At 38.2% G+C, this 122,467-nt stretch overlaps 1 protein-coding gene across 3 annotated transcripts; it reads right to left on the bottom strand.

The window, feature by feature from the left end:
* Nucleotides 1-43,342: 43,342 nt before the first annotated feature.
* On the bottom strand, nucleotides 43,343-114,584 carry ST8SIA4 (ST8 alpha-N-acetyl-neuraminide alpha-2,8-sialyltransferase 4). Of its 3 annotated transcripts, XR_005952165.1 has the most exons (6): nucleotides 114,065-114,584; nucleotides 109,465-109,596; nucleotides 91,226-91,483; nucleotides 78,056-78,349; nucleotides 65,469-66,051; nucleotides 58,124-60,463 (listed from the first exon to the last, which is right to left on the bottom strand). XR_005952165.1 is itself a non-coding variant. In XM_041398127.1 (5 exons), the coding sequence occupies exons 1-5, from the start codon at nucleotides 114,175-114,177 to the stop codon at nucleotides 47,808-47,810; spliced, it is 1,080 nt and encodes a 359-aa protein (XP_041254061.1). In that variant the 5' UTR covers nucleotides 114,178-114,584; the 3' UTR covers nucleotides 43,343-47,807. The 3 variants fall into 3 exon arrangements, 2 of the variants coding, with proteins under 2 accessions (XP_041254061.1, XP_041254062.1); XM_041398127.1 differs by lacking the exons at nucleotides 58,124-60,463; nucleotides 65,469-66,051 and adding an exon at nucleotides 43,343-48,090; XM_041398128.1 differs by lacking the exon at nucleotides 58,124-60,463 and having other exon boundaries at nucleotides 65,400-66,051.
* Between the last annotated feature and the right edge of the window lie 7,883 nt (nucleotides 114,585-122,467).

Here is a 122,467-nt window from a genome sequence, read left to right as displayed (position 1 = left end):
ATGATAGCCTGCTTCTAGGTGGAAACAATAAATATGGACTTGAACAAAAAGAAAAGAGAAAGCCAGCACAGGGAATTTAAAAGATTAGCATAATTAAGTGGGGTTTACAATTATTTTTGCATTAAATGTTTAATTATTTTAGTAGCACTGTCATCTTAGTTTATGAAAATTGACACAACGTTTTCTTATCTGATTACAAATTATAAAAATCATAAAACCCTCTATTTTTAATGGATGGAGTAGGTGAACAAAGGACATATACTGTTTGCTCATGCACAGTTTAATCTCTATTAAGTTTTATTAATATAATTCAGTAATAAGATGATAGAAGAAGATAGTTTTCTTAGAGAATTAGAGAAAAAAATTATTTTCTACTGCAGAGAGCAAGATTGAACAGACAAAAGGAAGTTTCTAAAATAACCTGTTGGAGTCTGTTGCCATAATCTCCTAGCCATTTGATATAGTCAAAGGCAGTCCAAAAACCTGTCCAAACCCTCAGCTATTCCATACCTAGAGTATTAGCAAGACATGTCACATGATCTTTGCTAGTCACTCTTGATCGATTTTGTGTACTTGGTTTAGTTTTATGGTTTATGCTAGTCTATCAAGGAGTTCAACACATTAAGTTGGCCATTTTATTTTAGTTGAAGTATTATTGGTAATATGACAGATATCTTAGGAAGCATCATTTACTCACTGCAATTTCAGCAAAATTCTCACAGTCTGAAGGCATGAGAGACAATGCCCAATCATTTGGTTTCTCATGTGGCTACTAAGAAATATTACAATATTTGATACAAATTTGATATTTGACTTATTAAAGACAAAACAGCTTACTGGTGTCTCATAAATCCCCCTACAATAATTTTGGTAGAGACTACAGCTGAATACTACTTTTAACTAATGCTGCCCTGAAGTGTGTACCTGTTTCAGGAAAGCCTTTGTAAACTGCCAAACAATAGGAAATTTGTAAGAGCAATTCTAGTCTAACTTAGTGCCTGAAGAGCTTTTAATATGTGCCTTTTTTTTATTTTTTATTTTAGGTGGCTCAAAATTTTCACATTTTAAAAATATCAAACATCTCAAAGATCTTTTATGTGCCCACAAAGGCTTTCATGTGAATAAGAAGCTGGAAATGTTGAAGCTGTTCATTTGAGAAAGTGAAATATAGGATTATGCTTAAATGATGGGAGTTTTAGGATATTTTTGCAGTTCTTCAAGTCAGTTTACAATAGTTGAAAAACTGAATAGGAATTCAGCTTTCACTCTATTTCTTGTTCATTTTTTAGGTGGAAACATCATCATCATTTCTTGATAAGTTTAAAAAGTCAGATTTTACAGCTTGTAGAACAAACACACCCAATTCTTGTATCAACACACCTGTAGGGAATCAGAGATGAGGTTTTTCAAGGTGTTTCAATCTGTCTTGCTCTGACACTTTTTCTGCTGTATGGTCTCAATGCAATTTTGGTGATTGTCTTTCATACTGCAATTTCTATAGCAAGATCAGATGCTTTTTACTTTAAGGTGCATGGCATTAGAGCACATCATGGCTGAAGATTTTTTCTCATTGTGCCTCTCTGCCATGTCACTGGTTTACTTCCTAGGAAGAGACAGCAGGTTTGGACAGCCTGTTACCCACTTTGCATGCATAATACCCAGGTATATGTTTTATGCTCAGGTTTGAATAGCTGCTTCTGTAGGAACTTGGGCTAATTAGTTTTAGAACTTAATTATTTCCACAGGGCTTATGAAGGACCTCAAGTTGTGACTTCATCATCAGGTAGATAAAATAGCATGGCAAAATTGAAGATGCATATTTCTTGGAAGTAGGAACTTGAAAATTCCAAACCCTGAGCCATTCAGCCAGAAAATATGTATCCTTGGAGACTTAGGGGGCTGTCAGTTCTCAGACACACTCTGACTATTTTTAAACAAAAATTTCTAAAAAAGTAGATTCCAAACAAAATTTAAATGAGGAAAAGATGAAATATTATTTATCATTATACTCAGAATTACATAGTTATTAGGCAGAGTTTCTTACAGAAATGTACCCTTCAATCAATGTCTATAGTCACAAATGTGATGGAAATTCATGGTGAACACTAGTTCACCACTTACTAGAACATCCCTAGATTAAGATGCCAGACTTCAAAGGAAGCAATTTTCTACTTAATGTAGAACTAAAGCTGATTGCCTGACATTTTGCTGCAGTGTTGTGCCTGAAAAAATGCAGTCTTAACAAATTAGGAAACTAAAAGTTCATGGATATGGGATAACCTCTGGGACACAAGAGTCTTAGTAGAATTTCCAACATGTTTGAGCAAATCAAATGCCTGTAACAGGATGATAATGAACCATTAATGGCTTTCTTTAGAAACTTCCACTTTTTTGTGCAATCTTGCTCTTAGGAGGAGTGGACTTCTGAAATAAGACTCTTAAGTGTCTCCTTTTATCATGCTTTAGTTCACACTGTGAATGGCAAGATGAAAACTTGTGCTTACATATATGATCCCACAGGACACATGTATTCTGGAAATTCACCTGTTGGGCTCCAGCTACTGGGGGTCATTCAGTCATTAGAATCACAATGGAACCTGGGATAAACCCCTGAAAGGCAAGTAGGATGGCAGTGGTGTCTCAGCATTAATTTTTTTTCCTGTACAAAGTCCTCCATCTTGCTAAGGTGAGCACAACCTTAAAGCAGATAATTTCCTTGAGTGGAAAATAATAATAAACTACCTACACTGTCTATGACTGAGATGCTGATTCTTTTCTGAAGCAGAATACATTATCCAGGAGACCTCTATTCTGCAACAGGAGGGTCAGTTGGACAACTTCAGATAATACAGTGCAACAGGGTTTTAAAAGCTTTGTTAAATGCCTAACCTAGGAGAAATGTGAACAATGTAAACAGTCAATTAAGTGTAATTGATGTGCACACTTTTTAGTTATGGCAATCTATGCAGAGCTCATAAAGAGTACCAATATCCATCAGTCTGGGTATAGAAAAGTTGTTTTGCTTTTGTTTGGTGGTTTGTTTTTTTTTTTTTTGGTTTGGTTTGGTTTGATTGTTTTGTGTATTTTTTTAGCTTTTTAGTCTGGTTTTTTGTGGTTTTGTTTGTTTGTTGTTTGTTTGTTTATTTCTGGGGGGGGTGGCTGGTTTTTTTTACTTTTTTTTTTTTTTTTTGGCAGCACTTTAAAAATATTTGATTATTGTAGTTCCAGCAAGGCTTTTCAAAACAATATTTATTCTTAGAGAGTACTTGCTTCTCTGAAATAGCAGAGGCTTTGGAAATGAAAAGAAAATACAGAAGCCAAACAGTCAGATGCCTGAACATCAGAACAAAATTTGCATGGCTGCAAATGCACATTAAATGGTTTAAAACACTATTCAAAAATGCCACCCACAGCATATGACTGTCCCTAGATGATGCATTACAAGAGCTCTGCCATGGGTGTGGGGTCCCTCCACAGGGTTCAGATTCACCTCTCTTACCTGGTTGATTCAATTAGCTGTGCTGGGAGAGTGCAAAATGCAAGGAGGAGGCTCTGAACAGTCACCTGAAGGAACATGACAGGGAGAGGTTCAGGTATGATGTGGAGAGGTTCAGGTATGATGTTTCAGCTCTTTCCTGTCTCAGTTCATAACACCTGGGGAGAAGTTGTTTGATCATGAAAGAGGACCTAGAAATGTTTTTCTTTCTTTCATTCTGAAAAGTGACAGTTGTTTTGTTTCTTTCCTATTTAATGTTCAATAATAAATCCCTGTTGTATCAGGCAATAAGGCCCAAGTATCTCTTTCCTTATTCAGAAAATGACTGAAAAAATATCCAGGTCTTTTCATTCTCCTAGGCTTTTCACTGCCCCAAACAAAATGGGAACTTGGCATGAGTTCAGATTTCAATGCATTCCATTGTTTTCATATCTATCATGCCCTCTGTTACTTTCAGATTCAGAATGGAAAGGCAGAGTGTAAGTGTGGGCAGAGAGGAACTTGCGGGCTCAAATTTTTCTGTGCTAAAGAAGAAATTGCAAAAAGGAAATGGTGCAGCTGTTTAGAAATACTTACAAAGAGTAAGAATTGTTAGAATTGACAATTGCTAGAATTGTTAATGGAGAAAGTCCAGGCATAATTATCTGACTTCAGAAGGGAGTTCAAGACTTCAAGTGATAAACTTCTGAGATTATCTGGAGGTAGACATGACTGCAGTCTTTCCTTGCAGGGGTTTTGTTTGGCTGTTTAATTCCTCATTTCCTGCCTTGGTTGTTGTGGGGCACCCTCTGAAATGTTTATGTTTCTTGACTCACCTAGCCACAATTAACGATATCAGTGGATAAGGGAAGACCTATGGATCTCACTAAACATCTCTAAGGCCTTTAATGCTCCCCTACAACATTTTTATGTCTAAGCTGGAAAGATATGGATTTGGTGTGGAATGATAGTGTCTTGGTTTAAAGACAGGTATTTGTTGAGGAAGGCAGGAAGTTCCTGCCTGAAAAATACTACCCCCTTTCCTCTGAATTATTATAACTTTGAAATTGAGGACCTTTTAGGCAAAGATAGGGAAAAGGAAAAACGTAAAAAAGTCCTTTACTAGTATGTAAATGGATAACAGGGAAAACAAACAACAACAATAGCAGCAACAGCAAAAAAACCCAGAAACCCTGTAGCAGCCTTCTCTCAGCTGCAGGCGCTTTCCCCTTTCATGTAGTTATGGTCTCAGCCGGCAGGGGCGCTGTTGGCTCCCGGCTGGGCAGGGCATGTGCTATGATGCCCTCACCACTCCAGAGGGCGCTGTGGCACGAGCTCAGCCATGTCTCCCTCAAGTGGTTATGGCGGGTGGGCTGCATGGCGAAATGGGCTGCAGCAGGAACATCGGAGCAGTGGCTGGGATGGCAGTGGCGGGCATGCCCCCTGCAGTGGCAAACAAAATACAACAGAAAACTCCACAGTCTCAGCAGGAGCTGTGTGCATTGTGTCCCAGCTGTGGACATGGGGTGCTGGGTTAGAGTGTAGTGAAAAAGCCCAAGGCAGCGGCACAAAGCAGTGGTGCTGAGCAGTGGCAGCCAGGATTCTCTGTAGCCACTGCCACACACAGCCAGGGACATCTGCCCTCCAGGATGGGGGAGGAGCTTGGGGTCCCAAGTTTTCCTCTGAAGCACCAAAAGAGGTGCTGAGAGTCCTTTCCAGTAAGATGGGGTGTTTCCAGTAACATCCGAGTGTTCTTGTTACATTCCTGTCTCCAAAACTAGGAAAAAGGAATTATTCTTTTTCTTCTCTACAAAGGATGTTTGTAACTTAATTGTGGTAGAATGATTCTGTCAACATAGAAAAAAAATGTCAGGAAATACAACTGGCTGATGTCAAAAAGAGATGGAATGTGCAAAAATTGGCAGTATCAGGGTAAAGATTGTTGAGGCATAGGGAAATATCTAGAGAGGAAAACTTAATTACAGAGAAATTATACAGCATCTTAAAGAAAAAGTCTTCTCAGAGCCACTACCAATTTTCCACACATTAGTTTTACTTACTTTTTAAAATTTTATTTGCCTTTTGTGCCAAACTCTTTCTAAAATGAGGAAGTGGAAGTGTGCAAAACTTACTTTATGAAAACCTGAAAATCATAAAAAACCTAGCCCTTGCTTTTAATAAAATACATCGGTATCTAAGAACAGTAAAACAGGAAACTGTGTTAATTCTGGCATTCATAATTCTGCAGTCTTCATATATATCTCATCAAGCAACTGACATAGAGTCAGGCTACAGCCCTAAAAGATGATTTTAAGACAAGCCAGCTGGTTACCATTAGTTCAGAGCAGGAATGCTAGAGATAAAATGTGACTATGATTACAAGTAGAAATGCTTGGACATGGCTGAACCTGTAGGAAATCACTGACAAGTGATGAAATTCTGCATTTCTTCCTCAAATGGTATAAATCAGACTGCAGCAAGCACTATGCAACTGACCCATGCATATAAAGAATACTTTTTTTTTTTTTGTTTACAACTCCTGCTTTATTTTTGGAAAGATGAAACTACAGAATGCACATAAAAGAAAATAAATCAGTAGAAATATAACCACCTTAATATTGTGGTGTAACAAATATCACAGTGCAGTTACACTTGTCACTAAAATGTAATCAGCTTGATGTTTATCCACCATTATTTTAACTGCTCTACTTTTCAGAGCAGACTTGTTTAAGTCTTGTGCAGAAATTGACATGCTTTTGTTATCACTAATTATTATTTCCATTTTTCCCCCCAGGATTTGATATTTACAAGGTTTTTCCTCGGGAACATATAGAATGATCTGGGTTGAAAGGGATGCTAAAGATCACCTAGTTTCAGCCATCCCATCATGGTCAGGGATGCCTTCCAGTACCCCAGGTGGGGTCTCTGGTGAGAGACACCAGAGAAGTAGAGGGGCAGAATTCCCTGCCTGGCCACACTGCTCATCTCTCCCCAAGGGTGCATAACTTTGACATGTATTTGGCAGTAGTAATTTTCAGACATATGTAATAATCAAAGTGCAGAAATACAGAGAAGGGTTTTATAGGGACAAATGGAGCTTGCATTGATGAGACATTCATAGCAGATCATATATTCAGAACAACATTGGAAAAGCTGCTGATTGCCTGAACTGAAATTATGTTTCTGAGTTGTCTTGTAGAACCTAAGTATTAGTTCTGGTTCTGAAAAAAATTCAAGCTGGGGAGAGGATGGCCTGTCTGTTTCTTCCTTTCATATTTGAAACCATTGAGATGCAAAAACATTGTAAGGCATCTTACAATTCTGCTTTCTATTTCATACATTTTATTGGAAAAGCAAAATTATATTTGATTTCTGTTCCTCTAAAGCAATTAAGTCACATGTATCAATCTTCCTGAACCTTAAAGTAACTACAGATGGGAGGATATTACATAAAAACATTGGATAAATTGCTCTTTCTTCTCATTTGTTCTCAAGGGAGCACTCCTTATGAGCCTTTTACTGTGTTTAAATTTAGAAAGAGGCTAGAAATGTCTATCTGAATTATGCTATATTTAGTGCTAGAACTACTGCCATTGTCAAAAATTAATATAAGGTTTCCTGAGTACAGAGTTCATCAAACACCTTTTTAACATTCTCTTAATCTCATACACTGCCTTTTCTCCTTGCATACAAATCTTTATATTTTATAACTGTAGTCACAAAAATCAGTGGAAATCAGTGGAGTCTGTACGGGGTTAGTGTGGGTATGTAGACTTGTTGTATAAGTACACAACAAGTCTACATATCCACATTAACCCCTTACAGACTCTTCTCTGAAAGTGCATCTTTCCAGTGACCTGTGCAAAAGTGTTTTTCTGTAGTAGCAAGGCATATACTCAAGTAAATATCAATATAAGCTTGCATGGAAAGGAGTTTGCTTGAGGAGGATTTTCAGCTTAGTAAGGGCATGTTATCCAAACATTTGTTACTGTAGATAAAAGAGGAGTTGTCTGGAAAGAATAATTCCAACAAAACTTGTGAAGAGAGAGAAGGTATCATATTTATATTGGCTTCATAGTTCTCAAACCTATTTTAAATTTCTCTTCCATGATCTATCCAATTTTCCATTACTTTTTGTCCTGAATCTGTCCATGACAGAGTTAATTTTTTGCAGTAGGTTTCTTGTTGGAATAACTACATTTGGGACTTCCATTCCTAAACCATGACAGTGTCTCTAAAAATTTGTGCATCTGAATGGGTCAGTCTCATCATTTCACCCTCAGGATACACTTCTTTACTTCACTTTCATGAATGTTGATAGCAGAACACTTTATTTGTGTGTACTGTAGCTACTAAGATGCAATTCAAAACCAATTCATCAGGTAGATTTTATTGAACATTTACTTTATTTTTTTATTACATTTGTAACTTTTAGTCAGTGTTTACATTATCAAATAACTTACAACAATCAAATACATATCTTTGCCAAACTTCATTAAAATTGTTATCTCAGCAAAGAATAAAATTTTTCTGGTTTGAAAAAATGCATTTTCCATATAAGAATTAAATTTTTATCCTTCAAACTGTTTGTTAAATGATTATTGCAAGGTCTTTTCATTATTTGTATGGATTTCTCTAGAGTCCGTTGTTATTTAGCTTATCTTCTTTCAGTGTTTTTTGTTTGTTTGTTTGTTTGGTGCCCTTTTCTCTGTCTGTGTGGGTTTTTGTTGTTGTTGTTTTGTTCTGTTTCTATGTAGTTACCATAATCTTGTCATTCTTTTTTCTTGACATTTTATAATTTTCTTTAAGAAAACTTAGGTGTTAATGGCTCCAGCCCAATAAGTAAGGAATTATTTTTTATTCCTTTCACAATAAAATGCAGTCCCTAAGAGTAACTGAACTTCATATCACTGTGATATCAAATCATCTTCTTTCATCAATACTTACAAGAGAAATATCTACTTCTTGTCTCCGTCTCTCTGGGAGCCCCTCAGGAACCCCAGCCAGCCACGAAGCGGCCGACAGCGGGGGGACACTCTCTGGTGCCCCAAGGGTACTGAGGGCAGCTGGGCTAGTCGCCTTTGCAGCAGAGGAGACACTGGAGACATCAGTAGAGGATAAAAGGCCGACTCTCAGCAGGGATTAATCCAAGGTTTTGTTCAGAGCTCCTGGGAGCTCCCACACCTCAGGGGGCCTCCTGTTTAGAGCCCCAGGGAGAGGTGCCAAGGTTACATTTAAAGGGAGGGTGGAAACCAAAGGTAGATACATTTGCTGACCAATAAAGAAATTTCAGGGATGAACACTTAGGGAATAGACATATGGCATAGCATATGGGGTAGCACTTGGGGGGCTGCCCTCTGGCCTCGGACCAATCACTTGACGACTTGGACTGAAAGTTCCAGGTAGAGGAGATGGGATGCTGAGTGACTGACAGAGAGCCAGGGCGGGGATTTGGGGATGATCTCAACACAGGAGAATGGTTACACAGGTAGAGGGAGGGGTACAATCTGGGGTAAACCATTTGGGAAAAATAAGGGGATACAAAGACAAACCCATTACAAAGTATAAAAACATACTACTACAACTTCTGTTTTAAGTCTTCTCTTTCTGTTTGATAAATAACAAGTTTCTTCTTGAATACTCTAAACTCCTTCTTCTCCCTATCTAGCTATAGAGGTTTAGCTGAAATCCTTACCTCAGCAACTTTATTTCACAACCCATGTGTGCCTGTTGCCATTTGACGCCATATTTCCTACTGCTTACATATTTCCCTTTAATTATATTAAATTTAAAATAATTATACAATAGTATTTTAAATTACTGATTCAATTCACAGCTGACCCAAGCGGGCTTATCAGCAAAGTTTATTGATTTAATATTGAGCAGAGCTGGAATTCAACATACCTTGTATGTGCTTCAGGAGGCATTTTTCCTTTATTTTACATCTTTATTTTGGTCTCTTAAGAATTCAGGAAAGGGAATTAGGGTTTCAGAACTCAATCTATTTTTGAAGAAGGCAATATGATCTGTTGGAGTCATTTAGCAGCTAAGACACAAATAAATAATTAAAACAGCTGGAGAAATTCTTCCCAGGAATGCACATGGCAGATAGCCTCTTTTTCTTTTATGCACAGATTGATCTAACTAGTAAGGCTGAGAGAAAGATTGAAATTTGTCATTACACAGTATTTAAGTATTTAAAAGATGAAATAAAGTCAAGGGGGAAATTAAATAACTAACCAAATTGATGATCTCTATATCTTAGTTAATGGAGTTAAAAGGCGATTACGAAAATTATATTATGGTTTAATGGATTTGAAATGAAACAGTAATATAGAAGATTTATGTTCCCCAGAACAGAGTTTTCCCATATTAAACTGGAGTCTTTTAACTGCATATGTCAAAATGAGTGAAAAAACAAAGATTAAAAATAAATTGATTCAAAAATGAAAGCAGCAGAAACAATTTGTCATCCTGACCTGCCTGAAGGACTAGGGAAAACAAGAAGAGAAAGTTAACAAATACCTCTTTAAAGAAAAGTTTATTAAAAATTTTATGCCTGCATTCTTTGTTCTTGCAAAGAACAGTGAGCAGAGCACATGTTAGCATCCACAAAGAAATGATAATAAAGTTTCTTAATTACAGAAATGTAGATAAGCTGTTACAGCTGGCTACACTGAATAAGTCTGATTTATAATTCAGATAAAGACTGCCAATTCTTGATTGCAGTATGAAGATACAAAGGAAGCAGAAACCATAGAAACTGTGAGTAAGCTTTGGGATTTTAAAATTGAGTGCTTGTTTTATGCTGCTAGGCTTGAAACTGATGTGCATGAAATCAGACTGTTTCTGTTATAGTACAGAAAGATTATCACTCTTGATTTACACAAGAAAGGAATAAATAAGATGATTGCAATAAAGGAGGATTGATATTCCGCATGTCCTTACATAGCCTTTCACAAGTCTTCTCAAGAACAAAGAGTACACAAGGCCTATTCTCATCAGAGTTACTTCTGTTTTAATGACAGTTGCATGGATAATAGCAGCGCAGGACACAACAGTCCTCACCTGATTTAATATTAAATAATTTTAATACTATGATTCCTCTTTCTCAAATACCTCTCCCTTTTTGGAGTTGTGGTGCTGGGTACCTACTTGGCATATATTTCAGTAGGCTCTTGGACTCCTATGGAGTATGTGCATGCACACATACACCCATGCATGCATACAGACAGAGAAGAAACACAGTCTCTTTCACAAAAGAATTTAAGCACATCCATCTCTTCAACATTTCCTGGTAGCAGTATTAAGGATTTTGGTGGTCAGTGTGCTGGTCTCTGTGAACACATTTATAAATGTCTGTGGAATATAGTTACTTGAACTCAATTTTGTGAATTTTATGTCTAAGCAAGAAATCTATCTTGAAGGTACGACAGTAGAAGGTATCACGTTTAATCCTTTCTTGGCATTTGATTCAAGACCTTCACAAAGTCATAAAGTGTGCATTATCAAGCTGTTTTAGTAGTCTCTCAGCCCAGGCTCTTGTATGCTCACAAGCTGTCTCACTGGGTAGTGATACCATTTTCAGGTATAGGTATTTCCATTTCCAATCATATATAAGTTTTCTATCTAAGAATAATGCAATTTGACTAAATATCTTTGCCCTACAATTAAATGTGGAGTAAATATTCTATAAATATTTGGTATTTCTCTTTCACCTGAGTAATCTCTTGATAGAGAGTTAATGGAAAGAGCATCTTTCTCTGTGGTAGCTGTGGCAGTTCTCCTATGGGTTAAACAGCTGGAAATGTGATCAGAGAGATATCTCTGAGTAATTTCTTTTGAGCTCTGTCCTGGCATGGAACTAGGTACCACAACTGCATTTCAAAGCTTTATAGCTTATCATACCTTAAATCTCTCCAGGAGACAGGTGCTCATTAATGGTCATTAATAATCCCTTCTCCTCTTTTCTATGTTCACTGGCAAATTGCTGAAAGTCTCCTTGATTTCCTTACAAAAATAGAACAGATTAATTATATACAAAGAGTTTTGAAATGAGAAGTCCATTCTGGGGAGGCTAATAAATGAAATTGTTGTACCTCTCGGGCTGTTGTAAAATTTTCAAGCATTATGAACCTGTGGTAACTTTTGTGTTAAAGGAAAAATAAGAAAGTAAGGGGACAGAGAATCAAGCAAGTGAAAGCTAGTGAAACTACCTGCCATGAACAACTTCACTTGCATTACTATGATTTTACTAAAAACTCCCAACTTCAAACAGATAAGCAGATAAGCAGATTGAAAGGATCAAAGACACCATGTAGCAGATTGCGTCCCTCAATGGTCCTGCAGAAGGCTATGAAAAAAAAGGGATCACTTTATTTACAAGGAATTTCAACATTTGGATGTACTAGTGGGACTAAAAAGTGTGTATAGACATGATTATTGCAGTCAGAATAGAACAATCTAAAAGATGAACAAAGCTGGGTTCTTCCATTGCATGGGAAAGCAGCTCAAAAGCCCTAAGAATACCTTGGAAAACACACTCCTCCAAAATACATATTCCAGATTGGCAAGTGTAATATACCCCAGTCTCAGAGATCACTGAGTCATCTCTACATCATCTCTAAGCTATTTATTATACCGATTCTAAAACACACATGATATGCTACAGAGTCAGAGTTTCTCCATGTCAGTTAATGCTTCTAATGAGGCAGAACATGAAATCTAATGGCTCAGGTATTGTACATTCACACAGGTATTTTTCAGTAGACAGCATACTGGAGCTTTTATGCTCCATGTACAAATACCATACAAGGATATTGACAGAATATTGAGATACGAGTTTTAGCAATAATTTCCATTAAATAGAAGAAAAAATTAAACATACATTATCATGATCTGGTCCTAAAAGATACTGAGGAAATGCATTAGACACACATCAGCTATTTTAATTGCTAGTTTTAAAGCTTCACTAGTTCTTTTATATTTTGTGCTTAATGAGCTTTTATAACAGTTTTGTATTATCTCCAAATTAATTTTTTTTTTTTTTAAAGAACATATGAAGTAACGAAGGTATTTTGTTTCCAATATACAACTGTTTTAAAAAATAATTCTTACCACAGTATTGTTCATCTGAATATCTGGTAAATAGAAGAGCTTCTACCACAAGATCAGTATTTCTCACTTAGATATCTTTAGCTCTTAAATGCAAATAAAAATGGTTTGATAATCTAAATTCCTGAGGAATTCAGAGAACTTATGAGCTAATGTCTTCAGAAGAGACTGGGATACTGCAATATTAAAATATTCCTAATATTCATCTGAGATGACATGAATGCTTCTATACTTGGTAGAATTCTTCACAGTGTTTTCATTTTCTTCATGAATTTTTCCCAATACCTGCACAGCAACAAAGGTGGAGTTTTGCAGCAGAGATTTTCTCAGAGGTATTCTGCACTTTAAATGGGTCGGCATGATCCAAAGAATTTTGAAACACTAAAATGTCATGGAATGCAAATGGAGCGTACATATTTTAAGGCAGACCTCTGTCTCAGGGTTATCTAATGAGAAATTGCTAATTTCTGATGGTACTGCTATTATATTTCATGATAGATCACAGATAATTTGTAAACCCACAGTAAAATAACAGAATATACTCAGCTGGAAGGGACCAAAATGGATCATTGAGTCTAGCTCCTGGTCCTGCAAAGCACGATCCCCAAGAGTCACAGCACAGGCCTGAGAGCATTGTCCAAACACTTCTTGAACTGTGTCAGACTTGGTGCTGTGAGTGCTTCCCTGGGGAGCCTGTTCCAGTGCCCAGCCACGCTGTGGGTGAAAAATGTTTTCCTGATACCTAACCTAAACTTCCCCTGGCACAACTTCATACCATTTACTTTGAGTTCTGTCACTGGGCACCACAGAAAGGAGATCAGTGTCTGCCTTCCTCTTCCCCTCACAAAGAAATTGTAGACTGCTATGTGGTTTCCCCTCAGTCTCCTCTTTTCCAGGCTGGATAGACTAAGTGACCTCAGCCACTTCCCTTATGACTTCCCCTCCAGACCCTTCATCATCTTCATGGCCCTCCTTTGGACACTCTCAAATAGCTGAATAATTTTCTTATAGCTGAATATTTGGTGGCGCCCAAAACTGGCCCCACTACTCAGAGTGCAACTACCCCACTGCAGAGCAGAGCGGGACAATCTCCTTCCTGGCCCAGCTGGTGACGCTGTGCCTAATGGCCCCCAGGACATGGTTGGCCCCCCTGTCTGCTGACTCATATTCAAGTTGCCATCAACCAGGACCTCTGGTCCCTTTACGTAGCTCTGCTTTCCAGCATCTTATTCCCCTGTCTTTTCACGCTTCCAGGGTTGCTTCACCCCCAGTACAGAATCTGGCACTTGTTTTCATTAAACTTCACACAGTGTGTGGTTGCCCAGCCCTCAGATTTGTTTATGTAACTCTTTAGGGCCTCTCTGCTCTCAAGGTATCATTGAAGAACTTAGTGTGGCTTTGAGTCTTGTATCCAAGCCATTTTATGAAGGTGCTTAAGACCATTGCTCTTGGAATGGAGCCCTGTGGAACCCCACTAGTCACAGGTTGTTGTATCCTGAATTGCTGCTAGTAAAGTCCAAGGTAAGGAAGCAAAAAGGGCCTTTGCATAGTATCCACAGATGTTTAATTTAGCCGTGTGCTGTGATGTTCAGGGTCCAAGGGACACTCAAAGGGAGCCTCCACATTTCTCTCTCCCTAGGGGAAGGGGGTGTCCCCTGGTCCAGGGGCAATACAAAGATCACGGCCAATCAGGGAATAGGGAGGGAGTGGCTCAGGGACATAGGAACAGGAGAAGGAGCCTATGGGGTCTTAACAGCTTTTTGAGGGACACTTCTTGTGTTTCCTCACCTAGGGATGCCCCTTAGGGTCCCCACAACAGGTCACCAGATGTCACCCCATTCACTGTCACCCTTTGTGCCTGACCCACAAGCCAGTAGCTCGTGATATGTTTATTATGATGTGTTTGTTATGATGTGTTTGTCCAGGACAAATTGTCTTTACTGAAATTCAGAAATATGATTACATCAACTGCTTTCCCTTGATCAACAAGATCAGGAGGAACCTTGTCATGAAAGAAAATAAAATTTGTACAACAGGACTTTCCCCTTGTGAACCGGTGCTGGCTGTGACTGGTGACAATGTAATATCACTTCTTTCAAAGCAGTTAAGATTTATTCAGTGTGAGTGAGATCAAGAGTAAGATTTTAGTGAATTCTCAAAGGACTCCCTTGCCAAAATTATTTTCTGATAATTTTCATGTTATTATTCTATATTTTGAAGCCTCTGGCAAAATCTAAACCAATGTCACTTCTTATATGTCATAAGCACAGTCACAATGCATATCGTAAGTAGACTTAAAAGTTAAAGATCATTAAAGTAAAATAATGTAGGAGTCTGCCAGATTCTTAGGTTTACTTTGATCATTCCCAAAGGTATTAAGCATCTAAGATCCTTCCCCCACCTAAAATTGTTGAAGTATCACAGCCCACATGTTCTTTCCATCCTGAAATGCATGCTATGAAATTTCTGGTTTCATTCAATAGCAAGAGAACATTGGTGCTTCGATATAAAACACATATACATGAGAAGGCAGAATATATTTCTGCCTGTTAATACAGAGGAGACTCACCCAAGAAAAAACAGACTTCAATAACTGGCCTGATAAGAGTCTAGTTCCTCTACTTCCTAGTGACCCATGTGGAAGTTGCAATCCAAAAATCACATTTGGATTTGCTTATAGACTACAATATGAGCTTATGAGCAAACTTGCAAGAGCGAACATTACTTTGAATCCTATGGTAAAGGCAGCCAGAAAATTCTGTCCCTCCTTCCACAACTCTTTTATTCTACACTAGGAAGCTTTTGCATAAAAAAGCCAGAAATAATCAGAATTAAACTAGGAGGCAAAGAAAATGTTAGGTTTTCTTTAGAATAGATTCACAACATTGGTAGAAATGTGTTTGCATCAATTTTCTGTGGCATTTTTTTCTTCCATCTTCATTTGTTTCCTATATGAATTTTTGACAGTAGGTTTTTTTTTTGACAGTAACACTCACTCACATCATTATAATAAGGACACAATAGCCATAAAAAATAAAATTAATTCTGTGCTATTTTAGTTGCAAATACTACATTTCATACCTGTATAATCAGTAGTTTTACAAATAACATTGCAAGCAAGACTGTCATTCTTAATAACAAAGTATTTTGAGGGCTTAAAGTAGAATGGAACAGGAATAAATCTTAGTGTATTTGTGTTTGTTAAGAGCACTGATAAGAGTCTCCATTAAGTCCCATGAACTACATTATCTTCTTTTCTATTTCTTTGATGTGTGTGATTTTCATTTTTCTAATTCAAGGAATATCCCAACAAAAGCCCCTGTGCCTGGGCTTGATGTTTAGAACTTTCCTGGTCTGCTTCAAAAGTGAAATCACTTGACAAAAGTGAAATCACATTTGAGAAAAATGTCGAATACAAAATTCAATCAAATACACTGGCATCCAAGACAATCCACTTTGTGTCTATAAATTTTAGGTTCTTGGCTACTGTGACAGCAGTGAAAACTGTAACATTTAGAACATTTTTTTCTCCACTATGGTCAGAAGAAGTTATAAATCAACTTATCCAAGGAGTACTTCTATTCTTCATAGTTTTTCATAGATGCAAATACTATAAATGTGATCTAAGGTTGGTTTAGTTTTCTTCGGTTATCACTATACTGTACTACTGCAGTCAGAAAGCTTTAAAATCAGACGACCAACAGCAAAGTGAGTTTTATTTGAAAAGGCCCTTAAAAAGAACTGTGACTACTTGGGCTCATTAAATCTTTTTTTTTTTTTTTTTACTGTCTTTGTCTTAGATGAAAGCTTTTAAGACCCATTTATCTGCAAAATGACTTTTCATGTAATTAAAATAACGACCAGAACTACCAGGAAGGAATCCTTTATGTTATTGTCTTCATTTTGATTTCTTTAGCTCAAATGGAACAGATTGTCAAAGTCAAGAGGCACATGTGTTAACAGTTTAATTTAAATTAATAATTCTTATGAATAATAGAGCTGTCTGCAAGGCCCATTTTTTGTGCATTGAGAAATACAAACAGCAACAACAGTGTTGGCTCTTCAGTAAAAATGATAACTCAAATACCAAGATGAAGCATTTTGCAAGCGTTCAAACTGTCATTGTTTCCAAAATGGCACTTCTTCTTCTGTTTAGAATCTTCCGCTCACTTTCACTTTTTTGCTATTATCATGTAAAAAAAAAATCCAATACATAGAATGCAGAAATCAGAATGAATTAACAAACAATCTGGTTCTGCTTCTGAGAAATATCTTGTAGTTTCTTCCAGAGCTTCATTGTGTAAGAAGCATTTTCTATTTTAATACTAGAAGTGCCAGCTGTGCTTTCAGTCATTCACTGTTCTTGGTTTTTCTCTGAGCTGAAAAATTAATTTCCTATATATACATATATTACTGTAGGTAGATAGGTATAGATACATATCAATGTATGGGGACTTCTCAACTCCTTTCTTTCCTGATTTTTGATATTCTACCTGTTCTCCACAAAATGGAAGGAAGGAGAGAGACAGGCTTAGTAAGGAGCATAGAGATTGCATTCTTCATTCTAGGAGAATGTGGTTTCCCACCTGGTGTTCTGTTATCTTTCTCTGACGTACAGTGCCATGAAATTTTCCCAATTCTATGCTTTTGTTGTTAAGACACAGTTGGTCAGCAATGCCTACTTTGGAATGGTGAGGTAGGAATGGAGCCTGAGGGAGCCTACAGTATACACAAGGAGTACACTTTTCTCCAGCTGAGAATAATTACCTTGAAACCTGCAGCATCTTTGATGCTCAGTCCCCTTCCTGGGGAGTGGGTCTGTAGGACTCAGCACACTGGAGCCACATAGACCTACAAGCCCCCTGAGAAGACACCTGGCAGCAGCATTGTCTTTTTCATAAACAGATCTGTCTCATGAGGTGAAACAGATGTCTTCAAATGCCTTTCAAGGACAGCACAGTGTGGTTCCCTCCAGCTGTTCCTTTACCTGTCAGAATGTTATGTGACATAACCTCACCTGCACAAACAGAGGAGCATGGAGAAACAAAGCAGGTGTGGAAGCCCAAGAACACACTGCCTTGCCATTTCTAGGCCCATCACAGGACTCATTAACACATCGTATTCCTGAGTCCAGAAGAGTTCAGGGGCACAAATACAAATGGGAATCCAAGAACACAGAAAGGCCTCCCTGTTTTGATCTTTCCCAGAGCTGTCCCAGGAGATACTCAGATGCTTTGTCCAGACATTAAATTCTTTATTGTCCAGGCAAGAAACCCTGCAAGATTAATCAATTCCAGAGCACTTTCAGACTGCACGGTCACTGCCAAAGGGAAACAGGACATATTACAGAATGCAGAACAGCATTTTGGGAAAAGTCTACCTATGGGATATATAGTGCAGGAACCACAGGAAAGAAAAGGGAATGGATTTTAATTATTTAAGAGAAACAAGTGTGTGAAAATAGAGGAATAAGTTTATGGAGAAGGGTCAGTTAAGAGTAAACCCTTTGCTGGGAAAAGTGTACTAGGAAACCTACTGTATCACAAACATTTACATGGTGTTAAGTCAAAGGTTAAAAAAAAGGTTCAAAATAAGATAAAAGAATTTACAATATGCAACAAGTCTAATAAATGATAGAGATAAGCTAAATGTACATTTTCCTCTGAAATGGGGGAGAGAGGACTGTGTTGGTCTTGTGAGTTACTCTATACCTTCGACAGCAAATGCTGTTTATGTAATCCACTTCTTCCATTCACCACCTTGTGTAAATAGTTGTCTTTTCTTTGCAGAGTTAACTAAGATGGTTAAATGATTGCCTCTCTCAGCCACTTACCTTTTGATAAATTCCATTTTATGGATTTAACTCTGTATTTTGCAAGGATAATGCAAAAACAAAGCAACAATTTCTAGTGCCTTCACTAAATTCCCTCTGTGTTTCCAGAAGAGGCAGAAGTTCTGTACAGCCTACATGCAAGAGATAAGAAAAGCTGACTCTGCAGCATAAGAAACCAAGAAATATATCCTAAAGATTAAGCATAGCAAGGGCAAATTAAAATACTTGAGCTCATCTAACAGATTGCTATTTCATAAAGGGTGTTATTGATTTAATTAATCCATGTAATTTTATCCCTGATGTAACATATATGCAGCAGCAATAAAACTCACTAAATGTCCTCAGTCAAATCAAGGTATGCAAATTTAAAACAGAAATGCAAGTAAGGGTGAATGGCATTTATTATAATTCATAGTTTGGCTTTGATGGATTTTGTTCTAATACTTAAAAGAGACTGGCCCTGCCAGATTCAGCAGAATTTTTAAGCATAAGAAAAACTGATACTTTTTTTAAAATTAATTTTAAGATGCTACTCCATTTCCTTTCATTAAGAAAAATGTCTTGCTCTACCTTTATGGGTTGCTTCAGACCAAGCTGAGAACAATTTCAGGAGTTTTTATAATTTTGCTCAATTTGTTCATTATTAAACCCATAAAGATAAATTCAAAAGCAAGAACAAAATGCTCATAGCACTTATTATTACAGCATGCTGCTATTCAATTTTAGACAGCATAAAACTCTTCATATTAGGAATGTTTATTGTGGATTTTGAAGCCTTGTAGGCTCCCCCATCCCTCCTCCCTCCCCACTCACCCCCCCACCAAGAAAAAAAAAAAAAAAAAAGACATTTAAAGACTGCGTTTTATGGTAATACAACTACTACCCAAAAAAGTAAATTTTATATTCTTGGGCATATTCTATATCTAGTGCTTCTTCCCTCATTATTGCTATTCTATTGACCTCAATATAGTGTCATGAAGACATTTGCATTTCCAGACAAACATCTGGTAAATTTCTAAGTATATGCACTTACTAAATCATACTGATTTGGAGAGTACCACAAATATCTGTAATGCTACAGACTAATCACTTTCCTCATACAACTGTCCTTCTGTAATTTCTTACACTCATGACAAGAATGGCTTACTTGCAGATGCCTTAAATTGTCTAGTTAAAGAATTTCAAAATGGTAGAAGGTCCTCTGAAAGGGCCAGACTGCCAAATAGGAAACACTACACTGAGGGATTGAGAAGGAATTGAAGCTACACATAACTTTAAATACAGACTTAAGCTCAGATCATTCAAGTTTCAACTGAGAAGCCTTCATTTAGATAATGAAGACATCAAAAATAAGCAACATCTTTTATTTATCTAAATTTATCATCCTGGATATTAAACTGGTTTTATTGACAACAGTGTACACTAAAAACACATTTTCTGTAAGTTCAAATTTTTCTCAGGACATTCACTTTATGCCTTCTAAAGTCCATACATTTCCATGTCTTGAATGGCTATGAATGAGTATGTTTAAGACAAAAACAAAAAAGTTTCATTTCAGAACTAAAGACTGAGTTTAATTACACTGTCATTGGAACTGTCAATAGTACATACAGAACATGATAGATAACTTTCAAGCCTTCAACTTTTCATAAGCTTTTAGCTGACAAATTCATCTGAAAGCTATTTAAAATATATAAAAACACAAAGAACACTTTATAAGTAACTTGTGCAATCAAGGTGCAAATTAAAAAGAGAAAGGGAGCTATAATATTGGAGTATTGCAGTAAATTGAGAAAGACGACAATGTACATTTGGAATCCAGATCAGCTTTCCAATGTACATTTGGAATCCTGGTCTTAGAAATGAAAAAATCACCTAATAGTTTTAAATCTTTGTTACAGCCTTTGTTATATATAGTCATAAAGATATGTATTTTTGTTGTTGTTCTACAGAAAATTGAGTATATATTTCTGTGCATACAGCTTGAAATTCTAGTGAACTAACCAATATAACTAAAATTTGAAAAATGCTGTCTTTTAATATTGAAATCAAATCAGTATATCAATATATTAATAACAATTTGGAATGAGCCAACTCATTCAAATCCTGGAAAATTACAGGTTATGATGTTATCTGAATTAGAATGATCCCTCTAAAACAGAAGGACAGAACTTGACATCAACATGAGGCTGCAAATGCATGATTTTAGGCTTTTGTTTTCCAAGCAACAGGTACAACTAACTCTTATGCTGCCTAAATATTCCTTTTTGACATGGAATGTCTTGCAATCACTCTTACTTGATGTGGTAAAGTAATTTCACACTGAGCATGCACGGATTATGGCTGTGTTAGTCTTCATCAGAGTTAGTATGACGTTCAAAGCAGAACAAACAAAAATACTATGATTCTGAAATGCTCTACCCCAAAGCAACAAGGAAGGATCAACAGCTCCCTGCCTCTGCAGTTAGGAGGGATCACAAGCCATTCTTTTGCATACCACATAGCATCACTTTTAGTTAATAAGTTAGATAATCAACTTTGATTATCCTTTGGCTTTAGGCCTGGTACAAGGAGAATTTCTCACTTTTTTCTCCTTTTTAGACTGTCAGGACAGTAAAGGCTCCCATTATGACATAGATGCTGAAGGAAGACATATTTTTGGTATTTATGAATACCTAATTTAACAGGTTGCCATTTCCCCCCCTTGGATACTTCTAGAGAATTCTTAAAATCAAAATATATGTTCAGTTGTTTGCTCTGGATCTTAAATCTTATATGCATAGCTCAATGATCACTTATTTCTACTGTTTATTCTGATTACCCTTGTCTCTATCAGTAAAAATTATTTCAATGATACTATGAGCAATACCTGGAAAGGAGATGTCATCACAGGCACAGCATTAAAGTCATTATCCCATTCCTCTTTGCGATCCTGAACCTGCCTAATTTTTTCTCTTTGTTTTTATTTTTCACTGAAGAAACAACTAATATTTTCTCCACACACACAAAATTAAATTTCTTTACAGTTTATTTACATTTCCATTACCCAAACAAATTTAAAAGCATTCATAATCTTTCTTGTTTATTTTGAGGAGGCAGAAGTAATTTTCTTTATTTGATCAAATAAAACTAGTACTTGGGAATACACATCTTACTTGTGAATTTATATTTCTTATGTATTTGTTAAGTAATAAATTAAGAAACAGTTTGCTGATTTAATTTTACCCAGAGAAAGCCCTTCTGCTGTATGTCAGCATTGTTATTGTACCACAACTTGCAAAGTAATATTCAAGTATCCATTTCTGTGGAATAGTTAGATTTTATTTTGCAAAACTGAATATGTGAAAATAAAAATGGGATATTTTTAGAAGATTTTTACTTAACTAGTTGCTATCATTCTTCTGTGCAATTTTTTTTACAAATAACAGTTTAATTTCACAGTTTTAGTCAGTATTTCTGAGCACAAAATGTGCATTCTACCTCTGCCAAGACTTCAAGACTAGAACATAAACTGCAGGAATTTTTCTTCATTCTGATTAGTCAACATAAAATATATCTTTTTATTTATAAAGAAAGACAGAGTTTCTGTGCTGAACCTTCCGCTACTGATCTGATTAACATTTAGTCTTCTTTTCAAATTGAGGTCATCCATGCTTCATTTTTCCCTTCTATATTTAGGAAGTAAAATCAAGCAACATCAAATACTACACTACTTTCAAGTATGCTGAAGAATTCTCAATTATCCCAATTTGTTAAATCACTTTTAAATTTCGATTTAAAGATCAATCTTATGAAGCAGGCAAATTTTTAGACATCTTTGCAAGGGCTGATATGAACCCTATGGAAATTATGCTTCTGCTGCTACAGCTCAGCCCATTTTTAAAGTTTTCTCAAGTTAAATAAGAACAACTTTCATAAACTCAAGCCAAAAAAAGTAATCTCACTCTCAGATAAGATGGGTTTTCAATATCAGATGGAACTTCCAAATGCAATCTCTTGCATCATATGAAACCTCTCTTCCCTCACACTGGAGTTTCCACATCATTCAGATAAATACTGGTGCAGGAAGTGAAAGAAGGAGCAAGACTTTCATTTCTCTTATAGATCATGTGAACCTTCTTTTGCAGTCTGATCTGAAACTGTTGACTTCTCCCTTTCATTATCTTGTTTCTTCTCTTGGAGGATAATCAAACAACAAAGAAGTGAAATGAGGTGAAGTCTGTCTGTGGGAAAATACATAAGATTTTAACTCAGCTGGGGTAAATCAGCCGTTTTTCCATGAAATCTCACAGTGTTCTGCTAATATACCCAGGCTGAAGGACTGATCTGTTTTGAATAAAAATGTAGAGAGAAGTAGGCACTTAGCTAACAGGGGGGCCTGCCTGCTAAAGTTAAAATAACTGCCTTAGTAATCATTAATGGTGCTGTAGACAATACACCCCAAATGAAGTATCTACAAACAAGCACTAAATAAAAGACTGTTTTTCTTCTTAGTCTACACATATGGGGATTCTATACCCTTGATGATCAAAGGAAGATAAAGCTTAGAGGGAAAAAATAATGTGATTAATTATCTGAGAACATGTCAACATATAAGACAAAATAAAAAATTGTCACTGATTTATAAGTAACTAAAAAGTCCTGTGAGAAATGTATATGCATTTCACTAGCTTTTATGTATAAATATCTAATATATACACATTTATCTTCAAAAGATTAGTGTTCTATATGTGTTTCTATTTATCTGTCTATGTGTACCTTCTAAACCTATGAAACACAGTATGTGCAACTGCCCATTCACAGTTAGTAAAGCAAGAAACTTATTCCATGTCAGTTGGGAATTAGCAAAATGTAGAACCTCTGGGGTAAAAATAGAAAAATATTGAAAAAATGCTCTGTGTTGTAGAGAACTTTATCTGAAGCAGACTAGCATCAGCAGGAAGTCAACAGTTTCTTAGTATATAATAACCCTGAGGCTAAAGAACATTAAAAAATTTGTGCTGTCAGGGAATCCTGTGAGTTCTTTGTAGATGCTTCTCCTGCAGGAGAAAAAGCAGACCTAAGATATGTGGTGAAGAATCACAGATAAATTAAGAAAGAGTAGGCCATCAAAGCACACAGACTTAGCACACTTAGTCCCATAATTATTTGCTATTAATCACAGAGAAATAAATAGCCTGCACTTACAGAGAATGGTAATTTTACAGTTCCCCAGAACTCCCCTTTTTTCCTTGGGATAGCAATGCTCCAGAGACCTGTCAAGTTAGATTTTATCCTAGTCCAGCTTAACCCTTTTGGGATCTATCCATTCCCTCCATAACCAAAGATAAGCTCTGAGGCAAGAGGGAGGACTGTAGAATATCATCAGTCTAGATTTCTAGAATATCATAGTCTCTAGATTTCCAGTCTAGAAAGCCATTTTCCCTTATCACATTCCATCTTTTAAATTGTTCAATTTCTAGGTTTTGAGAGCATTTAAATTTGGAAAAATGGAACAGTCTTACTTTAAAAGTTAACATTTTTGGTTCAGGTCCCTGTACAAGTATTTGTTACAGTCCTAAATTCAGGTATGTACAACCAAAAGCTGAGCTGACAAAGAATGACTATAATATCTGGTCACTGAAAACAGAAGGATATTTGGAGTGAAAAGTAAATCCTACTGTGTTTAAGTTTTCATTTGTACTATCTGGTTTTTTTAAAATATTTGCTGCCTATCCATGTGTTAATAAAATACAAGAGTTTGTGAAGAAGGGTTATATGTAATTTGGTAAAAGTTATGCAATTTTTTACCATTTTTCTTTTGACACAAAGTAAGACCAAGATGATAATGACTTCTTTCTGTTTTGTTGCAGATGGGTGAAAAGGCTTTGGAGACTTCAGAGATAGTGTTTAGAAAGGTTTTTAGCCCTGTGAGAGTGAATGTATTTCCTTTCTCATGTGCACAGTTTACAATGCTGTCATTCATATGAAGAAAAGTCCGTTCCCCTTCCATCTGTTTTGGTTTATGCGTACACAAAATCTACATTAAGTCTGAAGGGAAGTGAAGAGATTCTTTCTGTTGTTATTGTATGGCATGGCCCCTGCTCTGTTTTTTTACCATCCTTGGCATCCTAGAAACTCAATTTCTACTGACATTATAATCAAACATGTTCAGTCTTAGTAGCACACTTTTGTCACTGATGCCAAATAGCCACTTTTCCTTTGGATTGCCTAGTAGTGAGATGTAAGATCTCTTTTCTTCCCAAATAGCTTGTTCCCTTTAATTGTACTTCATCTTGTTTCTTGGATCCCAATTTTCATTATAATTCCTCAGCAGAAGTTAAATGATCTCAAGACAAATCTGTAAAAATCAGCTAAAGTGAAGAGGTAGGAGCAAACATCAAGGTTATCTGATGCTCCAACAGAGCAACTTCATCTTAGTACTCAGCTGAGAAAACAATATACTTGGTTGCAAAGCTAAAGTAGATATAGACAAGCAAAAGAGAATTACAATTTCTTTATATTTCAGACATAACAGATATTTTAAAATATCATAATCTGGTAGAAATTACTGTTCAAGATTTACTTACATTACTATTACTTCTTTATTGTTGTAGCTATTGAGTAAAATTGAAGAATTATTTAAATTTTTTATACTTTTATTTCTTTACTCTTAAGTAAAGAAAAAAACCCCAAAACCCTGAACACTCTCCTTCACCCCTCTAAACCACAGCTTCTTTCCAGTAAGTTTTATTTAAAGAAAAAACAGACATACAAAAATTAAAACAGGTTAACACAGAAATAAAAATTAAGCTAAGGAGATAGATTTTTTAAGGGAAATAATCACAAGAATTTTACACAAGTATGAAATAAAAGAAAAACAGATACACAATCACAGACTCTTGCGTGACATCACCTACATATCTAACTAAATGAGAGTCAGTTGTAACTTCTTTAACCAGATCATCAGTTAAACAAAAAGCTTATCAACAAGAAAATAATTTTCTCTAAATATTGGCAGTATTTTTTTTCCCATTCATGGAAAAAAATCACCTGGAGAAGAATTGTAGCCAGACAAAGACATGTCATTTTTAGAAGAATATGGAGTTTTACTTTGTTTCTTGCTCACAGTAAGCTCACAGTAGCTCACACTACTATGTAAATACAGTCTTATTTACAATTATCCCACAGAAGCAGAGTTATTTTTTCTGACAAAAAGGAAATCTAAATCCAAACTGTTTATTTTGTAAATACTATTTTCCTTAAACTTAGGGTAAAAACCAAGTCAACTAGGTGGATTTTCCTTTTCTTTACTTTTGGGTAAACTAGAGAGAAAAGGAAGTGGCTCTGTGGGTGGGAAGAGAGACAAGAGCATGAAGAAGTGGTTGGATACAGAGGGTATGAGAGAGAGTGAGAAATAGAGTGAGAGAGGCAGGGCTATATGAGAAAAGAGTGAAAGAAAGAGAGAGAGATGGAGACAAAAAAGGAAGAATGGGGGTGCATAGAGACAAAATGTGCATGAGGAAGAGAGGAGCACGGGAAACAATAATTTTCAATTTACTAGTAAAACTAAGGAGGCTTTATGACATCTAATGAAATACAAAAAAAAAAAAAAACTTCTGAAGGAAATGAAACATTTTCCTGCCATACATTTTCTTATTTTTGACTTGTATTTCATCTTAAACCTCACTCAAACCTAAAACTTTTCCCCCTTTTGACATCACTTTCAATATGCTGTTTCCCCAAACATTATATTAGCTTCAAAGTTTTATAAAGAGACTTTACTTACAGTAAAGTCTCTTTATAAGTTTTGGATTTGTACTTACAGTACAGCAAAGCTATGATATCAGATGACTTCCAAAAATGTATTCCTACCAACAAGCAGATCAGTGCGTCTCACTGTGAGAGATATAGAGCTTAATCTCCTTTCCACATCTTCTGCTATGAAACTGCATAAATATTTGGGTACTGCTACTTCAGGCACTGTGATCTAAGCATGAAAGCAGTATCTCTATAAAATATGTGTACATGAGAATCACACAGTACTATGCTATGATGAGAAAAATAAATGTTATTGTAATTTGGAGTACAGCACAGAAGCAGGGATGAAGCAGGAAAAGCCCCTAAAGCCCCACAGACAAACTTCTAGATCAACCACCATATGTCACCATCCAAGATTCAGTCTGCAAGAGGTGGTTCACTATATGCACTGTGTTCATTAAACAAAATAATCTCTTGTGATTAAAATGAAAACTGTGTTTCAACAAGGTGATTTCTGCTGCAGCACTTCAGCTGGACTACAGCTGCTGTCCTTGAAAGACTTCGTTTTGGCTCATCACAGATGTTTTTCTGGGATGTTAACTGCAGACTCCAAGCAGAAAAAAATCATTCCTGATGGCGTCTTGCTGCAAATGATGTGGAGCAATATGAATGGAGGCCTGCAAATTGTGACCAACATGGAATTCAAAGCTTTTATCAGAACAACTGGACATCCTGCAAGTGAGCAACAGAGATGTGAAGGGTTATTGGGCACTTTCTAGTGAGCTGTCACTAGCTCTGGTCAAGTGACAGTGCTCATTCAGTAATTTTCATTCATGTGTGATTTGCATACACTTTTCTAAAGTATTTTTCTGATCTCATCTTAAAACATTTGCTAAGTTGCAAGCAAAAAGACATGAAAAATATCCTGAAAATTATAGAGATAATATTCTGGTTTAATCCAATCCTATGTTCCAACATGGTTAGTAAAAAATGAAAATGACAATTTCTCCGCCATGTTCATCCTCATTCATGAGGGTGATCGTGGCTCATGTTCACCCTCTTTTATCTTTGTAAATGGATGCACACACTCTTCTGGGAAGAAATCTACCCAAATACAACTGTGCTGCTGCTCTTCATGTTGATGCTGCACAGTAGCCTCTGAAGAGACCAGTATGCCAGAGACACTTCATGCTCAGGCAGTAAATCTCAGTTTTCTGCCTTTGACTTCTCAACATTTTTTGAACTTCCTCTAGTTCATCCTACTGGCAGGGGAAAAGAAAAGGGTGTGGTTGTAAGATTGAATCTCATGGGCTGTTTGGGTCCAATCCAGCTAGCTATGGACCTTACCCCTTTCAATCTTACATAGGACAGAAGTAAAAGATGGAGGCGCTCTTCTCCACTCGCTAACACAGTCTTATTTTATTCCTTAATAAGAGACACCAGGTCGTCCAGGTGACTTCCCAGGTGAAAAGAGAGAGATGCCTCATGGCAGGAGACTTTTAAACCCAGGGGAATGGGGGGCAGAGGAAGAGGACCACAGCCAATGGGATACAAGTGAGGAGGGGGAGAGTGGAGGAGTAAACCTGGGACAAACCATCACCACGGGGGCTTTTGGGGGAGGGAAAGACCTTGTGATATAAGAGGGGAATCCCATGAGGATACAAACATACTATTCTGTGCAATAAGAATCCACTATTCCGCAATACAGAATCCAGTGCAAAACAACTGAATAAATATTTAGTGCAACACAACATGTGGTCTTCCAATAAGAACTATGACAGCACTTTTACCACTTGGATCTTATATCATGCTGACCCAAACAAATGTGAAGCCCAAAATATTACTCATATCAGATTAACCTTCCAATTAAAAAAAAAAAATATTTGAGCCAAATTTTCATTCAGGAGGAAGGTAAACTTTTGAAACACATTGCTAAGGATTAAGTATTTTCATTCAAGCAGTAAAAAGCATCAAGTCAAGGTGCATTTCTGTAATTCTTCTGAGAAAATATGAGTGTGTTTTAAAACCTACAAGAATGCCTGTATGAATAAAGTCATTCACCTGCCAAACACCCTATTAACCTGAGGGTATTTAATACCATGAGTATATCCATTACCAGCACTTTTCAGAAGCTGTCAGCTTTCTCAGGTTAATAGTGCCAAACCCTCTTCCTATAAATACATCAATTTCAAAGTAATTCACACTGTGGGTAGAGGGATCAAGAATTTGCCCAGATCTTTGCATGTAACTAGCTCTAAAAATTTTTACTTATATTTCTCTGTTATGTTTGGCTCCTATCAGAAAAAAAAAAAAAAAACAAAAAAACAAACCCAAACAACGAAACAAAACAGGTGTTGGGTTTTCTATAGTGCTTTTCAGTCCCAGGGAACTCACTTAGTTTCCTGCAGACTGAGTGTACAGATTGTGCAGGTTGTACAGAGAGTAAAGATTAAAGGATTTTGTTCTCTGTAGCAGTTCAGTGACTGACAGGTCTCTCAAGACCACTTCAGCTCAGCTTAACTGAGATCAAAGGTTACTCTAATATTGCTGCGTGGCTGCTCCATGAATCAGAGAATGCAGAGATGGACAAATATAACTTTGTAGTTTGTCCCTTTTGTCACACAAACTAGAGACACTAGAGCTGCAGCTGTTCTATTTAATTATATATGTTTTAAATTCAGTGCCTTCTGAAAATCTGTATGTTTTATAGAAAAATTGATTAAACACTCTTGTGGAATAACTGAATAGCTTGGTAGAAAAAGGATATTATATACTGATAAAAGATAATGAATTAAGAAAATGATGATATGAATGTTACCTGCTTTTTAAGTACAAAGCACCTGGAAATACAAACGAAAAAAAATATTTTAGATGACATACCCCTTAAGTAACTTTTCCCCCGTTTTTAAAAACCTTCAGAATAAAAAGGTTACAATTTTTACATTTAGATACTCAGAAAAATAAGAAGGATGTAAAGAACAAATGTATTGCAGTTCTTTAAAAAGAAAGTTTATTTTAAGCAGCACTTCAGTAAGGAGCTCCCTTTCCATTGCACTTGAAACATTTAAACATATTAGCCAATTGGTTTTTCAATTTGCTTGTCCTAAAATAAGATCTTTTTCTATTGTACCGAAAATATGCCTAAACAGCCAGAATGTATATCTAGAACCCTAAAGCAGGTTGTTTCTACTGCCCCAGGAATTACTTATCACAACAGGAGGAAGTGTGTAACATTCAACCACCTGCAGATATTTTGCTCTAAATATTTCTACAATGAACACTTCTGTATCATCAAGTGATTCATATATCTATTGACAAGATTACAACTCTCCTAGAAGGTGAGCAGAAGTGCAGGACTTTCATTTAAATGTCTAAAAATCAAAATATTCTCCACTCAAAACCAACTAGTTGCACCTACTTTTGACAGAAGGAAACAGTTCAAACCTACCACTGCTTAACAAACACAACACACACTGCTTAAGCAGCTCTGGAGATGCTTTATTCTGCAGCTGAGTGCATACTGGGACAATGTGTTAATGACAGCTTAAAATATTCAGATTGGCCATTTTTGGTATCTATCTGAATGCTGAAAAATAAGAGTGGTAAAGGTCTAGGGCAAATGAGGGTTCAAAGGTCCTCATTTAGGGTGAAGCATGTGATTTTTAGACATTTCAGTACATACATTAAAGAGTTACTTAGGTTCTCAAGACTTTGCCTAGAATCATGTCACAGTCTCACTATTAAAGGTCTCCCTTCTCCAAAGTGGCATTTTTCTGCTAAAGAAATACAGTGTTGGTAGTTCATTCTGAGTCCTGTGCTGTGACAGTATTCTTGTTTCTTTCCATTATCATTGTTAAAAATAATGCCACCATCCTTTGAGCACATAATTTCCAAATATGCCTTTACACAGAGTTAATATATTTTCTATTGATTGTGTGTCATATGTCTCTTCACAAGATAACGTAATTCCTTGTCAGCAGTGGAATCTTACTCAGCATATGCCAATTTTATCTGATCACAGGCATAAATGAGCATACAGAGTTTTTGGAGAATCTGCAGTTGCTTTGTACTGAAACTTTCATCAGACTTCTTCTGTGACACATTTCCTGAGAATGCAAACATATGAAAGTTTGTCTTGTCCATATTTTGAGCTAAATAGAAGTCTGCAGAAAATCAAAATATGTTTTGTGAGAAACGACGCTCATTTAAAAAAATTTCAAAGGTTTATTAAAAACTTTAACAAAGTACAACCAAGACCTGAATAAGGAAAAAGGACAGGGTGTGCTGGAAGCTGGTGACCCAACAGCCACAAGCACATTTACAAAATGGCTGCTCCACATTTTATATCCCTGGGGGTTGCATTAGGCAACCCTGGCCCCTCCCAAAGTCTGTCAGTCAACTCTTCTTTGCCGTTTAGTGGTGGAGGCTACTTTCTGATTGGAGTTCAGTGTTGTCATGCCGCGCCTCCTAGTAACAAGCCTTCCCTGCTTTCAGATGCCCTGTGCAAGGGGCACAGGTACATGCCCTCCTTGTACATGTCCTGACTACCAAGGCCGTCTCTTGGCAACCATATGGGGGAGCAGGGTGCGGGGAAGAGGACTATGGGGAGAACAGAGGACATCCAAACAACAAATCACAATAACATAGCTACAAATGAATAAAACTTCTCTTAACATACATATAATCATCCCTTAATTGCAAGAGCCGATCATCCCATTACTCATCTCTAACATGTTTAGTTCTGTTAGCATGTCAATACTAAGTTATTGAATTCTCCTAAGAGACAGAAGATATTGGTGTAGCAATGGATTTAAGCTGTAATAAAAGATGCAATAAAGTAAGTTTAGGCTCAAATTTGGCTTGGATTGTGGGTACACAGAAAGTGGGCTGCAATTATGTCATTCCTCAAGTGTCCTATATTTCCAGCCTGTGTATTAGGGCAATTCATTCTCATCATGAACCTTTTCCACATTACAAATTCAATCCCCTTGGTGCTGAAAGCTTTTAAGCACTGTAGAAGATCTTGTAAAATGTCAGTGCAGGGTACATTGTACAAGTGAGACCTACCCATCATCATTATTTCATGATATACAGGATCTGCTTAGAAAGTACCTAGGGGAGTAAGACTGATTTTCTGTTATATTTATTTCCTATCAGACTGCCACAGAAATTCAAATTTTCCTCAAGAATGACAGCTTCTTTTCAGCTCAAAGCTCTCGTCTGTATTCTGGTAATACAAATAGCTTCAGCACATCATCTCCTGTTCTTTGAGTAAGTGTACAAAGATCCCACACAGATCCTGCCTGTGTTGGCAAGGGTGGGAGCAGTGCTGAAGGCTTACCTGGTTCTTTTGCAAACTATAATCTCCCAAAGTTAATTCTATCTTCATAATGCCTTTTTGTCCAGACTCAGCTATCATCCCTTAAGCAGCTCACAAGTTCATACAGCACTCCAAGCAGAAACTTTTTACCTCTTTAAACTAAGGAAGTAGTAGACTTATTTCTGTAAAACAAAAATTATTAAAAAGTTAAGGCAAAGGCTTTTAGACTCTGCTTTCTTTTTTTCTTTCTACTATATTCAGGGGTGTACTTCCTCCAGAAAGGTTTTGTTTTCCCACCTACCACAAATATTAATTTCTAGTGTATGTCAGACTACTTAACCAGACTCACAGCTAAAATGGCAACTCGTTTCCTGCTGACATTTGTCAACCTTCAGTTCTGGCCACTGGTTCCTTTCAAAAACTTTTTCGGCACCTTTAACTCCTGGCACTTTTCCCATGCAGGTATATATAAGAGATGTTACCATCTCTTGATTATTTCTGCATCCTGCTGGCTTTTCTTATTCTTAGAAAGCACTAGTGCTTCCATGTTTTTTTGCTGTTTAATCTACACAAAATCAGAACCCAATCTAACTATCAGCTGCAGGAAAGCCTTTAAAGTAAGAGGAGAGTCTGATTAGCAATTAGCAGCGACCCGGAGGAGTCTGCTCAAGAACTCAATTTTAAATCCAGAGGTTGATTAAGCCTAAATGGTATATTATACAAAAAAAACAAACAAAAAAAAAAAAAAAAAAACAAAAAAAAAAGCAAACCAAAAACCCCCACAAAAAACAAAAAACAAAAAATGGGATTGAAAAGAAAAAAAAAAAAACAAAAAAAAAAGCAAACCAAAAAACCCCACAAAAAACAAAAAACAAATAAACAAACAGAAAAAAAAACAACAAAAAAAAAGTAATATCTGACAACATGTGGGGCAATGTAAGTAATATATTATATGAAGAGTCAATGCTAGCCAAGGCATAGGGAAAAAAAGTGTTTTTCTCACTCTTTCATTTCAATAGATCTGTGTAACATGAGTTATAACTGGCATAAGCTTTCAACGATCAGTAAACTGAAGGTTAAATGTTCATAAATGCTTATAAAATACATGTTTACAAGGCTTCAGAAGTGATGAATCTCATTCTAACAGTTTCAAACAGCCTGAATGGCTCCAAAAATTTTAATGACTTTATTGTGACGCTACACTGAAACAAACTCACTCAGATGGCATTTCCCCAGAACCATTTTAAAAAGCCATTCCTCTTTCACTTTCCTCTGCTCCACATATCTACTCAGACCAAAACTTAGCACCAGCAGTTACAAAGCGCCCCTTGTCTTACCGATGAGAAGAGACTCAAGCAATAGCAATAGCACCTGTCCTGGGTGCTGGAAGCGGACATGGGCACAACTGAGCGCACTTTACTTACATGGCAAGAGCAGCAGGATCACACCATTAACATCAGATCTCTAATATTTTTCTCTCCCCTCTTGCTGTGTTTATGGTCCTTGTAATTTGTCACCGCATTACCACACATCACTCTCCTGGACTAAGTTTCCCTTCATGTAATTCTTTCTACCAGTGGTTTCAATCATTATTCCAGAATTCCTTTTCTAAGGAAACAAAAGTTTTATTCTTCTATTAAAAGTGTTGTAAAAATATATAGTTACTCATATCCCATGTCAAACATCACTGCTTGGTCACCATTCTGAGAAAGAAAGCTGGTCTCATGCACAGACAAAAGTAAACACACTCACCCTATGAGGTTTTTGCTCTGTTGTTTTTATAAGACTCACCTATTTTCTACCTGGACTCCTGTTCACTTTAAATTGTGTCTCTATTATAAGAGAAGAAAAAGAAAAAGCATGCAGAAGAGATTTTTTTCTCAGCTGCATCATCAGCCACAGCAGTGACATCAACCATAGGCAATAGAAAAATAATTTGTTCTGATACATACCCATGTTACTAATAACATGGTCTGAAGTCACATGTATTATGGATCATTCCTAATGTATAAGTTATTCAACATTCTAAAATAAGAGCTTTTTCCTTTGTCAAATTAGAAGCTTGCTTTAAAATCTTAATGATCAACTTCATTGCATGAAATCTTTAAGATACTTTGGGTGGTAGAAATATTATACTTAATAAATTAAGTAAATACCTATCTGTATGCTTTATTGCTCTGTTCTGTAAAATACTTACTACTTTGTCAAGGCAGGTCAAGAAGAGTTGGCTTAAATTAGAACTTGTATTTTTCTCTTCAATAGCCAAGCAGAACAATGCCACTGCAAGTCAGACTGTTTCCAGATATTCCTGCTGTACTGTGTTCAGCCAGAGTGTAATGGAACCTCCTGTGAAGTCCAAAGACTGCCATAAATATAGCTGAGTAATTTTTTGTAGAGCTTCTACTAGTTCTTTCACATTGCCTGCCTGTTTGACCATTCTTTTCAGAATTTTGGCCTGCAAATAGGAAACTGTGTCCATATTATAACTAATGATGCATTTCTTACAGTTATTGATTTCTTGCCCCCAGGTTACACAGTTTTTGTTTCTTTGCTGTCCTGCCTTGTGAGATGGATATGTGACGTGGTGAGGATGTAATGATTGCTTGTGACAGAAGGTTGGCTGAGCACAGGTGTTTTCCCAGTTTAGAAATTTTCTGCCAATTGTTTTCTTAATGTTGGTAGGCATACACAGGATATAAATCTTGTTGTTCTATAACAATTACCAAAGAAGCTAGCAAACAAAGAGAACACCTTCATTAAAACAGTACTGTATTTTCTTAAAAAAGAACCAAACAACAAAAAAACCCCACATGATGAAATAAGCGCACCATGAGCACCATCTTCAAAATTTCCATTATAAATTTATATTAACTATTACTGTTGTTATAGCAGATTAGATACTCTGCTTAGTGATCTCTTTTAGATGTGCACTGTCATAAGTAAAAATCAAAATTGACCCAATCATAATAAAAATAAAAAAATAAAAATTTATTCGTGACCATATTACAGTCCCGACAGCCACCAATCAAAAATGACAGCACAGACCCCGGGATACAGGCTGGGTGAATGCAGATCCGGCCTCTATCGCACTGAATCCCCCTTCACCCACACTTGCTGCTTTGCAGGGACAGTTCTTATACTCTTTTTCTTGCCCGTGGCAGAGTCCTTTTGTCTTCTTTCTAAGTCCTTCATATTCATGTTGGTTTCTTTTTTCACTCAAAGCTGCACAAAACCTCATCCGGGAAGACACAGATTTTCCTCCTCCGATTCCCAGAATCCTGTATTCAGGTGGAAGCTGTTGATGGCCCTGGTTATCTCAGATGGGTATCTTCATGGGCCATCATCACTGAGTGTCCTCGGGTACATGCCACCATGAGCGACCATCTCCTGTGCAGCCAAGTTTCCTTCGTATGTTAATGCCAAGTACCACCCTTGTCAGCCAGCTGCGGCTTCCTCACTCTAGGATTAAACCCTCGTCCCCCCCTTTAATAATGTGTTCGATACATATATCTATATTTCCTAGGCACGAATTTCTACCATATCCCTAACATGCACTACAAAAGAACAGAAGGGTGTTTGCATTAACTCTTTTGTGACTTTCTGTTGACTTTCATTACAGCAGCAGCTGAACTGAAACTGAAATTACCAAAATTGAAATCTACCAAAACATTGAGGTATTCTAGTGTTGGGGTCTAGGATTTTTTCCTTTTATTTCTCTTTGGGAATTTTTTCCCATTTTGTTGCTAAGAGACAATAACGACCGGGTGCTTAAGAAAGACAAAAGATGTTGACATGGGAAGGGTGCAGCTGGCTATTCTCTTAGTTAGGGGAGTTTCTCATGGAGGGGCAGAGGGGCAGAGATATCGGGAGAACTGGGCTGGGTAAAAGAGGCTGGGTGCAGCTCTTTGCTCTCTTGCACTCACGGCATTCGGAGAGGGAAAGGCCTGCAGTTGCTGTGGGAAGAATTCGCCAGCACCGTGGCGTCCCTGCTGCCTTTCTTCTACCATGAGTGGAGCTCTCCTCCTAAGAGCAGCCTTTGCTTTGGGACCTTATGAACACCCTACCTCACCAAACAAAGGACCCTTCACATTCTGCTCAGGTGCCTCAGAGGAACCCCAGGATCCCCCACCCCTTTCCCCTTCCAGGCAGCCTCTACCTGCCTGGAGCCGGGCTGCTGCCGCTGGTGTGCCCTGTACTGCTGCCACTGGTCCGGGGCTTTTTTGCTACACTATAACGCTTCAAACCCTGCCTGCCTGTCCTGGTTACAGCTACAGCTACAGAGTTTCTGATACGTCTCATCTACCACTTCGGGACTTTGCTTCTCCCTGCCGTTCCAGTTTCCTGCTTCCGAGGTCCCCGTTACAGCTCCTTTCGCTATCCAGAGGGGCACCACGGTCGGCTGCCCCTTGCGGCTTGTAAAGGAAGCTCCTTTTCCATCCCCTCTGCCGGCCGTGTCAGCCATTGCCGTGTGAGAGGGACGATTGAACCTGGGTGCTGCTACAGCGCCACCTACAGCCGCGGGGGAATCACCGCACCCGCCCGGCCCAGCTGGGGAGCCACCAGCGCCCCTGCCGGCTGTGACTGGAACTGCACCAAGGGGGAAATGGCCTGACAGCCGACAGAAGGCTGCTGTTGGGTCTCTGGTCTTTTCTGTTCATTGTTGCTGCTGCTGTTGTTGCTTGTTTGCCTTGTTATACGCACATATATATTCTAGTAAAGAATGGTTATTTCCTTTTCCCATATCTTTGCCTGAAAGCCCCTTAATTTCAAAGTTATAATAATTTGGAGGAGAGGAGGTCATATTCTCCATTCCAAGGGAGGTTCCTGCTTTCCTTTGCAGACACCTCTTTCAAACCAAGACATCTAGTTAAGAAAAAGTCAAGCAACTATGAATAAATATACCTTACACAAAATATTTCTATGCAAAATAATTTCAAATGCATATGCAAGTTCTGCATGCTATTCAGATAAAGAGAGTGTAGAGATGACAAAATCTTACCAATTTTTAGAGAACCACTGGTGTCCAAACCACAAAGTTATCTTCTCCATATAACTGGTTTCAATAGCACACTGAAGAAAATCCAGATCATTATATTTTTTCAGTATAAGTGATTGCCTTCAAGCCAGCTTTAGAGCTATTTAGCTCTAAAAATAAAGCTCAAAGACATATGGATGTATGTTTTTAATATATTTTCCATTAATTGAAACCTTGTCCAAAGGTTTCAATGAAAGTAAGCAATATGCAAGTGTATCTGGAATCGCGTATTTCATCATGGTTACCTAGAGATTTGCCCAATACAGAAGACATGTTGAAGCTATAAAATATAATCTGACCCAAGTCAGTCACAAGAATTTAAGAACAAAATTCTCCTGGACTACATGGTAACTTTCATATTGTTCCTGTGAAGCAAGTTACTTTCCCTATCAGAATTACACATTATCTTTCCAAAAGTTTATCACATGCTCCAAGCAAGAAGCTACTGAAAATGAAAGGGGGAGAATATGGTCTGGATTACTACTCATCTGCCTTTGTATCTCAACCAATACCCAAGTGAGAGTGTTCAAATACTAGCAGCAATAGCAAGACCAGGATATAGGGTTTGTCTCATTGACAACATAAACAATTCTGTTAAGGCATCTTTCTTTCTATTTACAGTCACATATTTTCATCTTTAGGTACAGCTAACTTCATCTTGGTTTTCTAAGGCAATAAACTTGAAATGATGCCACCGTCAGATCACCCTTAGGCAATGAGTACTGCACAGGTCCATGAAGAAGTTTAAGGGTCCAAAGCATTTTTTGTATGAGGAAAGGCTGAAAGAACTGGAACTGTTCAGTCTGCAGAAGGCTCAGGGAGGTTTCAAAAATTGTGTATAAATAAATTATGACTTTAAAGAAAGAAGAAGGAGCCACATTCTTCTCAGTAGAGCACTTTTACAACACAAGAGGGAACAGGTGCAAATTTAAAACTGGAAATACCATCTAAACAGAAGAAAATGTTTTGTGATTTTTTTGGGTTTTTTTGGTGTGTGTGTGGGGGTTTTGTTGTTAGGGGCTTTTTTGGGTTTCTTTGTTTGTTTGGGGGTTTTTTTGTTTGTTTTTTTTTTTTTTTTACTGTGAGAGGGGTGAAATAAAGGACCAGGCTGCCCAGGGAAATTGTCCTGGGAAGTTCTCCTGGGCAAAGATGAAGAGTCTTCATCACTGGAGGTTTTCAAAACATAAAATGGTCATGGGCAAACTGCTCTATCTGAACCAGCCCAAGCAGCAGGAGATGGACTTGATGATGTCAAGAGACTCTTTCCAAGTTAAATTATTCTCTGACTTCATATCCCTTGATCAAATTCAGCCATATTTGCTAGAAGAGTAGCTGGCTTAGACATTTTAAATTCTTAGGAATTTTTGGAAATAGGTAAGTTACAAGGAGGAGACAAGGAGGGAACTGCATTTTTACTTCTGCAGAACAGACAATTAGCTCTCTGCACTCTCTCAGCAGCAACAGTCCCCTAAATGAGATTTATTATCATGGGCATATTAGTGCTTGCATGGCTGCCTGGCTTATGAGCTTTTCCTGTCTTTGCAGAACAGGTCCTTTTTTCCCATTCTCCAACAGTAGACACAGCAGGGATATAGGATCATTGGAAGAGGAAGCAGCTCAATGAGAGGGCTCTAGAAGACAATGGAAGTGTAAAGATGGAAGGTGGAAAAGCAGTGATACAGCTGGCATGAAAGGAGCTGAGGTTACATCAGAACATAACTGTAAAATCAGGCTTTACACATTGATTTGCTTGATGAACAATTAGAGCCATTACAGCACTGAATGCTGCTTGCATCAAATGACATTTTCTGTGTGCTGTAGAAGCAGAGCAAAAAGCATTACCATAATCCATTTCCTGGACAACTCCTTCATTCTTAAAGAAGCAATTCCTCCATGTGGAGCACCTTACCACAATATCTGTTCTTCTTCCAGGTTGGTGCATTGCCACATAACACTGCCTCAGGCTTCAAAGTCTCTCTCCACACACAGATTTAGGACTCAGCTTGCACTTGCCAATGTTTCAGCAGAATGAAGAATGGAGAGCTTGGAGAGCAAGTGGACAGCCCTGGAGAGGAAACAGTGAATGCCATGCAGCTGGAGATTCAGGAGAGATATTTGAAAGCAACTGTTTTTATTTTGTTTCTTTTTAAATTTTTCTTGCTATTTTTATACTATTATAATGTCATTAACCTTCACTTTGATTCTTGCTTTTCTGCAGTCACAGGATTATACGGCAAATATAATTTGAATGGGCTGCTCAGACACTGTTCTTGAACATATAAGACCTCAAGTATTTTCTTGTTAGTGCAACATGGAAGTGGATGATAAAAAAGGATATGAATGACCTAGAACAGCTTTTGAGTCATGAAGGTAAGCCTGAGAAATGTGATAGTGAATGGAGGCAGGTAAGTTCTGTAATTACTTGATTTAATAGCACCTGTCAGTCTCTGAAAGGAAAAGAAGATACTGAGAATAATATTCATGAGCTAATAAGGAAGCAAAAGTCCTAGGAATACTATATGAACAGCACAGCTAATTAATCAAAAAGTTTTTTTGAGGACGTACTTTTTGAGAGAAGATGCTTGCACTTGATTATCTCTGCCATCCAGGGAAGTAGTCTATTTCATCACTTCTGTACTAGCAAAACACTTTGTGAGCATGAATCCACTTTATCAGGACTTCAGAAGTTGACTGACTGCTTACTAATTTGAGGCAAGAAGACCTACTACAAAAATCCCACATCTCTTAAAAGTATTTTTTTGGGATACATATCACATAAAGATGGTGACTACTTGTAATGGTTTATTTAATGTACAGAACACATTATCAGGCAGCCTTGGCTGACTGTCCATGCCCATTCTGCCACTGGAAATAATTTTTCCTGTTTTATATTGGTCTGAGTCTTCATTCCTTGATAGCATCCTTGTGAGTCAACAGGGTTTTTCTGGCAGGGGCATTCCAGGAATACCTTTTATTGTCCCTTGGATAAAGACTTGCTTAAAGGCAGGAGTTGAATTTTTACTTCAGTATACTCATGCTTATTCACTGTATGTTATTCACACATTAACATAATTGTCACAGTACATTGTCAGTGAGTGGTTTAGGTTGCTTAAAGAATCACCATCAAACTTATTAGCAAAAGCAGATTTGATATAAATAGGCAGAAAAGAGAGTTGGATGGCAAGGCTCACTCTTTTGCTTACTACATGGAGGAAACACAGAGAGGAAAATCAAGTCAGAAGCACCGAAAGAAGAACCACTGCCTGAAATATCTCTGTTGGCTTCTGATCTAGCAGCTATTTGCTCTAAAACAATAAAAGAGCACTGAGACTCAAGCAACATCTCCTTTGCAGAGTGGACCCTTCTTGTTCATTTTTTGTCATTTTATGTTTCTCATTGCACTTCCCTTGGAATATAGTTTCCAGGAAAGAAATATTCTTTTTGTTTGGGACCACAGCTTCTGCAAGGGGCAACAGAACAAACTCAAATACTCAATCTCAGTATGAGCAAAAGCTTTAACTTCGAGTTTGATAAAGCATTGGAATGGACTGCACAGAGAGGTTGCAGAGGATCCATCTCTGGAGATATTCTGAAGTCACCTGGTCACTGGGTGAACCTGTTCTGGAAATGGGATTGGACTAAAGGATCTTCAGAGGTCTCTTCCAACCAGTTGTTCAGTGCTACTCTGCTGACCAACTACATGTACAGTTGCCTAGCTCTGTTACCACCTGAGCGCCATAAAGGGACAACTTAACCAGAAGTGGAAATTACCTACTTTTTGCATTACTCCTTTTGAGAGGACTCCTTTGAAAAGCAGTTTTTCATCTTGTCAATCAGGTTTCTTAAGGCAATACTTGAATTTCATCAAAAATCTTTTAAAGTTTTGCAGTAAGAAAAGGATGAAAACATCTCATTGATTTGTGCATTTATTTGGGGATATAAGGAACAGGCAGAAGATAAAGCATAAACTGAATATAGAAAGGAGAGGTTCATGAAGCCACCTACAAAAGTGACAAGAGAAAGTACAGCTGAACAGTGCCAGCATGAGCAGGTCCTCTTTACAGTACAGTAATTTTTCATGAATGCAATTACTTACTATCAATTATATGTGAGGGCCAGAGAACTGGCAAAGGGAAAGCCTGCTGCATTCCCATGGAGGGCCAACACCTGAGCTACAATCCCTGTGGTTAGGGAGAGCAAGAAAATTGCCCCCAGTGCCCTTTCCAACTGTATGCTGATTTCTTCTACCCCCATTGCCCATCCCTCTCACTCCACGCCTGCGCCCTCATCCCATTGGTCCTGGTATTCTATCCCACCCCTCGAGATCCCTATATAAGGTCCTGCTTTCCGTGCCTGAGTGGCTCTTTTATCACTGGCTGTTTTGTCACTGGATCTTTGTCAAGGCTCCCCTTGGAACCCCACACGAAGACCCCGTCCCTCCTCTGTCTCCCAGATCACAGAAGAGCTGAAACCACTTGGTGTGAGCACAGACATGCCTGTGCCCCCAAGGTGTCTTTTCAAGACACTTCTTCGGGAAGATAGCGGCACTCCGGACAACCACCCACCGTGACAATTATATGCTTGTATTTTTGCTGTAGTGAGCAACCAAAAGACACCACTTTTAAATAAGGATGGATAGCAATTTAAAAGAATCGAATTAATGTTACAGAGCCATAAGTAGAATTCAGCAAAATTTTGCCTCTTTCATGCCTTTGTAACAAAAAAGAACACAGTCATAAAATTTTCAAAGACACAAGCTCCAACAGTGTGTGAAGACTGAAACTGCAATTACAACACAGAAATATCTAACTCATTATAGAAAAAGTTGGGGATATTTTCTAGTATCTAAAACCGGAATGAAGGTGTATATTTCCTTTTGCAATATGTCTGGCAAAGGTTTAGAAATCTCTTTTTGTTTTAGTCTATTATTTGTAGGGATGGATTTAATAGGTTTTAAATACACTGTGTGGTACTTGCAGTATTATCTATGATATCTACATTCCTTCAGACAATCACTGAGCAATTTTTTTTTCCAGTTTTTCCACTTTATCTAAAAATCTAAAGTGCATACAGAGTTTAAATCTAGATCTCACTGAGCCTGTTTTGCTGTCCTGTGAATTGCTTCCAACATTTTATAATAGAGTCTATTAATGGGGCATTTGGGCCAGGACCTCTCCTGCCTGGCTGATATCCAGTGCCTGGGGGCCCAGAGACTGTGCCCAGACAGAGGGCAGTGTTTTTTGTATTTTCAGGCACACAGAGCAGTGAAGCTGAGCACATATTCTCGTGACACACAGAGGACACCAACATAGCTGGTCACTCACACTGGCACTGCACAGGACCCCACAGCTCCCTGCTCTTCCTCCTGGGCTGGCAGGCAGAAGTTCCCATGTGCAACACTCTGGGAACACGGTCCAGGTTCATGAGCATACACATGTTCATGGAGCCCCCTCTGTCTGCCTGGAGCCCCTGCCCCAGTCCCAGACCCCCTCATCACACCCACGTGTCCCCAGCCTGCTGGCTGGTCCAGATGGAAGTTAGCTAGTGATGGCCACATGCACCCCATCTACACCAAGTTTAGGAGAACACAGACACTTTGTCTCAGCAGTTGGCACCACACATAGACTGTGACCTGTGGTTCTGCAGCAACCAGAACTGATCCACTCATTTGCCTCACTCATGCAGAGCTTGCCCAGCAGCTGGTTTGGTTAACACCCAGCATTCCCTTCCCCCAAAAGGCAAGGTTACTACTTGCTACAGACACTGAATCACAGAATCATTAAGGTTGGAAAACACCTCTAAAATCATTGAGTACAACTGTTAACCCAGCACTGTCAAGTCCACCACTACAGCACGACCCTCAGGTCTGACTCCACCATTTCCCTGGGCGGGCTGTTTAAATGCCTAACTACCCTTCCAGTGAAGAAATTTTCCCCTAATATCCAATGCAAATCCCCCTGCCATAAAGCCCTTCATTCCAGTAGTTGTAGAGAGTGATTGAGACCTCCACTACTCACTCCAGCAGCTAACACCACAGGCCAGGGGCATCCACATCCCTCATCAGCACTCCAGCAGCTGGCACCCAATCCTCTCACAAAAGTCCCTCGCTATCTGGCACTGGGTCCTTCCAGCATGCACATGCATGGGACAGACAGTGAGATGACACAAAGAAGGAGGTAAGAGAAAATTTAACGGACTTAAGATAGACTGGGGCAATCAGCCTTGGGAATCTGCCAGACAAGCATACTGACCTGCCATGGTTTATAAGCGACCAGCCCCTTTTCTGTCTATTCCTCTTTTCTTCCTCCCCTGAACACTGCCCCATTTGTAAATACCCACCAACTCCTCTCCAACATTCTGGACCCCCAGGATTGCACATATCAGTTGCAAAGTAGCTGTTCAGCGTGATTGATGAGGTTGGCTTCTTCTCCTTGTCTCCATTATGATTTGCCTGTCAGGTTTGGGTCTCCACATATTTTGCTTCCCCCTTCTCCTTAGCATCCCATTTGACAAAATCCTTGATCAGAAAATCATACTGGAATAAAAAATCCAACACTTACTATTTTGTGTGACTCATCAGTTTTGTTTCTCATTTCTGCCTCCCTTGTTACTGGTCAGACAGGTTTGTGTCTCTCTATTCCTGTTTATGGCTTCCTCCTTTTCTTAATGTTCCCTTTTGTGTTGAGAAAGACCCTGATTAGACACTTTAAAGGAGCAGACATTCTTCCACAGATTCTTACAATTAGCACAAGATTGATTAAATTACCATAGCTGTGTTACAAAGAAACACAGAACAGAATACAGCAGAATACATGAAAGGAAATTTTTATTTTTTTCAGTCATACAAATAAGAGACAATCCCCATAGCTGTACTTGAAATAAGACTAACAGTGTCAAATGTGGCAATTCTGAGAGAATATGCATCAACACTTTACACCACAGAAATTGTATGACATACACTCAGTAGCAACAGTACTCCCCTTTATCTACATTTATAACAATTGTGCTTTTCCTTACACAAAGTAACAGTGCTCTTAAAAATAAATAATGTGCAATTTCAGAGTTCTATCCCGAAATATGCTAATCTAGATCCCCATTTAAATCCTGGACATGTCTATCCCAGGAAAGTCATCGCAAAGAGTGCTTAGCACTTTGCTAGATCAATCACTAAAAAAGGTACTGAACCTGCACCTATTTTTCTTCAAATTGCAATTAGAGAAAAAGTACTGACCTCAAATGTGTTGCTTATATTGTCTAACAAAAGAATGATACAGTCATTACTACACATCAGATTCTGATCTGAAAGGTTCAGTAGATTTTATAACTGGAGAGTGGCTCAGAGCTGTGGAAGAGAACTGTCCCAAAGCTGGAAAGTTAACAATCAAATATTTATCTATTATTTGTATGAAATATGAAGGACTGTCACAGACACATTAACATGTATCTTAACAAGAAATTGACAATCAATTTATCTGAATGAATTCAAGTTGTTTAATGCAAAGCTGCCAAAACCTTTTGAAAAATAGACACATTCTGCTGTCTTCATTCAGTTTCCAGTTCTTATTTTTAATGTACATTTAGGAGCTACAGCAGGCAATTGACATAGCTGATGAGAGGATAAATTTGAGGAACACTCTGAACACAACTGATTGGCATTTCAGCTGTTCCTTACCAGGGCAGATAACATTACAACATTAGGGGTCTTTCTTTTTATCCTACTACTTTGTATTAGCTGTTGATAGTGTTGGATTATAAAAGTGATTATTATAATATAAATGGATTATCTGCTCTGTGCTGTTGGCAGCAGAGGTGTGAATAGAGACAAAACAACATAAATCACCCAAGGCAGCTATGAAGGCTTAAGCTGTTGACTGCTAACCAGTAGAGGACCACAAAGTGAAATCCATTCCACCTCAAAGTCTCTAAACAGCAGTTAATACTTTGCTGCAATGTCCTGGGTCACCTTTAGGGAAAAAGTCACACAGCGGAAGTAATCTGTTTTTCCATTTAGGTTCTGGGGTGCCTTAACAGAAACGCTCTAAAAGTGCCAGAAAGTATAAGGTAAAGATAAGAAGGGTGTCTGCAATGAGTCCATTGCTACAGATTCCCAGCTGTAGAATGCAAACAATAAGGAAAGTCCTGGGCATGTCTCACCTCAGGTCACCTTTGACCAAGCAGTACCTGGTAGTCACAAACCATCTCAAAACAATTTGTTTTTTGAAACATCAAACCACACACCAAAGAGCCTCCCAGAATCTTTGGTCTCCATATGGACACAGGTATTATACAAGAACAATAGTGTAAGATGACCCCTAGTCCCTGTAAAAACCCAAGGAGTCAGACTACAACTGCCACTTGCCTCAGAGAATAGTTTGAGACCCACCCCTCACTACATCACACCTCAGCTCAGGTTAAAGTGAGCCAGGTGAGAGAAGAGATGTACTGGTGTGGAGTCCCTTGTTTTTGGTAAGGAGGCACACCAAGGGGCTGGTTTAAGGGGAGAGTCTGTGAGAAGGATGAATGTGGATGACAGCGAAATGCCCTGAGCCTATGGCTCACAGTGTCCAAGAGTGCAGTACTGAAGGTAGAAAGCCTGCAGAAGATGAGGTTAAGGCGCAGTTTTGAGGAGGTATGGGAAAACTCTGTTGTCTTTGAAGCAGGGGCTACTATCATGTCTTGTGCCAAACCAAGTCAGAGAAATTTAGTGATAGGGTAAAAATCTGGATTCCATGGCTTTTGTACTGAAGTTAACTTCACTTGCAGAAAATCAAATGTGAAGCATGCAAAACTAAGGCTTAGGCCATGATTTAATTTGTCTGCTGACTTTTAAAGGCAAATTCTCTCACCTATCTTTCTATTTACATTATATTCTTTTCATGTATTCATTTGCACAAATATTTTTTTGACTGCCAAGGAATACGAGAGTCCCCATCAACTTTGCTGTCAGATGCATAATCAATTGGCATACTCAAACCTTCCACAGGTGAACAAAATCACCTGTCAGTTAATATTTTAGACTACTTGAGCATGAGGTTTGTCGATGGCCTGACACTATAGAGAAGAAAAGACACTCCCAGAAGATAAAGCTGTTGATAAAGATGTTTCTCTGAGCTTCTGAGAGACTGGCAATCTGTGAATTCTTTATTACAATAGCAATTTTGTCAATGTATAGGAAATATGCTTTAGAAGATAAACAGTAGCAAAACCCTAACAGCAAGAACAGGAGTATGCTTACCCTTAATTGAAGAAATAACCTTGTACTAAAATGGAGGCATACATAGTAAACAAATAGCACCCTCTGGTTTATCAATATCAAATTAAACACATTCCAGTCTGCACTGCTGTTTAGTTTCTCATGATACCTAGGTTTCAGCAAGTTTCATGGTAGGACCACTTATTGCACATTAGCATGTGGCCAAAGTAAACTGTCGTAAGTAACATCTTTCCTTATTCTAGTGAATAAGGAAAGATGTTACCGTGTCTTACATATAACAGAACTGACTTTCTACTTCCTGTAATATTTGACTGCAAGGCACTGATTAACTACCCATAATCCCAGATCTCCAATAATGCATGATGAAATACATGAACTTAAGAGAAGAAAATGGGTAATAAAGAGCAGTTTCAGCTAGTAAACATTTGAGAGTGGTAAAACATATGAAATTGCTCAAACAAACTAAAAATTCAGTAGATACACTGAATATCATATTTGGAGTCCAGGACCTAATGTAGCTCTGAAAACATAACAAGAAAATATTCATTCATTATGTTTGCATGCCTATTCCTTAGCCAAGAATAACAGGAAAGATATGAAACCATGATGTTACCTATTTATGTGCTCCTTTATCACTAAAATACATCACAGGATGACAAGTTTTGTTTCTTAATGTACACTATACTGATACTCCATCCTCTCCTATGCTCCTGTAATTTCTTGTTTTCTTTTTTTGGAAAGCAGGAAGTGAAAGAACTCTTGGGTTTTTTTGACAAACAAGACTGATCAAAAAACCAACTGTGAGATAATGTGTTATGTCAGTCCGTTACACATCAAAACATCTAGACTATACAAGAGGTATATTACATAAAGAGATTATTTAACAGCATTAGGAGTTTAAAAGAACTGTATGGTCTATATTTTTTCCCATTAATTGGCTAGGTGGTTTTTTTCCCTTTAGTTCCATTGTCACCTGAGTTTCTTTAGACTTCTTCTTTCCACCAAGAATAAAACTATATATATAATACACATACACATATTTGAGTGCATGAAGTAATTTCTTTACTCTTGCAGATTTTTCTGAAGAATTCTGTATGTGAAGTCTGTAAAGAGGCTTTGACTTGAGATGCTTAAAAAATATAAATAACAAAGAATATGTTCCTTTAAGCAGCAAAGAAACATAAATCCGCACAATTTCTCCAAGATAAGGGAAAATAGTAATCTTTGGCACTGAAAACAAGGGCATCCTTTTGTATGTCTTCAAATATTTACATGAGAGAAAAACTTATAAGTCAGATCAAAATGGTATCTCTGTGGTTTCATGTAATGGGTACTGACAACAGTAGCTAGAAAAACAATTGGGATGTTAAGGACTGTGTGACAGCAGGATGCAACACAATAACACTTGATAAAATATTTGATGTTCCACTGCACCCTCCCATGCTTACAAATCTTTTTGCCTTAAGACAATTCTGTAAGATAAAAAAATGTAATTACTCATAACACCCTTGAAATCTTTTAAGGGCTCCAAAACTTAAAAGCAACAAAACCCAACCAACGACAATAACAAAAAACAGCAACAAAAGCTGAGGTTATAATACAATATCAGAAACAGTTCTCTGACTGAAGGCATTTACTGATTCTTTTGATCTTACAGACTTCACTTTCTCTACTCAAATCCACCATGATACTTTCTGCCAAAGCCTGATTTATTTACTCCAGTAAATATTCCATCCACTGGGTATTCTCGTATGGGCTGTCTGACCACAGCTGCAAATTGGCAGGCTCTTTTTCTTCTTTAATTTGTGATGAATGTGTCACTGCATCCTGTAAACACTACTGAGCATACATTCAAGCTTTGTTCTTAGTGAAAGTGGCACTTGAACCCTTGCAGTCAAGATAGCTTAGTTATATAGCACTTTACAGGTATAATAGCTGGTTATGTACTTCTGATATAACATGTTCTTCCAATGACTTAGTGGGTATTGAAACAAATCCCCACTGTGGTCCCATTGCCATTTCACAACATCTTTATGAGGAGGTGTGTGTTCTGTATTATTGTATAATACTTGTGCTTTATTGCTGTATGCATTTCCCTGTTGTTAATTTAAGTGCTCCTCTATTATGTAACACATACAATGTTTTAAACTCTAATGGCATCCTATGAGGACTGGCATTAGAAAAGTACCGATACTTCAGATCATCATAATAGTGATACTTGACTGGTTTTCCATGTAAATCCTTTGGGAATGGCCAAAATCCGTACAGGTGAATTTCATCACAAAATCTGGTAGCAAGTGTATACATGAGAAGACCAGTGCTGGGTCGCTTAATGTGGACCTTGTTTGTCAGCCAATAGCTGCAAAGAAAGAAAAAGTGCATTAAGAAATTCATATAACTTCACATTAATAAATCCTGTGAACTTATTTTAACTACTATGCATTCATTTTACACTGTGAATAGTGAAAGTCTCCTTTTCTCTAAACTGAGATCATAATGACACTGTTCTGGTGCACCTTTATTCCTCCTAGAAGGGTTAAGGGAGACCTTAGCACAGCGCTGGAAAAAACCTGGCCAACTAAGAGACTTAGGTCAGGCTTTAATTCCAACACAATATCATGTCTGCAGAAGCTAGAAGACCATAGTTAACCTCCTCAGCCAGATCAGGGAATAGTCCCTTGCTATAAAGTCTGACCTGTTGCATTATTCAATTCATGTGATCAAGTGAGCCTTATGCTGAATATTTGATTGGTCTGGTGGTTACTTCACAAATCGCTTGTCTAAATAGAAAGCAAATGGAAATGATAAATCTAAGTTAAGACTGTAACTTTCAGAAGTAAAAGACAAAAGGAAGTAAAAAATATGTACTTCCTTGTGATTAAACACATAAAACTAACCTGTTGTTAAAGGCAGTCTCCAGATAAGCAAAACTTTACACTACTGATTTTTAAAAGGTTTTGTTTTGTACTCAAACATTCACTGGTCTGACTGAGCTTACAAGACAATTTTCCTGAGCCAGTACCAAGAAGTCTGCTTATGGCTTTAAAAGCAGTAGAGAGTTGTCAAGGATACAAAGGAAAACTTAACTGGATTCCAGCATATAGGTCATGTTAGTACCCTCAGAGTCTGTTGCCAACATTGTTCTGCATCTCTAACTTTTAAAATCAGAATGTCATTAAAATAGTGCCAGTTACTGCTGGTAAAACATTTCTTCCAGCGTCTGATACAACAGAAAGTACACAAGTACTTTCTATGAAAACGAAAATGGTCACTTAGATTCTTAAACCTGGTCATTCCTTTGACTCAGACAAACAACAGCCATGAACACAGCTGTACTGATCAGACTGTGGAAAAGTATGACTGCAAGTAAGGGAAATAAGTATGACTTAGCATTACCACACAAATGTAAATCCATTGGTGTGTGCCACTGCACTCTTAGTTGTAGGCTGTGAATTGCTTCTACCACAGTCTAGGAAGAAGGTCAAGTGAGATAAGTCTCACCAGACCAGAGTTAGCCTTGTTTTAAATGGCATTTCAATAAGGCTGAAACTTAAAATTATACATCCGGAGTGCTATAAAGGCATTTATGATGTAGCAGGAGGAATGTCCCACCCCCGTATGAGATCAGACAGCAAAACTATGACTTTATTCAAAGCTTAAAGTATGTAAAAAGCAATAAATAATATGCAACAGTTAAATTAATGATCCCATTGAAACTGGCCTTTTTAGTTTCATTCTTTGCCAAAACCATAGCTTTGAATCATAGATAGGTATGCATGTGAAAGCCAGTTTGGTATTTTTGGTGGGTTCTTTGATTTTCTTTGTTTTGTTATTGGCTTTTTTTGGTTGTTGTTGTTTTGGTGGGTTTTTTTTTTTGTTTGTTTGCATTATACTGAGTTTATTTTTTGAAAGCTGAAGGACCCTGCAAGCAGAAGACAGTTCTGAGCTGAGTAACTGCTTCTCCAAAGCCAGCATAGGGAGAATTTCACCTGGGTGTAAAAACAGGATGGTAAAAAGCATATTTAAGGGTGAATGCAATTGGGAATGGGTACATTTACAAATGACATATGCATATATAATTTTTTATTGTCTTCATAAACACCATTTTTTAGACATACATGCTAAGCAGTTTTCTTTTCTGATAAACTGCAACTCTAAGACAAGATAAACCAAAGGAGGGACTCTATTCTAAAAAATAAATCTTTATTTATGGAAAAATTGCTGGAAAAAGAAATCAGAACACTTTTAGCACTTCATATCACAGACACAGCAGAACAGTTTAAAAGCTAATTACTTAATTTTTGTACAAACTGGTAGCTGTCTCTTGAAAAGTCGGTACTTCAATCTCATGTAGTCATCCATTTAACGTGAGTGTTTCTAGCCAAACAGCAGTCAAAACTGATGCATCTGGTACTACAGGGTACTACTACTATCATTCCAGCTGAATTTCAACCTTCCAGGAATAGGATGCTCATGGCAGAAAATTAAGTTACTAAACAGGTAAATAAGAAAAGGACACTACATCCTACTTAAGCATTTCGGTCCAGAAATAAGTATGTAATGAAGAAGTAAGATGCAATGAAGACCCTCTTACAATTTAAGAGCATAAAAACATATATTCTCTCCTGTTTTTGTTACACTCAGGCATTATACAAACCAGAAGTTTAAATATTTGGTATTTCTTAAAATTGAAAAGATACCCAAACTCTCTCTCTCTCTATATATATATTGAAAATATAGTACTTGATGTAATTACTATAAAAATTTTATAATAATAATATAAAAATTTTGTAACTTGGGATCAATTATACTTCAGATTAAAAAAAAAAAAGAAACGCAACAAATGAAACAGCTGGAGGCACTCAGTGCTCCAGGCTGATGCTTCCTAAAGATCATTTATCTCTTCAAATTCCTGGCTCCCAACATCTACTTGAATTAATAGAATTGTCAAGTGGGGACACAAATATTAAGTAGTCTTTCTGATTTTTGTTCTGAAAGATATGTGTCAACTTTTCAGTCACTCAGGTACCTGTTCTAATCTCTGAGTTAAGGCTGATTAGGGGTGATTGATGTTATAGATGCTTTAAGCAATAAGCATCTTTGTACCGGTTTTTAGTTTCTCGAGTTTTATGATAGTTTTAGTTTAAGCATAAAGATACTCTCCCAATACACTTTTCTGGGATGCACTCATTTTCTGTTTAACTAAGCTGATATTTCAGCAAGTAACTATATAACCAAATGAGAATCTTGTCTTGTTTCTCATAACTAATCTCTAGATTTTCACCCATGACCAATTCCTGATTTTCCATCTGGATACAGCATCAGCTTAACTGATAGGACTGGGTGGATCTCACCATGTGACAAAATAGTCATCATTATCAAGTCTGTAACTGGCCATGCACTGCACCAGCACTCGTTTTCTTGATGCCTCATGCTAAAACAACCCCTTTGTGGGGCCTGAAAGCTGAATTTATTGAAGATTAGTGAATGCGCCAATCCATAAACACTCTTTAATTCTGCAATTCCTGTAACTTGAAGTTGAGTCGCTTGAATTTGAAGAGATCTCACTTCAAATTACTTTAAAGTATATGGCTGATGGTATAGTAAGTAAATACACTGGCAAGATACCATGCCCAATTTATGCTCAAAAGTTAAAAGTAATCTCTAGGGTAAGTGAAAAACAGCACAAATAGAAGGTGTGTTGAACCACCTGCAATGAAAGGAAGGTCAGGTGTGAACTTAGGTCCATGTATTTGCATTTTATAAAATTGCTGTTAATAAATACCATGTTTGCAACAGGTAACTAAAAAGCTCCATAATATACTGTAAGAGTCACCCTGCTGACAGCAGGGGACTGCTAAAAATACCTCTTCCATGAAAAGAAGGGGTATTTGAGCAGGTACTGGTTTCTGTAACAATGCCCTTGTGCTCCTAATATCATTCTGTCTATTTTCACCTCAGCTCCTCATCCCAAAGCCAAGCATCTTTGCCTTCAAAATTCTTACCCACTTCAGACATATTAGGTAGTGATTCATGGCCACATATCTGAGAACATTCACACAGTCCAATATAGATCTCTTTTCTACAATCCTTTCTTTTTACAGAGCATACACATTTCAAATATATTTCACATGATTTTAAAATCTGAACAATGATTTCTTGCATGTTTCATTGTATTTTACATTAAAAAATGAAAATAATCAAAGACATTTTTGGTATTTCTGTTAGTACTAGAAAGAAATACTGTCAGTAATGGATTTCTGCTAGCATTATACTTCAGATGAAAAAAATACTTTCTGAAGCTTTAAACATGCGTGTTTTTTCCTTCCTTTTTATTATTACTTGAATGAAATCCAGTTCCTATATACAGTTTCACACCATAAATAAAAGACATGTTTTACAATTCTGTATGTAAAAATGTGGTTTTTGTCAAAGATCCTTCTTTGTCTCCACTAAGATACTACAAAAAGCTATAAAAATCATATAAAAATTGATTTTTAATCATTTTTAATACAAAATAGGCATTAATACAAAACCTAAACTTCTCAATAATAATGACTTTTAGAAGTATCATGAGATTATTTGTATTGGAAGAAATGTCAGCAAACCTCTGACAGATCCCAGTCCAATGTCTTTCTCCAAGGAAGGCTCCTCAGCCATTGCTGGCTGGGCCTGTGCTCCAGACCAACCACCTCTGTAGCTCACTGTTTAGCTTGCTTCAGTTGGCAAATAATTTTTTTGCTTTAAGGGGGCTCAAAGGTGCTTGAGTGGGAAACTGTCTACATTTTAAAAAAGCAATGAAAAAAGTGAAAGTCTGCCCTGATGAATATGAGATAAATAAATGATTTACAACCTACAACCACAAGCACTTTTGAAAGATCAATTTGACACATTTGTCTTTGAGTTTATGGAACTTCAATATTTCAGCCTTTAAAAATACTAAACCTGTTTGTCCCAGATCAAAATATCACCTATAGTTAAGTATACAGTCAAATCCACCAGACTTTCACCTACATCTAGCAAGATATCCTCATATTTATAAAAATGAAATGTTTTACTACCAGCATGACTGCTGCAGGAATGTCAATTAAATAGCACGCTGCTACCTGATGACTTCTTGCAGCTATTGACAAAAATTAAATTAACACATAAAACCATAGACATCCATTTAAAAAATAGTTAATGTTAAAATGACCTTCTGAGAAGACTCTATTACAATGACTAATACATGCAACAATTGATGCCAATCATCATTACATTAATGAATGGAAATATACATGGGGAATCCAAATTACAATTGTTTATCCTGTTACTGTGGAATAGATGACTTCTGACTAAATTAAAACATGAGATGTGCTTTCTCATGGCTGTACTCAGAGTGAAGTGTTGTCTCAGACAAAGAAAATCAGATATGATAGGTTACATTCAAATACCAGGTAATTTAGTGTACTTAGCATCTTTATATGCCTTATTTACATATTCCATAAGATGTCATAGCATAAAGAGATTCAGAATCTGGTTGCATATATGGATTTAAATGGATTTTAAATTCCTTGTTCTGGACAGGGCTGAATCTGAGGAAACACATATGTTTAAGCTCTGAATAGCTCAAAAGATTATATACCGAGCTCTGTTTCAAGCTCATCTCCAAGCAAACCTATTTAACATACCTGGCTGTCACAGGAATTCTGTTCCTTTTACAGACAGAGAGAATATTTTTAAAAAGAGCTTTCTGAGAAATCATATATGGTATTGAGAAGTTAAAATATTAACATTAATAGGAAGGTAGGGGAAAAAAGATTTTGAAAGATGACAAAACATTTCAGTATTACTCAAGAGTGTCTGTGTGAGAAGCTAGAAGATGTATATTGTCTTGATTACACTTCCTCAAAAAATACTTCAGAACAGGACAAGACACAGAGTAAAGCAACATATGCTATTCAAAGAATAAAGTAACCTCTTTAAGAGGAGAGAATAGCTTGAAAAAAGAGACAACTAAATGGGAAGATGGCAAAACACTCCAAAATTACAAAGTGGCGAAGGTGGCAAATAGGAATTTAATTACTACCTTAACATAAGCACTGTAACATAAAAAGTAACTGACTCAGTAATTTATTAGTAGGTCTGAAATAAACAGATTAAAGTACTTTTTACACAATACAACACTGAACTGGGAATTCAAGGCAATAGCATGTTTGGATGCCATTGGCCAACTGTCTAAAAGACTCACAACTTGTCAGCGTTCATAAACCCAGTGGTGCTGATGAAACTCAAATGTTTGCTAAGCTGCTGCTGATGCATGTATCACAGGGTGATCTTTCCTCTGTTTCTAACTTCTGCGTTTCTGTGTTGGCACCTGGCACTGATAAGACTACAGACTAGAAAGGAATCTCTTAAATAGCCACTTTTATGTTCTTGGACCCAACATCTGTTTTCTAAAGAAAGTGTTATGGCACATACCTTCCTCAAATTCAAAGAAAAAATCCTTTCCTTGTGCTTTCTTATCTTCAGTGAGATTAATCACACCAATGACAGGAACAACTCTTCAATTTACCCTCTCAATTTTTGTGAATGTTTTAATTAAAAATGCATTATTTTTGTTTTTCTTACTGAGATATGCTTTGTGCAAATTGCTTCACAAGGAATCTAAAATGTGAAAGAATTAAACTGTGAACAACAACACAGAAAATGTGACAGCCAGCACAATAGCAGTGCTGAGTGGACAAGATCTACTTGAAAGTTTTCAGTGTACAATATTTTCAAAGAGCATACATAGAAAACCTCTTTCATTAAAAGGAATAATGCCCTTTATGAAGAGCTGAAACTCCATCAGCACTCTATCCAAAAAGCCAAGATTCTGTCCTGATCTGATCAGGACAGTTAGTAGTTAGAAATGTTCTCTGTTTTGAGCTGAATACATCACACTACAGGACAACAAGGGAAAGTAAAGGCTACTTACTTATATTTCTATGAAACTTGCCAAGAATATCCATCAATATATTTTAAAAATTATTTAAGCCCTCAGGAATCCATTTACATAAAAAAGAGACCTGAAACTTTGCCAGTAAATATGGTTAGTTTTCTACTGCATAGAGACTGAAACGTCTACCCTTGCTTCAGAGTCACCAAAATCATCAACTGACACTCTAGCACAGTACAAGCCTCTGCTATAAAACACTGCTCTCTAAACTCACACACAAAACCATTTTCAAGAGTGAAACATAGCTTAATTTTAGAAGAAGTAATCTATAAATAATTTGAGATTACAGTTGCACTAGATGTGCACACAGGCACATAGCAAAGGTGCAGCAAAACAGACTCAGAGTACATTTTACAGGCTCAGAAAGTCAAGAGAGAAACTTCTGGAGAAAAGGTTTTCCTTTCTGACAGATCAGCTCCTTACTGGAATATGATGGAAACAGATAGATCTTCCAGTGAGGTATCCCATGGTTATCTTATTTCTGTGACATATTTGGACAATAGCATATGCCTACTGTGCAGATAATGGAGGAAAATATAGAATTCTATGAATTAGAGAATCACAGAATTGATTCAGTTGGGCAGGACCTTTAAAGATCACTTAGTCCTCTCCCCCTGTTCTGGGCATGGACATACTTCACTAGACCAGGCTGCTTAAAGTTCCATCCAACCTGGCCTTGAGCAATTCCAGTGATGGAACATCCACAACCTCCCTGAACAACTTGTTCCAGTGTCTTAACACCCTCATGATAAAATATTTCTGGCTTCTGTCTAATCCAAACCTACCTTCTTTCAGCTCAAAACCACTGTCCTTTTTCCTGTCTTGGAGAGATCGGTAAAAAGCCTCTCCCTCTCCAGCTTTCTTGTAGGCTTCCTTCAAGTACTGGAGGGCCACAGTAAGGTGCCCCTGGAATGTTCTCTTCTCCAGCTCAGCAAGCCCATCTCTCGCTGCCCTTCCTCAGAGGAGAGATGCTCCAGCCCTCTGATAATTTCTGTGTCCCTGCTCTGTACCCACTGCAGCAGGTCCCCGTCTTCTTTCTGCTGAAGACTCCAGAGCCAGATGCAAGACTCTAGGTGGGGTCTCAGCAGAGCAAAATTGGGCTGAATGAACTCCCTCGACTTGCTGGCCATGTTCCTTTTGATGCAGCCCAGGATACAACTGGCTTTCTGGGCTGTGAGTGTATATTTCCAGCTCATATACATACGAAGACATGTTAATGTTTCCTTCAGGTTAAGAAATCCTAATCACTCAAAAAACATTTTCTAAAATCAAACTAGTAGCCATAAACTAGAATCCACCAGTGATAAACTTGCAGTGTTGCAAGATTGCAACAATTTTTCTTTTACTCCCCACAGAGATGTTACAAATTAATGAACTGCGTTCCCAATTTTAAAATGAAAGTCAATGTGCCAGTGTGTAATTTCATATCAATCTGGTTTTGATTAACACAGACTGAACATGCATCAAGTAAACTACTTTTTGTTACACATTTGTTGAAAACTGCTAGCACTTCTGGGCTTTTTAGAATTTCCTTTACAGTTCTAATAGTTCTAACAACTATTTATTATTTTGTATATTTCCATTTTTATCTTGTTCCATGGAACCATTAAAAATATGGAAATAATAAGGATTAAAATAAAACCTTAAAAATGTTGGAGAACATTTGAACAGTGTGACTGGTAGATGTAAAAATGCTGATCAAGAAGCATGCATGACTTTATGAGGATTTGAAATGTCAGATAGATGTTTTCAAATGGTACATAAACAGTCAAATCTAAGTGACATACAGTAAGTTTAGCAACATTCAGTATCAACGATAAAACAGAAAAGAGAAAGTATCTGATAAACTAGTAAGAAATAGAACCATCAGGTTGAATATTGATATTAAACAGCTATTTGCCACAATTTTATAGTCCTTCTTTCTCCTTTGTTTCATTCTTTCTGCATGAAACCTCAGAAGATAAGCTATTTACCTATGTCTATAATTATGAAGCACAGCGACAAAAGAAAAAACCTTTTCTGGAAAAGTTTTGTGGGATTGCCATTCTAGAAAGCACACTGGGCTCAACTCTAAGAATAGAACCAACCTATAAAACTAGGTAAAAAGAATGCAACTGTATTTTAAATAAATAGGGCTACAAATGGTTTCAGAGGGCATCAGAGTGTTTTTTTCCTCTTGTATAGGTTGCAAATATTACTTCTTCTTACAAAGGCCACTGCTATTAGTTTGGATTAAACAGAAACAATGAAGCAAAGGGATGATTCATAATCAGACTGAACATGGCACAACAGCATCTTTTTCGTTTTAAAAACCTAATTTTCTACTCAGTAAAATAGGATTACCTACCACCATTACACACACAGAAACTTATGAAAAGGTGGGAGAACTAAGCTTGAAGTAGGAAAAAGCGTCAGGCAAAATCCCCCAAATATGTAGTATACAGAAAAGCTCCAGCATTTCCTAACAGCAATACGGGAAGGCAGTCACAGGAAAGAGATATTTTCAGGTTTTAGGACATTTATACCCTAAGTTTTTATTTTGACTCTTGTTCCTGCTGGGTCTGTTTTAGAAGTAGACTCTTCCACTGAAGAAGAAGTTTGGCTGTAAGTTGTAACAACTACTAGAAAGAATTCCTTTGCTTTCCACTCATTTTCTAGGGCTCTTTTTCACCTAGGGGTGGCACATGGCTGCTCTTCCCTACTACTGGAAAATTTTATGGACCCAGAGGTTGACCCAGACCAGCTCTGACGGATGTGGCTGGTGGATTTCCTTGGCAAGGATTTCGTCTGTGGCATCAGGAAGGTTGTTATCAGCAGCCATCCTCAAGCTGAATGACATCACACAAGCCCACTCTATGACCTCTTCTATTTCTGGAGTTAAACTGAGAAATATGAACCCAAGAGTATAACCCACCTGACCCACAGGGGCAACTCTAATAGGCAGAGATCAGACAGCATGATAAATAAACAGCCTATTTTCTATCAGCCTTATTCCCTTCCTGAAAGTACACTTATTATACTTAAGAGTAGCTATTCAAGCCTCAAAAAGACTATTGAAGCAGTCCCTTGACAGAAAACCATGATAATGGCTCAGGTCAGCAAAGGTACCAAGAAATGAATTTGACTCATGTTCTGCACAGTAACTTGGTTACACAGAACCAATGCTGTTGGGTATGTAAAACCAAGTGTTCATACTAATCTTGAACTTCTGTGCTTTGTCAAAATGTGTCCTGGTGTTCTGACTTTTTCTGGGAATTGGTGAGGGCATAACAAAATTGTATTATTTTTTATATTCCATTAAAAATTACCACAAAAAAAAAAAATCTATCTTCCATGCCAAAGGCAAATGGGATGAAAGAGGAATTTGGTTTGTTGAGGAGGGTCCCACGGAGAGCTGGTCGAGTAACAACACTCACAACCGATGTGGCTACATATCATCCCACTTTATTCAGCAACTTTGGCATATTTATCCTTCTCTGTACACTGTCTCACGCCACTAATGCTTAATGCTCATTGATCCAGTAGCTATATTCACATGTACTATAACACATACATGTTAATTACTAATTGGTTGTCACGCTATAATCATCTTTAGCTAAGGTGTGCCAAATAAGCAGTTCCCATGACGTGCTTGGCATTTGGCTTCATCTTGGCACAATGCTCATTCTTCCTTGTTGTATCTATTCATGGCCAGTACATGGTCTGTCTTGTTCCGAGGATGGTATGTGGTCTTCAGAGTAACTCTGCAATCTGCAGGCCAGGGCTGTCCAATTCCTGGAGGAGAATATCATGCCTGTGTTCAACCAAGAATCCTTCTACACATCACCCGTCTTCTTTTTGGACAACCCAGGCTTGCTTAACAATTGATTCTAAACTCTTTTTCACACAAGAAAGAATGCAAAGAATAACAAGTGCCGCAGAAACAGCAAGAAAGCAAATCCCTTCTATCAATAAGGTTTTCAGCCAGCCAGTGACCCCAATCTTTGAGCCATTTGTCAAAAGAATTTTCAACAACAGTGAGTTTCTTCATATTATTTTGCAGCTGGGAAAGTTTCTTGTGAATGGATTCTGAATGATCAGAAAGATTCATACAAACATTCCCTCAAAATCTTCACAGCCAAGTCCTTGTGCTAGTAACAAAAAGTCAGTGGCTGCTCAGTTTTGTTATACAGCATGTCGTACACTGTCAACATCAGTAGTGAGCCCGTCTAACACTCAAGAGATAATATTAATTTGTTTCCCTGTCTAACAGGCCAATTGTTTAAAATGTGTGAGGACTTTGGCAGAAGCAACTTGCAGTGTAAAAAGTGAAGCTAAAATGACAGATGGTTGCCCCCACAACTGAACATCATCTTTGCATTCAAGTCCTAATTGATCTACACTGCATCTAATACGCTTAAATTTGTGACTTATATTGAGCATTTGATGGATAGCAAACAATGTTAGCGTACCAAAGCAGCATGATCCTCCTTGTGCTTTTGCAGGTATGGCAGGCCAAGCACGATCCCCACAAAGGAGGAATACTCCTGGAGGCAACATTTTTGCTTTCTCTGCTGCCTTACCATACCATGCAATAGGCCAAGTCCAATTGTTACAGTAACCAGTGGTATTGTAATACCAGGGGGACCCAGGAGCAATCCAAGTAGTGTCATTTGTGGTTTATGGATTCTGAAACTGCCTGAATCAATGTCTTTCTTGTAAAACTCAAAAATTAAACAGTAATTTCCTGGCACAGATCCTAAGATGTCAAGCTCCTGAGGTTCCATGCCTGTAACATTCAGTCCCTGAGCAATTTTGAATGCTTGAATTCCTAAGGGGTTTTTGGAATACCAAGACTTTCACACCAATTGTTTTGCACAGATTTGCTACTGATGGTGCAAAGGTCAGCTGCCGCTTGGTTTGAGTGGTCAAGGTATATTTTACTAATTGTCCAAGGTCCAAATTCTTTCCAATTATTCAAAGGGACCCCAATCAAGCAGGTATGAAATGGGTTAGAGGGGGTAGCTAATGATAAGCAAAATGAATCTTGCTCTGTTTTGTTGGCCCAGGTAACCCACATGTACACTTGTGGTTGGGCAGGTGCCCACGCCATCCCTGGTGAGGGCATGCTGATCATTCCTATCAGCCCTATAATCAAATCAAGCAATTTCATTATTTTGAAATTCTTGTTCCCAACTGACAAGATGAGCCCCACAAGCCAAGAGCTTGTGTTTTCTTTGCAGCTAAAACAACAGTTAAGGCTTTAGTCAAAACCCACCAGCAAAGAGCTTAATCTCTGCTGTCAATACTTTCTGGCATCCAAATTTCTGGGAAAAGCTGATCTGACTTAAGGTTTAAAAATTCTCTGCAAGTATTGTCAGAAGTGATATCAGCAAAGCTGTTTTGACATTCTAAGCACAAAGCATAATCATTTTTGCACGCGGCTACAATGAATAACAAACTTCTGTCTACAATTACTGCAACTTCATACTATTTCTGTTGGCTCTTTACAATTTGCACAAGCAGTGTTCTTAGCCTTACAAAGTCTTCTTAACACAGCATTAAAAGCTCATGGTCCAAATGGGTGACCTCTTGCTACTGTTGACAGCACGTCTTCTACAGATTATGGGATTGGCCCTAATTCTGCACAGAGTTTGTGGAAGACTGAGTTGATGTAGGAAGCTGAGTATGATGTCATCTATATTTTCTCCATTCTTCTGGGGTTGATATGCAGGGCAGACAAATCTGCTAGGAAATCAGAGAGGTCCCTTACCTGTGGAAACAAAAATATCCTCAACCAATAAACAACACTGGAGAAGGTTCCTCCCAATTACCTGTAGTCATGTTTTTATAATGAACTTGCAAACCAGGAATTGTTTGCTTTTGGCTTCACTGAATGGCTTGATGATGTATAACAACGGGGAGCCCTTCTCTTCCTTCTGCTAGGGACAAGTAGTTCAATGTAAATGACACTTTGTTTAATCATTTGTTTAATCAACAGTCTCTGTTGGTGTCTTTTGCTTTCTTCAAATATTTTTTTATCGTACAATTAGCTTTTTCAACTACTGCTTGCCCTGTAGGGGAGTGTGGAATTCCCCTTAAATGTTTAATTCCCCATGTTGTCATAAACTTAGCAATTCGTTGGCTGCTGTATGCAGGACCATTGTCTGTTTTTATCTCTTCTGGCACTCCCATTAACAGCAAAACAGGCTGTCAAGTGTCTTTCCACATGCAATGCTTTTTCACCAGTCTGTGCAGTGGCCCAAACAAAGTGAGAGTATGTGTCAATTGTCACATCTAAATATGTACATATTTAGATTTTCCAAATTCTGGTACATGTGTTACATCCATTTGCCAAACCTGAAGTCCTTTTGGGTTAGTGCCTAACCCTATACCAGGTCTGCGATGGCTGCATTGAGGACAGGAGTGGACAATGCCTTTTGCATCTGCTATGGGTATGTGGTACTGTTGATGTAATGATTTTAAATTTTGGTGGAACATCTCATGACTGTTTTGGGCTTCTTCAAATTTGTTCACTGCAGGTGTTATTGCCAAGCAACTGACTGCTTCATCAGCCTGAGCACTGCCTTCACCTAGACCAATGTTCCACTGATGACTTATGATATGCATGATGCAAAACTCATGTTTTCTTTGCTGAAGGGTACTGTGCAGTTGTATAAACAGTTCACCGAGATGTTGATTTTTTGTTTCCCTTAGCAAAGCATCTTCAATGCGCTGCACTACACCGACTAATAGAGTGAGTCTGATACTATGTGTACAGGTGTGTCATTCCAATTTTTCAGAGCCCAGCACTCTGCTTTCAGCTCCAAGATTTGGAGGCTGTCCCCTGGTTCTCTCCGTTGATCACGTGTTTCTGCCAGTGATTGTCAGATTGCCATACACATGCAGCTTTCTTCATTTTTTGTCCTGCATCTGTAAACACAGGTGGCCCCTCCACTGGTCTTTCTGAGCATAGTGACCTTTTGACCCATTGGTAGTGCTTTAGCATCTTCCAGAGAAGTCCTTTCGGTTGGTTGTTATGCAGTTCCTGTATAACCCATCAAAGCTTCTTGTATTTCTGTTGAATGTCTCAGGAGCCATTCATATCTTGTCCTCAGATTGGAACACTTATGTCTGCAGGTTCATCTCCATCAATTTTGATTATTCTGTCCCTTCCTTTCCTTATCAAGGCTGCCAGTGCTCCTGAATGACTCAAAATGCAATGCTTCGGTTGCACTGGAAAGAACACCCACTCAATGACGATCACTGTACCCTCCCCCTTTTTCTTTTGCCATTGTAGAATAATGGCAAGAGGAGAAGTTGTGGCATTGCAGATTAGTAGAGATAGTGGTTGATTTGCTAGTTGAAGGCTACTCCAGCTTGTTTGAATTTTGTGAGTTACTATATCTAGGGCAGCTTTTTGCTCTGGTAAACAGGTTCAAGGACTGCTTGCTTCAGTGCCATGTAGCCAAGATCGGAAGGGTTGCAGATCATCATTGGTGATGCCAACAATATTACGAATCCATTGCAGATCTCCTAATAGTTTCTGAGCAACATGTAGATTAGCCATCTGTGCAGTAATTGTTACTTTTTGAGGCCTGATTTGAGCATCCGAGATGAGCCAGCCTAAGTATTTCCATGGTGCAGAACGTTGAATTTTTTCAGGGGCTACAGCTAAACCAAAAGAGTGTAGATGATCAATGAGCCATTGTAGCTGAATATTGCAGTTTGATGTCTTCTTACAGATGACGAATACTGGTGAATTCTAGGGACTATTTGTGGGGGTGATGTGACCTGCTGTAATTGTTTCTTTACCAATCTTTTAAGGATATTTAATTTTTTCTCTGTTAAAGGCCATTGATCAATTTATATAGGATGATCAGTTTTTTTGTTTAGCTTTAAAATGGCAGGTTCTGATGTAGTTTCTACCACAGGACCACTTCTAGTTTTGCTCTTCATTGGGACAAGACATCTCTCTTCTAGATGGTGAGAAGCTTCTGAACAACAAAAGGATGCGCTGTCACTGTTTGTCTTCAGGACCTTTGATTTAGATTTCTCTCTCATCACTTTTGTGTTTGATGCAGAAGAACAGGTAGTGTTGTCACAGTCATCAGCTGTCTCAGGAACTCTGCCAAGTTCTTGGCAGAAGCGTTGCCGCAGCACCAAACTTTCTCGGGAGTTCTGCTAGGAAGGGCTGGGGAGGAGAGTTCAAGGTTCTTGGCAGCAGTGTTGCTTGAGTAACATGCCTCTCTGGGAGCCCTGCCAGAAACGGCGGAAAAGGAAAGCTCCATATCTCAAACAGGCTTCAAGGCCTCTGAGTGATCTGTCTGTGTCTCTACAGAAACTTTCTTGAGCTCTCTTGCTTCCTTGCCCTAAGCATCTCTCTGGGCAGAGCCTTCCTGGCCCCGCTCAGCCCCTGGCTGCCACCCTTCACTTCTATCCTACCCTCTGCCCTCTCTTCTGCAGGCAGAGTCAAATTCAAAGCCTCCCTACTACTTGTACCTGGAAGTTGGGTAACTAAAAGCAGTGAAAACCCTAGAAGAGGCTTGAGGGAGGAATTTATACAAAAAGAATTCTCAGAACTACAAAGCAATCTGACTGCCTGAGCCTGATCCAAGGGGTGACTTCTTGGGAAGGGGAAAACGTGGGCAGGGGTGACTTTCACAGCCCCTTGGCTAGGCAGAGCAGATCCGGAATCCCCTATGGCAGACCCTAGCTGCACTACTTCAGAACAAGACCTGGCTGCAACTTGTTCAGAAGAGCAGCAGGACACAGAAACAGCAGTCCTTGTTTTTACAAAGCATTCCCCCAACTCTTATCTTTTGGACCCGCTTGACTCCCAGTCTCCCCAGAATACGACTCTTGACTCTCGGAACACAACAAAAATTTTGAACACTTTCCCAGGAAATCCGGGGGTAGATGATTTTGCGGACTAATGGGAGGACGCTCAGTTGCAACATCAGTGACGCAAGGAATCTCAGAAGAAACAGAGGACACGACCAAAGCTGGAAGCTGATCTGATTCTCTTTTCTTGGGGGATGGGGTACTGTTCACATTGCCTGGAAAAACTCCAGACACACCAGAAGAGAAGGAACTCCAAACTCAAGATTTTCCCAGAAGAGGAAGAATGCTCAGCACCATTCAGAATTAAAGTCTCAGAACTAGGTGTTCTATCTTGGTATGTAATAAAGTCTTTATTATGATCATTCTGTTTAAAACTTTTCCCTTAAAGCTCTGTAGACAGGCATTAGTTTGACTGAAGTCTTTTCCTTTTTGAGAGAGACTAGATTATAAATTTTCTGGTTTATCGGGTCTTAAAAACTACAGGTAAAAGAAGACTTTAAGTCTATATTTTGAGTATTCGCTTCTACTTAGATTAATGAGTCTTTCAGTTCATATTTTGAGATGCCTGAGCAATCTGATGCATCTGTGTGGGATACTGCAGTTGAACTTGTGTGGTAGAATAAGGTCCTTGTCCGGTTAACATGTCTGCTTGCAATGCATACAGTGGCTCCTAGAATTTGATGTCTGTTTGCTTCTTCTACTGCTAAATCTTTTCCATTCCCTTTCAAACATTAAGTATTGAAATGGAGAAGTAATGACGCAGCTCCCGAACAATTAGCAGGGGAAAGGACGTCTGCTGTAAAAATGAATTATTTGATGAGCAGCTTCTGATTGGAGACCATGAGTGGTAACTGTTTGTTTTGCTTGTTGCAGTAATTTCCAATCATGTGGTTCCCAAATTTGCCTGGTTATTGATAATCAATACAGGAAAAGCAAGAGAACTTGCTGCCTTCCCTTCTCCTTCTAAAACTGCATCACTAATGACTCCTGACCAGCGTTGCTGTATTGGATCTTTCTCTGGCTTGGAAGACTGTGAAGGCGACACAAGCCACCCAGGCATTGGTTGAGCAGTAGGAGTGACAGGCATTGGAGTGGAAGGGAGTGTGGGTATAACCTCTGACACTTTTATGTTTTCTGTTTGTTTTTCTAACTGCTCTTGCCACATGGATAATTCTGCTACTTTCTTCATCAATTCTTGAAGCAGATCATTAAATTCAGGGTATTTTGACTTACGAGTTTGATTTTCTCCACTTTCTTCCTCAAATTCGTCTAACAATGTTTCCAGCAAGAGAGGGTGCAAAGGAGAAAGTCTCGCACCAGTAGCTGTTCTGAGTGATTTATCACTCTGCTCTTCTCTCACTCGAGGGAGATTTCTTCTTGTTTTTGGCCAACTATAATGTTTTCTTGTGGGGATACTGAAACTGTAACAATTTCTTGCGGGGAATTTTCTTCTTTTTGTGACACACTATCTACTACTTCTTGCAAAGTAGAGCAGACAGGATCTGTAATTCCTTTCATGGCCCAAGGGTACTTGACCCCAAAAAAACCAGCAAGACGTGATGGCTTGGGAGACATTGGTATTTTTGTCTCCTGCTGTTTTTCACTAATATCACCCCCGAAAACTTCAATGGCTGCAGCAGCCACTTTTTTCTCAGCTTTCATAGTTTCTAAGGTATGAATAAACAGATTTCCAGATGGCTCCCAACTCTTTTGTTTCTTTTCCATTTTCCCTCCTTCGATTGTACTGTCCCAGAGGTAGTTTCCCACCTCTTTCCACTCAGTTGTACTAAACAAGAGGGAAGGCTCAGAAAACTTTTTTCTTTTACGTGCCCACTTTACTAGGGCTTCTATTTCTGTTTCTTTTATGTCGTCTCTCTTAGAGAGGATACTTGTTAGCAATCTAATTGCCGTGTCTAATTCCATCACGGTCTTACCTTGGCAAGGGCTTGTCCGGCCGCCCAAGCTCTGGACTCTGGTCCCTGTCTTTTCCTGCCAGGTCTCTCTTGCCCCCGACTCTCCAGCTCCCAAATCAGATCCTTGCCTGATGCTTCAGAGTCTTCCAGGTTTAGGCAAACTGCATTTAAGCAAACTGCACTTAAGCAACGAGAGTCCCTGTTCATGGTGCCAAAGTGAGGACGGTCCCACGGAGAGTCGGCCAAGTAACAACACTCACAACCGATGTGGCTACATATCATCCCGCTTTATTCAGCAACTTTGGCATATTTATCCTTCTCTGTACACTGTCTCACGCCACTAATGCTTAATGCTCATTGATCCAGTAGCTATATTCACACACACATGTTAATTACTGATTGGTTGTCATGCTATAATCATCTTTAGCTAAGGTGTGCCAAATAAGCAGTTCCCATGACGTGCTTGGCATTTGGCTTCATCTTGGCACAATGCTCATTCTTCCTTGTTGTATCTATTCAAGGCCAGTACATGGTCTGTCTTGTTCCAAGGACGCTATGGTCTTCAGAGTAACTCTGCAATCTGCAGGCCAGGGCTGTCCAATTCCTGGAGGAGAATATCATGCCCTTGTTCAGCCAAGAATCCTTGTACAGTTTGTAAAAAGTGTACAACTGATGGGATAAGATTCTTCAACTGTATTAGTGAAAGCTTGTCTGGGAAAACCATGTCAAATTAAGAACATGGAAAAATCTTCAGTTGGAGCAAAGATATAACAAATTCAGTTTAAGGATAGTAGACTAAAAAAGAACTATGTAAACTTAGTGCAAAGTTATAACAGTAATGTGTATCAGAGTGACTGGGGAAATTGCTAAGTGCTTTGAAACACACAGGTGACTTCGGATTAAATTCATAAAATATGGATTTCAGAACTGACATTAATTTTTAATATTTCATGACACAAAATTCATAATGTAAAGTATTAATTCTTCATATTTTATGAAGGCATTATAACAGATTATAATTGATTAGCATTTTTCCTATGAAAATTTCATCAGAATATTAGTGGAGGGCTGTAATCAAAATGAGTAACTTGCCCTAATTCTAGTTTTCACCATTAGATCTAGTCTTTCCTACTGAGTGAGTATCTGTTCTTATGCTAATGGCCAATTAATATATTTCTGTAACAGAAAAAAATCCGATCTAACTAATTTTCTCTCTTTTCAAAACAATGCAAATACAGCCATGTTCAGAAGAAAAATCTAATGTATGAAGAATAGGAATAAAATGCAGTGTCCACTATGCATAGTAGGGAATCAGGAAGATAATAATGGAAGGACCCACTTAAATTGTTAAATTCTGCCTTTGATCACTTCAGAACAATTTATCTGTTGCCTAGAACATCCATTCCACAGGTCTGTATTCTTGAAAGCCCATTCTCAAAAAAAAAAAATAAAAAATCATCACTTACATCACCTGTTAAATCTACCCTAGAAAAAGAAAAAGCTTGTCAGGAAAAGTTGTATTGAATTTCCATTCTGGGCCCAATCCTAACAAAACAGTTATAAATGTAGGCAAAAGAAAACAACTCAGTTTTAAGTAGGGCTACAAAAGAAAGATGATCCCAGAATGAATACTCCACCCTCATCTGAAAGCATTTCATTAATGGCACTGATACTGAAAGTAATGTTGATAAGTAGTCCAGAAATTTGAGAATATGTTCAAGATGCTCTTTGCTCACTGGACTATAAGCAGTTTTAAACTGCTTTCAGCTTGTGCCGCACTGCCCTTTACAGCTGAAGTCAATAATGTCTAACACCAGGTCTGGATACAGTAAAACAACATGTTCATTGCTATGCTACTTGTTAGACATTCTGAAGTTCTTAAAGTTCTCTATATATAAATATATATAAAACATATTGAAGCTCTATATAGCTTCAGTTATATAAAAGAACACCTGGTCTGTTTTGATTTAATAAAAATAATTTAATAATAATAATAATAGTTTTATTTAACTGAAGTCTCCTATTTAGAGATTAATAAAGAAAAAAAGCATTACAGGACCTTAAATTTGATCAGTGAAATGAACCAGAGCAGATTAATCAAATAGAAAAGCTATTGATTTTACTTTCTGTCTTGGAATGATTTATGATGATAGTCTCTTCCATGATGCTCTGCTTTATGCCCAAAAATGACTGCTGTACCTTTAAGGCCTGGGACTGGGTATGTGCAGGGCTGGGGAGGGGGAGCTTATGGGGGTTTTGGTGGGCAATTTCAAAGACTCCTTGCACACGTGTTCCATGGCTCTATGAGGTTTGGTTCTGCTTGGACAGCTTGGTTTTATTGGTGCAGGCAAAAAGCTTTTCCCTTCCCTGGCTTGAAGAAGCTGCAGTAGAGATCTTTCATCTGCCTTGAAGTGAACTCAACAGCTGCAGGTCTGAGAATGGAGTGAGACTGGCAGGAGCAGGGCTGCCCTGTCCCAGTTCCAAGCCTCAGGGAGCCAAGGAAGAGAAAGCACACCAAGAGGCTCCAGACCATTTTTTTTGCCTGCCATGACTGCTGTGGAGAGGATGTCAACACCAGAGAGCCATCAGGTTTTTGTCTCCTGCTGGAACTCCTCTGTGGAAGCTCCACTTCCCTCAGAATGAAAGCTGGTGCTACCTTGAACCGTGTATTGGGAAGAGGTATTTCTCCAATACTTCCCCCATTTTTCAGGCATTTTTGGGTTTTCATTCCTCTGTGAATGTGGGGCAGAATACGAGTTCTGATGGTTCAATGTTGTTTTTCTTCCTTGCATTGTAGGCATTTTGTTGTTAATAAACTCTTGGGTTTTTTTTTTTTTTTCACTTTCTTCTAGTATTAATTTTATACTGGTGTAGGGGCATTGTTGAAACTCTTTAGAGGAGACGACTCATTACAGTGTGTCCTCTCTTAAATTTGTCTTGGAAGTGAGACATCATCATAAATCCCATGGTCCTCACTGAATGAACTAACTGAGAATTAACCAAGCCTGACAGAGGCAGGCTTCATACAAACAGAAGTATACTACTTCAGTAAATGTAGGAGGCAGAAGTTACTCCTTTGCCTCCAAAGGTTACACAAAACCTTTGACCAGTCAAAAACCTTCACTGAAGCATGCACAAGCATGTGTTGAAAAATGTGTTTGAACAGAACAATTTGCTGCATCACAACTTCATGTGGAATTCAAAGTGGCAGATTGCCTTACAAAATCCATTAAATATGAAAAGCACACTTGAACATTACAGAGGAGTCCACACACCAAAGAATCAGTGTCTTTAAAGAATGAATGAATGCTCACTGTTCACATCCTATTAAATTCTAGCTTATTGCAAACAATACCAACCAAAATGCCCGTTAAAAAGCAATGGGATGTGACTGGAGTTCTGCCAAACCCATCAACTGGTTTCACTGGTTTCGCAATACAGAAAGGAAAAAATTGATTTTAGTCACTTCTACAGTATGACACCTACGTGTAAGGCTTCAGATCCCATTACATATTTTACAAGGAATAACTTCTCAAGAGAAACGTCAAAACTAAGAAGATTATTGGATGCTTTTACTCCACAAAATTTTCTGTCTTTAGCTTGCTTTCTGATCTGACAGCCTTCTGCACCATCTTCTCTTCTGACTATATACAAGATGAGTATAGAGAAAAATGACAAAAGACTTTGCCATTATTGGCTAGTATTAAAAAAAAAAAAAATAGAAACATGTCCTCTGTATTGTACAACATGCTTTATTTTCTTTATGTGGGTTTCACGCACTTTAAATCTGCACTGCATCAATAGAGGTATATGGTAGGTAGGTATCTATTATTTTTCACTTTACTACTGCTGTTATATATCAAATAAAAAAAAAAAGGAATCCTGAACCAAACCATATATCCACTTCACTAGACTGAAAGATTAAAACAAAGCAAATTCATAAAAAGAAAAAAAAAAAGGTTGCGTAAATGCATTTGGAATTATTTTAAAAGGAAATAGCTACCACATTATGGGTTAAAGCCTTTAAACAAAATCTGAGCTGTCTTCCTGCTACTATCAATGCTATCATAGCATACTGTCAGTGGCTTTACTAGGTTACCATCAACCATGTAACCAACAGTCATTTGAAGTGAGATCTTCAGTCTGAATTCAAGCTACTCAACTTCAAGTCATCAATGCTACAGAAATAAAGTGTGTTTATATATTGGCACATGTCCCAGATATTCTGTGCCCAGAACTTGCTTTGCATATTATGAACAAGTTTATAGAATTTGAAAACAAAACCAGAAAGACAGATTTTCTGTTCTCTTTCACCTCAGCTTCAGAGAATGAGCATCATCACTAAAATAGCAATGATGGCTTAGCAATCACATGAATTAAACACAAGGAGATCTGAGGCATAATTTTGTGCTCTGCACCAGTCTTTATGTATTATCCTTGCTTGTGAGAAGCCTACTGTTCTTTTAACAGACTAATTTGGAAAAGATGTTTGCTACTAACATCTTCAGAGAGCTGACATTAACATATGCATGAACCAAATCTTCCTCTATCCATATCCTCTCAAACCTGTTCCTTCTTTCCAGAATTCATCCAGTTCATTTTCTAACAGACTCCAGAGCCAGCAAGCATCATCCCTCTGGATCTGCTCCCACTGTGAGACATCCCTGGGGGAAACCCACAAACTACAGCAAGTAAACTCTTTGGAAACTCAAGACAAACCCCTTGTAGGCAGCAGAAATTCCAACTGCCACCAGTGATCTGTGGGTCAAGCCTGCATTTTGTTTCCAGCACCAGCATGCAGCAATACTCCTGCAGCAGGCTGAGCGGTCCTATCTGCTTGGCACTCATTTTTTGACAGCACGGCTATGCTCTCAGGGTTTCACACACCCAACACAGCTTCCAGTGGATGCCTTTTAGACAGGAGAACACACTGCAGCATGGAGGGAGGGCTTCTCTCCTTAATATTGTCTTTATCAGACCTCAGGATTTCTCTTTAGTGATTTTTAAATGACTGTTAGCTTTCCAAAGGAAGGTAACACTGAGATTATTTCCTGAAACCTTCTTGTCATTGACAGCTATGTAAACCACCTTTTTCCTATTGTGTTTCAATGCTCTGTCCATTACAGACTAAAAAGCGAAAAAGGCAAGGTCTCACCTGTAAAGTTCACACCACACATGAATCTTTCTATGGCCTCGTTAGCCCATCTGTATATTACATTTTTTCTGAGGCTAAATAATTTGATACCAGCATAAGCTGTGCCACCTGTTGGTTTCAGTATGACTGTGAAGCACTCATTTACTTCCCCTCTGCCAATTCTGCTAGTGGGTGTGCCCATACTTATATTAAAATGAAAAAATAAAAAAAAGAAACAAAACTCCCCACCTTGTGAGCCTCCAAAATTTCTGAAACCAGGGGCTGCACTTATTTTCAGTATGGCCCTATCTCAGATTCTTTTACAGGTCTTATTTTCTTGCAAAAGGAAATGATTACTCATTTTCTTTGGAAAGTCCCCTGTATCCCAGAGGTAGATAATTAAGTACAAATAAATGTGAAATGAAACAGCAAGTTCTAGCAAAAACTTTTGTTAAGTCCATTTTCTTTGACTACTTCACTAAAGATATGTATTTCACAAAAATACAAATTATGACACTTGCTTCCACTAAATACAGGCTTGAAGACATCAATAAGCTGTTTCTGCAGTGCTCATAAAAATTAAGTGAGTAATACTTAAAATTTCCATATTTTAAGCAATACGGAAATATTGCTTTAAAAAGTTAGAAATTAAAGTAATTCTCTTTTACGCATTATAGAAATAACTATTATTTTCCTAATTTTTCCTATGGCCTATTAATTCACCTGTTGAAGACAGAAGGACAGAGCTCAGAAAAGGACTTCAATTCAGCAGTGTTAATAGTGTTGAATTACTGACATGGTTCCAAACAGGACTAACCTCCCACACATGTATAGATAGGTCCTCATGGCTACAAATGAGGATAAGGACAAGCATAATACCTAAGAACAGGATTCAGGGGAGCAACTTCTGCTGAAAGAGACACACAAGACACAATGGGGAGGGACAGAGACTTCTGTCTAGAACTGGAAGGACATGAGTACTGGTGAGAGACTTCAAATCTCATTCCATCCAAAACACATGCACTACTAGCATCTACCCCAACTACGGTGAGCCTTCCAACAGCAAAGGAGCACAATCCAGGTCTATCACCTAATTAATCAGTAATTTTCTTTGAAAACATATTCTGTTCTTAAAACATCATACCAGGCATGTCAGCACTGACCTAACCCTCACAAGGGTCTGAAACAGAACAATGCTCACCCTTTTTCTCACGTTCTAATTCTTTGATGTAAACTGAAACATGCTAACAGGCTTCCCTTAACCTCTGAAAAGCCTATATATGACTTGTGTATAAAATAAACAAATTCCTTCCCTCACATGGGGGCCTGATACTGCCCAGATGCTCCCACTCCCCTCCCCACTTCTCAGTGGGGTGGGAAGAGAACAGGAAGAGCAAAACCAAGTAAAGTCAGGAATGAAGACAAAGACAGCTTACTAGGTGAATGAAAGAACCACCTCCCACCTTCTTATTCTGCTACTACAGTTGCATTGCTTGCTGAGCATGATGCTGGATTGCATGACATTTCCTTTGGTAACAGGGAAGTTTTGAGGCTGTGCAAGTGCCATTCAGGTGCAGCCAAAACACTGGTGTGTTATTAACAACTTTTTACCCACAAACAGAACACACAGCACCTATATTTTGGTACAAATATTCAGAAGGATGGTAGTAGCCATTAGTCTTAGCATTTGGTAACCCCAGACAAAACATCCTCACAGACTTCTCAGTGCTTCTGATCTGAAACACTTAAATCTCTCCACCTATACCACCAAGAATTCAGAGACTTCAAACAAATCCATTTAAACATTCTTGAAGGAACTCATATGCATTAAAAAGCAAGGCTACAGAAGACACTAAGCCAAACTGCTCCTTCCTACACTGACACCACTGTTTACATTTGTGCCAGTGTATTATTTCACTGAAGCACTACTCATGTCAACAGTCCAATGACTTGATCCAACAAAAGCAAAAGGCCAAACCATATAGTGCATATAGCTATAACTTTGTTAGCTTATTTCCACATCACCTTAATAGTTAACTAAACATTTGAAGAAATCTGTTAATGGCTGGATGCTTAATAGAACCTCTCCTCATCACAGAAGACCAGTAACATTAAAACTAAATGCACACATCTTTAAAAACTCTTGGAAGGCACTACAATCAAAATAAAAATAAGTAGAATTTTTATTATTGCCTTATCTTGGAAATGCCACTTTTAAAAAAAAAGGAAGAAAACCTAATAATTTTCTTTTGTATACATGTTCTAGCCAGAATCAACAGATAATTCATCTCATGTGTCAAAAAAATCCCAAGACAAGGTATTCTCAATTCTATTAATACTACATGGCTAACATCACTCTCTGTGGATTACCGTCCTGTTACTGGTTCATCAAAAATAGGACTACAAAAAAATGTTTCTAGTTTGCTTCTGCATTGCACAGCTACAGGTTTTTTACAGGAGTATGAAATGATCAAATGGGAGTTATAACACATTTTTATAGTTTTCAGAAACACAGGTTTTATGTAAGGGAAAATAAGAAAAAACAACCTAAAATCAAAAATAATATAGTAAGTACCAAAATAGTTTTCAAATAAATATAAATTTGCAGATACACTGTATGAATAAACAATGAGTTACTCCCTGCTTAGCTCCTAGGAGTCATTAGCATTAGTTAGAGCGCTATTGCTCATGGTAGATAACCTAAACAACAAAACTTGGAAATGGAAAATTTCATTCCTATTCTTTCTTATGACTAATTCTGTTGTTCTCCACTAGCTGAAATCTGAAATTCAATATGAGAAGAGTGAGTTTTATAAGTGTTAGCTATATAAACATTGCTGAAAAGGAACAAAGCAGTTGCCTCACGAAGAGATAAAACCATTCTCCCAAAACAAAAACTTACAGAAGTGTATTGTCAAAATGTAAATAAGAATTTTAAAAAATTGATAGAAATATCCCTGCTATCATGACATTATCCCTTTTATCTTGGTTTAACTGGCAGAATGGAGCAGGGAGTGAAAAACATAAAAAAGCACTGTCAGTTCTGGTTTCATGTGCCCTACTTCAACCATCCTTGCCTCCAAAGAAAACTCTCAAAAAGTAAGATATCTCTTGACAGACCTTGCTATATCTTTCAGAAATGTGATAAAATATAAGAACTTGTGCCAAGGAAATAAAAGCTCATCCTGTGAAACTTTAAAACAAGATCAGGGCATATCCTTAAGAGACGCAGGGGTGTTGCTGCTCTGGAAATCAGCTACTAGACTGAAAAATCAACTCTGGAGTGTTGCCATGTCAAGAACAGGAACATCACTTCCTGCTCCCTGCATAGGACTGGATATTGGGATTAGATGAACAACTTTACACAACAGATTAGGTTCTTAAAATCCAAACTAACTGGCTTCCCATTTGTTTGTATAACTTAAGCCAGTTCCAAGGATACCTTAGCTTAGGGCACAAGGGTAGTTATAATCTAAAGCTCCTATTTTTAACATCCACATATATAAAAAAAGAGGATTGTACTCCACTAAAAAGTAGCTAGTGTGATTTTTTTTCCCAGTATTTTGAATATTTATATACATGGTGCAAGATATTTATATACACAGTAATTTTATATTTAGAATTCTGTTTTCAGTGTAATGGCCATTTTTTTCCTCAGGTGATTTATTCATCCATCTATTCCAAAACATCTTTTCTTAATAAATACATTTTAGCAGTTAACTGAAAAGGGAAGTCTGTTATCAGGAAGAAAATAAACAGAAGTGTTTATAGATTACTCACAGTAGTTGTTTGTCAGTACCGAGCTGCTGGAAAACTACTTGATTTCAGCATGTTTCAGTTTCTGAAAGTACTTCCTCTATAACTCCCAGAGTAAAGAACTCTGAAGATATGGTAAAGTTACGGAAAAAGTCACTACATCCAAAGAATAGCTGTTTGTTTTGACTAATAAAGAAAAAGAGACCCTGCACTTCAAAGTGACCGTAAATAGGTATAGCATACTCCTTACATTGACAAAACACAGAGATTTCAGCGTGAGTTCAGCCATGTTTAATGCAGGATAATACTGTTCTTTCACAGGCAGCATCAAAGAGGAAATAAACAGAGCACAGGCAAATCCCACAGGATGTCCACACAATTGTTCCATATTCAGAAGATGGGAAGGAATCTAATGTGAAGCAATTTCAGTGATACTGCTGCTGAGTGACTAATAGTTCAAAATATCCAGTTTCCTACTGGCTCCAGTTGGAAGAGCAGCCAAGAAAACATTCTTACACATCAAGATGAGCGTGAGAATTTTGTTTTGTGAATTTAGGAGAGGAAATACAAGAAAAAACTTCACAGAAAACTAGTGTATTTTGAATCTGTATTGCTTGTCAGGGTAAGGGGGTGGTGGTGTTCAGCCTCTTCAACAGATGTCTTCAAATATTCGCCAGCAGAAGCACACAAAAAAAAAGGCTCTGGGAGTTAAATGACCTCCACTTAATGTACGAACTATATGGTTAGTGTCAGGAATAGTCTCTAATCCCTTCACAATCCATGAGGTGGGATCCATAGCAGAATGTCCTGCTGATCCTACTTTTGAGTTTGGTTGTCTGCCACCAGTGTAAGTATGATCTGGACTCCAACCCCAGCAGGCTCAGTTCCTGTTTCCCTACTGTTTAAGCCACATTCAATTACAGCCCCGCTACTGAGACTGGCCTCTATAGAGACACTTTCCACACCTCAGAGAGTATAATTTCATTTGGAAAGTATTACTACAAATAATTCTAATTAAATAGTTCAGCATTAAATCTCAGCCTTCTTAATAAAGTTTCTGAAATTAGTCATTGAAGTAAACAAAAAGAAGTTATGTGGTTTGTTCATTATAATTACTTTATAATTAAACTTCTTGGCAGTGACATTAGAGAGCAAGTAGGTGTTTTTAATCAGTTAAGATGTTAATTTAAAGATCTTAGTTCCACTTTGAACTCTCTCATGTATTGATTGCCTCATTTTTTTTTTGTCAATATGTGCACAGTGACATTAAGCGTTTCATAAATTAGCTTTTAGAGAGACTTTGGGAAAAAAAAGTCATGCAATGGCTCCCAAATCACTTTCAAAATCTCATATTGAAAACTTACTGATAAAGAAGTGAAAGAGAAAAATAGTGAAAAATGATCACAGGTAACCACTTGAACTAAATCTACTGAAGAAAAAGAAATCTTAATACAATGGCCATTTATGATACTACTAATTTAAAAAATAGTTATTGTGCTGAACCTTGTATGCATACAATCTGGTTTTAAAACCTAAACTCCTTCTGAGATTCTAGAGGAGCATTCATCACTCACAGCAGCTTTATTAACCATGAAATCAGCAAAACAGTAGTTTCTTTTTCAAATACCACGTTACCTTCTTTTTAACCCAAGAAGTACATAATGGGCAAAAAAAAGTTTTAAAAATTATCTCAGAATGCAGTCAACTGATCAACAGAGACTATCTGATCAATAGCAACTCTGGAACACTATGTACAGGTCCTAACATTTCTTTCATTAAAAAAGAAAGAAGAACAGGAGTGAGAATTTCAGTGCAGTGCTGTGATTGTAGCCAAACTGACCTGTTACTAGATAAAACTCTATACTGCATTAAAAATAAAGAATTTGGCATCATTAGATCTGAAGTCTAAGAAAATTTATGTTCTGCCATTAGAAAGTGCCTAACACCATATGCTTTAAAGGTTAATGAAAGAAAAATTTGACAGTTTGATGCATATTACAAGGAATACAGACAACACTTTTCAAAAGTGACAGACCTTGAGCCTGCACCCTTCAGCATAAGACGTTCTCTATATGTATTTAACGTCAGGTTGGAATCATGAACCTTATTGATTATAAGATATGAAATTATTTCGCCCAAAATTCACCATATCTCCATATTTTAATAAAATTTTAGGTTCATTAAATCAAAGAGCTCTTCATATCAATTTAAATTTACTGCGGAGTTTAAAGTGCAGATTCAACAACTGCACAAATCTACGCAGTCATATCAGATGACATGGCTAGGTATAATCTAAAATACACTTAATCCAAATTTTCAACAGTTCAGATGGCAGAGGTTTTGTTGCCTCATTCAGAGAGACAATATAGGTACCAATACTGTTTTTTAAGACAAAGCCCCCTAAAGGACCTCCAAATTGGCCAGTTAAAGACTGCACATTCTGAATCACCATTCACATTTGAAAATTTTACTCTGATTTAGAGGATGGAAATTAAAACTGTTGTTTGTAAACTGGAAGCAATCTCAGACAGTTTTATATACACACAAAAACGACCATAGCTATGTACTACAGTCGTTTTGAATACTTGAAAATCATGGCTCATAAATAGCTAAAGTCTAAATGCCTAATGAAATGGGAGTAACTCAGTAATAAAATAATTGTTTTCTGAAGAATTCCCTAATTTCACAGGCAATAGATTTTTTCCAGTGCCAGAAGTGCATCACAGAGGGAATGCAACAGTTAATCTATGAGACATAGCAAAATGAGACATAGCAAAATAATTTATGCCTAAGCTTTACCCTCGTACTACATTGGATAATGGTTCAAATATCTCATCTAAACTTGTCTCTGCTGCTGTAACAGTAAGAACAGCTACACAATCAGTAACTGGTGTACCAGCCAACAGCAGTACTTTTTAAGGCATCTTCCTATACCCCACAAACAGCACATTTCAAGGAACTCAGGCTGAATATTACCATACTGTCATAATTTGATGTACGAACACACTGCATTACCATCATCTTTTGAAAGATTTTCAGGAACAGACCTATATCTTTTCAGGCATAGGCCTATATATAGCAGTTACAAAGACACTGGAGACTTCATCTGACAGTTTTGTTTAATTATGGGGTTAAAAAGAAAACTATCTGCTTAAAGCATGGATACATCGTTTTTCTAATAAGTGGTTTCATTAACATTTTCAGTGATTCTGATCAATGTTTTTGAACTGCCCAAGCATCTGGCCAAATTCAAAAGGAGAAAGATGGCTCCAAATCCTAGATATTTTATGAAGGAGCTCAGTACTTTCAGATCTGCCAGGCTTCATCATTTACAGGGTTGCTTCCTTACCCCTGATGCTGTTTAGATTGTATTTTTTATCTTCACAATTGTTTCCCAAAGAAGACATGTAGCACTTTCATTGTACACTGAATTCAGACTATTTTTAAGATTCGCTTATCACAAAATGATGATACATTTTTTACATGAAAGTGCAATTGGAAAAGTTACTGTGCAAATGCATTTCAGTTGTTTGCAGCAGAGCTAGCTAAATGAGTGGCCAGTATTTATTACCAAACAAACCTGTCATAAATGCAACCCATTACATCAATATGGGAAACACCATGCTCCTTTTGACACTCATCTTTTTTTCTGCCTGCTAGGAATTCTAGTTATGATTTCATTGTGCTGAGGACAGACCAGTCTTTTCCATACACTTACCCTCTGACAGCATGAATAAGTCTCAGTGACGGATAGGCTGTTCGCACTTTCAATTTATTCTTAAGGATTAACGCATTAACCCACTCCACATGCTTCTCTCCACCTTTGACCATGAAAGCTGGGATCCAAAGGACACTGTCATTCAGCATGGATAGTCTATGCACAAATTTTTCTCTGTCACTCTCATTCCGAAAGCCTCCAAATGCTCTTTGTACAACTGATGGGTTCATGGTAATAAAATCAGATTTACTTCCCACATCGGCAGCATACTCCACCACAGGAGCTAGATTGCACCTGAAGAGGAAGAAATTAATGGAAAAATGAAAACAAATATGAAATATTAACTCAGAAAAACGTGTGCATGAAGTTAAAAAGGAACATGAAAGCCCAATTCAATGTAATGTGAGAAAAAAATGCCAGTAAAAAAGGTATGACAATACACAGTATTTTATTCAAGTTGGACAAGGATCAGACAAATGTTTAAAAACATTATGCATACAGAATGCTGTGACAAAAAAATACCCCTCTTTGGAAACCATATCATTATGCTCTAGAATGCATCAACATCTAAAGCAGCACTTGTGAATAATATATTTTTTTAAACCTATTACCTTTCATTATTTATCATCATGTTGCCAACAGTCTCACACAAAGAAAGCCATGCTAACAAAGTAAGACATGTTTTTTACAATTTAGTCCATGCATTTTTTTATTTTACTTTACATACAACCCAGTATTTATATATTCTTTACAAACTACCTTTACCCCATCTTTAGTGAGTTTTTGGTACTTTTGTTTTTGGTATAATCAATGCAGTTGGTAAGATGTTTAGAAATTTAGAATTTTTATTTGACTTAGAACTGTAATTTTTGACAAGAAGTATTAAACTTTCAGTTTTTCATTCATATGTCATTTTCAAACCTTCTTTAATTTTGCAGTAGCTTTGTGTCCTAGGGTGCGAAGGAAGTGTTTTTGGGAGGTTGTGGTCAAACCAATCAGTGCTTTGATTTGAATACTGGCACCTGGTTTGGCCACTGAAGGTATGGACCGCCTCTGAGAACACAGAAGATTAAAAGAGCAGAGAACTCCCAGGAACTCTCTCTGTCTTGGTCCTGGTCAGAAAAGGAGGTCAGAGCTCCCCTGCCCAGCCAGGGCTGGCTGGGGGAGGGGAAGCCACGCAGCCGGGTGAGATAGGCTGGAGCCTTAGGCAGAGGAGGGGGTTGAAGGTTCTGCAAGATGGAAGGGTGGAGGAGCCTTGAGAAGTATCGGGCCCCCCTACCCCTGGGAGAAAGATAGAGAAAGAGAGAGCCAGTGCCTGTGCTGCCTTGAAATTTGATATTGTGCTAGCAGCACGGCTGGCCAGAAAGAGAAGTGGGGGATGTGACACTGAGAACTGGCCTCCCTGGGAGGAGGCTTAAAATCCTTTTCTTCAATAATGGAAACCTTACAAATACTGATCCTCCTGAATCTGAATGAGGAGAGAGACTGATGAAGCAGGAGGAAATGGGCAAGTGTGATGAAAGTTGGTGCAAGTGAAAGATGTCCAAAGAGCTGAGAAGAATCCTAGGTAGGAGGAGATGGAGTGACCTTGGGCTGGACTCTATTCTTGAATGGCCATGGACAGACCTATGTTTTTCCTGTGACACAGAGCCTGCATTTAGGGGGAGGCAATGCCTTGGAGCCAAGAGAGTGCAGTGAAGCAGTGGCGTGAACAGAGACGGCTGAGGAGGGTGTGGTGATGCCCTCTGTCTTCAGTGAAGAGGAAGATCTCTGTTCATAAGGCCCCTCGGCCCCAGGGGGTAAATTTCGGGGGTAGTGGTGTCCCAAAGCTGAGAGAGACTTCTGCTTTTTTGTAACTGGGTGGAGCATCCTTAAATGGGGAACCCTAAAAGCAGTTCTGGTCCAGGTGCAGTGGTGAGAGCACTGGACATAGAGGGAAGAAGTCATGAGGGCAAATGTTCTCCGGGTGGTGCCTCGAGTGACATGGAAACCCAAGAGGTTTCAGCTGTGTTTCTGGGGGAAGCCTATGGTGCAAGGGAGGACTCCTCTCACCCTGATGGACTGAGAGTTGATTATTTGAGGGGTGGTGATGGACTGAAAGTTGATTATCTGAGAGATGGTGACTGGGTAGAAATCTAAGGTGTTATTTCATGCTGTGGAGGAAATAGTGGGGAGGAGGACAAATGTATTTAGAGGGTTTTCATTCTGAGTTCTGTGTCTGTTCCTTTTTAGATATTGTAGTTAATAAAGTTTTTCTTGCTTTATTCCTAAGTTGAAGCCTGCTTGGCTCTGTTCCTAGCAGCCACTAGGGAAAATATATTTTCATGGGGGCACTGGCATTGTGCCAGCGTCAAGCCATGACACTTTGTGCCTTTTTCCTAGGGTTGAAAATTTCTCATTATGCCATTGTTCAGCAGCTTTTTACCTCAATTACATAAATACATATGTAATCCCACATATGCACTGAATGCAGGTAACAAAATTCAGAAATTAGTTGTAACTTCAATGACTAGTATACTGTGACAGAAACAAATAATTTCCACAACAACCTCAATGAATTAGTCTGTAGCTGGTATGCCCCAAAAATGTACCCTGACACAACAATATTTTCATAACTGCTCTGTTTGAGGCAAAGGATGGTAAGAAGCAATCTTGGAATAGGCTCCTCCAAAACATCTGCACATTATCACACTCCTAACATAAAGAGTATTCCATTAATTCTGCAATTTTTTATCCACTACTTTCTTCTAATGCCACATGTCCAATGACATAAAAATAAGTCAGCATTACTTAACACCAACTGATTACTTAGTCCTGTCTGATAACACTAATTACCCAGAAAAAAAAAATCATTATGTAATTATCAGGTTAAGAAGTGGTCCTATGTTCTTCAGAAAGATGTTCTGAAGACTGTAAAGCAAATATATTCCTAGGAGATAAAGAAGTCCAGGTTTCTGATAACATGTGAGCAGATATAGGCTAAGGAACTAGATTTACATTCTTCATTATTTTTCTACTTCTATTCCACAAACCATCTGCATGCATTTCAGGTTGCTAAGAGTAGTATCTTACAGAAAATTGTAGTTAGGGCATAAGAAGAACTCCCACTGAATTTATGAATTTATTTAATACTGGCTTTGTACATTTCTTCTGAAAACCTTAATGCATGAACTTACAACCTGCCATTATTAAAAGTTTTTTAAAATCTAAAAAGAAATGTGATAAAATAATCAAACCAAGTACTTAAAACCAACCAACCAAATTGACTGAATTACTACTGCTTTTGAAAATACCTCTTTTAAGGGCAGATTGCACAACATGAGGAATTTGTATAGTGGGTTTGTTTTAGTAGTCACATATACACATGAGATGAAATCTATTACTGAAAAATGTAAGACAGATCTTGACATTGCAAATCCTGCTCTCTCTGAGTCCAACTTTGAGAAACAGACTGTGTAGGTACCAATATCATCATGTTTAAAAAGCTGCATACATTGTATATCATTACTGCTACACCAGTAACTCAAGTCTGTATTTTAGAAAGGTATACAGTGTAAGCAATATAAATTTGTAAGTTACTGCATATTCAGATTTTTCAAGTATAACTTCAGAAAATAATGAGCAATCCAAATACACTCAGTAACAATAGGAGTGCAATTCTTTACCACTCTTATAGTAAAATTTCGTGCTTATAACTAGTCTGAATCTATCTTCCTTCACTTCAAAGTTATTGCACCTTGTCCTGGTGCAACAGGCTGCGCTAAGTTATTCCTATATTTCTTATCTGTTTCACAGCTAATAAAATTGGCTATTGTGTATTTGTATATAGACCTGAGTGTATGCATATGGCTTTTACCTGTTTTGGAACTTTTATCTAAACCTCTAATACATCTTTATGCTATGCCATAGTTTCATACCGCTGGTGGAATTTTTAAGTTTATTTTGTTAGAGGAGTCAATGACCTCCCACAAATTCATATGATTCTTTCAAGAAAACTTCACATTCAGAGGCAAACACACATATATTAATCTTCTTTTAAGTGAAATGAAGAAGCCTATTAACTGAACAGCTTTTAAATAATCAAAGCAATATCCTTCCCTTGTTGTATTTTTTAATTCTAGCTAATTTGCCACAAGGCACAGATGCTAAATATAATCACAACAGGAATGTGGTAGTGAGGGTGTTTCTGCAATAAAAACATTAGATGCCTAGGGATTTATTCACCATAAATGGAATCATACTTTTTTTTGAGGTTTTTTAAGGAAGAATATATAGAAGATTGAAATTTACTCAATTTCCTCTTTCTTTTCTTTACACATGTCATATTATTAGTACCTGTAACATATGAATGCATATGTACAAACTTCTTGCAATATACCATCATTTTCCAATCATTCTAAAAACAACTGCAGTGTTGTCTTCATGTTAGCATGCAAGTAAGCAGGCTACAGGTGAAAGCTGAGCAAGACGAACTTGCTATGCTGCTGTTACTAAGAATAAAATAACAGTAATGAAGAGTCACATTGAGCACTGAAGACTGACTTAATTAAGCAAACAGCTAAACATTTCAGTATTGATAATATATCACATTATAAAAAGGTTTGTAAATCTTCTAATCTTCACCTGTGCAAGCTATTGACTGTTTCCAGACAAAAAGATGGAATGAGTATTCTCCCAGCAAAAATAATAATCTAAAATAATGGTTTTCATGGGTTCCTTTGCTATTTTTTTCCCATAAAAACTCAGTATCAGTATATTATTAGAAACAAAGAATCTCATGAGTATTTTTTTCAGTATAAAAACATTTAATCAGAAGCTCTAACTACTACTTTTCTCCCTTGCACAAAACTAGCAAATAAGTTATTATTTGTTCCCTTACTACTTCTAAGCACTATCTGTGGCAGAAGTATTTAGAAAATGGTCTAATGGGACAAAGATTGATACATTTTAGAGAGGGGGTTAGAAAAAGACCTAAGTGTAAGGGAAACATTCATAATTCATGTGATTGCTAGTATCATAGGCACTAATATCCATGGTACCTCAAATTAATGCTGCAGGTGCCTTTTCTTCCCATGACATCAGACTAGACCATAGACAAAACCTCTGCACAGCTACTTCAACAAGGTGGCTACTGTAAACTTAGTATTAAGCATCAATTATATTATTTAGGAAATTTCTCAACTTACAGAAGCACCTAACTTACACAAATACTATGCACAACCATAATACTAAAAGGCAAATATACCTATAAAATATTCCTAGTAAAAATACAGGTGTTCCCACACATGAGCTTTCAGTGTGGTAACAGAAGATTTTCAACTGAAAAATGCACTGCAATGCTATCACTAAAAAGAACTCTGGGATAAAAGGGAAAAATTAGGTAACATGTGAAATTATCATGTAGTATTGGAGCACACATAAAACAACTGAGATACTGAGACACGCAGACCAAAAAGTCTCAGTGATTGAAAACATGCTTCTTCCACAAACACCTGTAGCATGTATTAGTTACAGTAGGATAAGTTAAGAAAAAAATGTGGAGAAAAAAGCAGTTAATGGCTGGAGTTGTATGCCATGAGAAAAAAATGAAGAATGGAGTAGGTGCTCCTATACTACACGTTCACCAAACTAGGTGATCATCCCTGCGTTTGCTGTGCCATCTCTATGTCCCAAACATCCATAACATCATAGTCTTTTAGAAAGCAGAGCTTAACAAAGAAAATAATGCAATCAAAATCATAAAAAATATGCTCAAATGAGAAGTCAGTTATTCTTCAGAGATTCAGATCAACTAGCGTTTTCATTAGTAAGTATACAGATCATGTATATGAATACAAAGGTCCAGCCACAATATTCATAGACTATATTTCAAGTTAATTTTAAATAAAAGCCTAATTTCCTTGAGTAAAATGGTTATCATTTCCATTTTATCTGACATTGAGAACCAAAAGAATACATTATGTGCAGTAGAATAATGCAAGAAATGGCCATGAATCTGTACACTTCTTAATCCTCTAACAATTTGTGGACTTGAGGATTACAAGTTGAAATAAGTACTTTAAAACACTATAAAGTCATGGGAAAGAAGTGCTTTATACTGATGCTTTGTTTAATTAATATCTTCTCTTTGTAGGTGTAAGCCAAAAATATCAGTTACACAGTAATAAACGCATACATTCTGAGTAGACAAAAAACGAAAATCAGATTGTTGCTGGCAGATATATTAAACCTTTCTGAAACATAAGGCATTACAGTAGATTAGTGTCAATAACATACACTCCTTCCTGAGTAGACTGCAAGGTTTCATATCCAGATTCATATCCAAAATTTTGTAAGAATCAAAATAGTAATCTTGAGTTCAATGGTTCATGCCATTTTTAGGAAATAATTGGAAGTGAAAGAAAAATTTAAGGCTCGAGCAAGCAGGAGAGGAAAAAATGAGTTCAAGACTGAAGACCTCACAGCTAGACTGCATTCAATCTACAAGCAAGAAGCACACTGCCCTAATACTTGTGTGCATATAGCACATCTTCTCACCCGGTTCTCCAAATAAAAGTGTGCAGCAGTGCTGTGGTAACTTTCACACATGCCCAAAAAATAGGAATTTACAAAAAAAAAAACCCAAGCACCAACTTCCTATTTCTCCCAACAAATGCAATTATTAGTGAAGAGTATGGATTCTCACATGTTCTGCATACTTCTTTGGCTACTGAAAAAAACTGAAGTTGCTTCAAATTAACCATAGGAATCTGAAGTAATAGTGAATCCCCTAACATACCCACTTCATCTCAGTTATTATCCATGGTACGACAGAGGATGTTTCATGAGAACTGCAAGGCTAGAGGCTCAGGTACAGCACTACAGAGTCTATTTACATACAACAATCATGAGGGGTTTTTAGTATGTGCCATGTAAAATTTTGACTTGATACACCCTTTCACAACACAAGTTCACAAAAATACTGAATTTATAACTTCAGTATGAAGATGGTTTTTGTAACACCAACTGTTAAAAAACTTCATTAATTCCTGTTGCCCAGATTAGAACTTATATTGGTAATCAACAAATTCTTTCTTCCCAGCATCCCCCTGAACAGCAGTGACTGAAATCCAAGTTATCAACTGACAGAGCATAGTGGTGTGTCAGAAGAAGTCTAAATGGCATTTTAGAAAGAGCTGCAAAACACATTATTTACATCTTTATTGTGTGTCCTGCTGCAAAACTACATATGGATTAGATTGCTGTTCTTCCCAGTACTATTCCTTTGGCAAGAAAATAAAGCAATGAATTTCTATCACTGAAAATTTTTTGCATATATAACAAAATATATTTTAAAAAACCCACAAAAAGTACAGCAGTGAAATATTTAAAATTATATTTTACTGCATGAAAAACTAAGAAATGGAACTTAGCAGTATCCCGAACACCTGTGCCTTAGACTTTTTATGTGAAAATACCATCACACATTACTATCTATAAAGAGTATATTCTGTAGGGCAATTATGAAGACCCACATAATTGTTATAATTCTGATACAGAAATTTTTTTTAAAAATTGCGACATTATCAGGACAGAAAGGATTAAAAAAATTTTCACCCTTGCAATCAATTCAGAAAAAATTACGATTTTTATTGTTTTGAATAAGCACTTTGGGGCTGTTAGAATGGAATACAGAAAGCAGCAATAGTTTGAACTTTCCAAAATGAAGAACTAAAATGCCAGTCATTTAGATTAAGACTCTTCTGAACTTTTTCACGTCTTAAAAAACAGTCAATGGGAAAAAGAAAAAGCACAGTGTTCCTGAGTTTTCAGCCATTTAGAAAATTAATAAATTAAAGGCTCTATATTATCAACAATATGAGTAAGTGATTTAAAAATAATAGTATCCTTTTTTCTCAAGATAGTTATAAGAAGATTCAAGGAAGATTCAGACTAATCCTATCTGCTCTACATTTGGATGCTGATAGGACATGTATTTACTCAAACAGCCTCTTTAGAACCCATGATCATTTGCATATAGGTGTAGAGAAGTCACTTTCTACTGGTATTTCTTGAGCATTCTAGACTTCTGTCCTTTAATATCCTCCTAAACCACCTACTTAAGGACTAACTTCTTAAAAAAAAACCCCAACAATCCTAAAATGTGGCTACCTGAGTCAAGCCTTCTCCAAGGCTCACCTGAGGTGGAGACCTGACTGGAACAACTCCACCAGAGCTGCCATTTTCTCAGACACACAAATCCCTGAGCAAGAACATTGGAAGATGATGGCTTTCCTCTGCTTTAATTTAATGTTTCAACATAGTGTGACAAGTTTAAGGAAGAAACAGAAGGCAAAAATTGAGCTGCCACATTTGAGTTCTGAAAAGGGTCTAATGAGCTAGTCATGATGTATTCAGATGTTATTTTTAGAGGAAGACTCATGCTTTAAAATATGTGTGTTAAATTGGCAACTTTGCTTTCAAAGCCAGATCTGCTGGCTCCAAGGATTTAGCTTTACTTGGCATGATGGCCATGGTTCAAGCAAGGTGTACTAAAAAAAACTTGAAGATAAAAGCTGACATGAATTACAAAAACCAGGTTCCAGGATACAGGTAAATTAATATTCTAAATACCTTTATTCTGACAAATTTATGATGCTTTTTTCCTAGTGCCTGAAGGAACAACACACACTAATGAAGCTACTACTAATTTCTTATTATTAATTTATATTGCTTTCCTGAAATAAGATACCAGGCCTCCACAGTATGATGAGGTCTGTCCTTTTCTTCTACCAGACCATATCTGCTGTCTTCTGCTCACACCACATACGATGCTTGCTTCTGCATATCACAGAAATAATCACATATTGCCCATAAAAATCAATATGCTAGGGAGAAAGTCAAATCAGATTATCCTCACCTACACACAGGGCAAACCAAGACATCTGTTAAAGGATGTATTCTTTCCTCTCAAAATGAAAAAAAAAAAAAAAAGGACTACAAGATTTTTCATGCCTACTGCACTAACCACATGGATGGTAAATTTATAAATAAAAGTCAAAGAATGCTGGAAAAATACAGCTGCATTTGCCCAGCAAAATTTTATCACCAGTGATAGCAAAAACATCCATTTGGTTCCTAAATGCTGGCAGAGTCACCAGGAAAAATTCCAGTGGGAAAAGAAGAGTTGTAACATATAAACTAGGCACTTCAATCCAAAGAAAGAAGCAACTAATATCTTCTCATGGCTGTTCCTTGTCAGACCAGCCTTACCCTATTGAAAAAGCTTCATTCAACAGGTCTCTTCTCCATACTGTACAACTGAAATGAAAGGGACTTTTCTAGAAGTGGAGTCACCACAAGAAAAAACCACAATATATTTACTAGGGTTTGTTTGACTGGTTGGTTTGAACCAAATTACTCCAAAACTGAACTTGGCCTCTGCTTTTGCTTAGGTCTCATCACAAATGTCAAATTAAATTATTTTAAAAAAATAAAAAATATAACTACTTACTCTGATTTTTGATATTGTTCAAATTCTGAACCCACAGCTGAATTGTTTGGCACACATTGGTTTCCAGAGGTAATTCCAAGTTATTATTTGGCAATGCTTAGCATTGTTATTTTACACTTGCCCAAAATACAACTGCATTTCTCAGAAACTCCTACATAACCACTGCATTTCAAAATATACCACTTATTATAAGAAGTTCATCTGCTCTGTAAGATGCAACAGTTAACTCAGCCCCGGTAATTTCAGCATGAGAAAGTGCAGAAATGTGGGAACAAGATGTACGTATTAATCTAATCAGATATTTTGGAATTATTCAGACTCTCTCTGGGTATAGATCAAAATGCAGTACACTGAAGCTTGGTACTATAAGAGAGTAGCAGGGGCACACAGATCAATAGTTCCTAATGGGGTATAAAAGCATAAGAGGTGAGAAGAAAGAGCATATGGGAATCAGAAAATAGTTCATAGTCATCACAGTTTGGGATTTTTTAAAAAACAGTCTCCTTGCTTCCCATTTAATTAGAGGGACCACATTTTCTACAGCCAAAATAGGCATGACTTCATTAAACTTGTGAAACTTCTGTGTGTTTGTCCATTATTCACCTTCACTACCTTTATAGGATCTTGAGTTAATCAATACTGCAAATATTGCTGGATATCTGTTGTGTCCTCTTCATTGTCACAGATGTTCACTGTCAGTTTAACCATTAAATTAATGGTATTGTTGGTGTTAACTCTAACCTAAGAACTGCTCCTCTAAGAAACAACTCTCAGAGACAAAATTTTCCTTCAGATTTCCCCCCCCCCCCGCCCACCCCATTAAATACAATCAAAACCAAGGGAATATATTTAACCAGAATAATATGACATACTTGTCACAGCATAGAGGCATAAAGCACTTAGTATCAGAAGATTCTACAAAACTGTCCTTCTCCAGGCTATACATTTGGATACATTCAGAAACTACTTTCAAGAATACCATCAGGCAGCACGTAAGTGAGGACATTTTACTTCTAGAGAGATCATATAAAAGTAAAGGATTAACAGAGTGTCATCGTACATTTTAATATCAGAATCCTAACAAAAATACAGGTAAGGGCTTATGAAGCACTCCAGAACTTCATAATTACACAATGTGATTACATATCAAATGATGTGCAATTTTTCTAAATGGAAGATGCGGAATGTAGGAAACTAACTTTGAAGAATTATTTGTTTTTTTCTTTAACTTCAGCTACAAACAAATTCCTTGCTATTTAAACAGATACTATATAACTATACATGCATAAAGACTTAAATAAATAAATATCTTACAGTTTAAAACATGTAAATTCTAAAACATCTTAACTTTCATTTGTAAATTAAAAAAAAATTTTAAAAAATCACTGCATTGAAACTCCCTATAGGCAGCAGGGCCAAGCAGAGGTTATTAATCAGAATATTGTCAGACTCACTTGTTGTTATACAGATCACTTTAATATCATATACCATATGAGAGATGTTTCATGGAATCATAGAATGGTTTAGGTTGAAAGGAGGCCTTAAAGATTATCTAGTTCTAAATCCCCCACCACGGTCAGGGAGACTTTCACTAGACCAGGTTGCTCAGAGCCCCATACAACCTGGCCCTGGACACTTCCAGGGATGGGACACGCACAGCTTCTCCAGGCAACCTGTTCCATTTCCTCACCATCTTCACAGAACATCCACATCTCTCTCCAGTGTTTAGACTGATTAGCAACAGTAACTTCCTACTGATCCTATTAAACTCCACCAACTCTTTAGAATATTATCTTTCCTCTGTGTAGCTGAATTAATTAAAACCTCCTATCAGATATCATCAGCTAGTTTCATGGCTAGTTAAAATGTGTGGAAGAACATGGGGATGACTGCAAAGAAATTCAGCACATGATTTAAAATAAAGTATGTACCTTGCCTTCTCTATGAAAATTTTAATCTAGAAAATCCAGCATCTAATTTTTTCTGTAGTTCTGTGTCGTGGGGTGATGTTATTCTATCCCCTATCGCCTGCTTTGTGCCCAAAAATGGGTCCTATAGCTTTAGGCTAAACCCAGAGAGAGAGAAAGAGGACAGAAAAGCAACAACATATTTTTACTACCTGTGTTTAAAAACACAGAGATAAGACTCTCGGTTTTTCCCCAACTCATGGCTTTTTCTCTCTAGAGAAAAACAGACAGAGTAGTTTCTTTGCTTTTTAAGCTAGCTGTTCATTTGTTAATTTAAGGAGTAGTTTTTCCTGGACCTGTAGCTTTGTCTTCTAGAACTATGCAACTTTTCTCCAATCTGAAACACAAAACATTGCCCAGGGGCCCCCCCAGCAATGCTCTGCAGCCCAGAGGCCAGCTCCAGACTTGGAAAAAGACTGAACCTACAGAAAAAAATTCTGAATCTTTTCAAAGCAGCAGAAAGTTTTATTATTCAACATTATTTGCTCTTTTTGTACCTGTAAACAACTTGCTTGTTAAATAAACAATTTTTTTCACTTTCTCCAAGAAAAATCCTTTCAAACCTGTAAGAATCTGTACAAGAAAAGTTGTTAAAACCTACTCTTCATGAGAGGATACACCCTTTCAGAATATTTCTTCCTAAATTTGTCCAAAACCAATACATCCTGTTAAACAAATCACATTTAATCTCAGAGAGAATACGCTACATGCAGTTTAAAACTGGTAATTGCTTTTAGATTTCCTCTGCAGTAAGTAAGGATGCTAACTTCAATAACTTCAATGGTAAGGAAAAAGAAAGAGAAGTGTGTTACTGCTTCAGTTGCAACTTGTTGAAATAACTTTCAAATAAACTACAAGACTCATGTATCTTCTTTTTTTATTTATGTACTGCAAAACTGTTATTTTTCTTTTCCCTGTTCTTTTACTGTTTATTGTCCCCATCATTCTTTAAGATGAAAAAAGAAAAAGCAAATAACTCACAATGACTGTTATTTCTATACTGCTTTCTGTCACAAGCCTCCTGTTTTCTGCCCTTTCACTCTTCTCCAACCAAATCAATTGAAACTTCTGCTTCAAAAGCACAAGTACTCATCTCTTTCTCAGCATTTTCTACATAATGTCAAGATGCCAAATCAGCTTTGACATGATACATGAAATCCAAAGGCCTTCTATTGTGTGTGTTTGAAGAATGAATAAAAAGTGAAACATATAATTTTCCCCCAAACTGCAAGAATAGATTCTTAAACCAACATGAAGGAATATATTAGGGTGACTTCCAACTACCTCAGTAGAATCCTGATTTAACATCAATATACCACAGTGAAATTTTACTACATGCTACACAAAGTTAATGTAGTAATTTACAGAAGGCCATCTGTGCTGACCAAAAGGTAAAAAAGACTATTCTTAAAAAGAAACCATTTTGCATTTCTTCTACCTCTATAAGAATAATTTTGTCTGGAATAAGCATAGCAAAAACCAAAATTAAGTCATGCAAACCACTCTTCCTTGTTTTATTTTCACAATAATCTTCTTATCAGTAATATAGGCATGAATTTAAATTTGGGGAACCACATGTTGGTGGATACTGTTTCAGATAAATTTCTGTAATATAATGCTTGTAATATGTACCTCCGATTAAAACATTTCTCTCAGCTTTTCTGCAAGGAACATAGTAGTCTGCATCTTCAACAGCAGATAAAAACTTACCTTATTACAAAGTCATGGCTGTCAATCTCTTTTCCACAACCACTCTTCAGAAGGACGCCAGAATTCCCAACAACTGCACAGGTTTTAAATCGGCGATTTTTCATTGGGGAAACTTCAGGAAGAAGGCTGTGCAAATCCTGAGAAATGTTTAGAGTGCGACGTCTGTCCAGTACATAATGAATTACATCTCCAGGCTTGAAGCTGCTTTTGACCACTGAGACATCTCTTTCAGCATCCAAGAACTGAAGAATGTTCTTCCTGCATTGACAGAAAAATACAGAGACAAAACCCAACACTCCCTGCTCAAATGGAGTTGAGTTTTATCTAGCAGCAATATAGACTGCACAAGCCATATAACATAAAGCAAAGGGCAGACAGTGTCAGTCCTGCCAAGGTAATTTCCAATTCTCTAGGATGGAGTTAGAGCAAAGTTTTTAGGATGGAGTTAACCATGTGGTTACAATGTAACACAGAAATACTACAGAACTAAAGCTTAATGACTTTACACACAAAGACACAGAGAGACAAAGGAAAGATAACTGAAAATTTGGAGGCATACTATGCTTGACTATCTTCACAAAATGTTGGAATTAAGACTTTTCAAAAAGATCTGTGGCACTTTGTTTTCATAAAAACAAACTTAAATAAATGAAACACTTGTGATCAGGAAATGTTATGTCTTACAAATCAGCTTGGCTCAGGAATGGCCATGTTTTCTTGTAAATTCTTATTTCACCATAAGAGAAATATATTCAGTTTAGCATAAATTTCCTCCTAATTAACTGAAGTTTAACTAAAGCTATCCTAATTGACTCGATATGAGAACACACCCCGTCTTTTGTACCAATTTGATCAAAATCAGCTTATAACGCAAATTAAACTACTGAAGCTCAGGTTCCAGTCAAACTGTTAGCTGAACTCATAATCTCTAACAAACTCATCAACACTTTGAAACATTGATCATCTTTTCAGCAAAAAATTGTTTCAACTATTACACAAGTTAAGACACACATGACCAAATATGAGGGTTATAATAAATAAGGTTAATAAGGTTATAATAAATAAGGTTAATAAATAATAAATGAGGGTTATAATAAACTACCATGTATCAAGTGAACACAGATAAAAAGTTGTATACTCCCAGCCCCCAGCAAGTAACTGACAAAGAATGTTTGCTGCTATGTCAACTGAAAAGTGAAATCATGGTATCTGCTTATGGGGACATCAGGACGCTCTCCTGAAGTGGAGGTAAAGCAGATCAAACTTGCGTCTCTATGCAAAAGTTATCAGTGCTGATGGAGGAGAGAGGTTCACCTTGCTTTTGGCGCTGAAGAATGACAAAGAATGAGAACAGCCTGACTCATCAATCCCAAAGTTAAACACTCTATTCTGTGAAGAACAGTCTTTCACATCAGAAACTGACACTGGTGAGGATGCAGCAGACAGAGCTCCTTATAAATGGAACCAACAAGTGACACTACTGATAATTTAAGTAAAGCTGCTGAGCTGATCTGATACATCTGACTGTCAATCACTTTATAGTACAAAAGGCGAGGCCCTCTTTTTAATGGCAGAGAATTCTGACATACTCCTTCTTGGATGGAGTGTGTGTGTGTAGCTTTCTTCCTTGAATGGGAATCCCCTTCCAAACTCCTCTCTGAGGAGGGGTTTGACATGCAAGGGGTCTAGAAAACAAGTTCTGTACCTTGTAACTCAGTGGGAGGGATTCTCTAATAAACTCTGTCCAAAGCTTCCATTCTGCCCAAAACAGCTGGAAACTAGGGTCCAAAAATTGGCACATGTTCAATATGTAGATTTAAAAGAGATACTTAATGACTGCAGTGTAATGACTTATGTATACAATGACTGACACCATTGTAGTCATTGTATTTTCAGTATACCCTCGACATAAGAAGCTAAAAAAATCCCTAGGCCAGAGATGGAGGAGCCACTGATGGCTCAGGATTGCAAGTGAGCTGTCTTAGGCTGCAAATGCATGATGTGGCCAGAGATGTGTTTTCTATTTCCATCTGTTAAAACCAGGTGGGACAGTTTTCTTTATCTCTTCCACAACCAATCCTCCCTCTGGGGAGATATCTTCTGTTAATGGACCATTGAGTCTCACAGCATGACTGATAAAATTACATCAGCCCATTGTGAGATGTTCCACCCAGGGGGAGGAGCCAAGCATTCCTCCTTGAATATACTCTGAAATTTAGAACACCACAGGCAGCCTTTTCCCACTAGAATCCCAGAAAAAGACAGGCCCATCTATAACACCACTGTACCCTCAGAGAAAACCTACACCCTTTCTACAGAGTCATTGTTTCAACAGAAATACATCTGACACTCCTGGAAGACTGCAGCCACCATTTAATCAGACTGCTACCAGCACCCTGACCAACAGGGTATCAAGTTGTATTCTGACCCTGTCAGTGTTGTTTTGTTATTACTGCATTTTTATTTTTCCTAATAAAGAACTGTTATTCCCATATCTTTGCCTGAGAGATCCTTCATTTCAAAATTATAGTAACTCAGAGGGAAGGGGTTTACATTTTCCATTTCAAGAGAAGCTCCTGCCTTCCTTAGCAGGCGCCTGTCTTTTCAAACCTAGACAGATTTTGGCACACAACATTGGGCATGAGGGCATCGAGAGAGAAAGGGTGAAAAAGGCAGTAACAGTGTGCCCAATATAGAAACCTCGTTAAGTGTCACCATGTGGTCACCATGTGGTTTGGGTGTCACATGGTCCTGGCTATATTTCTCCCATTTCCAGGCCCTTATCTAAACATGGGTCCCATAATTAAGGCTGCTGTGGCTGTTATCCCATTTTCTTTATGGGTTAATAAGGTGAGGAGTGAGGAATCCATGGATTTTAAACTTCCTCTGGAAGTCGGGCACATGGATTCAGAGCTATTGCACACTAACTGTAAGTTTTAGGTGTTACTTTAATAATAGTACCTACTGTGAGGAAATGACACTGGGAGAAATATTTTCCAAACCCTTCAACCAGCTCTTTGGGTCTACCCCACCAGTTTTTGAAGGGTTCAAATCTTCTCTAAATGCTAATGATATCATACAGTGGTTGGTGTTGCTGACATGCCTGTTAAGCCTGTTCTATTGAGCATTCAGAGATAAGGGAAGATTGACTTGGATAACCACCCTTATAACCTACCCCAGAGAAGAGGGATGCTGCCACAGAGCCTGACACTGCCCCAGAGACTAGGCATGCTACCTCACTGCCTAACCCTGCCCCACAGCCCCCCTCAAAAATAAACCACCCACTTTTGGTGGGGGTTCTATTAAAAGAAATACAGTAAATATGCCAGATCATGAAGGAGTACATTTCTCCAACTAGTGAAAAAACCTCGCCCTGCTCAAAGACGGAGAGTCTAATAGTGCAGCAGTAGAAACCACAGATGTTACAACCGTCCACGTTCCAATTAAACCACAAGGGCAGTCACAGGCAACAGCAACTGCCCCCTGTAGAAACAAAGAAATTTAATATTAAGTCAAAGCACTCAGATAATATAAGAAAGGAGGGGCCTCACAATCCGCAGAGGAGCCAGAGGTTTAAATCATCACTGAGTCCCTGACATATAAAAGTCTCCATAATCTGCACAAAAACATTGTACGACAGGGGCATGAGACGTAGTTACTTCAGGTCTGGGACCTTATGGGTACAAGCATGCCACTAAATGGTGGTGAGGCAAAGAATTTAGGACCCTTGACCCAAGACTCAGTTGTGAATCGGAATTCATAAGGGAGCCAAGGCCCCTTTCCCTCTGGGAGCAGCTTTTAATGAGTGTAAGAAAGAGGTTTGCCCCCAAAAAGAGCACCATCATAGAATGTGCTAGAAAACCCTTGAAGAAGGGATCCAGCAACTAAGAGAAGTGGCAGTATTAGAGGTACTCTTTTAGGAGGGATAAACAGCATAACAATGACATTGACAAGGTCAGGTACACAAGGCAAATTGTTGTAAAATCTAGCAAATCTACAGCCATATCAAAACACCACCTTCATTACAACAATTAACATCGATAACAACCAAGAGACAGTGGGTTCTGTTGCCAAGCTTAGAAATTACGATAGTATAATCAGTGGCCCGATGCAGGCTCACATCTCTGCTGTGATTAAGGACCACAAAGAAGAGATGAAGTAAGCAGTGAGAGAAGAGGCGAGGAGGAACAGTTCCCATAGGGCACCAGTGCAAGCCACAGGCCCCAAAGCCAGAGCCCAGAGTCTGCCAACTAAAAAGAGAGGGTACACACCACAAGCTGACCTGTTGTTCTTCCCGCACAGCCATAAAGAAGACATGGGAAGGTAGAATGAAAAACCTACTTCTATCCTGGCTGCACAGGTGCATCAACTCAAGGAGAGAAACACTAACCAAGAGAGTTCCATTGAAGTGGAAGTAGCCTCAGCCTCCCATAACCCAGCTGTCAGGTATGATCTGTCAAATCCCCTTGAAAGAACCTTTAATATGCATGCCCAAGAAGAAAATTATAACCAAGGCTAGAGGGGCCCTGCCTCTAGCCAAAAAGAGGCACAAGAAAACCAGGTCTTTTAGACAGTATAGATCCAATGACCTGGCACATCAGAGTCACAAAAATATACAGCATTAGTTAATACTAGTGTGCAGTGCACCCTAATGACATCAGGACATGTGGGGGCAGAACATGTTTATGTTGCCAGGGTAATAGGGTGTTATGGTTTTGACATGGCAGGAACATCACGGGATGTGATATAAAAGCTTTTGTGTAACTGGCAGTCTGTTGAACCACTGAGAAGCTGGACACACCTCTGTGAAAGACACGTTAAAGATTAAAGAAATCCAAGAACTTCCTCTTTCCTGGCTGGGCCCAGGAAGCCTGCAGGGCCCTGTCCTGGGCTGGGCCAGGCAGGCTCTGCCACAGGGTGGGGCTGGGCCCCTCTCCGGGGGCTTCAGGGGACTCCAAGCCCCATTCTGGCTGGGCTGGGCCCCAGCATCTGCCAAGTAGGAATGCGGGGGAAGCTATGGAGCCCTGGCCGGAGCAGAGCCGGTTGTGACTGTTAAGATCTTGCTGCCAGGCCCCCTCCCCTCAGTGTGGCTGAGACCAGAGGCAGCCCCTCAGCCACGCAGAGTGGCCTTGAGGCTGGAATTGAGCTTAGAGAAAACCAAAGACTAACCATGGAGCCAATCTTGACACAGCTCCAGCTGCAGCTCCTGCCACAAGTTACAGTCAGGTCAGGTGACTATTTGAAGGGCCCAGGTGACATGTTAATTCTTTCAGTGCTTCAATCCTCCCTCAAGTGAAAGGAACAAGATGCAAGAATGTGAAGGAACAACATGAAGACATCATGGTCAGTGAGGAAGAAGTCCAAGATGAGCGGGATGAGGACATGCCTTGATTTTGGAGCTGAAATCATCTTGTAAGCTATGGAGAAAGGACTTTTTCCCTATAATGTATGAAGCTATGGGGAGATGAAGGGTTCAAACTGATATCAAGCAAAGGCTTCCATGTCTAAGTAAGCAGATGTTAAAGCAGCTGTGATCCCATGAGAAGTTTGAACACAGAAAGAGTGTAGAGTAGTCCTGTGCCTCCAGGAGAAATCTCCGTTCCCAGGGATGATGATGATGATTTTAGAAATAGATAATGAGAACTTCTCTTTTAATGAAAACTTGCCTTTAAAAAGCTCATCTTTAAAACAATACTCCATAAGTTGACATGGCTCATTGACAAGATGTGGGAAGGCTTGTGGAAAATGGGAGGGACTTCACGATGGCAGGGTTCCCTGAGCAGCTTTTATCTGTGAGGAAATTAGGAGCCACAAGAGAACTGTTTTTCTTCCTCTTGCAGAGAAGTCTCCATAACATTAACAAGAGGGACTTCTCTCCCTAGGTGAACTGAAGAAAGACTATTCTAGAGGTGGTAAACTGACTGGTAATTTTAGGTTTTGTTTCTTTACATTGTCAGTGGGAAAGAAAGGTTGTGGGGGGAGGAGAAGTGTTCTGAAGGGGTTTCTTTGATTCTTACTACTTTTTTCTTTTAGTTACTATTAATAATTTTTTCTTTATACCCTTTTAAATTTTTGAGCCTGATTTGCCTTTCTTCTAATCCTATCTTCCTATCTCACAGCAGGAAGTGAGTGCATGGGTGATTGACCAGCACTGAAACATACCACACTCTTTAGCATATTAGGCTGGGAAATATTAAAATTGGAGAAATATTAAATTGGCGTACCAAAACCACTACACAGGGGGATCACAGCAATTGACCCTGTTAAAAGTCAAGGTGAACCTAACTGAAAAAGAGTGGCAGAAACATCTTGTTCTAACCAGCCCAGAGTCCCCATGTATTCTAAGCACAGATGTCCTCCAAAACAGCTATTATAAAGACCCAAAGAGACTCAGGTGGGCTTTTGGAATAGCTGCTGTAGAAGCAGAGGACACTAAGTTACTGAACACCTTGCCTAGACTATCAGGAGAACCCATCTACAGAAAGACTCCTGAGGGTAAAAAAGTAGTAAGTATCAATTGCCACCTCGACAGTGCACCACCAGCAGTATCAGACAAATCAAGATGCCGTGATCCCGATCCACAAAACAATCCGTGAGCTAGAGAGCCAAGGGGTGGTCAGTAAGACCCCCTCACCCTTCAACAGTCCCTTTAGCTGTGTGTAAGTCTGACAGAAAATAAAAATTGATTGAAGACTATTGTGGCTTAAAAAAAATAACTCCACTGCTGAGCACTGCTGTGCCAGACACACTGGAACTCCAGTAAAAGTGGGAGTCTAAGGCAGCGAAGTGGTATGCCACTATTGACACTGCTAATGCATTTTTCTCCATTCCTTTGGCAGCAGAATGCAGGCCTCAATTTGCTTTCAGCTAGAGGGGGCATGCAGTACACCTAGAACCAACTGCCCCAAGGGTGAAAACACAGCCCCACCAACTGCCACGGACTGATCCAGGCTGCATGAGAAAATTCAAGTGAAGCCCCAGAACATCTCCAATATATCAATGACATCACTATGAGAGGGAACATGGCAGTAGAAGTATTTAAGAAGGAAGATCATCCAGAATCTACTAGAAACTGGCTTTGCCATCAAGAAGAGCAAAGTCAAAAGACCTGCCCAAGAGGTCCAGCTCCTGGGTGTAAAGTGGCAAGACAAACTGTGTCAGATTCCCACTGAGGTCATCAACAAGATCACCACAATGTCTCCACTGACCAGCAAGAAGGAAACAAACTTTCCTCGGTGCCACACGTTTTTGGAGAATGCACATGCCTAAGTACAGGCAGATTGTGAGCCCTCTCTACCTGTTTAGCTTCAAAAAGAACAATTTCCACTAAAACCCTGAACAGCAACAAGCCTTCACCCAAATCAAGCTGGAGATCACTCATGCAATAGCCCTTAGCCCAGTCAGGGCATGACCAAAATTAACGAATGTGCATTATTCTGCAGCTGAGCACAATGGCTTATCCTGGAGCCTGTGGCAGAAGGTGCCTAAAGAGACTTAGGCCAACCACTAGAATTCTAGAGCCAAAGTTACAGAGCATCTAAAGCCAATTACACTCCCAGAGAAAAGAAAATCTTGGCCATCTATGAAGGAGTTCAAGCCAGCTCAGAAGTAACAGGCACAAAAGCAGAACTCCTCCTAGCACCCCAACTACTGGTGCTATGGTAGATGTTTTAAAGAAAGGCTGCCTTTACCCACCATGCCACTGACGCCACATAAAGCAAATAGATTGCCCTTATAACACAGTGTGCCCATATTTAAAACCCAAATCACCCTGAGATTTTAAAAATAATTACAAACTAGCCAGAAAATGAAAACTTTAGTCTCACTAACAAAAAAGAGCAAGAACAAGTGACAGGGGCTGAAGAAGCTCCACCCTACAATCAACTACCAGCAGAAAAAACACAATACACTCTTTTCACTAACAGTTCCTGTCACATCATAAGGATGAAACAAAAATGGAAAGCAGCCGTATAAAGCCCCACACGACAGGCTGCACAAGCTACTGAAAAAGAAAGTAGATCAAGTCAACTTACTGAACTCAAGGCCATTCAGCTGGCTCTAAACATTGCTGGAAGAGAAAAGCAGCCGAAGTACAAAGTATACCTTTGTGTCAATCAGTGCATAGTAGACAATGCTCTATAAGGCTATCTAGAAAGTAGAAAAAAGTCAATTGGTAAGATAAAAGAAAAACCAATCTGGGATACTAATGAGTGGAAAGACATTTTCCACATTTCCACCTACACTCAGTTAGAAAAAGCTATCTGTGATAGTCCATCACGTAGATGTCCCCAAAAGTCAGGCTAATAAAGAGCACCAAAACAATAAACAAATAGATCAGGCTGCAAAAATAGAGGTGTCACAGATAAACTGAGATTGGCAACATAAGGGGGAAGCTGTTCATAGCTCAACAGGCTCATGATGGTCATCAAGACAGAAATGTTACCTATAAGTGAGCATGAGACTAAAGGCTAGATCTAACCATAAACAGTATTTCTGAGGTTATCCATGACTGTGAGACGTGTGCTGAGATCAAATAGGCTAAGCGAGTGAAGCCACTATAGTATAGTGGGTAATAGTCCAAATACAAGTATGGGGAAGCCTAGCAAATTGACTACATCATCCTTCCCCAAACCTGCTGAAACAGAGTGGAAATTTAACAGGGCAGAAATCCATCTCAGATTTAGGTGAAACGTGCTGTTTTGAATTATTAAGTCTGTAGCTTGCTTGCATAGATGAAACATGCTGTTTTAACTTGTTTAGTCTGTTAATTCGGCTGTGCCTGTTCTCACAAGAAGCCTGTGCTCGCAAAACTGCCTTGGCCAAGGAAAAAGAATGCAGATTTCCAAGCTAGAAGGAAGATAAGAGGGGCTCCTTGAACTTTGAAACTTTGAAAGACAAGAGCCAAAGCTGGGGCTGCAAGAGACGGACAGGGTGACCAGAGAGTTCTCTGTACAGGAGTGATAAGGACTAGTTGCAAATTGTAACATGAAGCCAGTAAAATGAATACACATGAACCTATTGTGAAACTCGATGCGTATGTACAAGTAAGGGGGATAAAAAAGGTTTGGGAATTCTCAGGGGTGCATACGTCATTTGGGGGAAACGATCATGCATCTGGCACTGTAATAAACATATCAGCTTTACAACTTTTACAAGTTGTAGAGTTGTTTTTTTCCACAAAACACCACCAAGGGAAGTGCCACATACTAACCATGGTGGAAGCCACCACTAAATATTTAGAAACCTAACCTGTGACTCATGCTACCCATCAAAACGCAATCTCAAACCTAAAAAGGTAAGTCCTATAGAGACATAACACCCCTAAAAGAATAAAGGTAGAAAAGACCCATTTGTAAGGGGTCTTCTTTCAAGACCAACCTTACAAACACCTAGGCCAAAAACTTAATAGTATTAAATGCATATATCATATCCCTTATGCACCAGCTGCCAAGAAAGCTAAACAGTACAGCAAACTACTTAAGACTATCCTAAAAGCACTTGGTAGGAAAGCCTTCAGAAATTAGAAAATGAACTTAGAAAAACCAACTAAATGGTCAGAGAGTCCATCAATTAAGCTAACGCTGCCTAGTCTAAATCTGGCACATAGTAGATAAAGTCCCTGTGGTACACATGAAAGGTGTTTTAGGAAAGAGTATTTAAATTAGTCCCACCTCAGGCAAAGGCAAACCCATTCATAAGACTGTTTTTTGCTCAAAGATCTAGTTGCACATGCAGAAAGATAAACACGTTGTGTGCCAGAGAGGAATCTTCAGTAAGAACTGTATGTAAGGTTTCATTGTACAGAGTTTATTGCTTTACATATGATGCAGGAGGTAATAGAATAAGAGGTGGATAATGTTTTAGGTTGCAAATGAAAGGTGTGGCCAGAGATGTGTTTTCTATTGCCATCTGTTAAAACCAGGTGGGACAGTTTTCTTTATCTCTTCCACAATCAATCCTCCCTCTGGGGAGGTATCTTCTGTTAATGGACCATTGAGTCTCACAGCATGACTGATAAAATTACATCAGCCCATTGTGAGATGTTCCACCCAGGGAGAGGAGCCAAGCATTCCTCCTTGAATATACTCTGAAATTTAGAACACCACAGGCAGCCTTTTCTCACTAGAATCCCAGAAAAAGACAGGCCCATCTATAACACCACTGTACCCTCAGAGAAAACCTACACCCTTTCTACAGAGTAATTGTTTCAACAGAAATACCTCTGTCACTCCTGGAGGGCTGCAGCCTGCTACCAACAGGGTGTCAGATCATATTCTGACTACTGTCACTGTTGTTTTATATTACTGCATTTTTATTTTTATTTTTCCTAATAAAAAACCTGTTATTCCTACTCCCATATCTTTACCTAAGAACCTCATAATTTCATAAGTATAATAATTCAGAGGGAGGGGGTTTACATTTTCCATTTCAAGAGAAGCTCCTGCCTTCCTTAGCAGGCACCTGTCTTTTCAAACCAAGACATGAGCAAAGCTTTACAAGCTCGTGTCCACCTGTGAAGCAGGTGTGAAGAAATGTTTGTGAAGAAAGATCACATCTGAACCAAGTACAACACTCTTATGGAACAGACAGGAGTGCTGAGCTGGGGCAGGGTGTTTAGTACATAATAAACCTACTAGAAACTTTTGCCTCTGCAAGTCTACCAAGAAAAGAAGAAAAACAAAAAAAATAATATTTTTCACTGTTGTCAGTAGATAAGGTGGAATTTAACACAAAATTGATATTTTGTTGACTAAAAGAATGTTTTTTACATATTAAGCTTTGAAAGAAGAACTTCCATAGAGCACAACCATACAGGAAAATAAAACTAGAAATATTATTCTAGCAGTTGCAACACTTAGTCATAGCCACAAAAGTGAAACAATCCCCCACAAATTAAAAGGCACGGACTATAGAAACACCCATGCTCACTAGCCAGCTCTTGTGTTACTGCCTCAAGAAAGAAGAATGTCTGAATCTTGCAACCAGCAACACTAAATACTTACCATGGAACAGATCTTAAAAGCCACAGGCGAAACAAAACATAATAAAAATGGGTTTTAAGTAATTCCTCTAATTTCATAAACTTGGCCAAAAAAAAAAAAAAAGAACAAAAAAAAGGAAAGAATATCTGGAATGTGTTGAGCTACCTCTTACAGCTGTCACATATGAAGCAAGCAGCCTCAGAGCAAAGGCAACTTATGCTGAGGTATATAAGAGACTCAGAATATTAAAGCAGGACAGACAATCTTAAAATCCTTATTTTAGCCTTTGGTATGGCCAGGCAAAGTATTTCTGTAAAAAGAAGATGACTCAAATTTGGCCTTTAAACTGAATGGACTTTAAGTCTCCTTGGGTTTGATAGCTTAAATTCATGGGCACTCTACAACAGATAGATCAACCGATACAAAACAAAAAAGAGCAAGAAAGAAAGAATCACCCGATCTAGAAGCACTAAAAACTATTGCAATTATTCATCATATAGGCTGTAAAGGATAATACGAATCCATCAAAAGCTACGAACATCATCAGCCAAGCCATCAAGAAACTCATTTCACATGAACTTTGACTTGAGAAGGGATGACCACTGATGAGTCTCAAAACCTCAAAAACTTATGTGCAACGCACAGAAACTAGATTTACAATTACAAAAAGTCACATGATCACCAGATTTGCATTAGTCCCTGTTATCCAGAAAAAAATGGCCTAAAACTGTCCATGTTAGCAAAAAAAGTAGCAACATTTGTGCATGAACACAGTATCTTCTGTATTACTTTTAAAAGTAAGAGGAAGTCAGTGAAGTTATGCAAACAGCGTCAAAAATCTAAAAGCACATTGGCTTTCATTATTCATTTGGTGGCTTACATTCAAAACTCATTTATCTATATGCTTATGGAAGTCCTCCAAAGAATTTCATGTGGACCTGAATTAGAATCAGATAATCAACCATTTACTTAACAGAGCTGAAATTTCCAAAATGTCTATGAAAAATATTTTTCAATAAAATGCTGAGATGGCAGAAGTCTCTAATCTTAGTATCTTCTCACATATTTAAAAATGCTTTCTTATCTGAAGCTGTCATTAGCATATTTAGTTAAATGTGCACACAGGTATTGCAGTATGCAGTGGAATCCTTATATGAGAGATATGCAATAATGTTAACATTAAAATATTTTTTCTTGATTCATCTGACTGTATCCAGGTATCTTCTAATACTGAAAGTAATATGATAAATAATGCAGAGTCTATGCTACTGTTTTAAGTTCCTCTGCGCTACTGACTCACTGATACCATGGCGATAACAGTACTTCCGATATTCACGGAAGTGATAAGGAAAAAGAAAATACTGAGGGACACAACAAATACTAAGTGTACATACATGAGTGTCTTAGTCAGTTTTGAGGCTGATTAGTAATAACAACTTGTTTAAACCTCTGTTCTGTCCCACAAAGAGTACCAAAAATAGCACAACAAGGTTATTCTGATTAAGACAAGACAAATTAATGACAAGTAAGTGTTAATCCACTTCAAGCTGCATGTTAAATTCAAAAGTAAGCTCAACTGCAAAGGAAAAAAGAGCACTATTTTTAGCAAACCTTGAAGAAATGGTGTTCTGCAGCCTTAAGCTAAACTGTGTAAACAAACAGTTTCGTTTGAAGTGGTTTTCAAGTTTTTTTTATGACAAATTAAACTGTGTCAGGGCAGGTGAGACTGATGTGACTCACTCAAAACCTGAACAGTTTTGTGGGCAGGTGAGACTGATGTGACTCACCCTTAACTGTAGCCAAGCAGCTGCTTGGAACATGTTTGCACGACTCAAAAAACCATAGCGTCATAATCTGTGACTGACCTGTGGTTTTTCTTTGATAAGCAGAAACAGATCTCCATAATATTTAAGTACCAGCTGACTCTGGGCTGTCTGATGAGTTCATATAACAGTAATGTCTCTGAACAGCTTTCCAAATGTTAAGACTATGTACTGCTCTGGGGCAACATGGTGAGATTTTTCTCATGATGCATTTTTCTAGTTTTATTTTGTACTGTGGTCTTTGTACCACAAAACTATTATACAATCTCAAATTGTTCTTCATCTGCCTCAGAAGTATGTGAATGTATGAAAGAAAATACACCACTAGACGATTTGAATTTTAAGATTACAAACCCTAAATATTGTCTAAATATTTTTAGACATTCTTAAGAAAACTGAAATATGACAGTGAATGCTTTTTCTGGGAAAAGTCATTTTTGCAGAGGAAGGCAGTGCCACAAATCATTGCTGCTAGACTTGAGCAGACCCCCAGGTGTGAAGAGAAGCCTCTGGAGTGAATCCTAAGTGCCCAGGAGGGCTCACCAGCAATCACATTATGGAACAGAGATGGACTTGATCCTCTCTGTGCCCACTGAAGATGTGCCTTTATCTCCATGTCTCCCAGCCCATGTTTATCTAATATGCTCCTAATAATCCCATGCGGTGGGGACTTAACAACCTCCCCATGCACCTCTGTCAGTTCTTCCCTGGCCTTACTGGAAGCATAGCATTCCTCAGATTTTTTCCACAGCAGCTGAGGCTGCTCTTGTTCCTTATGCCTTGCTTAGGACTACATCTTACTCTTAGCAATATCCTTCATTTACCTGGGGATAAGAAACCACTTAACAATTTTTTTCAACTTTTATGCTATAGATTTCTAATCCCTCCCCTTAATCTCCTGCAGACTGTCTCTGACAGGCCTTCATAAACAACTCAACTTTCCAACCCTAGCAAGTCCTGACTCTGCTTTGCATTCTACAGCTGGAAAGCAGAAGGTGGCTCTCAGCCTTTAGAATCACCAGGAATCACAGCCTAGATAAAACACAATTTTTTGCCAACTAAATTAATTTAAATTAAAAACAACATGAAAGAACAAACCCTATGGTAACAGAAGGTCACAGCTTGCTCTTGTACATGACTTGAGCTCCTGTTGGTGTCTTGAGAAGGCAGCGGGAACCACAGCTATTTTCACCTGTGCTAGGTTTTACTTCATTCTAAAAGGATGTTTCAAGAAAAGCTCTTCCAGGAAAGCAGCCCTTAGAAACAGGATAGTTTGTGTTGGAAAAGGACTTGAAAAATCATCTAGTTCAACTAACTAATTTGGATTTGTTAAAAGTGTACCTAGCTGCAAATAACTCTAGAAGGGCTTCTAGGAATTCCCAGCTGATGGAGGCCACACAAACAGAAATGCTGTAATACAAGAGAGTGAGCACGCAAAAGGAAGAGGGATTTTAAACAGACCATGACTCAACTACTGCTTATCACAGGAAGGTCGTCCCTATACGAGCTTTTGAAGAAGATAAGCAAGGTAGAGTAAGATAGACTGGCAAGCAAAAATCTCCTGAGGTTTACTAGGACTAAACCAGACCAAAGAACCCTGGATTCTATGTCTTTGGCACAAAAACAACCAGACAGAAACAGTGCAAATGGCTTCAGAACATTGCTCCAAAAGCTTCAGAGCAGTTGTAGTGCTCCATTGCTGGTTCCGTATTTACTGCTTAGCAATTGTAGTGCTCCTTTGCTGGCTCTGTGTTTACTACTTGCATTTCAGGGACTTGTCACAGTTGTTTCACACTAACTTGTAAGACAAAAATTGATAATAATCTGAACCTTTTGAAAGAAGAAGATGCTTCTTTTTTTAGGTGCTGCTGACACCTTACAAATTCTCTGACGCTTTTCTGACAGGAAATAGTCTCTGTTACATTTCAGAGATAAATACATTCCCAATGTACTTATTGAAAAATTTGCCTTTCTGCAATTCATAATCTTCTTCTGCTCCTTTCAGCATAAATTCCCATATTTATTTAAAAGTAAGTAGAAAAAAGTCACAGACATCAAACTGTAGTTCATTTCATGCAGGTCACAGATGTGCTGTCGTCAGCCCTGTGTGGAAGGCTTTCACAAACAGGTTTGTACCATGTCAACCACATCCCTACTTTCTGAAACTATAGCCTTCATTACAAATGAAGTCTCCTTATTTCTATAAGCATAAGGAAAACCTTCACATTGCCACAGAGTGTAGAAAGGACATAAGACATAAAACCTTAGCAGATCGTGGACTCCTCTTCATGACTGAAATAACTCAGATAGAAAAGGGAGCCAGGAAAGCAGTCTTCTTCCCTTTGTCACAGGAATTATCAATTCTTCTTCAAAGAAGTTGCCAGCAATGAGAAGTTAACATCAGTTGCAAAAATCAGTCTCCCACTAAACCAGTCATTGCAAAGGCAACACATTTCACACTGTCCCAAGTAATTAGTAATAACCAAAATTTTCATCTTAATCACAGAAAGTCTAGCTCTTTCTTAAGCCTGCTTAGTATCTCCAAAAGGCTGCTGCCTTCCCAAGAGGGTTGCTACACCCCACAGACTGCCTTCTCTGGCTGTAAAGTTCTAGAACACCAGAAACCCACTGGAAGCCTTCCATCCTTCCGTGGGGTCCTGATAAAGAAGATTTACCACTCACTGACTTCTATCTGAGCCTGGCTTTGCCAAGAATTCCTAAGGCCTTTGAGGCTGATAGACACATCACTAACTTGAGCAAAAATAAAATCGCCAGAGATGATGCCCACTAAGTCAACAAAGCAATAGCAAAGCATAATATTCTAAATCAAGATTTGACACATCACTGACCAATAGTCCTTGCACATAGCAAAAAAAATACTTTCTACATTTGAAAATTGCTAATGTGGGTGGCAAGCTGAAGTAGAACACAAAAACACCTGTCATTTATGGGTAACTCTAAGTTTTATGAAATATTTTTATGATGCACACTAATGACTTCACAAATTATTTCTCCACTACTTAGAAATGATAACGTTTTTATACATGACTCAACAGGCACTAGTTTGTTTTTTGTTTCTCTCTTACTGTTACTTCCTATGGTCACACCACAAGACTACCAATCACTCTACATGTTAACTGCTGCAATTATAGACAATGAATCATCTTCATAGTCTACACAGTGCATGTAACATATTATGGAGGGCTAAGCAGTTAGTTAAACCACAAGAATACTGTACGACTTTGATAGACACTTTTAAGTTAGTCCTGATAGGTGTGTAAGTGTAAAACTACAGCTAAAATGCTTCTTACTGTTGTAACATGGAAGAAAGGTGTATAGCAAACCACCTGAAAAAGTGAGAGAATGTACATAATTTAGTCAACATCAGACTGAAAGACATCATAAGGGGTTGCATGCAGCTTCCTCAGTGAAAAGCCTCCTGGATATCCCTCCCTCACCACTAACACCATAACTGAATGTGCTACGTATGTCAGCAAAGAGGATTTCTGGAAAGATGTCTGGCGGATAGCACTGACTCCTTTTGTAGAGTTCATGTCAACTTTTGGCCCTAAGTCACATTAATCTAAAATCTAAAATAATTTTCTGGTTCACACCTACTCTCTGCCCCAGAGTTCATTAAGGTAGCCATTTCCTCAGAAAACAAGACTGGCAATGTGGACTTCTAAATAATCTCAGCTTTATGCCCTCTATGGTACTGAAAATCTTTGAAAATCTTTGAAAATCTTACAATGGAAGAATTACGGTGGAACCTCTACTTCTAGTACTTAAGCCAGTGCACAAGATACACTGTTTTCTTCACTATACTAATGAGACAAAAAAGACCCCCTTCCCTGCACAATATTTTTAAAAATCCCACATATAAAAGTGGTTCTTAGGTACACAATAGTGATTTATTAAATAAGAGATTTCCCTCTGCGGAAACAATAAAGAAAAAAGTTATTTTGAAACTCATTAATCTAGCAGATTGAAATGACACACATGTATTAACAGGATGAAAAAATACTAAAGCATTCTCTACTGTTTCACCTCTTTGTCTGAATAATATATTTTGCATTTGGAACAGGTGGGAAATTGGCAAAACACAAGCTTAATTTTCTCTCTTGATTTTAATCAAAAAGTTATTGTAATATTTTTTCTTGTTTGTTGTTTGGCTTGAGCAGCAAAGCGTATTGGTTTTTAAATGATACTCAAATTTTCAGTAAAATGACTGCGAATAATTGTCTCTACTTATAGTCACTCAATCATTTCCAAATCAGCTTACTTCACAAGTAAAAAAAGCTGTTTTCTCCCAACTTTTGGACCCATAACTTATGATACATACCTTTCTGAGCTACCTTTCTCTTCTGCATGCTGTAGAATTAGGGACATAAAATAGCAGTCATTAAAAAATCCCTAAATTTCTCCTTCAGAGAAGCCATGCTTTTATACATGGAAACAATGCCTGGTTAAGGGCATTGTTTAATTTAAAAAAAATTAAAAATAAAAAATTTTCAAAGTAGAAAGGGAAATCACATAGAAACCACATTTTAATTAGAACACATTACTATTCAAAATCTTAATATTCAGAAATCAGGTCTAATCTGCTATGTGATTGTTGTTAAAAATAGTTACTTTCCTTCATTTTTCATATAATGTGACGCTCCTAGATCTCCACACTGCCAATCCACACTCCATATGCCTCTCTCATGGGCCATCTTCCTGATGAAGATGGGGAAGATACGACACCACACACTCAGAGGCATCTTGCTACACTCTGTGGCCCCAAGGTGACTGTAGAGACACATCAGAACTATAACACAGTTCAACTCTGCTAGTGGGTTACCCCCTCAGCATAAGTCTAAGGCTCTTTTTAGCCTGGCATCAAGAGAGGAAACTGCTTAAGACACAGCTATGGTCAGTGTCTGACCCTGTGATGTGGACCAGCCACAGCCTCAAGTGGATTCACAACACTTGATGGCCCAGCTATTGACTCCCAGCTGTTTCCCTAAGCTGCCTCTCCAGTCAAGGGAGGAAAACTGGTATGCTTAGGATACTTTCATCTGTTCTATACCAAACCTTTAGGATGAGAGAAAATCAGGTCCTAAAAGCACCAGTTTCTCACCACTGACTGTGGAAGAGTTCTGGACAACCAGCTTAAATATGGACATGAATAATAGAGATCGATTGCACAGGTCTTAGAGTCACAGCCAGATGAAAACATTTTATTAATTCTTATGAAGGATGACTTTACTTTGAAGCCCAATGTCATGCAGTTGCATTTAACACTGAAATCTAAATAGATACAGTGTAAAAACATCCACCTCAAATGTAAATCAAATCACTGTTTTATAGACCAAAGGAATTATAAAGCAATATGAATGAAAATAATCATAGACAAGGTGAAATGAATTGCTTTTTTATTTATGAAACTCACCTTATTTCCACTACCAAAGAAGAATTGATTTTCCAACCTTCTGCAGCATGTTGGAAAATTGAGGAGCCACCCTTTCGAATTATCTTGTTGGAGCTATTGATCATTGATCTACTCAAACTCAGTACACCATCTCTGCAATGCAATATAGAAAACACACAATTACGTCAAGGTTAACGCCAGTTTAAGTAATTTATATCCCAAGCACCAGCGATATATCCTTTTATTCACAACAAAAATAAGCAACTATCCCTTAGCTTTCTAAAGAAAATAAACTGTAACAGAAAAAAATCTATGACACAGCCATCTGTAATAGCTGAATATGCGAATTAAGAGTTTAAATTTGTTTACATTTGTAATGGAATAGACATTACAAGAACTACAATAAACTCCAAATTGTGAATCTGGACAAAACTTCATTATGATTGTGAGGCAGATTCTGCACTTCTAGGTTCCAAGTTTCTAGTACTAAACTAAGAATCAAGTGCTTCATTTCAAGCCTTTGCCCAGTTCATAATCTGCAATACTGGTTTAACAAATATCTTTGGCCTCCTGCTTAAAAACGCTAAAGATTTTTAAGTAAGGAATTCTGGAGCTTAATTGTATACAAAATACAAAATTTTACTAACACATCATGAAACTGTTGCATGCACACGTCCAAAACATTCCAATTGTCTTATCCTGTCCATCTATCTTATAACTGTAACTATTTGGCAAGGCAACGTTAAAAAATAAATACATAAGCTTTGGGTGATTACCACTGAACATCTGGTGAGCTAGCACAAGTTGCAGTGATATTAGCCAATAGGATAACATAAATGGGACAGAGAAGTCCAAACACTACAAGCACAACTTAAGGTGTTATGACAAAAAATATTTTTTATCTCCACATCTTTCCATTATCATCCATAGTGTGTCATCCATAGTCTTTTAGATGCCAGAGCAATGTTGAGGTGAGTTCAAACATGGCTGTTAATCACAAATATACCAAAGCTGTTGGATGTAAAAGTCCACCACAAAAAATGTCTTGTAACTCAGGTGTGCACAGGACAATAATATACAGAAATCTGTTTTGTCTGTTGAATAAACATGCTCTGAAATACTGCCAATAACAATAACTTTACTTGGAAACAGAATATCTCACCACAGCCCTTCAATGAACAAAATGGTAAAGATGTGAGATTGAAAGCTTTCCAGAATTGCTGACTTTTGTTTTTCTGTGGCTGTAAGCTTTGATAACAATGACATCAATGCCCTTAGTAAGAAACACAGCAACATTACTTGGAATATTATTGTAATAATATTGTAAGGATTATTTACAATAATACTTAGTAAATTATACAAAAGACTAATCCCAAGCTAACCTGCAACAGGACATTAATTAAGTTAAATTAACAAAACTGGTAATATGTATAATTTCTAAAATGTGCTGTCACTGCAAAAGCTCCTATAACTAACAAACCATTACCATCCTCTTCACCAAAACCATCCTGCATTACTTGCAGCTCCCCTTCTCCCTCACCTTCACATGTCAACACCCTGGAGCCCAGACATCACACTGATGCAGAGGTAAGGCTGCCATCTACCAAAAAGCTACAACTTTAGGTTCATGACCTGTATGCAAATTACCCAAATCCTGCTGACTTGAAGGCACGGGAAGATGCTGCAGAAATCCCTAAATCCAATAACCAGAATCCAATAATACCTTTTGCTATATTAATTTTTTTTATTCTCCAAAACTTTTCCAAAATCATTGTAATAATATTAATTACATATATATTCCTGCATGCATTTTCTACATCCATAGAGTGCATGCATCTAAAGGAAAATGACCAAATTACATCCAGGTAAAGCCCTCAGTCTAAGGATACTTCAGAGATGTCTCTAGTTTATTCTAGGTTAAATATCATTTAGTACACACTTGAACAGTGAACAAGTGACAAAACTTAGCAACAAAATGCATTGCCCACACTTAAACCATAGCACTTGAAATGTGGTTGATGTCCATAGTCACATTACACAACTGCAGTGAGTTACACAAGATTGTACATCGAAAAAATGTTAAATTATGTTCTTATGAAAGAAGGTCTCAGGCACTTTGTGTTAAAGTTATTACTATGAACACAAAAGTCCTCATTTAGATGCTCCTCTCTCTTTTATTAGATTAATTTTCACTTAAAGCAATATTAAATAAACTAATACATAAAAATCAAAACTTTCTCCAGGTAATTCTTCATTGTGTAAATAAGTGAAAGAAATGTGGATTATTTTGTATCTTCTAGAATCATTGCAAATCCTCTCTGATTTAACTGAAAGAGCTGCCATACTGTGGCAGTAACTCACAGCTGACCGCGTCAGCCTTCACTTTGGATTACTTTCCCTTGGTGACCAATCAGACCTATATAACAAGACTCTCTTCTCATGAAGATAGTTCATTAAATAAAGTAACAGACTTGGAGTGTATTCCTTATCAGGAGAAGATGACACTGCCTAAGCAACACTACTCTGCCCATAGCATGCACGTTTCATTACTTGCTTAACCTTTAAAGGGACATTACTGTCTATTTGAATTAGTGTGTGCTAGCACATTTCTCTATGAAAGTGCACAGCTGGTTTAGAGTTTCTCATATAATTTGGAACTGTATATAGTCAGTCCATTTTGGATTGTCTGGTGCCACTAATAACCATAAAATGGGCCACCTCCTACATTCATAACTTCTGAAAGTAAAACAACCCGTGGAAAACTGACTTTGCTTGCCCACATGACCAGTCAAAAATAACCCAACGACCCAAACACCTAATTCAGGAGAAAGGTAAGTGTAACATCAATAGGGGCAGCAGTTATGAGCAATACATTTTTAGGCTATTTTTTCTACTACATAGAGTAATGAATGGGATGGCAGGCTGTGAAGAGAAAAAATATTTCAGCAGTGGAAGTGAGTGGTACCATACAGCACAAGAAGTCTCCCTGATAAAGAAATAGAGATACTACAAATGACTAGTCAGAAGTATATTGCAGCTGTATTTTAAAAAGTTTGTTAGGAACATACATATAACTAAACACACTTGCTTCCTTCCATTTAATATTAAAACAACAGCTCATTTTAGTAAGGTTTTAAGTTGTGTCAAACAATGTGCAGTAAACAGAAGGCAGTTTTTTTCTTTCCAAACTTATATACACTGATTTCTGAATAATTTCATCAGTTCCTTCTAGTCTGAGAGGAAGGACCACATACTAAGAAACAGGGGTATCAATGACAATTTTACCTCACATGTTCATTTTCACGTCTGTTTTTACACAGCTGTAACTCCAAATTTTAAACTTCTGTACATCTCCTAAGAATATAGATAGCTTTGTGGTAGAAACTGGTTTACACCCAGGCTGAACAAGAGGAAGAGATACCAGCAGGTTGTGAAAATCTTGGAAAACAAAGGAAGCAAGTATTGCACGCAGAGGTGAGAACAGCCCCTGTCCTCAGCATGTGCCGAGGCCACAGCTGCCCAGCCGTGCTCAGCTGCTTGTGTCCCCCTCACCAGACTGCCTGAGAAAGAGAGACATGCTTTCTGTCTTTAACTCCGGGGCCCAAGTAGCCTCTAATTTACTCAGCTTCCTCTAGTCCTGTACGGGTACTTCAAATACCCTTATGCTTCCTCCTTAAATTAAGGCAAGGGCTTTACACAAGACAAAAATCTGCTGTGAAAGAATTCTACCCACAGTCGACATGCACAAGCAAACAGAAAGCGAGTTCCTACTTAGCTTTTATCCATTACATTGAAAGACCAAAAAATTTATGCATTGCTCCAGGGAAATCAAAATCTTATACACCTCCATGGGAAAACCAGCTTGGCTGAAAACCCAGCCAGCTGAAAAACCAGCTGAAAACTTCAGAGAACAGCTGCAAGTTGAGAGAAAAATGAGGAACACAGGTATTCACGTACATAAAGAGAAAGCTGAAGTGCAAAGATAAAAATGGCAAGGAACTCTCTGCCTTTCGTTTTGAGTCAACCACAGGCAGCAAAGGGAGAGTATCTAATAGATGGTCTCAGCGAGGGACTAGACTTTTCGGTGGAGGAAGCTCGAGAGCTAACGGGGATGACCCATACTTCCGTTAGAGCAAGAATCCTTAAGAAAAAGCCAAGTTAAGCAAAGCTTCCAGGCAAACATCAAAGACGGAAGCAGGCGTTCACCTGCATCTCAGCACGCTTGCCTGCGAAAGGCAAGGAACCGAGGCACAACGCGCTCCAGCGACTGCCGCCGCCCCCTCGGGCCGTCCCGGCCTCCGGGGCAACCGCGGACAGGTGAAACTTCCCAGGAGCGCCCTGTTACGGCGGCTGAGAGGCAACTTCAGAAGCAGGGCAGTTCCCGTCCTTTCCCGTTTACTCATACCCACCCTGAGGCCGCCGAGCCCCGGCAGCAAGCCCCGCTCGCCAGTCGTTCCGCAGCGGCATCCGGGCCCGCCGGCAGCGTCGGCCAGCCAGAGCGCCGAGCTGCGCTGCCATCGCCGGCTGCGGGTCACAGCCCGAGCAGCGCCGGAGCACCTGACAACCCACACGGCCAGCCGCCCCCTCGGACCGCCCTCCCGTCGCGGCGCCCCGCAGTTACCCGGCGAGAGCTGCCTCCTGACGCTCCTCCGTCCATGTTACTTCCTTCGTCTTATAGAAGATGAGGAGGAGACTTACGGTGCACACAGTCCACCTCTTCCTGACGGAACGCATGTCTTCTGCGAAACGCGGGCCCCCTCCCCCTTTTCCTTTGTTTATCAGGGGTGTGCTGGAACAGCTGCACACGCGGCACGAATTATTAAAACACGGCGATGTAATTTTTGGTTTTTTTTTTTTCCCCCGAAATAATGACACAAGATAAAATAAAACCAGGCAGGAGCAGAGGCTGGAGGTTCTTTGGCGTTTAGTTTGTCTCTTTCGCCCTGCCAGGCAGCTAGGCTTGCAAGCGGTGACTCGCTCGCCTCGGCCGGGGAGACGAATCCGCGGTCTCGCCTCGGCCGGAGAGACGAATCCGCGGCGTCGCTGTGCGTTAGGTGACCAGGGCCCAGCCAGGGAGCGCCCCGGCGTTCCCTTCAGGGTCCAGATCCCCTGCGGCGCCGCTCGGCCGAAGGTGCGGCCAGTACCGCCCTCGTCGGGGCGGGGATGGGGGCGGGCGAAGGTGGGGCCTTGGCGTGGGGAGGAGGGCGGAAGGACGCGGCCGGGGCGAGAGTTAATCCTAATGTGGGGGGGGGGCGTGGGGGGCGTGTACTCGTCCTCTGGGTCGCGTATGTTTTGCCTGTGTCGCCAGTTGGGCGTTTGGAAGTGAGAGCGAAGGGCTGTCAGTTCTGTGCCGCAGAAAAGGAACATTACTTCAGAGAAGGATGAGGGGTTCTGGTCATTTATTATTTTTTTTCCCCCTCGCTCCCGCTATGGTTGATTGTGGCTTGAACAAGGCACTGGAGGTTTTTCCCGGTCTTGCTGTCTCAAAGCCGCAGGAGGAGGCGGGAATGCGGAAGGGAAGCGACGTGACCCCCGCACAGACCCGCCTGGAGTCCGGCCAAATCCACCGCCCATGTCGCACTGCTCAGGGTCTTGTTTCGTCCGCACCGTCTCAACATGGCCGTTATTTCGTTATTTTCCTTATTTCTGCTGATACAGTTTCTCTGAAATGCACAAAAAAACAAACAAACAAACAAACAAAAAAACTCCCAAAAAACAAAAAGAAAACAAAACAAACAAAAAAAGGACAAACCACGAAACCCCAAAACGGAACAAAAAACCCCAAACCTTTGAGATGCAACATGCAACATGAAATGCAGCATGAAAATTAAATTACTGGCTAAATCCGCTTTTCTCAGCATTGTTTTGCCTTTTTCAAAGTGAGTGAACTGCCTTGGAGCTATGCTGATTCTGTGTGACAGGGATCTGCCCACAGCCCTGAAGTTTGCTTTTACGGAACAAGCAAGACCAATATGACATTAATCCCACGGGGATCCAGGAAGGGTTTGTGGTAAATCTAGTGTGACTACTCTTTATTAGCTTAGATTACAAGCAAGAGCTCACGGGATGACAGAGCCTTCCCTGGGTCTATTTGGTCTGGTATCTTGTATCCAGATCTGATCTGTAACAAACATTTCACAGGAGGATGCAAAAAAATTTGTAAGTAAGTACAGATTTTTCCTTTCCAGGAGAGTACTCTCTTGCAGGCATGAGGAGTGAAGGAAGGTTAGAGCAGTTGTTGAGAATCTTAAGGCTGCTAATAGTTGTTATGTTGGAAAAACCAGTTGCGTGTAGTAAAAAACTTTTAATTCAGTCTCAGTGGAATGGAATGGAAATTGCAGTTTCCTTCCACACAAGCCAGATCAAGCTGCATTTTCTGTGCTCTTCTCTGCTGTGGCTCTGATAACTTAGTCTCAGAAAGTGGTCTCTCTATGGCATCAGCAGCAAAAGGAGAAAAACTCATTCTATCTGTGAGAATGAATTTCAAATTTCCCATTGTATAATACCTGATATTCTTTTCTAAAAAAATAAAAAGTTGATTTAATGCAAAACCCTTCTTAATACCTTTATAAAAACTATATCACATGTTCAGCCTAAAAGTCAGGATTCTGTCAATTCTGTTGAATATCTGTGATAATTTTTAATACCTTATATAATTTTTGTATATTAGATTATTTTTGTATTTAGATGGACTAATTAAAAGTAGGTGTTGAAAATGTGTATCGAGGATCCCGAATTCACATGTCTTCAGAGGTGGTTTTACTCGGTTCCATCCTCAACTGCCAAAGGCAGCTTATGATACAGTTAGCCACAGCAGCTCCTTGGTTTCATGCCAGGCCACATGTAGGTTCAGAAGAAAACAGTGTTGCCTCCATGTTCTTCTCCTCTACCTACTGCTGCACTTCTTCCTCCCTGAAGGTTAAAACCCAGCTCCCCTGCTGTTCATTAGTTCATGAGAACTAATCCTCACCCCACACAAGAAATCCCTGCCTGCATCTCAGACACTTGAGAACTGACAGTGATGTTCCTGCCGTGCCCAGCAGTGCCTTTTTCTCTCCCTGCCCAGTCTGGTTGCAACCAGTCTGACTGAAACTGACCAAAAAAGTTCAGTCTCCTAACCATCAAAAGGATTTTTCCAGTTACTACAATGTAAAACTGTCAGTTCATACTTGGGTAAAATATGGAGAAAACCACTTCTCAACAAAAGCACAATGCACATAACAACCTGTGGCATCTTCCTGAAAATTTCAGCTGTTCCCATGCCTGTTATTCTACTACCATGAAAATATGCTTTTGGGTCAGAAAAGGACTGTGGCATCCTGAGAAGTAAACCATCTCATCCCCTACAGTGATTCACTGTCTTCACCCTGTGTCTGTGCCATTGAAAGTTCCGATGTTATCTATGTAACAGGGACCCAGAGTCTCAGAAGCTGCTTAAAAGTGGATCCAAAGCAAGTTTCCAATTTGTTCACTCCTCTTCCAAATCACTCCTGAGCTTTCATTCTGAAATAGACTTACAGCTCTGACTACAGTGAGGAGGACTCCTCTCTTAGCTGTTCTGCCCTTCCTTAGGTTTCCCTCCTGGTATAGTTTTATTCTCTACTGTATTCTCAAGTAACAGGCAGACATAAATGATACATATATGTATAGCACATAGGTAATATAATTCAGCCAGATGTTACATTTCATTTACAATGATAAAATTAATTTTTTACAGAAAATGACTTTACTGTGCAGAGTTTAAATACTCATATTTAGTATTTCACCAGTTCTTTTCTCTTTCTTTAATGTGCCATCTACAGCAGTTCATACCTCTAACAAGCTAGCTAAATTATGCCTTGAAATTATTTCCTCTTTCTCATACATCCTAATGATATTTAAATAATTAATCAATTTAATTATTTGAATAGCATTTATATCAAATAGTATGGTTTATTTTACATTAATTAGAGGCATGGTTTAGCTCTGTGAACCAGAAACATGTTCAGTAAATCCTATTTCATGGCATCTGGTGATAAAAGTAGAATTTCTTTCACTAAGACTACTGGAGGAGCAAAAATGTGAATAATACAAATAATCATGCATTTAAGCATTTCAAATTTCAGAGTGCTAATTAGTTTCTGTGACAAAGAGTTCTTGAAGAACAATATTTCATGCTGAAGATGGTGGCTAGAAACATGAAATATTTATGTTTATTAATGCGTATTACCATATAAAGTCCCTTTTTCATTAAGAATATTTCAGGTTTTATGTGGGCCAGAAATCTCTTCTGAATTAATTTAGCCTGTTTTATCACTGAGGATAAAGAAACACTAGAAGAGATTTGCTGGGGAAGCTGTAGCATTTAAATCCGTAGTTGTCTTTAGGACCAAGTTACACAAATCTGGATTTTTAACTCAAGGTGGAAGGATGAATGAGGTAAGTTTGTCAGGTACCCTCTAAGTATTTTTTTAGCATATAATTTTAATGTCAATCTATCAAATTACAGTGAATACAGATTTCTGATTGCTATATAGTAACTTTCAGCAAAATACACAGCATTGTGGAAAGGTAATATGTTTGTACATGCTTTTGTTTCAGGACCAGGCAAGGCTGATGAGGCATTCTTGCATATGCTTAATAACATTAATACTGATTTAATCCTATGGAATGTATTTAATAGTATTAACCATTCAGAATTTTTTAAAAAAAAACACAGCTAAAACAATGAATTTGTAAGTACTACTGCTACTTCAATCTGTTGTCATTGCTTACTTCAATATCCTTCAATATTTTTATTGATAGTTCAAGCAAAAGCACGAGACATCCCAATAGTTGCTTATGACTAAACCTACAGAATTGCTCATACAGCCTAAATTTGAATATTTTCTATGCTTCTGATTGTCATAATCTATCACACTTTCATCAAAATGTATACCTCTTGAAATATTATCTCTTCCTCTTGTAGCAGAAGTCTACATTTTTAGCATTACTAGCATTAAAAATAGCAGTACATCAATTACTTCATAATTATAGTGCAACAGCTTTTCCATAGGGAGCAGAATAAAAGATAATGCACTAAGCTGCGTTTTTGCATAGTTATTATACCATATAGGACTCAAGGTTTGGGTTGGTGGATATTAAATTTCTCATGATGTTCAGAGTCCAGAAAGGGAGCAAGAACCTACTTAAATGTGTCTTAGGTTACAGTGTAAGATGTAACCAAAAGTGTGTATTCTACTACTGTCTTCACAAGATGTTAAAACAGGTGGGGCAGCTCTTTATCCCCACCATGAGACCTGAAAACTCAGTCCAGAGGGCTATCTCTGCAAATGGGCCATCAAGGTCTCACAGAATGACTCATAAAATTACACCATCCCATGGTGAGATGCTCCGCCCAGGGGGAGGAACCAAACAGTCCTACCTGTATGTAATGTGAGGATTAGAACACCAGAGCAGCACCGCTGGATTCCCACAGGAAAAGAGCATCATTACCACCACTGGAGCTCCAGAGAAGGACCAGGCTTTACTACAGGATCCCTGCTTCTACAGAAAAACATCCATCACTCAACCTGACTACAGCCACCATTTAATTGGACTTCTCCCACCACCTTAACCAACAGGGTGTCAGGTTGTATTCTGACTATCAAGTTAAGCGAGTGTTTCTGTACTATTGTCTTCATTTAAATTTTCCTATGAAATTGTAGTTCTGAGTTGGAATCTCCCACTGGTTTGCCTTCAAACTAGTGCAAATGGAGAAGTATGACTACTATTACCTTGTTTACTTACTGAGTAAACAAGGTAAGAAATGCATATAGCTGTGTCTGGCTTTTGTCTTGATCTGTCCTTCTTGCAAGATCACGCCCCTTGTCTCCCTTACTTAAATGTGCCTATGCCTCTGGCATTCATTTCATTGATCAGATACAATTCTGTTTTGCAGTCCAAATGAAGAATTTCTCTTTCTAGAAGATGAAATATAACTTGGCCAGGAGACTGCTTTTTACTTAAGTGTTTCTTTTAGATCAAATGGAAGAAAATGAAGTAAATTTCTGGCCATATTTCCATGCTTGCATTTTAACCTGTAAATTGCAAACGCTTCTAAAATGTAACTGGATAAACATTTACAACTCCAGAAAGCAATTTGCTTTCTGATTACATCAAACCTCCAATCCTCTTTTCTTTAGGGCAACAAGGCAGCTTTTCCTTAAAATTTTGAAACTAGCAAAAATGATTTAAAGTATTTCCCGGTAAGTCTTAGGGAATTAATCAAGATAACCTACACTACTGTCCAGCCTTGCTGAGACGTTCTTTGAGTTAGGGGGTATTCCTGAGAGTTTCAAAGGACTCTGTACACCTCCCTATGCTATTAGTTGAACTGGACGTATTGCTGAAGGAGAGAAGAAGAAAAATCAAAGCTATATGTTATCAATGGGTTAATCCTAATGTGTTTGTGCTTGGTCATGCCTGCAGTGTCCAAAGTCTTTGCTCTTAGGTGTTAAAGGTTAGGGTTTAGGTTTGGAGTGAGAGGTCAGGTTTGGGTTTGGGTTTAGAGTTGAGGTGCCTAGAATTAGGATTATGGTCATTGCAGTTTAGGGTTATGGTTAGGGTGGTAGGGTTAGGTGTTAGGACCTAGGGGTTACAGGTTAAGGTTGGGGATTAAGGGTTATGTTTTGGATGAGTTTTAACTCAGCTACATTGAGTCTATTCTGGTTTTAGACATCTCACATCAGTGAATCCTGCAGAGTGCCTTACTCCAGCAACAATCAGGAAGGTCTGAAACTGTTTGCCCTATGTACTGGTTTTGACTGTTACAATTTTTTTCGTAGTATCTGATAAGGTAATATGTTTCTCATTTGTGCTGAATACAGGGTTGATAGTATAAAGATGTTTTTGTTATTGCATACTAAAGGCCTTTTTTCTTTTCCATACCGACATACTGACAAGGAAGTCAGAGATACGTGGTAAGATGGGAAGAGACGTGGCCAGGATGGGTGACCATAATTTACCAAAGGGATATTCCATACTATGTGACATCATGCTCAGTATACAAAGTGGATGAAGAAGGAGGAAAAGGTGATGTGAGGGGATGTTTGCAATGATGGCATTTGATGTTTACCTTTCCAAGTTACCCTTATGCATTATGGGGCCCTGCTCTCCAGGATATGGCTGAACATCTACCTGTCCACGGGAAGCAGTGAATGAATTCCTTGTTTTGTTTGCTTGTGTGTGTGGCTTTTGCTTTCCTTATTAAACTGTCTTCATCTTAGCCCCGGAGTTCTCTGGTTTTTACCCTTTGAGTTATCTTCCCCAGTTCTGCTGGTGAGGCAGTGAGTGAAGGGCTGAGTTGCTGGCTGGGGTTTAAGCACAACACCCTGTATTGACCTTGTGGTGTTTCCAATGGCCCTCCTGAGCTAAGAAGTGAGATCAGACATAGGCAGGTCATCTCTGCTTTTGCAAACTCTTTTAACATGGCACAAAATGTCCAGGGTGATTTTTTTTCTTCTAATATTTAGGTGAGCTTCTAGGGCTGAAAGGCCTGGAATCACAGCAAGGTGAACTTGGGTTTCCACACAATCCCAAACCCCTGCACAACAGTGTGATTAGTTGTAGTTAAGAAATGTTGTCAACACACCTGCTAGCAGTCTTATCTTCAGTTGTTACTGGAAAAATGAAGTTTAAGGAATTATCTCATGAAGGCATAAAATCATACTTGCTTTTCATTTATTAATGTAGATTTTGCATGTTGATTTCTTTTTCAGAGTGAGTAACCATGGTTGTAAAAGCAAAGCTGACTTTTTCCTTCATTTCAGAGGTAATGCTTTAGTTTCATTTATTTGTATATCTACGTAACACATTAGTGCATGAAGTGAAAATATATTTCCTAAGAACATTTTTGTGAAATTATGAGAGATTACTTTATGACTGAGAATGGGAAAGAGATTTTCTGAGAAGCTAAATGGTGGATTTGTGAGGTTCTATTATATATATTTTTAAAACAGTGAATAGCCTCCCAGTAAGAACCATCATTTTAATAAAATTTTACAGCCAGATACCCACCTAGGCTATAGATTTGAAGATGGGGAAAGAACGGTTTTTTTTCTGGATTCCAGCCACAGCAACAGCTATTCAGTCTTGGGAACTAATTCCCATTTTTATTACTACTATTTTAAATTTTGCCTAATTTAATGCTGGTTAAATTATATAGCTAGACAGTACAAAATTGCTTGGTTTTTATTACTTTGTGCTGGATGAAGTCATACAAAAGAGTTTCCCGTGCCTTTAACTATATTTTCTTACATATTGCTTTGACAGTAACACTTTAAGGCATTTGCTGAGTTTGACATTTTGTTGAGATATTTTTTCCTTTCTTTTTCCTAAATGGAAAAACATAGTTCAACAACACTGTTATGGCATCCTTATAAGTTTCAACAAAAAGAAATCTTCTCCGCATCCAAAACTAAATTTCTGGTCATTGGGACAGGTCAGACTTTACATTAATTTAGCCTGTTCTGCACTGACCTGGCATACAAAGCCTGTAAAAAAAGGGATTTTTCTCTGTCTCCATCAGCAGTTTATAGACCTTATGGACCTTAAGGTAAACAAGCAAGCCCTTTTGATTGGCAGCTAAAATACCTTAACATAATCTTGTATTTGCTGCAGACAAAAGCACGTGTTGAATTTTTACTACATAATTAACAGATGCTGTAAGTTAACAGTACACCCTCTGCTATGGTAAATTGTGAAGCTAATTCCCAGCCTGCATTGTTATGATCAAGTTTGTCTTTATTGACTGCTTTCAATGACAGTTTTACAATTTAAGTGGGACAAACTGGTTTACAACATGACCTGGCACTAAAAACAAGAACCCTCACTTCATCTACTCCATTCCAGGAGTAAGTAAGTAGTATCCTCTTCAGGTCAAGTCATTCTCTTAAATGCAAGGTTCTTACCACATGAACTGAAAATGGCAGAATCAAGTCATATCTCACTTGGATTTTACCTTCGTGCCATCCTAAGCATCTACTCATCAGTCCTGGTCAATTGG

The sequence above is a fragment of the Onychostruthus taczanowskii genome, unplaced genomic scaffold (assembly GCF_017590055.1).
Source record: "Onychostruthus taczanowskii isolate IOZ18803 unplaced genomic scaffold, ASM1759005v1 scaffold140, whole genome shotgun sequence".
NCBI lineage: Eukaryota > Metazoa > Chordata > Aves > Passeriformes > Passeridae > Onychostruthus > Onychostruthus taczanowskii.
Note: the sequence above shows the minus strand (reverse complement) of the source record. Positions and strands in the feature narration are given on the sequence as shown.

What these genes read in the sequence shown, in the direction of transcription:
- ST8SIA4 (XM_041398127.1), bottom strand. Translation starts at nt 114,177, where the DNA reads ATGCGTTCCGTCAGGAAGAGGTGGACTGTGTGCACCGTAAGTCTCCTC. An exon ending in CAGGAGGCAGCTCTCGCCGG is followed by an intron (nt 109,597 to 114,064) that starts GTAACTGCGGGG and finishes ATTGCATTGCAG; the next exon opens with AGATGGTGTACTGAGTTTGA. An exon ending in CTTATTCATGCTGTCAGAGG is followed by an intron (nt 48,091 to 78,055) that starts GTAAGTGTATGG and finishes CTTTCTTTGCAG; the next exon opens with CTATTGGCTGACAAACAAGG.